Source organism: Hemiscyllium ocellatum, chromosome 20, assembly GCF_020745735.1.
Source record: "Hemiscyllium ocellatum isolate sHemOce1 chromosome 20, sHemOce1.pat.X.cur, whole genome shotgun sequence".
In the NCBI taxonomy this organism is placed as follows: domain Eukaryota; kingdom Metazoa; phylum Chordata; class Chondrichthyes; order Orectolobiformes; family Hemiscylliidae; genus Hemiscyllium; species Hemiscyllium ocellatum.
Genome location: NC_083420.1, coordinates 8,735,122 through 8,879,300, shown reverse-complemented (window position 1 = coordinate 8,879,300; position 144,179 = coordinate 8,735,122). Strand labels below are relative to the sequence as shown.

The following is a 144,179-nucleotide window of genomic DNA, read 5'->3' as shown; positions in this document are numbered from 1 at the left end:
TCCAGGTACTCCAGTTTCCACCCACAGTGTGCAGGTTAGGTGAATTGGCCATGGTGTCCAGGGATATGTTGATTAGGTGGATAAGCCATGGGAAATGCAGGGTAGGGTAAGAGGGTGGGTCTGGGTGGGATGCTCTTTGGATGGCTGGTGTGGACTTGATGGGCTGAATGGCCTGCTTCTACACCATAAGGATTCTATATGAATGATGCAGCCAGACTTGCTGAGTTTCTCCAAAACTATGCTTTTACCAGTTTCTGCAGCAAAATACAGCCACTTTCACGTAACCAATACATAGTTACAGTCACACAGTAAACATCGGATTATTAACTCAACCAGACTCTTCTAGTTAGACCATAAAGGTGGCTATCCTCACTCACACTAGACTGCACCAAGTTTAAAAGAACCCACACACATCATGGTGTCAAAGCTGGGCCTAGCCACAATATGGTGGACAGCAGCGACCACAACTCTGGATGTAGGTTTGCTCGCTGGGCTGGAAGGTTCGTTTTCAAACGTTTCGTCACCACACTAGGTAACAGCATCAGTGAGCCTCCAGATGACACGCTGATGGCACGGCCCGCTCTGTATTTATGTGTTCAGGTTTCCTTGGGTAGGTGATGTCATTTCCTGTGTTGACGCCATTTCCTGTGTTGTCATCACTCCCTGTTCTTTTTCTCAGGGGGTGGTGCTGACCACAATCCATTTCTAAATGGTGCCAATTAAGAGAAATGAGACATCAGGTCTGCACAACAAAAGGGGAAAGTAAACATGCTGGTGACACAGAAAACCTCAAAAGAATCAGATCGTGTCGAACAACCATGAACTGTGCAGAGCTAGTGGCAACACTTGTTACAGAACAATCCTTCAGAGCCAGAAAGTGTTTCAGATCTGACAGCAGACACACAGGAACTGAAGAGATCAGCAGCACCAAGGCTGCACCTGTATTATAGTAAGAGTAGCTTTTATGAGATAAGGAGGCTGAAACTGCACGCCATGCTCCAGGTGTGTACTGAATAAGGTTCTATTACAGATGCAGAGAGACTTGCTAGCTTTTGTACTCAAATAAGGACACTTGTCTTCCTACATACTTGCTTTCAGTGACTATATACATCCATGTCCCTATGTACACCAGCGTTTTCCAGTCAGTTACACCAGAGTGCCAGACTTGGTTAAATTGACCAAAGCATCCCTAGCCTTGGCTTAACGATTTCCCCAGCTCTCCACTCTTGGATTATACAAGTTTCCGCACGTGGTCCTCTTAGTTTCATTTTCCCATCCCTACCTTGCGGTAACTGGCCACTGCATTGACAGTCCCCAGGTGGTTGTTGTAACTGTTGTGTTTTCAGCCTGAAATACTGCGCTGTTGAAAGATGGCCCACTTGGTAATGCAGTGCCTGATGGCTGTTCATGCCAATAGCTAAACCCACAGACCTCTGTCAACCCAGCAAAGATTCACCAAACTGATTCCTGGGTTGGCAGGGTTGTCATAGATTCCCTACAGTGTGGAAACAGGCCCTCCGCCCAACAAGTCCATATGGGGCCTCCAAAGAGTAACCTATCCAGACCCATTCCCCTACCCTATGTTTACCCCTGACTAATGCAGCTGAAAATGTGTTGCTGGTTAAAGCACAGCAGGTTAGGCAGCATCCAAGGAATAGGAAATTCGACGTTTCGGGCATAAGCCCTGATGAAGGGCTTATGCCCGAAACGTCGAATTTCCTATTCCTTGGATGCTGCCTAACCTGCTGTGCTTTAACCAGCAACACATTTTCAGCTGTGATCTCCAGCATCTGCAGACCTCATTTTTTACCCCCTGACTAATGCACTTAACCTACACATCTCTGAACACCATGGGCAATTTAGAATGGCCAACTCACCTAACCTGAACATCTTTGGACTGTGGGAGGAAATCAGGGCACTCGGAGGAAACCCACGCAGACACTGGGAGAATGTGCAAACTCCACACAGACAGTTGCCCAAGGCTGGAATCGAACCCAGGTCCCTGGTGCTGTGAGACCGCAGTGCTGACCACTGAAACTCTCCAGCCCAGGCTCCAGCATCCTGGTAAATCTCCTCCGCACCCTCTCCAGTGCAATCACATCCCTCTAATAATGTGGATCCCAGAACTGTTCACAATCCTCTAGCTGTGGCTTAACCAGCATTTTATACAGTTCCAGCATAACCTTCCTGCTCTTATACTCTGTAATTGGCCTAATGATGGCAAGTATATTAGATGCCTTCTTAATTAGATTATCTGCCTTTCCTGTTACCTTCCAGGACCAGTGGACATATACAGTACACCAAGGTCCCTCTGATCCTCAGTACTTTCCAAGTTCCTACATTTCAACATATATTCCCTTCACTTGCTCGGCCTAATCTTTCAATATATTTAAAAAAGGAATAGGTAGATTTCTAATTAAATGTGTCAAAGGGTATATAGAGAGAGAGCAAGATTGTGGTGTTAAGATAGAGGTCCAGCCATGATTATGTTGAATAGTGGAGTGGGTTCAATGGGCTGAATAGCCTGCTCCTGCTCTTATCTTTTATATCTCGATGTGAAAGATGCACTGCTGCTCGTTTGAAGAAGATTCTGCAGGGCAGTTGGGATGGGCATTGGAGTCTGTCCTAGTCGGCGATACCCACATCACTGGAATAAGTAAATGAGGAATTATTCAGTGTTCTGACTGAAATTTACCCCTCAGTTCATATCAGAATAAAGATAGATTAACTGGTCATTATCACGTTGCTCTTTTAACTGCAGTGACTCCTACATTGTGAACTGGAGGGGAACCTGCAGGGGGCAGTACTCCCATGGGTTCCCCTGTTAGCACTGCCTTTCTTGATGGCAGAGCTTCTGAGTTTGGGAAGTGCTGTCTCAGGAGCCTCGGTGAGTTGCAGCACTCCAGCTTTGTGAGTTTTTCTTTTGCAGCTAAGATGTGGGCGTTATTGGCAAAGCCCGCATTTCTTGCCTGTCCCTAATTGCCCTTGAGAGCTGTTAAAAGTCAGGCATATTGCTGGCATCATATCAGAATTATGACAACTGGTGAAAGTTGTCAGAATTTATTAATTGAAATCTACAATGCCAACAGTTGGTGTGGTTGGATTTGAACCCACACCCTGAGATTTGATCATCTACATTACCAGTGCAGTGATATTATCACTGTGCTACTGCCTATGTTGCTGTGTTTTTGTGGTGCTGCATCCTGTATTGCACCCAGACTTGATATAGAGACCCAAATGGTATCAATAGCGAAAGAACAAAGTGGGTGGTGGAGACCAGTCCTGGGGCAAAGAGAAATCCTGGAGAGAGAAACAGACTTAACATTTTTAAGTCTGACTCTTCTTCAGAAATGGTGTTCCAAAGAGGAGTCATAGAGTCAAACAGACCCTTCCAATCAGTCCATGCCAATCACAATCCTGAACTAAACCAGTCCCATCTGCCTGTGCTTGGCCCATATCCGTCCAAAACTTTCTTATTCATGAACTTATCTAAATGGTCTTTTAAACGTTGTAACTGTACCCGCATCCACCACTTCCTCTGCAGGTTTATTCCACACATGAACCACTCTCTGCATAAAAAAAATTGCCCCTCAGGTCTATTTTAAATCTCTCTCCTCTCACCTTAAAAATATGCCCCCCCTAGTCTTGAATTCCCCCATCCTAGGGAAAAGACATCTGCCAGCTAACTTAACTACACCCCTCCAAAATATTATAAACCTCTATAAGGTCACCCCTCAACCTGTTACGTTCCAGTGAAAAAAGTCCCGGCCTATCTAGCCCCTCCTTATAATTCAATCCTTCCACACGTGGCAACTTCCTGGTAAATCTCTTCCTGAAGGACTCGAAACATAAACTACGTATCTTTCTCCAGAGATGTGGCCAATGCTGTTCTGCTTTTTATTTTGTTCATGCTGTGTTGAAGTGTAGCTTTTTAGTGAAGGGGAGATGAAGATTTAGGCAGATTTCCTGATAGTACACTGCCACACAGTGTGTATGATATCAAACTGCAGCAATCGCTTAGCAACCAGTGTAAACTCTGAGCAGCACAATATGACACTCACAGTCCTTTCATAGCCTGTACTCAACACTGTTGTTTGCAATATTCAAAGAACTCTTGGCTACAAATTAATAACAGGAATCTCAGAGAATTTGATCAGTTTGATTCATTAATCAACAACTTGAATTCATGTTGTGTCTTTAATGCCATCAAACATCCCAAAGCTGTTTCATACAGATGTACGGATGGAATACTCCACATCCTGGGATGGGGTATAGCTCCAATAACACTCATCCAGGACAAAATACCTCTCCATCCACCACCTTCAATATTCCAAAGATGTGCAGGTCGGGTGACTTGGCTGTGCTAAATTGCCCATAGTGTTAGGTACATTAGTCAGGGATAAGTATGGGGAATGGCTCTGGGTGGGTTACTCTTCAGAGGGTTGGTGTGGGCCAAAGGGCCTATTCCCATACTGTAGGGCATCTAATCTAATCATTCACTCCCTCCACCACTGAGGCTTTTAGATTGTACGTATTTATTTGATTTAATTGATCCTCTTATTATTTTTCGACTTTTGATTTTCAGACATTGCTGTTGGTTTACTCTCAGCTGTGTAGTCTCTAGCCCGACCTGACATGGCCCGCTGTCATTTCTTACAATAATGTCATTCTCTCTTGCCTTATATCTACTCTTTGATTTGCCACATTTTCCTACAGTCATCCCTTGTCCCCATGACTTAATTTAAGAGCCTCTCTACTTGCTGTGATGTGCAGTATTCTCGAACACTGATCCCAGCATGGTTCAGAGGTAGACCTCCTCAAACAGCCTAGATCGCAAACTGGAGCCAGAGCCCCACAAACTGGAATCCCTGTCTGCGGTACCAGTCAACTCCCATATCTCTAATCTTATGAGCTCAGTGTCAATTTGCCCCTGGTTCAAATAATAAAGAGATTGTTACTTTCAATATTCGACTTCCAAATTTAGCAGCTAGGTCCTCTTTCCTTGTCCTGATATACTATGTTGTTGGCATCTACATGGACTGGATCCAGTAGAAACCATTTGGCCCAGTGAGTCTGTACTGTCTGTCCTAAGAGCATCTCCCCCCCACCCCCCACCACCAGCCTATGCCTGCAACTCCACATGGCTAATCCACACTATGGGGCAATTTAGCATGGCCAATTCGCTTAACCTTGCACATTTTTGACTGTGGGAGGAAACCAGAGCACCTGGAGGAAACCTACACAGACACTGGAGAATGTGCAAACTCCAGACAGACAATTGCCAAGGCTAGTATTGAACCTGGGTCCCTGTGCTGTCAGGTAGCAGTGATAACCACTGAGCCACCATGCCACCCAGCCTCAATAAGATATCCCAAACCTGGCACCAGTTACACAGGCCTTCTGGCCTGTTGCTCTTTGCTGCAGCGAATAGTGTCAGTCCCCCTCACTTTATATTGTCCCCTATTACCACTATATTCCTTTTCAATCCTCCTCAACCCCATTCCACAATTAAATGGCTTGCTGTACCATAGTGTCAAGGTCAATTAGCTCATTCACCTGGCAGTCCCCACTCTCCTCCAGACAAGCTGAAAGAATCTCAGACTTCTTCGATAATTGCAAAACTTACTGTTCCAGAGCTCCTGACCTTAGAGTCCCCTGACCTGCCTCACTCACAGCCACATCCTTTTGTTCACGAATACTGGCCACATCAATTGGCCAAATCTTAAGAGTGGGATTGTCATCTGGTACAAAATATCCAATTATCTAATTAGCTCTGAATTCCCATACCGTGAATCCTCAATGTAGAATAGGATAGGGTATCCTTTATTGTCACTTGTATGGTTGATAACATAGTTTCTATAACTATAAGCCTTCATCCTCATTGTTCCCTTTTGTTTGGTTAATGCAGAAGCTAAACAATGTCCCAGAAGGATACACCCAGAAAGATTGCGGATGATAATATGATGGCTCAGTGGTTAGCATTGCTGCCTCACAGCACCAGGACCCAGGTACAAGTCCAGCCGCTTGTGTGACAGTGTGGAGTTTGCACATTCTCCCCACGTCTGCATGAGTTTCCTCCAGGTGCTCCAGTTTCCTCCCACAGTCCAAAGATGTGCACATTAGGTGGATTAGCCGTGGGAAATGCAGGGTTACAGGGATAGGGGATAGTGGGGTGGATCTGGGTGAGATGCTCTTCTAAGGGTCAGTGTGGACTTATAGAACCTTACAGCACAGAAACAGACACTTTGGTTCAATCAGTCCATGCCAAATATAATCCCAAACTAAACTAGTTCCACCTGCTCCTGGCCAATATCCTTCCAGACCTTTCCTATTCATGTACTTGCTGAAAATGTGTTGCTGGAAAAGCGCAGCAGGTCAGGCAGCATCCAAGGAACAGGAGAATCGACGTTTCGGGCATAAGCCCTTCCTCATGTACTTATCTAGATGTTTTTTAAATATTGTAACTGTGCCCACATCCACCACTTCTCCAGGAAGTTCATTCCACACACGATCAACCCTCTGTTTAAAAAAAATTGCCTCTCATGTCTTTCTCAAATTTCTCTCGTCTCACCTTAAAAATATGCCTGTTAATCTTGAAATCCTTCATCCTGGGAAAAGACACCTACCATTACTACTCACAATTTTAGAAACCTCTAAGAGGTCACCTCTCAACCTATGGGATTCTATGATCTTGTGAACCTGAAAGTGGAATTCCAGTATTACTGGTGTATTCATTTCCTCGTGTTACTGATTCTTATCATTGAATCCCTACAGTGTAAAAACAGGCCATTTAGCCCAACAAGTCCACACTGACCCTTCAAAGAGTAACCCACCCAGACCCATTCCCCTACCCTATGACTCTACGTTTTCCCCTGACAAATGCACCTAGCCTACACATCCCTGAACACTACAGCTAATTTAGCATGGCTAATCCACCTAACCTGCACATCTTTAGACCAACACGAGGAAACTGGAGCACCCGAAGGAAACCCATACAGACACAAGGAGACTGTGCAAACTCTACACAGACAGGCTGGAATCAAACCCGGGTTTCTGGTGTTGTGAGGTAGCAGTGCTAACCATTGTGCCACCCACTCTCTGGGTGGTGCTGTGGTTGACTTTCCCAGGCTTTCTGTCCAGGTTTCCTTGCTCATTGCTTATCCACTGACCAGTCTCTTGGTGCTCTCTGCAACCTTTCACAGTTTTCCAATTTGAGGAAATATCGGTGTCTTCTTACAATACAAGCATGGGGCCAGTATCCTAGAGAGGCTTAGTTCTACCCCCTTCCCTAACCATATAGTGGTCCCTCACCTCCCTCCAGATTGCCTGTCAGACATCAACTAATGGCTGAGTTCAAATTCTATCCAACAGAACGAAGGGAAAGATTGAAGTCACTGACTTTGCATGCTGTCATGAATCCACTCAATTCTCAATAGTTGTCCCCCATCCAGCTCTTACACACTGTGGAAAATGCTTAAATCAGCATTGAGCTTCAAATCTGACATCTGATTTATCACTGAGGTAAAATAAAGTATTACAGATGCTGGAGATCTGAAACAAAATCAGAAATTGCTGGCATAACTCAGCAGGTCTGGCAGCATCTGCAGAGAGAGAGAGAGAGAGAGAGAGACAGAGTTATCGATTCAGCTCTGGTGACTCTTTGTCAGAACTGATGGAACAGCGATATGATTCTAAGTCAGGTTGATGAGAGGCTTGAAGGGGAACTTGCAGATGGTGTTGTCTGCTGTTCTTCTAGGTGAAAGTGGCCGAGAGTTTGGAAGTTGCTGTCTCAGCAGCCTTAGTGAATTTCTGCAGTGCACCTTGTAGATGAAGTCAAAAATCACATGAAACATGTTATAGTCCAACAGACTTATTTAAAATCACAAGCTCTTGGAGCGCTGCTCCTTCATCAGGTGAAGTGGAAGGAGGCACAGAATATATAAATGGAGATATAATGGTAAGATAATTCCAGGAAATTAAGAGTATCAACAGATAAGTATGAACAGTGTGAGTAAAGTGTCAATAGCTGAATAACAAGTGAAGGGATAACTGATTAATTAAATAGAGAAACAATTATAAATAATCAAAAATAAGATAATGGTAGAAGCAAACCAATTGGTTGGAATAAAATGACAGATATCAGGGTCACATGATGAGGGTCTAACCAAAGTAACAATTGATCAAAAACTTACAATCTAATTCAGCAGACAGATAATCATAAGGAATCAAGGTGATGGTATCAAAACAGAATAATTAGGAAGATTTTACAAACACAAAACAGTATGGTGGGGTTACATGTGCGCAACATGAACCCAAAATCACAGTTGACACTCTACTCACATTATTTAAGCTTATCTATTGACCCTTTTAATTTCCTGGAATTATCTTGCCATTATCTCTCCGCCAAAATATTCTGCACCTGTGTGTCTCCCCCCACTTCACCTGAAGAAGGGACAGCACTCTAAAAGCTTGTGATTTTCAATAAATCTGTTGAACTACAACCTGGTGTCATGGGAAGGGATTTTAAATTTCCAAACATAGACTGGGACTGCCATAATGTTAAGGTTTAGATGGAGAGGAATTTGTTAAGAGTGCACAAAAATATTTTCTGATTCAGTATGTAGATGGACCTACAAAGTAAGATGCAAAACTTGACCTACTCTTGGGAAATAAGGCAAGGCAGGTGACTGAGGTGTCGGTGGGGGAGCACTTTGGGGCCAGCAACCATAATTCTATTCGTTTTAACATAGTGATGGAGAAGGATAGGCCAGATCTAACAGTTGAAGTTCTAAATTGGAGGAAGGCTAAGTTTAACGATACTAGGCAAGAGCTTTCAAAAGCTGATTGGGTGCAGATGTTCACAGGTAAAGGGACGACTGGAAAATGGGAAGCTTTCAGAAGTGAGATAACGAGAGTCCAGAGACGAGTATTCTTTTTAAGGTGAAAGGAAAGGCTGATAGGTGTAGGGAATGCTGGATAACTAGAGAAATTGAGGGTTTGGTTAAGAAAAAGAAGGAAGCATATGTCAGATATAGACAGGAGAGATCGAGTGAATCCTTAGAAACGTATAAAGGCAACAGGAGTATACTTAAGTGAGAAATCAGGAGGGAAAAAGGGGACATGAGATAGCTTTGGCAAATAGGGTTAAGGAGAATCCAAAGAGTTTTTACAAATACATTAAGGACAAAAGGGTAATTAGGGAGCGAATAGAGCCCCTGAAAGATCAACAAGGCGGCACTTGTGTGGAGCCACAGGAGATGGGGGAGATACTAAACGAGTATTTTGCATCAGTATTTATTGTGGAGAAGGACATGGAAGATATAGAATGTAGGGAACTAGATGGTGATATCTTGAAAAATGCCCAGATTACAGAGGAGGAAGTGCTGGATGTCTTGAAATGCATAAAAATTGATAAATCCCCAGAAACTGATCAGGTGTACCCGAGAACTCTGTGGGAAGCTAGAGAAGTGATTGCTGGGCCTCTTGCTGAGATATTTGTATCATCAATGGTCACAGCTGAGGTGCTGGAAGACTAGAGATTGGTAAATGTGGTCCCATTATTTAAGAAAGGTGGTACGAAAAAGCCAGGGAACTATAGACTAGCGACGCTGATGTTGGTGGTGGGCAAGTTGTTGGAGGGAATCCTGAGGGACAGAATTTACATGTATTTGAAAAGGCAAGGACAGATTATGGATAGTCAACATGGCTTTGTGCATGGGAAATCGTATCTCACAAACTTGATTGAGTTTTTTGAAAAAGTAACAAAGAGGATTGATAAGGGCAGAATGGTGGATGTGATCTATATGGACTTTAGAAAGGCATTTGACAAGGTTCCCCATGGGAGACTGATTAGCAAGGTTAGATCTCATGGAATACAGGGAGAACCACCCATTTGGATACAGAACTGGCTCGAAGGTAGAAGACAGAGGGTGGTGGTGGAGGGTTGTTTTTCAGACTGGAGGCCTGTGACCAGTGAAGTGCCACAAGGATCGGTGCTGGGTCCACTGCTTTTCGTCATTTACATAAATGATTTGGATATGAACATAGGAGATGTTGTTTGTAAGTTTGCAGATGACACCAAAATTGGAGGTGTGGTGGACAGTGAAGAAGGTTACCTCAGATTACATCAGGATCTTGATCAGATAGGCCAATAGGCTGAAGTGTGGCAGATGGAGTGTAATTTAGATAAATGTGAGGTGCTGCATTTTGAGAAAGTAAATCTTAGCAGGATGTATACACTTAATGGTAAGGTCCTAGGGAGTGTTCCTGAACAAAGAGACCTTGGAGTGCAGGTTCATTGTGCCTTGAAAGTGAGGTCGCAGGCAGATAGGATAGTGAAGAAGGTGTTTGGTATTTAGATTAGATTACTTACAATGTGGAAATAGGCCCTTCAGCCCAACAAGTCCACACCGACCCTCCGAAGAGGAACACACCCAGACCCTTTCTCCTCCATTTACCCCTTCACCTAACACTGGGCAATTTAGCACGGCCAATTCACCTGACCTACACATTTGTGGACTGTGGGAGGAAACTGGAGCACCCGGAGGAAACCCACGTAGACATGGGGAGAATGTGCAAACTCCACACAGTCAGTTGCCTGAGGTGGGAATTGAACCCGGTCGCTGGCGCTGTGAGACAGCAGTGCTAACCACTGTGCCACCGTGCCGCCCTTTATTGGTCAGGGCATTGAGTACAGGAGTTGGGAGGTCATGTTGCAGCTATCCAGGGCTTTGGTTAGGTCACTTTTGGAATATTGCGTGCAATTCTGGTCTCCTTCCTATCGGAAAGACATTGTTAAACTTGAAAGGTTTCAGAAACGATTTACAAGGATGTTGCCAGGGTTGGAGGATTTGAGCTGTAGGGAGAGGCTGAACAGATTACGGCTGTTTTTTCCTGGAGTGTTGAAGACTGAGGGGTGACCTCATTGAGGTTTATAAAATTATGAGGGGCATAGATAGGATAAACAAAGTTTTTTCCCTGGGGTGGGGGAGTCCAGAACTAGAGGGCATAGGTTTAGTGTGAGAGGGGAAAGATATAAAAGACACCTAAGAAAGCAACTTGTTCACACAGAGGGTGGTGCGTGTATGGAATGAGTTGCCAGAGGAAGTGGTGGAGGCTGGTACAATTGCAACATTTAAAAGGCATCTGGATGGTTTTATGAATAGGAAGGGTTTGGAGGAATATGGGCCAAGTGTTGGCAATGGGACGAGATTAGTGTAGGATATCTGGTTGGCATGGATAAGTTGGACCGAAGGGTCTATTTCTATGCTGTACATCTCTCTGATTCTATGTGACTTTTGACTTTATCGATCCCAGTCCAACAACAGCATCCCCACATGTTGGGGATGGCACACATTGCTGCTACTGTCAATGGTAGAGTGAAGTGAACATTTGTGGATGTGGTCCTAATCAAGTGGGCTGCTCTGTCCTGGAAGATGTCAAGTTTTTTTGTATCTTGTTGGAGCTGCACCCATCAGGCAATTGTGCAATATTCCATCACACTTCTGTCTTCTGCCTTGTAAGTGGTGGACAGGCTCCAGGGAGTCAGGAAATGCATTACTCACTGCAGTGTTCCTGGTCGCTGATTTGCTCTTGTGGCCACAGTATTTACAAGCCTTACCAAACATAAAACATGAACGCCGTTTCTCTCTCCACAGATGCTGCCAGATGTACTGAGATTTCCAACTTCCACAGTATTTTGCTTTCATTAGACACTGCACTTATATGGCTAGTTCAGTTCAATTTCTGGTCGACGATAACAGCCCTCCTCCCCACCTCCCAGAATGTTGATAGTGGGGGTATTCAGTGATGGGAATGTCATTGTATGTCAAGGGGCGATGAACAAAATTCACTTTCTTATTGCAGTCTTTTGATTTTTTTAAAAGCCAGGTTTAGAACTGTTATAATTTGTTCTTCCTTACACAGAAGGGTAGATTTTGACTTCAATGGACATAATAATCAGGACAGATGTAAAACAATCTGGATAGTCACTGTCATCTCTCATGGACCTCACTGACAAAGTAAAAATCTATTCAAACAGTGTTCAATGGACTTTCAGACAATGTACAAAAGCAAAAACTCTGGGATTATCTCAGAAATCAGTGCTGCACTGGAGCTGAAAAGAGTTGAATAGCTTTCATCTTCCAGCCTCTAATCTCAAGACTTCTTTCTTGTGCGTTCTGTACAAATTAAACATATTGGTTTGACATGCATAACTTATTAGACCCAATATTTGGATCACTGTAGATAAATTCAAACTCAAAGATAAAATTCACACTGACACTCTTAATGAGCTTCAGAACACACATAGGCAGAATACAATATCATTCATATGACAGTTAATGGCCCATATCAATATGGTTTTGATTGATCTATGGCAGGTTTTTAAGGAGGAACTTGTTTTCTATAAACCAGGTTCCCTCACACTAATATCGTCCTCCTGTATATTTGATTGCATCTTCATCAATAATCATCAGGATGTCGGTTAACAAGTCCCTAGGAATACGACACTGTGTCTGCCAAGTGTGGCTTAAGTGCACTTTCCAATATTCCCTCTTGCACTCTTGAATAATGTCTTCTTTTTAATTTTGAGGTAACATGTGATATTAATAAATCAACACATGAAGGACAGTCAACTGCATTAGTACATGCATATGCTTCACAATTAATCTGTATATTCATCTAATTTTCTTTCAATTAATTTTTAATGTTTTTTATATTTATTTATTTAAACTATCCATAAAAATGACGAGGTAGCACTGGAGTATTTTAATGTATCCATATACTAGGGAGAAAAGAGAAAAGCTTGCATTTATGTCAAACATTTCATATCCCCTACATTCCAAAATATTTTACAGCCAATGAAGTATTCTGAATTAAAGTCATTACTATAATGTAGGAAATATGGCAACTTTGTTGCACAAAACAACAATGTGATAATCTGATAAAACAATCCATTTTTCTTTAATTTGCCGATTCCTATTTTAAAAAAATGACAAAGTTTCCTAGCTTTATATAAGCAAATGATTAATGGAAGTCATTCGAATGACTAAGTTGCAGGATTGCCTGTATCAAAATGTCCAAACAACTGCTAATCCATATGAGTTGAGAAGGAAGAGATCAGAGTTCATTTTCAGCAAGTTATCTCTGGTGTGGAACATCACCAGCCAGGGCAGAGATCAGTAAACAGCAGAACAATATGCAACAATCTTCCTTTGAACTATCTGATCAAGCTCTGTGACTTTTCTGCAAACTATTCAAGGAGGACTAGCCATGATGTAGTTCACTCAGTCTTTCAGAAAGTTTTGTGAATGATTTGTGATGGAGACAAAAGCTGAGGGAACACAAAGTACCTATGGGTGTGGGGTCATTTGTGACTTGCTTTTGGGGTTGGGGTGGTGTTGTCCATACTCTTTTGTGAGCCACCCCAGGCCCAAGTAACGACTGCAGGCCATGCTCAACAGTGTATTTTTGGAGGAGATACATAAAAAGACTGCAAAAAGGTCTAGATAAAGTGAATAGGCAAACATTTGGCAGATTGACTATAATGTGGGAAAATATGAGCTTGCAAGAATTATAAAGCAAGCAAGTTTTGAGAAAATTTGTAGCTCAGGTTGTGGTTCTGGATGTAGGTTTGCTCGCTGAGTTGAAAGGTTCATTTTCAGATGTTTCGACACCACACTAGGTAACATCTTCAGTGAGCCTCCGGACGAAGCATTGCTGATGATTCCTGCTTTCTATTTATATGTTTGGGTTTCTTTGGATTGGTTATGTCATTTTCTGTGGTGATGTCATTTCCTCTGGTGATGTCATTTCCTGTTCTTTTTCTCAGGTGATAAATCGGGCCCACATCAATATGTTTGCTGATAGAGTTCCGGTTGGAATGCTATGCTTTGAGGAATTCACATGCATTTCTCTGTTTGGCTTGTCCTAGGATGGATGTGTTGTCCCAGTCAAAGTGGTGTCCTTCTTCATCTGTATGCAAGGATATTAGTGAGAGTGGGTCATGTCATTTGGTGGCTAGTTGATGTTCATGTATCCTGGTAGCTAGTTTTCTGCCTGTTTGTCCAATGTAGTGTTTGTTACAGTTCTTGCAAGGCATTTTGTAAATGATATTAGTTTAGCTTCACTATGATCATGGCTGGTCCTCTGTCTCAATGCCATCTTCCTGCTTTCTCTGCATATCTTTCCGTTTATATCAAATATCTAAAAACCTAACTTTCTTGAATAAATGGACTTGGCCTTCATAACCTCATGAATAGAATTCCATACGTTCACTAACCTTTTGAGTGAAGAAACCTTTCCTCATCTCAGTCCTAAATAGTTCACTCTGTATCCCGTGACTGTGTCCTCTGGTTCTAGACTCCCCAGCCAGGGCAAACATCCTCCTGGCATCTAGTCTGTCCAGCCCTATTAGAATTTTATGCGTTTCAATCAGATTTCCCTCTCATCCTTCTAAATTGAAGTGAATACAGGTCCAATTTATGATATATTGAATTCAAATTTGAATTCAAATTCACTGTCGTGGTTGAATCCCCAGACCATGACCCTGGCTCTAGGGGTTACCATCTTCGAAGAGAAAGTGAGGACTGCAGATGCTGGAGATCAGAGCTGAAAATGTGTTGCTGGAAAAGCGCAGCAGGTCAGGCAGCATCCAAGGAACAGGAGATTTGACGTGCCCATTCATGAAGAAGGGCTTATGCCCAAAACGTCGAATCTCCTGTTCCTTGGATGCTGCCTGACCTGCTGCGCTTTTCAAGCAACACATTTTGAGTTCTAGGGGTTACCAGTCTAGTGGCATTTTGACTACACTGCCACCTCCCCTTGACTATGGGGGAGGGAGGTGGGGGAGAGGAGGGCCCAAAACATGGAGCTAAGGTTGCACTCCAACCAACCCTGAACAGTGAAACAGGCTCGAGGGGTTGGATGGCAACAGCTCCATCGCTCGAAATCTTCAAGATCTATCTTCAGATTATTCCTATTCAAAAGTTTTCATATCTCCCAACTCAGAAGACCACGTCTGGTTTAGTGAGCATTACCCATTGAAGTTTTGGCAGACTATGGAGCTTAGCCTGTGTTGCTGATGGAAGCGACCTCCATCTGCTCCTGTTCCTTGTGATTATACAATGTGGGAAGAGCTGGAACCTTGGGACACAGTGACGGCAGAGGTGAATCCTTTTGTGAAGAAGACACGTGTTTCCTTTGACCACCCATGAGAAAGGCTAGAGGAAATGACCTCGGGCATTCTTAATTTGGAACATCTAGATGTTTTCTAAATCAACCTGTTTAGTGATGTTATTACACACTTGTGGAGATTTGAACTGGGCCTCCTGGCTCAGACAATGGTGCACTACAAGAGCCATAGAATCATACAGCATGGAAAAAGACCCTTCAGTCCAACCAGTCCATGCTGAACAAGACCCCATACTAAACCGGTCCCACCTGCCTGCTCCTGGTCCATATCCCCCCCCCCAAACCTTTAGCACTCATGTACTTATCTGAATGTCTTTTAAGCGTTGTAACTGTGCCCACATCCAGACTTCCTCTGGAAGTTCATTTCACACATGAACCACCCTCTGTGTAAAAACAATTGCCCCCATGTCTTTTCGAAATGTCTCTCCTCTCACCTTAAAAATGTGTCCCCTAATCTTAAAATCCCCCATCCTAGGGAAAAGACAACTACTATTAACTCTATTTGTACCCCTCATTATTTTATAAACTATTATTAGGTCACCTCTCGATCGCCTACACTCAAGGGAAAACAGGCCTAGCCTATCCAGTGTTTCTTTATAACTCAGACCTACCATAAATGGTAACATCCTGATAAATCTCTTCTGAACCCTCTCCAGCTTAATAATATCCTTCCTATACCCAAGTTGCTGGGTCACTAGCTTGGGCCTCTGCAATTACTGACCATTACTGGTATCCCCGCTTTTCAAAAGGTCGCTTTACGCCTCTTTGCTTTTATGAAAGACCTACTTTAGTATCTGTTTTGCTAACCAAAAGAAATTCAAAGAGGATTTTCGCTTTTACAAAAGTAACTTTTCCCAGATAAAGCTTCTTCACTTTACGCCATTTCGGCTGACGAAAGATTTCACAGGAACACTCTCCTTTTGGGTAGTGGGGAATACCCGCACCATTCCCATGGTGCCATGCCCCCTCAGGTATTTTCATATTGCTCATTGGAGCTGAAAATGGCGGCTTAGAAACATGTGACTGAGGCAAGACTGTGAGGGTGTGGAAGAATGAGCAGAACACCTGCCCTGTGGCAGATTCCCAGCTTGAAAGAGCGAATGAACATGCTGGGTTTGCCTTTAATTGGTTTCAAATGCAGTCGTCACCAGCCTTTGTGTGGTTTTCACTCGCTCGCTTAGCGAATCCTTTAGGAGCGCGGCAGTGAAACAGAATGAAGACACCGCTCCAAAGACGGAAATAATCAGGGGTGTGATGCGCAGTTTGACCTCAGCTACTGTACAGGCGACAGCAGTGAAGCATAGCAGTGTTCGGATCAGTGCTCGGGATATTTTACCTGGCGACTCGATTGCAGTTTGCAGAGATGGCAGAGGCTTACCAGCTGTGGCAGCCAACTTCTGCAAACACTTATTGCGTAGATCCCGGTGGTGCCAGAGATACACGAACCCTGCAACCAACAACCCCAAGCCAGTGGCAAAGGACAATCCAGGAACAGGTACTGCTCCCAGTGCTCCAGCCAGCGTCGCTGTCATCCAGACTCTTTTCTCTAACATTTTTCTCTTCTGCTCCATAATCTGGGACGTCACATTAGGGAGAGAGAGCAGGAACGCCGCCTTGTTCACGTTTTGCAGGTGGTTTGCGAGAGTCAGCTTCAGCGCAGGGAAATCAAACTTCTCCGTGTGGAAAGCGGAAATCAGAAAGACCTCGGGTGCTGCAGCACCCGCCTCTTCGAAGTTGCTGGCACAGTCCGCCCGGAGCTTTCCTAATTCACCATCAAAAGCCACACTCTCCATTCCCTCTGCATTGCCAGTCAGACTGTCAACTTTTGTGTGAACCAAGTAAAATGGTTTGCCCTCTTGTAGGATTGCTTTAGCCGACTCCCCAGCGCTTCCCTTGAATCGACAGTCTGACACAATGATAAATATGTCATATTGTTCAACGTTTACCATCTTTAAGTAATCATTCAGTTCCAGATTAGAAAGGTCCATTCCTGGAAGTTCCCAGAATTGGACGTTTGGCAGAACAGGGTGCGGGTATCCAATTGGTTCTTTAATGGCTTCAGTGTCAACAACTCTTCCCTCCTCACTCATTTCAAGATCTATCATCGCCGTGATTAAGGTCGATTTCCCTGAGCCTCCTTCACCCATAACTGCAATGTTAAGCTGTGCACTATCCAGGTCATCTAATTTATTCTTTATTTCTGGTATAACTGCTTCTAAACCACCAGCGTTATAACTGGCTTGAAGACGTTCAATTTCTTCCATATTGAAGAATGTGGAAGACGCAGTCATTAGTTCTGTGAGGAAAAAAGGAACACTTACATAATACATCCAGATTTACCATATATCCAATTGACACTTCAATGGAGAGTACTCATTGAAGGTAATCTCAACATAACTAGATTATGAACAATATAACATGCAAGAAATTAACCCCCAGCACAAGTTTATTCACATGGCATCTGCAGAGATGAATAAGCTCCCTGTCTTACTCATCAGCATCACATGCAATACCAAGTCAAATGAAGGGGGCTAGCAAACAAATGGATATCTAACAGGTTAGAGGAGTGAAACAAACACAGCAAATGCTGGAGAAACTCAGCAGGTCTGATAGCAACTTGTAGAGAGAGAAACAGAGTTAAAATTTTGAGTCTGATGTGAGTAGGCACCAAACTTGAAACATTAACTTGCTTTCTCCACAGATGCTGCCAGACCTGCTGAGTTTCTCTGGCGTCCTCTGTGTTTGTTTCAGATTTCCAGCATCTGCAGTATTTCGTTTCTCTTCAAGGGGAGAGGAGTGGTTTGGCATTCCAGGATGCCAAGTCAAAAAACGTGCAACTTGCACAAGAAATGTGCTGAATCAGAAGAATGAGTTGCACACCAATTTATTTCTGGCCTGCCTGCCTTTCATTGAATCATAGAGTCTTTCAGCAGACTAGGAGTTCACTTGGCCTATCACACCTTTGTTGGACCTTGGAAAGAGTTGCCCAATTTAGTTCTGATCGGTTTCTCCCCCATACATCAACAATTTTTTTTTGCAAATATATGTCCAAATGCCTTTCAAACATTCTATGGATCCAAATTCCATCTTTTGGACAGAGTTCTGCAGATCCAAAATTTTTCCTCATTTCATCATCCTTTAGCCAATTATTTTAAATCACTCAGCTATGTGGAAACAATATGTAGATAGTCCAACTAGGAAAGGGGCTGTATTAGACCTTGTATTGGGGAATGAGCCTGGTTAAACGATTGAAGTTTTAGTGAGGAAGCATTTTAGGAACAGTGATCATAATTCTGTATGTTTTAAGCTAGTTATGGAAAAGGACAAGACTTGTCTTTGAGTGAAACTGGAGGAAGACTACTTACAACAGTATTAGACAGGAATTGGAGAAACTAGTTGGCACAGTGACTCAATGGTTAGCACAGCTGCCTTACAATACCAGGGATCCAGATTCAATTCCTGCCTTGTGTAACTGTCTGTGTAGAGTTTGCACATTCTCCTTGTGTCTGTGTGAGTTTCCTCCCATAATCCAAACATGTGTGGATCAGGTGAATTGGCCATGCTAAATTGCCATGTCAAGGGTAAATATAGAATAGGGGAATGGGGCTGGGTGGGTTACTCTTCAGAGGGTTGGTGTGGACTTGTTGGGCCGAAGGGCCTGTTTCCGTACTGTAGGGAATCTAATATAAAATAAAAATTAGTTTGCAAGAGTCTTTTTGACACATCTGACAAGTGGAAGTCTTTCAAAAGCTATTTGATCAGAGCTCGGGACCAACATGTTCCTGAGAGGATGAAAGATAAGGATGGCAAGGTTCAGGAACCTTGGATGATGAGAGATGTTGTACATTTAGTTAAAAAGAGGGAGGAAGGCAACACAAATCAAACAAGGCCTTTCAGGAGTATAAAAGAAGCAGAACAGAATTTTAAAAAGAAATTAGTGTGTTAGAAAAGGCCATGAAATGGTTTTGACAAGGAGAGTTCCAAGGCAATTTACACATTTATTACGAGCACAAGGATAACTTGGGAAAAGGTAGGTCCACTCAAGAACACAGGAAAGCATTTAAAGACACAGATGATGTTAATTTTAGAGTGGGGTTTGTTGATACTCTGGGGCATATTAATATTATGAAGGAGGAGGTCTTAGATGTCTTCAGGTAGATAAGCCCCAAGGCCTGATGGGATCTATCTCAGGATACTGAAGGAGACAGTGGAGGAGATTGCTCAGGCTTTGACAGAAATCTTTGCATCTTCTTTCATCACAGGCAAGGTCCTGGACAACTGGAGAACAGCCAGTGCTGTTCCTTTGTTCAAGAAGGCAACAGGAATAATCCAAGAAATTACAGGCCTCACATCAGTGGTAGGGACATTATCGGATAAGATTCTTAGGGAAAGGATTTCCTTACATTTGGAGAATAACAGACTTAGTAGGGATATTCAGCATGGCCTTTTGCAGGGGAAGTCTTCTCTCACAAACTTAATTGAAGTTTTGAGGAAGTGACGTAGACGGTTGGTTAAGGACAGGCAGTGGATGTTGTCTGTATTGACTGTACTAAAGCATTTGGCAAGGTTTCTCCTGGTAGGATGCACTAGAAGATCTAATAGTATGGAATCCCTGATGAGTTGGTAAGTTGGATATAAAAGTGGCTTAGTCATAGAAGACAGAGGGCATTGTGGAGCAGTGATTTTCACAGACTGGAGGTCTGTGGCCAGTGGTATTCCATATAGATCAGTACTGGGACCTTTGTTGTTTGTAATATATATAAATGAATTGGATGAACATTTGGGTGGTCTGGTTAGTAAGACTTGGAAATTAAAGGAGTTGTGGACAGTGAGGAAGATTGTCAAAGGATGCAGCAGGATTTAGATCAGCTGGAAGGTTGGGCAGAGAAATGGCAGATGGAGTTTAATCCAGACAAGTGTAAAGTGATAGATTTTGGGATGCAAGAGGAAATTAAATGGCATTAGGAGCATTAATGTACAGAGGGATCCAAGTCCATAGCTCCCTGAAAGTGGATAAAGTGGCAAAGAAGGCATATAGTATGCTTGCCTTCATTGGATGGGGTACTCAATAAAGACATTGGTAACTCATGTTGCAGCTGTATAAAACTTTGGTCAGGCCAGATTTGGAGTATTGTGTGCAGTCCTGGTCACAGCACTACAGGCAGGATGTGGCAGCTTGGGAGAGAGTGGAGAAGACTTTCCTAGGAGTTGCCTGGATTGGTGTATATTAGCTATAAGGAGAGGTTGGACAGACTTGGAATGTTTTTGCTCGAGCATCAAAGGTGTTCTGATAGAAGTATATAAACTTATGAGAGGCAATGTTAGCTTGGAGAGTCTGCATCTTTTCCCAGGGTAGAAATCTCAAACATTAGGGGCCATAGGTTTAAGGTGAGAGGCGGAATGTTTAAAGGAGAGGTGTGGAGCAAGTTCTTTACACAGGTGATGGTAGGGTCTGGAACACACTGTCAAGGAGGTGGTAGAAGCAGATACAATAGCAATGTTTAAGAGGTACTTAGACAGACACATGAACAGAAAGGAAGAGAGGAATATGGACCATGTGCAGACAGATAGGATTATTTGAGAAAGGCATCATGATTGGTATAGACATAGTGGGCCAAAGACCTGTTCCTGTGCATCGTGTTCTATATTGACCCATTTGCAAGAGGAAATAGCTCTTTTTTTTTTAACAGCCTTGTAATTTGGAGTACCTAGGTTTCCCTAGAATCTTCTCCAATCTCTTCAAGAATTTAAAGTGATTTGCAAATGTGATGTTAAAAAAATCCTTTTTACACAACAAATGGTTTGGGTCTTAACTCCACTGCATGGACGTGTGGTGAATTCAGAGTCAACTTATGAATTTAGGAGGTTCTTGGTTGATTGTTTGAATAGAAACAATGTATAAGGGTATGGAGATAAAGCAGGAGAATGGCATTGAGTTGTGATACTCCTTGGAGAGCTGCTGCAGATACGATGGGCCAAACGGCCTCCTTCTACATGTAACAATTCAGTGAACTGCAGAGAACCTTATCGCTGACATTGTTCTGGGTAAAGTTTCTCTGCACCCTCCACAATAGACCCTTCATTTCCCGCTGTGTGCTACTAAGAATTGTACACCTATTCTATGCATAGCTGGGATAATATTCAGAGTTCTCAGGCTAATGCTTTAGGTTCAAATCTCATCACAGCAGCTGGAAGAATTTAAATTCAATTCGTGCAATGCAGTCTCCTATTAATGATGACTATGAAACTACCATTGGTTGGAAACCCACTTGCTTTTTTAATATCCGGGTGAGACTTTACATGGTCTGCCCTACATCTGAGCAGAGCAATATGGTTGGCTCTGAACTGGCCCAGCAAGCCACTGGGTTCAAGGGCAATTAGGGATGGACAACAAATGCTGACTCTGCTGGCCATGTCCACCTCCCATTTAGGAATCAACATAAGGCACAACTGAATCCTTTAAATCGACAATCCACAATCGAACAGCAGTTTGGGCTGAAATTTCTTAATATTTCTTGGCCTCTTTATAGTTATCAGCAAACCTGACAATGTACAAGAAATCGGGGTGGCAAGGTGGCCCTATAGTTATCACTACGGCCTCACAGCGCTAGGGACTCAGGTTCAATCCCACTCTTGGGTGACTGTGTGCGTTTCTTCTGGGTGCTCTGGTTTCCTCCCATAGTCCAAAGATGTGCCAGTTGGGTGGGTTGGCCATGCTAAATTGCTCACAGTGTCCAGGAATACGTGGATTAGCCATGGGAAATGCATGAATACAGGGATGGGTTGGGTCTGGGTGGGATGCTCTTCAGATGGTCCATGTGGACTTGATGGGCTGAATGACCTACGTCCACACTGTAGGGATTTTAGAAAAAGGGAGATCTGTGAAGGATTAAGAATATCTGTGACAGGTTCATCTGACACTTGGGAGATACCAGCACATTGGGGAGAGGCTAATGCAGTGCCCATCTTCACAAAGGATGACAAAACAACAGCACACCATCAGGCTTACAGTGATGGGGTTAGAGTAACCATGGAAAACTAATGGGAATCAATTATTCAGAGTAAATCTGAGGGTCATCTGCATAACCTTTTACAATTAGCATTCAGGATTTCCAAATGACTTTCAAAAGGCTGTCCTTTAAGTTTAGCATGTGGGAATGGATAAGGGATTGTGTAAAACAAAGGTCAGAAAAAATGAAGAGTCCTTGGAGAAGTTCACTTTGACGTTGGGAAGAACTGACTAGGGGGTCATCAGGGTTGAAAGTATTCCAACTTCATATGAACGTTGGAACAGAAGGAGACCATTTAGCCCCTTGAGCCTGTTCCCCTGTTCTGTGAGATCATTGACTGATCGGTGGCCTAACTTCACATAGTTGCCTTTGGCTCATATCCTTTCTGGATTCAGCTTTGTAGATGAGGGAATACCTGGAGCAGTATTGTGGTTCAGATGAAACAACTGACTAGAATCCAGTTATTCGATGTTATGGCTGGATTAATGAAAATAGGCTGCTGACCATATTAAGGCAGCAACTCATGCCTCATTAATCCACATCTTGTGTTCCATATATCACTGTTCCTTCATGGTCGCTGGATCAAAATCTCAGAACTATTCCCCTAATGGCATTGGGAGGTCAACCTCCAGCACAAGGACTGCAGTGGTTCAAGAAGGCAGCTCACCACCACCTTCTCAAGGGGCAATTAGGGATGTAGGCAATAAATACTGGCCCAATCAGCATTCCATGCATGAATAGAGAAAGATTTACAGTTTAGATTAGATTACTTACAGTTCGGCCCAACAAGTCCACACCGACCCGCCGAAGCGCAACCCACCCATATCCCTACCCATACCCCTTACCTAACACAATGGGCAATTTAGCATGGCCAATTCACCTGACCCGCACATCTTTGCACTGTGGGAGGAAACCGGAGCACCCGGAGGAAACCCACGCAGACACGGGGAGAACGTGCAAACTCCACACAGTCAGTCGCCTGAGGTGGGAATTGAACCCAGGTCCCTGGCGCTGTGAGGCAGCAGTGCTAACCACTGTGCCACCGTGCCGCCCAATTGGAAAGACATCAGTGGTTGAGGGGGTGATGAACAAGGCTAAAACGATTTGGCACAGACGGATGCCATTCAGCCCATCGGGTCTGTGCCAGCCCATTCTAATCCCACCTTGCAACATCTTGTCCAGAGCTTTGCAGGTTACAGTGCTGCAGGTGCAGGTCCAGATACCTTGCAGCAAGCATGCTCATCTGCACCAGGGCTTTCTGTATGCACTGGGTTCCAAAAATTACTGCACATCCCGATTGCATTTCCCAAAGCGTCCTCAGTATTGTTCCTCTCCCCTTAACACTTTACAGATTCTGCTCTAAAGAGATAACGATTCACCATCTCTCACATTAGTCTCTGCCCTATTCTCCAAGCCGTTAACCCCAGTGTTCAGCTCTTAACTCCAGCCTGTGTCTGCAGTATCAGCGACACTGACACTGAAAAAGCCCCCTTCCCATCCATTCCTGTTTTTAATTCTGCATTTGAGGAGCTTTGGAAATTTCTGGGCTCGCTCGCGGGAACAAGAGAACCACTGCAAAAAAAAACTTACAAAACGCCTCAAAATCAAGCGGCCAGGACCGTCTCAGAGGAATCATATGTGAAATTACCGCAGTGTCGTCCATCGAGCGGTACACACCTTCTGTTCCGATGCTAAACCCTCTCAAGGTGAAAGAGAGAGAGAGGATCCGCACAAGCAAGACTGTTCCAGGACGGGCAAGGTGGAAAGGGAATGGGAAGCCTAGTGAATGCTGTATTTAAATATTGAAAACTGACTGTACCATTTTTTTTCCTCTTGAAGCAGGGGGTCAGTACAGATTAAAGATCTACGTTAAAAGGGTGTCATCTCAATCTCAGTGGAACAGACACTGGCTGACCAACAAGCCATGGGGGTGTGATAGGGTGGGCAACACATTTCGGTGAAATGTTTTCGACTTGAAATCACCAGCGTTCGTTATTGTGGATGCTTATCCTGGTTCCACAGTTCTGATGTGTAGATTTGACACTGAATCCATTTATTCAGATAGATTATTGATCAACAAGAGGATGGAATCAACCCTGATCTTATTAAAGGGACGAATAGCCTAATCCTGCTCCAAGGTTCTGCATCCCTGTTTTCATACTCTCCCATACAGTATGGAAGAGACTCTTCAGCCCAATGCTACTCTAAATCTACACGAATCCCACTTCCCAGCACACGACCCATAGCCTTCAATGTTATGCAAATTTAAGCTCATTGAAGTACTTTTTAAAGGTTCTGAGGTTACCTGTGTCAACTAACCCATCCCATCTCTCCTCACCTCACGCAGTACATTCCAGACTCTCACCGCCCCCCTGGGGAAATTTTAAACCCTTAGCCTTTCACTTTAACATTATGCCTCCTTGCTATTGACCCCTCAACTAAGGGGGTCTGTTGCTTTCTATCCACCTTGTCCATGCCCCTCAAAATCTTATATAGAGTCACAGAGTCATAGAGATGTACAGCATGGAAACAGACCCTTCAGTCCAATCCGTCCATGCTGATCAGATATCCCAACCCAATCTAGTCCCACCTGCCAGCACCCAGCCCATATCCCTCCAAACCCTTCCTATTCATAGACCCATCCAAATGCCTCTTGAATGTTGCAATTGTACCAGCCTCCACCACATCCTCTGGCGATCATTCCATACATGTAACACCCTCTGCATGAAAAAGTTGTCCCTTACATCTCTTTTATACCTTTTCCCTCTCACCCTAAACCTATGCCCTCTAGTTCTGGACTCCCCAACCCCAGGGAAAAGACTTTGCCTATTTATCCTATCCATGCCCCTCATAATTTCGTAAACCTCTATAAGGTCACCCCTCAGCCTCTGACGCTCCAGGGAAAATAGCCCCAGCCTGTTCAGCCTCTCCCTGTAGCTCAGATCCTCCAACCCTGGCAACATCCTTGTAAATCTTTTCTGAATCCTTTCAAGTTTCACAACATCTTTCCGATAGGAAGGAGAGCAGAATTGCATGCAATATTCCAACAGTGGCCTAAACAATGTCCTGTACAGCCGCAACATGACTTCCCAACTCCTGTACACAATACTCTGACCAATAAAGGAAAGCATACCGAACACCTTCTTCACTATCCTATCTACCTGCGACTCCACTTTCAAGGAGCAATGAACCTGCACTCCAAGGTCTCTTTGTTCAGCAACACTGCCTAGGACCTCACTATTAAGTGTATAAGTCCTGCTAAGATTTGCTTTCCCAAAATGCAGCATCTCGCATTTATCTGAATTAAACTCCATCTGCCACTTCTCAGCCCCTTGGCCTATCTGGTCAAGATCCTGTTGTAATCTGAGGTAACCCTCTTCGCTGTCCACTACTCCTCCAATTTTGGTGTCATCTGCAAACTTACTAACTGTACCTCTTATGCTCGCATTCAAATCATTTATGTAAATGATAAAAAGTAGAGGGCCCAGCACCGATCCTTGTTGCACTCCACTGGTCACAGGCCTCCAGTCTGAAAAACAACCCTCTACCACCACCCTCTGTCTTCTACCTTTGAGCCAGTTCTGTATCCAAATGGCTAGTTCTCCCTGTATTCCATGAGATCTAACCTTGCTAATCAGTCTCCCATGGGGAACCTTGTTGAACACCTTACTGAAGTCCATACAGATCACATCTACGGCTCTGCCCTCATCAATCTTCATACTTCAACCAGCTATCCTATCACCCTTCTTTGCTCCAAACATTGTCTTGAGCTTATCCAGCCTTTCTTCAGAGCTAAATTGTTCCATCCCTTGCAACATTCTGGTGAATCTCCTCTGTATTCCCTCCACTACACTACACTGTGGTGACCAAAACTGCACATGGTACTCCAGCTGTGCTCCTGTATGCCTTAACTACCCTGTTAACATGACAAACTCCCGAAGATCCCTCTGTTTATCTGAGCTTCCTAATGTCCTACCATTCATTGAGTAGACCCTTTTTGTATTACTTCTTCCAAAGTGCATCATCTCACACTTATCAGGGTTGAATTCCATCTGCCACTTATTTATCCATCTGACCAACCCATCAATATCCTCCTGTAACTTAACACCTTCCTCACCATCAACCACGCAGCTCATCTTTGTGTTATCCACAAACTAACTTATCATCCCCCGCCATTTTCTTACATGTAATTTATAAATATACGTTAATTTTTGGGGGGCCTTGAGCTATGTCTAAAGTCACCATCTGCTTTAAGGGGAAAAATGTTATTTAAGGTAAATTCTGTTGACATGAGTTGATATGTGTATTTCTGCTTTTCAGTCAAAACGCATTTTTAAAGGTATTACTGACACTTCCAGACAATGTCCTGTGATGGCTGCATGTTAACTAAGAGATGGAGTGGGTAGTGTTAAATTGTAACCTTAAAAACCTTACCTTGCTAGCAAATCTCTCCATGGTTTTGCCCTCCAGATCTGTTACGCCTCCTCTAAAATCACAAACGCTCATAATACATATACTTCTTTGATTCTGGCAAATTGCACGTCTCCTATTTGAATCACTCCAACATTGTGGCCGTGCTTTCAGCTCCTCTGCTCTTTAAACCACTCCTTAACTAGTATGTAGACAGGCCAACAAGGGGCAAGGCCACATTAGATTTGGTACTCGTTAATGAATCCAGCCAGGTGTTACATTTGGTGTCAGGTGTGCACTTTGGTGAGAATGACAATTGGGTTATGTTTACTTTTGTGGTGGAAAGGGATAGGTATATATCACAGGGCAAAAATTATAGCTGGAGAAAAGCCAATTGCAATGCAATTAGGCAAGATGCATGTCCCTTAAGAAAAGATTTGCCTAATATTTATTTTCATTATTTGTTTACATATAGACAAATTTACCTGTTTTTGTTATGCTTTCATTGGCTGTGGGTGTCACTGGCAAGGCTAACATTTGTTACCAATCCCAAATTGTCCTTGAACTGAGAGGCTTGCGAGGTCATTTCTGAGGGAAATTAATAGTCAATCTTATTGCTGATTCCTTATCCCACTCTTTCAGTGGTCACAACAAGATTTCAATTTAAAAATGAAAGTTACATTGCTAATATTATGGCTACATATTAGACTATATAGCTCAGTGTTAGAAAAGTCAGCCAGGTTACTTAAAGTAACAATGAAAAAAATATACATAAACAAAGATGCAAGGATTATCAACATATGCAAAGATATCCAATTCCTTCTTGAAAAAAATACACACAATCATAACCATCTCCAAGCCTGGCGGAGGTGGGGGGGGGGGTGTTAGGTACCTCTGCAGAATGCTGCCTTAGAAGTACTTTGTATCAATACAGTAATGGTTATAGTTGGAACATAAAATTATTCACTGATTATTCCCAGATACTAGTCTGCAGCTGAAGTCACTTTCTGCACAGACAGTAGGCCTTGAGGTTTCCTCTTGGATTAGTTCTGCTAGTTGAATTCTCTCTCTGGAGACAGTGGTATCGATTCAGCCTTCTCCTTTAGGAACCCTCAACTTGTGATGAGGTCTTCCAGTGGGTTTGCAATTCACAAATTTGGAGGAGAAAGAGATAGAAAACAATGGCTGTTCCTCTGAAGGCAAGTTCTCTCTGACCGTCTGTGTACAAATCACAAATTGGGTCACATGACCTCTCTTTGACCTCCTCGGTGGACACAGTGTCTCCAATCCAATAGCTTACATTAAGATACACATATACATCCAAACAATGATATTATAAAGTAACAATTCAGAAAACACATTTTTTATAATACTAGCTTTAAGTTCTAGATGTATTCAACTCATATCTCAGAGCATTAATCTCGGGCTCTATTTCAGTGACATGGAGTTAGGTACGCACTTTGGTGAGAGTGACCACAATTCATTATGTTTATTTTAGCGATGGAAAGGGATTGGTATATATTGCAGGGCAAAAGTTATAGCTGGGGGAAAGGCAAATACGATGCGATTAGGCAAGATGCATGTCCTTTAAGAAAAACTTTACTTTTTTCTCCCATGTCCTACCTCAACTCTGCAGTTGAAGGACGGTACTAAGATATGCTAATGTTGATGAACAACTGTTGTGAACAAATCTTTACATATTGGAAGAGCAATCCAATTATGTTTAACTTATAAATGTGCAGTAGCATGTAAGAAGGTGATTACTTATACACTTACACTTACCTCCTCGGTGGACTAGAATTATGCCCAACAATGAATGAAAAAGTCTGGATTTTTTTATTGCATGACTGAGAGTTCATAACTAAACCTGTGATCTAACATCTAAAGCAAACAGGATTCTGAGGTATATTCACCAGTCAAATCACCATAAAACAAAGTACAGTTTGGTGAAGCCTCAGTTGAAATCCTCTGTCCAATTTTGGTCACGCCATAAGATGGCAGAAGCTCTGAGATGGATTCAAATGAGGGAGACACGATTAAAGACACATTTAAAACATTTTAGTTGCCCACATTGTCTTAAGGAGCTGTAATCTTTTGAGAACCAGAGATTCAGGGCTAATTTAATCAAATTTTGTAAAAGTATGAAGGGAACAAATTGTGTTTATGTGAACTAATAATTTCAAATGAACAGGAGGAAGTGGATCATTCAGAAGATTATGTGGAGGAGCAGGGATCATACTTACAGCTAATGAAAGGCAGAGGTAAGTGAGGTGATAACCACTGCACCTTAATTTGCTGCATTACATCAAATGTCAGCTGATTATTTTCCAATGGTGGGGTGGGGATCAGCTCAAATTGTTATGTCAATCCAGGTCAATCTGATTTCCTGGACTGGTTTCGTTTGCTTAATGGGATCAGAGGTCACAACAGATGTTGTCCCATTCTTCTACCTAATTGGTGAATTTTATCTGGCTTCCCAGATGGAAAATAACAGTAAACTTGCAAATAACACATACTTGTCTGACCCTCATCTTGTATGAAGCTCTAGTCCACTCATTTCCAAATATTATTGATTTCTTTTCTCTCTCTGGGAATTATTGCCTCTACCAGGAAATCACATCTCAGGGTGGGTGCATGGTGGATGTTTATATTGTAGAATTGTACATGCTAGTTAGACCTAGGAGTAATTTCTTGTCAGGTAATTTTGTATGGATGTCAATTCAAGCACTGAAACCACCAGTCAAATTCATTAGTAACCCACCTCTGTAGACAGTAGACAGCTGTCAGTTCAGCAACTTAGAACTCATTTAGAAATGTCCAATATATTCATTGCTATTTTCTAACATATATTTTCATTGGAGAGGTTATCAAGAATAGAAGGAGTCAGGTGATTATAAAGGAACAGGGAAGAATGAGTGCATAAAATGTGCACATGTGCCAGACCTACCATTGCTGAGAAGCAAGGTATTTTATGCAGACTCATTCTACCTTGTTCCTTTATAATCACCTTCTCAGAAATGGTAGGTCCGGCACATGTACGCATCAGTCAAAGTTGAAGCATTTGCTACCATCTTCACCCAGAAATGCTGAATGGGTGATCCCTCTCAGCTTCCACCTAAGGACCTGACAATCAAAGTGCCCATTTGCAGTCAGTTCATTTCTACTGACATCCACAAATCACATTACATTTCAGAAAAACACCAAAACAGGGAAAATTCACAAACCTGAAACATCACCCTTGTTTCTCTCCACAGATGCTGTCTGAACTTCTGACTATTTCCAGCAATTTGTGATGCTATTTCAGATATCCAGCATTCACAGTACTTGCTTTGGGAGCATATTTCTTTGGTTTAGTACTGATAAAACAAATTTAATCAATTCTCAACATCTCTTAACACTTCAAATGGTCTGTATTTTCTTCTATGCAGATGTTGCTTAAATATCAGTTGCTTAAATATCAGATGCTAAGTTTGTTGACAAGTCTTTAACTACCCAGAGGCTGCTCAGAGGCCAGATGTGGCCAGTTTAGTTCAGTTCTGGTTGCATGGTCAAAAACTACAGCACTGTTTGTTTTTAAAATCATTGTCAATTTACATTTAAATTGTTGTTTTAACACAGTAAAATGTCCTAAGATGCTTCACACGATTATTATCAGACAAAATTTGCCCTAACCCTCAGCCTCCGACACTCGAGGGAAAATAACCTCAACCTATTCAGGTTCACCCTAGAGCTCAAACTTTCCAATCTCAGCTACATCCGTAAATCTTTTCTGAACCCTTTCAACGTTAATATCTTTTCTGTAGCAAAAGTTACTGTTCAAATTGGGGGCTGCTGGGTGGGTGACAGTCATAAAGTCATGCAGCATGGCAACAAACCCTTCAGTCCAACCAGCTCATGCAGAACATAACCCAAACTAAACTAGTCCCACCTGCCTGCTCCTGGCCTATAGCCCTTCAAATCTTTCCTATTCATGTATCCATCTAAATGTCTTTTCAACATTGTAATTGTACTCACATCCACAACTTCCTCAGGAAGTTCATTCAGCACTTGAACCCCCTTTTCTGTAAAAAATAAATTGCCTCGTATCTTTTTTAAATCTTCTCCTCTCACCTTAAAAATGTGCCCCCGAATCTTGAAAATTCCCATCTTAGGGAAAAGACAATTACCATCAACTGTATCTATAACTCTCATTATTTTATAAACTTCTTTCAGGTCACCTCTCAACCACCTATGCTCCAATGAAAAGAGTCCCAGACTATCTATCCTTTCATTATAACTCAAACCTTCCATACTCAGCAACATCCTGGTAAGTATCTTCTGAACCCTATCCAGCTTAATAATAGAAAGAAGAAAAAATCTTCCACAGACTGTTGAAAAGATTAAAGATAAGACAGCTGCAAGATCTAAAGAAGTCTAACACACACACTCTCACTTCCCATCACCTTCCCCCCCACCCACACACACATACATACATACAGTCATTATCCACCCCCCCACACACACACACACACACACCCCCAGATACACAGTCTCTCTCCCCATCATGTGGACACACACACGGTCTCCCACACAAGGAATCTCTCTTTCTTCCACCCCAACCCCCCCAAATACACTCTTCCCCCTCTCTCACATGCGCACACACATAAATCTGTATGGTGCATTTGCAGATACATTCTATTTTGCTCACAATTTGTGGACAGTCAGTCAGTCAGTCAGTCAATGTGGCATTGTATAAACTCCTACTTTGGAAATAAAACCAGTCTGACTCCAGATTGAGACACACAAGACTCCAAACAAGACCTCATGCCCAAAACACATTGTCTGACCTGAGGTGTCAGCTCCTTTACATTGAGGGCAGTGACTTGAAAGAAATTCTGAGATTTCCATATTAATCAATTGAAACATGCACCTCCATTCTAACTGATGCAAGACTTAAAGAGTCAGCTTTGGTGCATTTGGTGATGTTTTCCTTATAAATTCTGTATTTAAGGTCTTCCTCTCTCACTAACACCTGATGAAGGGGCAGCATCCCAAAAAGCCAGTGTTTTCAAATAAACCCATTGCACTATAACCTAGTGTGGTGTGATTTTGAACCTTGTACAACACCGACACCTCCATTCAGGAGCTGGTACGGACCATGGAGAGAGTGGGTCAGCTCTGGCAGCCCCCAGTGGGCGGGAAGACACAGTGAACACTCCCAGGCTCTTCAAGGCCCAGCCGTTTCCATCGTTACCCAAACGGGCGGAGCGATTGGTCGCGGCAGGCCCACGTGACCCGTGTTTATATCACATGGGTAAGCCTCCCGCCGCCTGGCATCTCGGGAGTTGTAGTTTGTGCGGGAAACCGGAACTTGGTGGCGGTTTACTCCTTGCGCGCTCTTCTCCGGAGGTAAAGGGCGGACTATCGGCTTGTAGTGAAAGGGGCGGAGGATAAGGCGGAAAACTTATTGATATTTATTTATCCCGTGAACTTCAGCTGCGGGCTTCAGGGCGGAACGTTGGTTGTTGTTGGGGGGAAGGGAGACGGCGGCGGCTTCCGGTCGCTGGCGGCGGGCGGAAGGGAGGCGGCGATGGTTTCCGGTCGCATGGCGGCGGGCGGCAGGTGAGGGCGTCTCTTTTCCAAGCGGAGTTTTGTGTTGCCGGGGGGAAAGTTCTCTCAGACGGAGATGGAGTGTGAGAGAGCCCTCCCCAGGGAAGCCTGGCAGTGATTCCGGTGACCGCTGGGCCCTTTCGGCGGAGATGCTGATACCCGCAGCTGGGGCGGGTTTTATTTTGTCTTGTGTTTGGCGGGCGCTGAGGGAGAGGCTGCGACTTACCCCGGGGCCTACAGCAAACCACCCACTTCACTGAGGCAGAAGGTCACAATCAACACTTCGTAAGGACTTGGGAGTGGGATCTAACTGAAATTTACTGAACGGCCTGGACAGAGTGGACGTTGGGAAGGTGTTTCCATTGGTAGGAGAGATGAGGGCACAGCCTTAGACTAAAGGGAAGACCTTTTAGGACGGAGATCAGGAGAAACTTCTTCAGCCAGAGAGAGGTGAATTTGGAATTCATTGCCACAGAAAACTGTGGAAGACCAGCAGGACTGAAAATGTTTAGATTAGATTAGATTACTTACAGTGTGGAAACAGGCCCTTCAGCCCAACAAGTCCACACCGACCCACCGAAGCGCAACCCACCCATACCCCTACATATACCCCTTACCTAACACTATGGGCAATTTAGCACGGCCAATTCACCTGACCCGCACATCTTTGGACTGTGTTGCTGGTTAAAGTACAGCAGGTCAGGCAGCATCCAAGGAACAGGAAATTCGATGTTTCGGGCCAGAGCCCTTCATCAGGAATCATCCTGTTCCTTGGATGCTGCCTGACCTGCTGCGCTTTAACCAGCAACACATTTTCAGCTCTGATCTCCAGCATCTGCAGACCTCACTTTTTACTCGAAGACCAGCAGGAGGCTGGAAGAACACCAGCAAGGCAGGCAGCATCAGGAGGTGGAGAAGTCAATTTATTGAGCATTTGCAGTTTTCTTTTTTCGAATGGAAGGCCATGTGGTTGAGAGTATTTAAGACTGAAATAGATAGTCTTGATACTCAAGACCTTCAAGGATTATGGGGATAAAGTGGGAGAATGGGGTTGAGAAACTTATCAGGGTAAAAACAATGACTGCAGATGCTGGAAACCAGATTCTGGATTAGTGCTGGAAGAGCACAGCAGTTCAGGCAGTATCCGAGGAGCAGTAAAATCGACGTTTCAGGCAAAAGCCCTTCTTCAGGAATACAGACAGAGTGCCTGAAGGGTGGAGAGATAAGTGAGAGGAGGGTGCGGGTGGGGTGAAAGTAGCATAGGTATGGCAACCAATCCAGAATTGAGAAACTTATCAGCCATGATTGAATGGCAGAGTAGAGCAGATGCAATGGGCTGAATAGCCTAATTTCTGCTCCTATATCTTATGGTATTAACATTTTACCTTCTGCTGTCAATAAGGTTGCAAGAAAACACTTCCAGTTCCAAATAAGAAGTCATTTATTTGGCAGGGAACATTTTAACCAATACCTTGCCTGTAACAAGGAATTGAAGAATTATGTTGTTTGATAACATTTGCCAGTTATACACCCAACATACCTAGCTTTGCAATGGCACTGAAGTTCATATGCCACATTACTCATTTGTGTGATGAACAGTTGTCTTTTGGCTTCATGGTAGCATCTTGTTAGTAGCAAGTACCACTTTTATTGCTGCCACATAACAGTCATGTAAAATGGCAACTCCACCTATTCAAGTTTGCTCAGTGTAATTTTGTCTTCAATAAGTTTATATTTTTCTCATTAAACATGGAATTACAAAGTTAATCTTGACTGTATTTTAGGAATGTAAATGATATCATACAGTATTTTGCTTGAAATATTTGAATTGTATTTCAGAACAAAATGACTTATAAAAATGTTCCAGGTTGTGAACATTATGTCAATTAAACTAATTCCATGTTTTCACAATAGTGAGGCATAAAACTAAAATTAAACTTTTCCAGTATATATTTTGATTAGGATTTTTGTCTTTCTACATTGGTGCCTCACTTGTCATGTGTCTGGTAGTGACCGGTAACTATTTTAAAGGAAAATCAAAGCTTCCACTTAATAGTTGAAAGAATACCTCCACAAGATTTCACATTAAGATTTCTCTGACAAATTGGTGAAATATAATTTGATAACACTTGGTAGTTGGAGACAGAGCATACTTTGAGTTACAGGACTTGGCCCTTTTAATTCCAGTGAATAACTGACTTCATGGAAATGCCTTTACAATGTCCAGTAAGTCGTCAATTGGTTTTGTTTTGACACCATCTGTAGGGAGTCTTGGCTTCTGAAGATTTACTTTCGTTCCTTTTCTTAGTCTGGTAACCTTTATCTCTATGGCTGCCTTTTATGGTGAGGAACCTGGCCTGTGATTTTCAGGATGATTTTTGGTTAGCTATCCTTGACCATCACAGCTCTTTTGTTTTTGAAGTAAATGCGCAGTTTCACACATAACTATACAATTTGACGTTCTCAACACCTTCCTGGCACTTTGGAGACTAACATTCTAACCACTATAAGCGCAGATATTGTGACCATTACCTCCTGAGTTTAAAATTCTAACCTCTTCCCAATAAAATTCCACATTTGTTTGATCTTTAGCATTCCCCCTCACCCAGTCCTGCTGTCAAATAAACTTCAGAACCATCTTGTGGCCTCCTTCATTTTACCGTCAATCGTAGACACCGTGACAAATGACATCAATATTTAAATTCAATGTTGTTTACAACTGAGGGCTAACGTTTTGAATTTGGATATACTGTGGCAGTATTAACTTTTTAAAATTGGAATTAGTATGATTTCTTGATGAAACATTGTCCCAATTCTTATTAATATCCACCACAGTCTGTTGCAGCTCCTTCCTGTTCTGCATTTCAATAGGAAATAAAAGCTTGAGTGGTTGGGAAAATACAAATGTATTTCTCCATCCAACTCACCTTTTTTGTTTACAAAGTCCATGTTTTGTTGTGTGTTGAAGTTTTCATAGAATTTCCACAATTGCTTGATCTCTGATATGACCACAGTCCTGTGGGAGGATGCATGACCTTCAAGTACAAATTCAGTAACTGTGTTACTGTCCATACTTTTATTGCCAATTGAAAAAGGGTTGTTTAATGAAGAATTGGCTGACTTGTAAGTTTTAGAAGCATCAAGGCTGATGAACCTGCCAGCTGGAATTTCATTAATGTTGAAATTTGAATCTGGAAGTTAAGGGGTATCTCCAGCATTTGAAGCTGTTTAATTGGTAGTTGTTTTGGTAAATTGACAAAATAAAAGCCAATGGAGAGGAGGCAGAAAATACTACTACTGACGTACTACTTCAGCCCATCCTCATTCTAGTCAATGTTAATGCTGTAAGGTTGCCTCTTGTCTTATCAAATTAATCAAATCTCTAACTAGAATGTACATCTTCATTCGAATCCATTTGTGGATCTTGTAAAGTAATTCCATGCAAGTTGTCAGAATCTAGCCCATTTTGTAGAAATGGCAGAATACTCTTGGTCTGCTCTTTTGCTTGTTAATCCTCACATAGTACTGTAATGGATAATAAGGGCTGGCTAATAACTGGAAATTAATTCTGTTTAATCTCTATAATTTTATCTTTCTAAATTTTGTTTTTTAAACTCTATTTATACTGGGACAAAGAGGAATAAAGTCAACAAGATATAGCATCAGAAAGAGAAATGCTTTTTGCGTATCATTTGAAGCTTGGTTTGGACTTCATCTCTGAACTTCACTCCGTTAACATATTTGACTGGATTAAAAAATGACATTGCCTACCTTTAAACTGAAAAGAGTATGATTTGACCCAGGATGATGTCAGTTATACCCTTTGCTAGTTGGACATGGCCAAAGAAGTGTATTCTAAGGCTGCAAGTTGAGGATGTTACTGGGGGTGTCTCAAGCTGTATTAGCTTTCTGAGGTAAGTTACTTTACTGAACCATATGTTTTCTTACAGGACAGAGAGACTGTTGAAGCTTACGTCCTTTGCCATAATAACATTTGAACATAAATTTGTTTTCCCCTCTAGATTTAGATTTTGGTGAACAAACAGCAACTCAATAATTTCGCATAATATAAAAATAAAATTTAGGACATAAGAAATTATAATTTCACATCTGTGTTATGCATCCCTATTGCGCAATAACTTTCAGAACATCTTGCATTCCACATTAACTCCTTATTTTTCGATACAGATCCATTCAAAAGTGCTGCGGATATTTTTCTGTATATAGTGCTAATATGTGATGAAGCACACTATGCTGGAAATAACGTACAGAAGGGAGGCCATGTTTTATAATGAGAAGAAAATGAGGACTGCAGATAGTGGAGATCAGAGTCAAGAGTGTCAGGCAGCATCTGAGGAGCAGGAGAATTGATGTTTCGGGCATAAGCAGAGCCTGACATTTATTTAGAGCTGAATCACCTTGGAGTGTAAATTTATACAGTGTCAGCTTTTCTGTATACTGATCTGTGAGCCTCTCAAGGGTGATAGTAAATAGAAGATACAGTTTAAAAATGTGATTAAAGAATACTTAATATTTCACTGAAGATTATGTTAAGTTTTCTAAGATGGCAGAGGAAGTATATTAGATTTTAAATTAGATTAGATTAGATTCCCCACAGTATGGAAACAGGCCCTTCAGCCCACAGACTCCGAAAAGTAACTCACCCAGACCCATTCCCCTATCCTATATTTACCCCTGACTAATGCATCTAACACTATGGGCAATTTAGCATGTCCTACACATCTTTGGATTGTGGGAGGTAACCGGAGGAAACCCACACAGACGTGGGGAGAATGTGCAAATTCCACACAGTCGCCTGAGGCAGGAATCAAACCTGGGTCCGTGGTGCTGTGAGGCAGCAGTGCTAACCAATGAGTCATATAATTGAGCCCTGAGATATTTATCCACCATTCAATGGAAAATTTGCAAGTCTGTGACATGTCTTTAGGTGTTTATATGGTCAAATTCTTTTTATTTCATTCTTCAACATCAATATCCTGAAACTTTAATTGTTTTTCTCCACTGATACTTTCTGACCTGACTTTTGTTTCCAGATATTTTTATTCTGGCTTTGTGTTTCCAGCATCCACAGCATTTTGCTTCATCTTTTGATTTCTGAATTGACTTATTAATTGATTAAGTCCTTAATTTCTTTCCTTTTTTTTAAAAATTTCAGGCTTTTAACAAAATTGATGTGAATCTTGGGTTCTGCCAATGTGAGGAGTTTAATTCAACTTGACCGTGTTTATGGAACAATGATGATTTGCACACTACAACATACTGATGTATGTTATTGTCAGATAAGCTGACTTGTCAATAAGGACCAATTTGTCAACAGTTTGAAACGTGGAACTGTGGTTTTCCTGTCAGATTGGGGATTCTGACGTAATTGAGAACGGCAGCTCCCACTTTGTAACTGGCAACGTTGCCTGAAGTTACTAGTGTTTTCGATGGAGAAGATGGCACGAGTGACCACAGTCCTGAGTGGCTCAACCATCACAGGCCGAACTATGTTCTGCCACCTTGATGCACCGGCCAACGCCATTAGCGTATGTAGGGACGCTGCTCAGGTAGTAGTGGCTGGTCGCAACATCTTTAAAATCTACTCCATAGAAGAGGAACAGTTTGTGGAAAGGGCAAACCTCCGAGTTGGGCGTAAGCTGTCCCTGAATTTCAGCTGTGCTGACGTGGTGTGGCATCAGATGGATGATAATTTACTGGCAACAGCAGCCACAAATGGAGCTGTCGTCACGTGGAACCTGGGCAAACCATCTCGCAACAAACAGGATCAGCTTTTCACCGAGCACAAACGCACTGTCAATAAGGTCTGCTTCCATCCAAACGAGGTTAACATGCTGCTGAGTGGTTCTCAGGATGGCTACATGAAGTGCTTCGATCTTCGGAAGAGGGAATCTGTGAGCACCTTCTCTGGTAAAACATATAATTATGTTCCTGTAAACTCAGTGATCAGCTCGTGTAGGCAACAGATTCCTGTATTAACGATTCATGTAAAAAAAAATTAGTTGCATAATTTTTCATGTATGGTTTCACACATTTTGTAAACCGTACACTACAATGGAAATAAGATTTTTTTATATAATTGTCTTTTAATGAGCTATATAAAAATCAGCAGTGAGGGCTGACAGGTTTAAAACATTGCCCTCGTTTCCTTCCTTGATGGCATGTCCCTCTAAAGCAAAGTAGTTGAAGGAATGCCAAAATGTGTGCCATTCCTTTGTCTGATGAAGGACTAACACTAAAGCCTTGGTTTAAGGCAGCTACCATCCTGTCGGGGTGAGGAAGGGTGCCTTTAATACAATTTATAAGCAGTTATCTCAGATTAGTTTGCTTAAAGCTGTCCCTGCCATTTTTTTGTAATAGACTGTTCTAAGCTGCTTGAAGGAAGCAGTTTGAGAAGGGTTTTCTTTTCCACTGTTTTATCCATAAGTCATTTCATATGTTGAATACTACTTTTTTTGACACAAAGCGCCCCTTGTTGTCTGTTTGTTTTGCCTCTTTATTAGTTTGGATTTGTGTTTTCTTATTAAAAAGTTTAATTTGAAATTTTAACATATTTCAGTTTATTGTCCGGGAAGTTGGAACTTCTGATGTAAAGGTTGTTGGATGTGGGAGGAAGTGGAACCTCAAGCATTGGTTTCTTTTAGATATGGCAAGATTAAATGTTTGTATGCATGCACATGAACACACTGAAATCCCTCCAACAATGAATCTTAACCCACTCTCTAATCACTAAATTAATACTTTCCATATGTCTCACCAGCTATCCTCATGCATCTGACTAGGATTTTCCCTTAACTGTAGGCTGTAACCCTGAGAGCAAAAGAAACCATTCAAATTTATGTAATGTGAGCTAATTAGATCTTCTGTAGGGGAGACAATAATCTCATTGATTTAAGATTGATGTGTTCCAATAAGTCCTGCCAGTATTCACTGCCATAACTATTGAACCTGTTTTGGTAATTTTGCAAGTGGACCTTTATCTTCTGTAGGTCAGTCAGAAAGTGTCCGGGATGTCCAGTTCAGTATAAAAGACTATTTCGCATTTGCTGCTTCATTTGAAAATGGTAATGTTCAGCTCTGGGACATAAGACGGCCAGATAGATATGAGCGCATGTTTACAGCACATAATGGACCTGTCTTCTGCTGTGACTGGCACCCAGATGATAGGTGAGTAAAGTGAGGCTCTTACGACCTTCAGTAATTTCATAGAGTCCTGATAAGACTTTTTTTTTGTTTCCCTTAGCCAAACTGAGGAACGTTTAAGATCTTAAAGTCACCTTCAGTATAACTTGGCTCAATCAACATGGTAACATCAGTCAATGGTTAGTACATACACACCAGAGGGAGCATTGTGCCAAATATTCTGACGAAGGGCTGCAGGACTCTCTATATATGCTGCCAGACTTGCTGAGTTTCTCCAGTACTTCTGTTTTCATGACAAATTATTAGCCTGAAAACATGCTACCCCTTTTGTGAAGCCTTGATGCCATGTTATGCCTTGGGGAAATTTTACCGATATTTTTGCATCAAAAATTACAGCAACATTGTCAAAAATTTGCAAAAACTATTGTTTCAAGCGATGTGTTTTTGAAAATTGCCAGTTCATTGCAGAATTTTGAGCCCTGTTTTAGTGAGCAAGTCTTAGACATCAGTCAGGTTTCCAATAAATGAATAAAACCACAAGCTGGTTTTGTTTTGGGAATGACCTGAATAGCATACATTGTTGGAATTATTTTCTGCTCCAGCAGTGATCTGCCTTGGTTGAGTTGTTGGCCCGGCAACTTACTGAAGCTTTTAACAAGACTGCTGCAGGCACACTGCAGTGTAGCAGATTGTTTCTCACCCTCATGCATGCTTGCTGTCAGTGGAAATGTTGTCCAATCTGTATTCATTACCTGCTTATTACATCACTGCGATTGGGTACTCTCCATTTGAGGAATGACAGGTAACAGCCAGCAAGATAACTGCATAGCCAGCTTTTACTGGCATAGTCTGTTAAACCCTAAATGGAAAGTGGGGAGGAGCTGTGTCCATAGAGAGAGTGGTAGGGGGACTGGACGGGACACTTACACCCAAGCTGTTGCACTGGCTCTTGCAGCAATTTATGGCTAATCACAAACAGGGAAGTTCAGGAAAGCTTGAAGATGGGGTGACAGATGGAGTAACTGAAATGAGGGAGAACTAGCTGAAACACTTGTGACAGTCCCCTACTAGGTGGCAGCATATTGGATCTTCTACAGTGTGTGCCAGCCTATTACACAACACTCCTTTTAAAGATGAGCTTGCAGATTGTAGAGGATCTCTGACTATCAAACTGGTGCCCTCCTGATCGGCTAAATTAGATGCTACCAGAGAATTTATTCCGTACAAGCAGCACCGTTCAAGTTCTATCAAGTATGTTATTTGTAACTAAGGCTTGGGTGACAGAGAAAGCTATTTGGAATGGGCATTTTCTATTGGTTTTGTACCTAATTTAACAATAGATCACAATGCAGTCTTTAACATCCTTGTAAAGTTTAGGTGTGGGTGTTTATGTTGAGCTCTATTTTGAAAACAAAAGATCATTGTCACATTGCCCCTTATCAGATCTGATGTGAAGTACCATTAACAGTCTCGTGTGTGTATCTATAGATAATAGAATAGAAAGATAGAACAGGAGGCCAGTCTGCTCCATATTTCTTGTGCCGAGTCTCTGTTCTTCAACTGTAATTACAATTCTACATCCTATTTCCTTCTCCTTGCTCCATACACATTTTAGAGTTTTGTTTTCTAAAACCTATCCAATTCCATTTTAAAATAATTGTTGCTGCCTTATGGTAAGACATTTCCTGTTGTAACCTACATATGAAAATCTAATCAAACATAACCCAAATTTATATCTCTTGTTCCTGTTTACTTTCAAACAATGGAAATGGATTTTCACCAACTACCTTCTTATGTTTTTGAGTATTCTTGAATCACTTATAAACAAAATGGGGAGCAGAAATTGGTCATTTGGCCCCTAGATTTGAATTTCATGTTTCCATCTGCCTCTGGCAACCTTCTGATTCTCTTGGCTGACAAGACTTTGTCTATATCTGCCTTAACTTGAATGAGTCAAGATTAGAGTGGTGCTGGAAAAGCACAGCAGGTCAGGCAGCATCCGAGGGCCCTGCTTCTGTTGCCTTCTAAGGAAAACCATTCTCGTCCCAATCCTAAAAAGGCAATCCCAAATTTTAAAACTGTCCTCTAGTTTTAGTCCTGCCCACAAGCCCTTCCCCATCCACATTGCTGTGCTGTTTCTCCTGAATGTTCAGAACTGCACGCACTGCTCCAAACGCAACACACTCACCTCCTTATGTATTTAACATTAATTTTTAACAACAGGTATGTGAAAGTGTAAATCCAATGTTAGTTTTTCCCCACTGCACACTCCTGTCTTTGCCTTACCTGGGTTGAGGAACATTCTGTTTACTGTACTTTTTCCTAAAATACTCTGTTTTTACGTGTCAACTGTCTACACTGTTTTGGTTGAACTACTCTGGTCTGAACATTTGGGTTTATTCCATTTTTGTAGAAGAAATGTCTTCACTGGTTGGACAAATAACGTATATATCTTAATGGTACTCAAGGGTAAGCAATAAGTGTTTTTGTTCCTTTGCAGAGGATGGTTAGCAACCGGAGGACGAGATAAAATGGTGAAAGTATGGGACCTGTCAACAACCAGAACCAAAGAGGTCTATTGTGTCCAGACTATTGCCTCAGTAGCACGGGTGAAATGGCGACCAGAAATGAAGTACCATCTAGCAACCTGCTCCATGATGGTAGATCACAACATTTACGTCTGGGATATCCGACGCCCGTATATCCCATTTGGAATGTTTGAGGAGCACAAGGATGTGACCACAGGAATTATATGGCGTCATATTCATGATCCTTATTACCTTCTTTCTGGATCGAAAGACAGTACTCTGTACCAGCACATGTTTAAAGATGCCAGCCGACCTGTTGATCGTGCCAACCCTGAAGGGCTGTGCTATGGGCTGTTTGGAGACTTGGCTTTTGCAGGGAAGGATAGCATGTTTACCAGTGACTCAAATCGGAAAACCTACGGAGGCGAGAGACGCTATCCCATTTTTTTCTTCAAGAAGCCGGATTTATCAGAGCAATTTGCAAATGTGTCCAGTTCTCTGAACGTGTTTGAAATGGAAGGGGGCAGCAACTCCGTGGACTGGTTTGTCAACATGGCACAACAGTATATTCTGACTGGTCGGTCGCTGGCTGAGCTCTGTGATCATAATGCCAAAATCGCGAAAGAATTCTATCGTTATCAGGTACGGAGATTGCTTGGGTCCAGAATGGAAAATGTGTATGTTAAATATAAAAGATATACACACACTCTTCTCCACTCACGGATTAAGAACTTAAAGGAATTACATTTCCAGTTTCCCCTTCTGTTAGAGTCATAGAGATATACAGCAGAGAAACAGACCCTTTGGTCCAACTTGTCCATGCTGACCAGATATCCTAACCTAATCTAATTCCATTTGACAGCACTTGGCCCAAATCTGTCTAAACCTTTCCTATTCATATACCCGTCCAAATGCTGTAATTGTACCAGCCTCCACCACTTCCTCTGGCAGCTCATTCCATACACGTACCATCCTTGGTGTGAAAAATTTGCCCCTTGGGTCTCTTTTATATCTTTTCCTTCTCACCTTAAACCTATGCCCTCTAGTTCTGGACGCCACCAACTCAAGGAAAAGGCTTTGTCTATTTATCCTATCCATGTTCCTCATGATTTTATAAACTCCTATAAGGTCACCCCTCAGCCTCTGATACTCCAGGGAAAACAGTCTATTCAGCCTCTCCCTGTAGCTCAAACCCTTCAACCCTGGCAACATTCTTGTAAATCTTTTCTGAATCTTTTTATGTTTCACGATATCCTTCTGAGAGGAAGGAGACCAGAATTGCACACAGTATTCCAGAAGTGGCCTAACCAATGTCCTGTACAGCTGCAACATGACCTCCCAACTCCTGTACTCAATGCTTTGACCAATGAAGGAAAGCATACCAAACACCACCTTCTCTATCCTATCTACCTGCGACTCCACTTTCATGGAACTATGAACCTCTATGAACTCAAATCGGAGTTTACCACTAATAGCTGGTTCACCATTTGTTATCACTGCAGAATAACCCCGCTGGATCATTTGGCAGGGAGGCATTAGAAGATTTGAAATTGCACCTCAAAAGTAAATAATCATATTTTAAGGACAGAGAGAGGGGTTTTTGTTAATGAGCATAATTAATGCTGCACGTGTCTGACTGCAGTCGTGACTAAGGAATGCCCAACCTATGTGACAGTTAAACGGTAAATATAACTTCTCTTCCCCAGATGGTGCTTTTGCGAACTGATGAATAATAAATACCTGAGTGAATTGCCGTCAGTTCCTAGGTTTATATTAAAGTTCCTTGAGCTATATTCTACTTGTGCTCCAGTTATGATCCTAGTTGACATTAATACTGGACAGATGAGATGCCAGCCTGAAATTTAGGTTGATTGAAGCATTTAGTTTTCGCTATTGAGTATGGGAGTTGGGAAGTCATGTTACAGGACGTGGGCTGAATAGTCTGGGGTATTTTCCCTGGAGCGTCGGAGGTTGAGGGGTGTCCGTAGTGGTTTATAAAGTCATGAGGGATATGGATAGGGGGAATAGTCAAGGTCAATTCCCCAGGGTAGGGAAGCCAAAAACGAGAGGGCATAGGTTTACGGTGCGAGGGGAAAGATTTAAAAGGGAACTAAGGGACAACTTTTTCACGCAGAGGGTGGTGAGTGTATGGAATGAGCTGCAGAGGAAGTGGTGGAGGCTGGTACAATTACAGCATTTGAAAGGCATTTGGATGGGTAGATGAATAGGAAGGGTTTGGAGGGATGTAGGTCAGGTGCTGGCAAACGGGTCTAGATCAGGTGAGGATATCTGGTCAGCATGGATGGGTTGGAGCAACGGCTCCGTTCCCGTGCTGTACAGCTCCATAACTCTGTTTAACAAGGTGGTTTGTCACTGAAGCATGTAATTCTGCAGATATGGTTTGTCTGTTTTATTGATTGTTATGCAAAATAACTGAAACAGAATAAACCAACCTATACACCGAATACAATTTTAAAGGTTTTTGAAGCACCTTGTAAAATTCCATCAATCCCAACAGCATTCCATTACAGTACTCAAACTTTTCGGTTTGTTTCTTTATTTGTATGGTTAGCACGCTTTGACTTGACCATCTGTTTTTAATTCCTGGTCTTGAACATTTTTTTACATCTTCCTTGAGTGTTAATATAACTAAGGCTAGGGCCCTTTTGTGGCCTCACGGTAATGTCCCTATTCCTGGACTAATCGGCCCTGGGTTCAAATCTCACTTGCTCCAGAGATACGTAACGCCTTTTCAAAACAGGTTGATTAGAAAAATAGGTTAATTAAAAAGAAATACAGTGAGCATAGACTTTCTTAGCTTCAAAGAATCCCATCAGAATTCTAACCAAGCAGTTATAGTTTGGAACTCTCAACCTAAACTCCTCACACTGAGGTAACCTATTTCTTAACAGGTCTAAACTATGTCCTTTTTCTTCGGGGAAACTAGTTTGGACATCTGACTTCCTCCAGGACCATGGCAAACTGAAACCCAAAGCTTTTCCAAGCTGTAGGTGCTTCCCCGACAGAGTGCTTCTCACTGAAAGCAAACTAATGCTCTTCAATGTTCACTTTGTTCACTTACAAAACTGTCCAATAGAAACAAATTCCCATTGGCCGTTGAGGAAATCTTTTTTTTAGAAATTACACTGCAGAAATACATACCAAGTAATCATTAGTAAACCCCCCTCTCTGAAAGACCAAAACCCACGTGCCACGAGTTCTGAAACAAAATTCTAAAATGCATTGTTAGTTTACAATAAAAAAAAATTGGATCCCAATATTTAAAATTTGCACTGTAATCATGTGCGTGGTGAATATGGTGCTAATAACATTGTGGCTTTATTCCCCACTTCATGCAGTCTTAATTGCATTTTACAATGACTGTTGTAAACACTGGTTAGAGTAATGTAGTTCGAACATAGAATGTTATAGTGCAGTACTGGCCCTTCGACCCTCGATGTTGCACCGACCTGTGACATTAATCTAGTCTACACTTTCATTATTATCCATATGTATGTGCAATGCCAATTTAAATGCCTTTAACGCTAGCTGCTGATACTGTTGCAGGCAGGCCGTTCCATGCCCCCACTACTGAGTGAAAAAACTACCACTGACATCTGTCCTATATCTATCACCCCTTAATTTAAAGCAATGTCCCCTCGTGTTAGTCTTCACCATTGGAGGAAAAAGGTTCTCACTGTCCACCCAGTCTAACCCTCTGATTATCTTATACGTCTTGATTAAGTCACCTCTCAACCTTCTTCTCTCCAACAAAAACAGTTCCTTCAGCCATTCTTCATAAGACCTTCCTTCCATACCAGGCAACACCCTAGTAAATCTCCTCTGAACCCTTTCCAAAGTTCCCATATTCTTCCTATAATGCGATGACCAAAACTCTACGTAATACATCAGGTGCAGCCTTTACCAGTGTCTTGTACAGCTGAAGCATGACCTTGTGGCTCTGAAACTCAACCCCCTACCAATAAATGCCAACCCACTGTATGCCTTCTTAACGACCCTATCAACCTGGGTGGCAACTTTCTAGGATTTATGCACCTGGACACCAAGATTTCTCTGTTCATCTACACTGTCAAGAATTTTACCATTAGCCCAGTACTCTGCATTCCTGTTGTATCTTCCAAAGTGAACTACCTTTCCCTTTTCTGCATTAAATTCAATTTGCCACTTCTCAGCCCAGCTCTGCATCTTATCCATGTCATTCTGTAACCTGCAACATCCTTCGGCATTATCCACAACTCTGCCTACCTTTGTGTCATCCGCAAATTTACTAACCCAGCCTTCTACGCCCACATCCAGATTATTTATGAAAATGACAAATAATATTGGCCCCATACAGATCCTTGCCGCACGCCACTGGTAACTGAGCTCTAGGATGAACATTTCCCACCAACCATCACCCTCTGTCTTTTAGCTACCAATTTCTGATCCAAACTGCTAAATCACCTTCAATCCCAAAATTCCATACTTTGTGCAATAGCCTACCATGTGGAACCTTATCAAATGCCTTACTGAAGTTCAAATACACCACATCAACCGCTTTACCTTCATCTACCTGTTTTGTCACCTTCTCGCAGATCTCAATAAGGTTAGTGAGGCATGACCTACCCTTCACAAAACCATGTGGACTATCCCTAATCAAATTATTCCTTTCCAGATGATTATAAATCCTATCTTTTCTAACCTTTTCCAACACCTTACCCACAAGCGAAGTAAGGCTCACTGGTCTATAATTACCAGGGTTGTCCCAACTCCCCTTCTTAAAAAAGGGATTTACTATCCTCCAGTGTTCTGGCACTACTCCTGTGGACGATGATGACATAAAGATCAAAGCCAAAGAATTTGCAATCTCCTTTCTGGCTTCCCAGAGAATCCGAGGATAAGTCCCATCCAGCCCAGGGCTCTTATCTACTTTCAGATCTTCCAAAATTGCTAAACCCTCCTCTTTGTCAACCTCAATCCCATCTAATCTTGTAGCCTGTATCTCTGTATTCCCACTAACTATTACCCTTTTCCAATGTGAATGCTGAAGAAAAGTATTCATTAAGCGCTACCCCAAGTCCTCAGATTCCACACACAACTCCCCATGACTATCTTTGATTGGCCCTAGTCTTACTCTAGTCATTCATTGCGTTTGGGTTTTCCTTGATCCTGTCCGCCAACAACCTCTCATGTCTCCTCCTGGTTCTTCTTAGCCCTCTCTTTAGAGCCTTTCTGGCTAACCTATAACTCTCAAGTCCCCGAACAGAGCCTGCACACCTCATCCTCACATAAGCCTCCTTTCTCTTGACAAGAGCTTCAACTTCTTTAGTAAACCATGGCTCCCTCTTTCTACAACTTCCTCCCTGCCTGATGGTTATTTACTCACCAAGGACCCGCAGTAGCTGCTCCTTGAATAAGCTCCACGTTTCAAGTGTGACCATCCTCTGCAGTTTCCTTCCCCATCCTACTTATCCTAAATCTTGCCTAATCACATCATAATTGCTTTTTCCTCAGTTATATCTCATTCCCTGCGGTATATACCTATCCCTGCCTATTGCTGTTGTAAACATAACCAAACTATGGTCACTATCGCTAAAGTGCTCACCTACCTCCAAATCTAACACCTGACTGAGTTCATTTCCCAGTACCAAATCCAATATGGCATCGCCCTTTGTTGGCCTGTCTACATACTGTCAGAAAACCCTCCTGCACACATTGAACAAAAACTGACCCATCTAAACTACTTGAACTATCAATATTGGGAAAATTAAGTCCCCCGTAACAACTATCCTGTTAGTCTCATTCCTATCGAGAATCATCCTTGCTCTCCTTTCCTCTACATCCCTGGAACAATTTGGAGGCCTATAGAAAACTCCCAACAGGATGACCTCTCCTTTCTTGTTTCTAACCTCAGCTTATACTATCTCAGTGGATGAGATCTCAAACATTCTCAGTTGCTATAATACTACCCTTGATTATCTCTCTCTCACACACACACACACACACACACACACACACACACACACACACACACACACACACACACACACACACCCCACCCCCCTCCATCCCAGTCTTTTACCATCATCTCTGTTCTTGTTGAAACATCTAAATCCTGGAATCTGCAACAGCCATTTCTGTCCCTTCTCTAGCCATGTCTTTGAAACAGCCAGAACATTGAAATCCCAAGTACCAACCCATGCTGCAAGTTCACCCACCTTATTCCGGATGCACCTGGAATTGAAGTATACTTTTCAAACCAACATCCTGACTGCTAATGCCCTCTTGTGACCTTGTATACCTATCTCTGAACTTACTACCCTCAACCTCCTTTACACTGGAACTACAATTCAGGTTCCCATCCCCCTGCTGCATTAGTTTAACCCACCACTGGGTGATATCAGTACCTCTCTGGTTCAGGTGAAGACCATCCTGTTTGTACTGTCCCACCTTCCTCACAAAGAGCTCCAATTATCCAAGAATCCAAAATCCTCCCCCCTGCAGCATCACTGCAGCCACATGTTCAGCTCCGCCTTCTCCCTGTTCCTCCCTTTGCTAGCACGTGGCATGGGCAAGGGCAACAAACCAGAGATGATAACTCTGTTCTTGCTCTAAGCTTTCATCCTAGCTCCCTGAATTTCTGCTTTAGATCTCCACCTTTCTTCCTTCCTTCCTATGTCGTTGGTGCCTATGTGGACATTAAGAACCCTGAATTGTGGGTGGATCAAATGTGTACCCTTTAGTTGTATGACATTGACAGCATTCTGATGGATTACAGCAAGGGTATGAATGAGATTTGCTCTTTTGTGTCTAGGTGGCTCAGACGTGGACAATGTTGAGGATCGTCTACTCCAACCCAGGTGCTATCTCATCAGTCAACTTGAATCAAAGTATAGGCAAGAGTGGAGGCTTGCCTCTTATGAACAGGTAAGTAAAGAGGGAATTTAATTTAAAAAATGTCTTTCAGAAGTAGAACATTAGGATAAGACTACATTTATGGCTTCATTGATTATTTTGGTCTTGGCTTTATTCTTTTCATTTTGTGTTCATTTGGCTTGCACCCAAGCTGGGAGCAGATGAATTACGTTGGATTACATACTGTAGGTTTTGGATGTAGGTTTGTTCACTGAGCTTGAAGGTTCATTTTCAGATGTTTAATCACCCCTACTAGTGGGCCTCAGGTGAAGGTATACTGTAGGTATAGTATTTCTTATAGGAATGTTTTCCAGATTCTGTTCAAGGTTCCCTCCTTTTCAAATCCTCCGATTTGGTGAATTTTTGAGCTATTATTTATTTCCATTTAACGTAATTGATTCACGTTTTATTTTCCTTCCCAGTCTTAAGGAGCTATCCGTAGCACTTAACAGTGAGCCGAGGTTGGAGCGAGGGAAGGCAGAAAATTGGCAAGAAATGAATCACATGCATTCCTCAAACCCTTTGATCACTGCAAATGAAGGTATGGTAATACTTGTTGCTGGGATTCCAGCTCAGTAAATAATTCATGTCTATTCAATTAATCTTTTATAAATGACAGTGGATTTCAGTGATTAAAAGTTTTGACACTTATTGGCATGGATTTTATAACGTAAAATTACGCAATGTCCATGATTGTGCTAGATAATCCAGGGATAAACTGCCCTTGGCCACCAACTCCAAACATGACACACACGTTATTCCACCTGAGGTAATTTATCTCCCTTTCTTCACTCACTCATTTTCCCTACCACTAAATCTCTTTCTCTCTGACCACTGAAATAGTGAAGGCTGTTCTGGTAAACTTCTATGAAAGTCTTTCCTGGGAGACATGTGATATTTGCACTGGATGTATTCTAATGCTTACTAACATTTAAATCTTTAGTACTAAAAATTGAAAGCCTTGCTACTTGGTGGTTCTGAAAGAATAGCAACCCAATTATTAACACATCAGGCCACTTGGAGTTCTTCACCCCAGAGTAGGTTTTTAAGTGATATCTATCGAATTAATTATTGTCTGATTTGTTCTCTGCATTCTATTTAAAGCAAATCCTTTCAAAATATGTAAACAGTATACCTGCTGGCACTTAAATTGTCGTGTAAACTTTTAACTGTTTACTGTCTCACTCTTCCACCAATAAGGCTCCTTCAGTAGAGTCAGGGAGAGCAAAGTGAAGGCATTGCCCTTGCTATGTTGCAGTAGTGCAGTTGTGATCTGCCATCAAGGTATAAGTGTTCCTCTTGTGATGTAATTCAGCAGTAATGGTGTCCAGTATGTAAATTGACTAAATTTCCCGCCCAACTCCTTTACTGTCCCCAACTTGAAAATATATTGCCATTCCTTCAGTGTCATTGGGTTAAAACCCTGGAACTAGGCAAAGGTGAGTAGTGCAGATGCTGGAAATCCGAGTCCAGATTAGAATGGTGCTGGAAAAGCACAGCAGGTCAGGCAACATCTGAATTGCATTGTGGGTATAACTGCCCTAAATGGCCTGCAGCAATCCAAGAACTAGCTCACCACCTTCTCAAGGGCATCTACAGCTGGGCAGTAAAGCTGGTTCAGCCAGCAACACCTATATCCCATGACCAAATTAAAAGAGAATGGCCTTTGAGAGCCAAGTTTCCCACCTTCCAGCATCCAAACGAACTTGATATCGATACTTTCCTTTTACCACACCACAGAGAATGAGGAGACAGAAGGTAGTGATGTGCCAGCTGATTACCTGTTTGGGGATGTGGAAGGAGATGAAGATGACCTCTACATGGTGGACCATGAAAATGCGCCTGGTGAGCATTTATTCAGATACTTGAGAAAATCTTGTCAGTTACCAATTGCATAGTGAAAACTAGTGTTAAGTCTCCTAGCCACAAGAGAGCTCCTGTGGTGTAGGTGGAGATCTGTCATTAAGCAGATGTTCTGTACAAACCATGGTTAGGCCCTTCTATGAGGCAAGTGATGTGATTTGACTAAAAAAAAACTAATGGGAACAAGACAGTACACTGACAAGGGTCTCAATTGGTAGTAAATTGTTTATTTAGCTTGAGTCTCATGAGAGATGTCCAGTATTAAAAAAAAACACTTGTGTTTTAAATTTACTAGCTTTATTAAGAGCTCTTCCTTAAGAAGACCTAACCTGTCTGATTACCAGCAGCAGTAACAAGTGCTAAACCAAGTAGTTTCTCTCACTGACTTGGGCTTTTTTCCCTTTTGAAACTGTGTAGAATGTGACATACCCTCAGTATCCATGAGTTATACCCATGAGGCCGTCTTCTGTCTTCCCCCTCCCCCCCCCAGAAGACTTAACCGACCCAATATAGTAACTATTACTAATTAACTGTTCCAATTCAGTAACCTCTCAAACACATCCCTTGACGAAAAGGTAAATTCAAACACCGATCTTCATAGGCAGGAGGAAATAACATCGAAACTGGGGGGTGGGATTTCAGAGAAAGTCAGTCAGGAATTCTTTAGCTTGCAACTCTTCTGATACTCAGTACATCTTGTGACTGCTACAGCAAATAAAAACTTAAAACAAAACCTGAATTGGGAGAACTGACCACTCCCCTTCCATTAGTAAATTGTTACTTCCTAGGCGTTATAACCCATAACTGTTACTCCGTCTGCTTTTATAACATCTCATCAAACAAAAAAGGACAAAATAACCTTTCAAAAGTGACAGGATCATCACTGCAGAGAGAGCTCGAAGGATCATAGGAAGGGGACAAATTGACCATGGTTAACCAAGGTACTTAAGGGTAGTATCAATTCTTTTTCTTTCATTGTGGCAAGGTTTATGGTAACATCAAAAGATAACCCAAGATAGAGGGAGAAAATAAACTTGAGGATACACTGACAGTAACAGGCCAAAGTGAGTCGAGGTAATAATTATGGAGAAGCAGGAAATAGAAGAAGCTGCAAAAAGATTGTGTCAGTTTTCATGGTAATCAACACGAGCATTCCAACATTACTAAGTCAAGGAGCTAAGCGGGAGAGGATATAAATACAGTATCACTGAGGAAAAAATGGGATTTGAGGCCAAAGTCAGCAGAGTGGCTCAGTGGTTAGCACTGCTGCCTCAATGCCAGGGACCTGGGTTTGATTTCACCTATGGGTTACTGTTCAAAAGCCACACAGACCTTCTCCCACGTTAGCATGGGTTTGCTCTGGGTGCTGAGGTTTCCTCCCTTTGTCCCAGGATGTGCAGGTTAGGTGGATTAGCAGGGTGAGAAGGATAGGGAAGGGGAGTGAGTCTGGATGGGATGCTCTTCTAAGGGTCAGTGTGAACTGTATGAACTGAATGGCCTGCTTCCATACCATAAGGATTCTATGATTCCCCATGGATCTAATGGGTTGCATCCTAAAATATTAAAGGAAATGGCTAGATTGAATATATTGGTAGCAATCTTCCAAAACCCTCTTCTGGAAAAGTCCAAGAGGATTGGAAAACTGCCTTATTCAAAAAAAAAAGGAAGTCTACATTAAACAGCCCAGTTAGCTTTGCACATGCAAATATGGAATATGTTTAATTTTGTTTTCTTTTAAAAATGAAATGTCAAAGATTTCTCACCTCTACTGACTTTGTTTGTTAGCAGAGGAACATGAGTACATATTGCCTCAGGAAGCATTTCAACTGCGTCATGAAATTATAGATAATCCTTCTGCTCCAGACCATCTTCAGGACAAAGTGGAATCTCCACATGTCAGTGGGAATGAAGCGGAGACTGTATGTTTGACTCCAATTGAATCCTTCTCCCTCATGTCAATCTCCCAGCCCCTGTATGATGCCTATCTGCCTGCTGACTATTTTAATTCTCTTGTGAAAGACATGCTACATTACTATGCAGAACAGGGAGATGTGCAGATGGCTGTATCGGTTCTCATCGTGCTTGGGGACCGTATACGGAAAGAAATTGATGAACAGACACAGGTAAGAATATGATGGAATGAAAATTATTTTCTGTTCATAGATGTGGCTGTATTTTGACTTAAACATATTTGGAATTTGGAATTAGAGGTCACAAATCCATCAAAGGTAGATGATTTCTATGATGGGTCTACTTTTCTTCAACCACATCTGCCATTTGCACCCTACAATGCTTTCAATTCACAAATTCATTTTGGTTTGCAGAACTCTGCAGCAAAACCCACCTCTAGCCTATAGTCAAAGCAATGCTCCTCTGATCACGTTTTCGTCCCAATTCTGAATCAGGTTGGGGTGACCAAACAGGTGAATGAGATAAAGCGGTTGATATGTATGGATTTCAGTCAGGCGTTTGGTAAGGTTTCACACGGTAGTTCTGGTCACAGCATTTATAGGAAGGATGTGGAAGCTTTAGAAAGGGTTCAGAGGAGATTTACTAGGATGTTGCCAGGTATGGAGGGAATGTCTTATGCGGAAAGGCTGAGGGACTGGAGGCTGTTTTTGTTAGAAGGAGGGTAGGTGGTGACTTAGACATACAAGATGATCAAAGGATTATAATAGGATGGACAGTGATAGCCTTTTTCCTCAGATGGTAATGGCTAGCACGAGGGGACATAGCTTTAAACTGAGGGGTGATATAAAACAGATGTCAGAGGTAGTTTCTTTACTCAGAGTAGCAAGGATGTGGAATGCACTGCCTGCAACAGTAGTACACTCACCAATTTAAGGGCATTTTAAATGATCTTTGGATAAACATGTGGATGAAAATGTGTAGAATAGATGGGTTTCAGATTGGTTTCACAGGTTGGTGTAACATTGAGGGCCGAAGGGCCTGTATTACACAGTAATGTTCCAAATAGTCCATTTGGCACAATGTTCAGGGCAGGACTTATACACTCAATGGTAGGGCTATGGGGAATGTTGCTGAACAAAAGACCCAGGGGTGCTGGTGCATAGTTCTTTTTAAAGTGGAGATACAAAGTGATGAAAGCTTTTGGCATGTTTGCCTTCATCGATCAGTGCAGTGAGTATAGGAGTTGAAATCTCATGTTGCAGCTGTACAGGACATTGAGGCTACTTTCCAAAGAGTATTCAAATCTGGTCTCCCGACTTAAGGAAAGATATATTATTAAACTTAAAAGGGTTCAGAAAAGATTTGCAAGAATAATGCTATACGGAGGGTCTGAATAGGTTGGGGCTTTTTCCCCCTGGAGTGTTGGAGGCGGAAGGGTGACCTAATGTGCGTTTATAAAATCATGAGGGGCGTGGATAGGGTGAGAAGGGAAGATTTAAAAGGGACTTAAGGGGCAACTTCTTCCACTCTGAGGGGTAGGACGTCTGTGGAACAAGCTGTCAGAGGAAGTGATGGTTGTGTACGATCCTGACATTTAAAAGGCATCTGGATTGGTGTACAAATAGGAAGGGTTTAGAGGGATATGGGCTAAATGCTGGCAAACAGTACGAGATCAGTTTAGGAAATCTGGTCGGCGTGGATGAGTTGGACTGGAGGGTCTGTTCCTGTACTGTATGACTGAGACTCTGTCTACACCAGCTCCAAGTGAGCATTGTGACTGAGTGGAAAAATAGGAAGGAGAATGGCACTTTTTAATAGTCATTTAATACCCTGTAAAATACTTAAATTAACCTGCCTCAGCTGTACTTCTGGGTAACAGTCTTTAGCCAGATGGGTAAAAAGTGACGTCTGCAGATGCTGGAGATCAGAGCTGAAAATGTGTTGCTGGTTAAAGCACAGCAGGTCAGGCAGCATCCAAGGAACAGGAAATTCAACGTTTCGGGCAAAATTTCCTGATGAAGGGCTTTTGCCCGAAACGTTGAATTCCCTGTTCCTTGGATGCTGCCTGACCTGCTGTGCTTTAACCAGCAACACTTTCAGCTTTAGCCAGATGGGACTATTCTTTAAAATACTTCACTGAACATTTGTCCCCTATTTTGAAATCTTTTCTGCCATGCTTTTCATTCAATCTCCTGCTAGTGTTCAGGTATTGCTGAGTACTTTAGGATGTTTAGTAAAATGATATTGAATAAATCTTCTGAAATTTTTTGCCCTTTATCCTTTTTTGCCAGGAACACTGGTACACATCATATATTGACTTGTTGCAGCGATTCAAGTTATGGAATGTCTCAAATGAGGTGATCAAATTGAGCACGTGCAGCTCTATCAACTGTTTTAACCAGGCATCAACCAGTCTTCATATCAACTGCAGCAACTGCAAACGACCAATGAGCAGCAAAGGCTGGATCTGTGATAGGTGAGCTACATCTGTCTTCACTAGAAACATGTACCGTATCTGCCAATTATGTCTAGAAGCCTAATTGGGGGGAAAAGGCTGAACACTTGTGGGTTTAGAACATCCATTTTTTGTCACACACATTTGTTACCATAATGAAAGAGCATCTTCTATTCTTCAGCTTCAATATTTTCTGTCCTGTTTTTAGCATTCTAAGGACTGGTCCTTTCCACTACATTGAACCTTTTTAACCAAGCTTTCTCAATGGAAATGTGCAAACTGAGGAACACATTCATATTTGGTTGTTGTAAATAGTACAGTGCTGGCAGTAGTTTGTATATAGTGATTATCCTGTTGTACCAAAAAGCACTTGGATAAAAACTATCGTTTCAGGGAGGATCTGGCTACAGAATAAGGCTCATGGAATGCTCCCTCCTTCCTGCCACTCTGGGCAACTAGGAAAGTTGGAATTCATGGAACTGGTCCAAGTCCATAATTTAGAGTGTAGCAAAGTTGACTCTTGTACCATTTCAGAGGAAATTAATCTTAGTAAGATGCCTATTGTAAACAATGAGTTCACTGCTTGGGGATTAGACCCTCTAACATGGTAGATTTTGTCCAAGTAATCTTACTTGCTGCCATCATGTCCTGAGAGAGTTCTTACCCTATAAGCTGTATGAAGCAGTTATTCATAAATGGAAATTGTATTAGAATTCTGAGCTAGATCGAGACACTAATTAAGCTAAGTATATCCTTGAGCAAGGTTAAGAGCTTTGTAAATAGGAGGCCATATAGGGATATATTTTAAATATTGGTTCCACATTTTAATTTCCTGGCTGTGTATCAACATTTGGAATTAAGTATATTCCATTAAATAGTAAAAGAAATCACATGAAAATCTGGGAATATTACTGTTATTGATCTCAAAATTCAATAAAGTATGCATGTTTCTTTTGGGAAACCTATTGGTTTTGAGAGAGAACAGGACCATATCTGAAATTTCATGCTTGTTCTTTACAGCCGATGGTGGGAAGAGTCATGTATTGTCGTGTGACTTACTGTATTATTTACTCTCTAACCTGCTATTATATATTTTGTATTTTTAGATGCCGCCAGTGTGCTAGCATGTGTGCTGTGTGCCACCAAGTTGTTAAAGGGCTGTTTGTTTGGTGCCAAGGATGTAGTCATGGTGGGCACTTACAACACATCATGAATTGGTTAAGGACTAGTTCACATTGCCCAGCTGGATGTGGCCACCTCTGTGAATATACCTGAAAAAGTGATACTGACGGTGTGATTGGATTTCATTGTTCACTGGATATGGACAATACTACAACTTCAAACAAAATCATTTTAAAAGAATGCTTCAGATACAAAGAAATGGCTTAAATTGGGTACAGTGCAAGTCAACTGATCCACCATTTAAAAAAGTTAGCTGTGAAATCTTTGTTATAGTTTTGTCTCCTTTCACCTGTTCTTTTTGAAGTGGTATCAGCAAGAATGAACTTTAAAAAGGGCCTTTGGAATGTATCTTATTGGATGAAGGCTTGCTTTCCGGTCACTGATAATACTGAAATGTTCCTCAAAGCAACACACTAATGTAGAAAGCTGCTTTGTAAAAGCAACTGGAACAGATCCCATATTGATATGAGTGGGTGTGAAACCATTTTATCGTAAGACAACAGGCAAAGCACTCTGTACTTTACAACTAACCACAGGCCCAGTCATCACGTTTATCTGCATACACACAAATTAACGTAGCTGAAGTTATAGTCAGGCTCAAGAAAAATGTTTACAATCTCAGTAGGTTAATTTGGGTAGTCAATATCACTACCTATAACTACTGAAGTGGGCCATTCAGTGCCTTCTGCATACTGTGTATCTTGTCCATAATACTGCTCTATCAAGTCTGAAACACTTTGTAATTTCATTTAAACATTTTGGGCAAGGGAACCAGAGCAGGTAGAGAACTTTAGAATCCCCTCCAATTCTGTGGGATTGTCAGCATTAGGTCCAATGGATTAGAAGCTTCAGCATTGCCTGGAGTGAAGAATGCCCTGATCTAGAGTTAGTAGACATTATAAAAAAGATTGGTAAAGAATGCATGAAGTTTAGTTATAAAGCACCCATGAGCTGTTTTAAAATTTACAATTCCCCAGTGTAGGAGCCTCAACAGCATTCCAGCTATATTGCCTCAATTAAAGTAATACCCTAGATAGATGAGGTCAATAAGCAATTTCAGTTCAGCCACATTCTACCAATCTTCAATTGAGACATTGCTACATATAAAACGGACTGCCTCATTATTCTGTTTTCCAGGTTATATGCTGCCTCCTCAGCAAATGTCACATTTCAGTTCACCTACAATTGCACTAGAATGCAATGGAATTTTAATATTTCTTGGCTATAATCTCTAGCAAAGAAACAGTCTAGCCTCATTTATGTAGGTACTTCAATGGTTTTCCATTAGGTTTTAATTTTGTTGAGAATACTTAAGAAAACATTGTTATATTCCATACATAAAGAAAATCTCATGATCCATAGCTAGGTGTACAATTTTTGATAAATTATAATCAAGACTTTAACACAAAATGAAAGTTAAATGAACATGTTATTAGAGACTGAAATTGAGAGGACTGAAGGTTGTCAAAATTAATTTAGTCATCTTATCTTATACTTGTATTATAAATATCTTTGTTATATTTCTTAAGATGAGTACTTTTAAAAATATTTATAACGAGTTTATTTTACATTGAATTCTGAATCCTGCTAGAACTATTAGTATACTCCTTCAAAAGTGCTTTGAAATAAACCTTGGTTTCAATAGTTTCTCATTATTTAATTCATCCTCCAGTCCAGCACATTATTTTCCTCATATTATAATGTATTTAATAATGTCATCCTCTCAGGTTGATGTAAATAAAGCTATTCAATATTGGCTGCCTGACATGAATCCACTTCTTAATCATTTCTTTGCAGACACCTCACCTACACAGTGAACAAATCATATCAGCATAGCCTGTTTACCTAAGAACAACATGCTGGACAGTAGCTGCTCTAAAGTTCTGATTGCTTGCCATTATCTCTCCTTTGGCTTGGTATCTATTTTATTTTGTCCAGCTGCACTTGTCAAGCATTTTGCAACATTTTACTATGGTCAATGTGCTTCTAAGACCATCTATTATTCCTGTATAACAGATGGGATTTGTTCACAAGGTAGGTGAGATTAATAGAGATTCTGATCCAGATTCCTGTGCACCAGGACTGAATACCATTTGGTAATGGCAGTGACTTGGTACCAAAGCACAACTGTTCATCACACATAGCTACAGGCATGTGCAGAGGAACAGAAGAGGCAGTTTAGGGATAACTTAAGGATCTTCAGTTGCACAGTAACAGTATACTCATTTATTAGGAAACCATTTAGTTACATTTTGAACTGTTTATTCAGATTTCAAATAAACATGCACTCCTTTTCTAGTAAGATATTTCATATACTAACAACCATTTTAATTAAGAAAACACCATTTCTTCTGACTAAATAATTTCCTGATATGTATGGCTTCTATAAAACAAACAGCATTACAGTTATGTTACTGAGTTGGAAATCCAGAACTCTGGACTACATAAAGCCTAAATTCAAATCTCACCATAGTAAAATACAATTAATTATTCTGTAAGCAAAGAGGGAGGGAATCTGGTTAGGTCACCATACTAATAATCTAGATGCTCAGGCTAATGTTCTGGGACAAAGGTTCCAGTTTCATCACTGAAGGAACTTCAGCTAAATCGAAATATAAAGGTCATTTCAACAGTGACAACAATAGTACTGGCATGTCATTAAAAACAAGATTAATTACTTTAGGAAAGAAATCTGCTACTCCAACTTTTTCTCACTTGTGATGAAAAGTCATCATCTTGGAACATCTCCATGATACAGCCTGATCTGATTATTTTGTGTTTTCTTTCAGATTTCCAGTATCTGCAGTACTTTGCTCTTGTAATCTGTAGTTTCTAACCTGGTCTAGCCTGAGAGATTCCAGATCCATAGCAATGTGGTTGACTCTTTCTTGCTCTCTGAAATTGCCACCATTTTCTGGAGGACAGTAAGGATGGGTGATAAATTCTGGCTTTGCTAGCAATGTTTACATCATGTCAAACTGACAGCATCTACTCCGAGTTGGTTGCATCAGATAGTCTATGTTGCACTTTTCTCCTTCGTCTTGGAGTTTTCTCTACATCCATCACCTTTTGAAAGGATGCTGTGAAATTTGAAAGGGTTCAGAAAAGATTTACAAGGATGTTGCCAAGGTTGGAGGATTTGAGCTACAGGGAGATGCTGAATAGGCTGGGGCTGATCTTAAAGAGGTTTATAAAATCATGAGGGGCATGAGTAGGGTAAATAGACAAAGATTTTTTTTCCCTAGGGTGGTGGGGGGAACTAGAGGGTATAGGTTTTGGGTGAGAGGGGAAAGTTTAACAGGGACCTAAGAGGCAACTTTGTCATGCAGAGGGTGGTGCATGTACAGAATGAGCTGGTGGTGGAGGCTGATACAACGGATATACAAATAAGAAGGGGTTAGAGAGAAAATGAACCAAGGGCTGGTAAATGGGACTAGATTCGGGGTGGCACAGTGGTTAGCACTGCTGTCTCACAGCACCAGAGACCCGGGTTCAATTCCCGACTCAGGCGACTGACTGTGTGGAGTTTGCATGTTCTCCCCGTGTCTGCGTGGGTTTCCTCCGGGTGCTCCGGTTTCCTCCCACTGTCCAAAGATGTGCGGGTCAGGTGAATTGGCCATGCTAAATTGCCCGTAGTGTTAGGTAAGGGGTAAATGTAGGGGTATGGGTGGGTTGCGCTTCGGCGGGTCGGTGTGGACTTGTTGGGCCGAAGGGCCTGTTTCCACACTAAGTCTAATCTAATCTATCCGATTGGCATAGACTAGTTGGACCAAAGGGTCTGTTTCCGTGCTGTACATCTCTATGTCTATAAATGGTAGGCAGCTCTGACCAACTGCAGTCGATCAGCGATCCACCTTCAGTGGCTCAGTACAAGAACGGTTATGCTGCTTAATTAGAACACCTTCCTTCCTCACCTACTACTCTATTTTAGGCAATTGAACAGGAATAAGTACATCTTGACTTGGCTCCAAAATTGACCAAACCTCAAGATCATCTTCAACAGCACTGGTGATTCAGACTGCATTTAACCCATTTAGAAGTCACCACACAAACATACGAGATCTCAAAATGGCAAAAAATAGCTGATACTCTTTTGACACACTGGTCAAGGACACAAAAATGAAGTGAGTTTTACCTGGGTCTGAAGTAGGCGGTTAATAATTTATACATACAAATCGGAGGTCAGCATCCTTTTTCAGGTGCCTGATATGAAAGTAGCTTTCTCTTAGACAGCCATGTGAGCTGCCTCAGAGAAAACTGGAAAGAAATGAAAAATGTCATTCTATTCACCACTGCTCCCAATCCTGGCATCCACAGACTGTGGATCACGCTGTGTCCTCAACTTTTGATTTCAGCCTCCTGACCAGCGATTGTAATCCCTCATCCATCTGTTCCAGCAATTCTCTCACACACGGTCAACCCCACCAATTCAAATGTTTTACAAACCTCCAATTATTACCTCTCCGAAACACAGTCCTTCCCCTTGACACAATCACTTACCTGAGAGCTGCTGCATTGAATTGGTGCATTTCCCAGCATGGCCTCTCACAGCAGTATCACCTTCACTGTAATCAGGCCTGTGGCCAAATTTGAGGGACTCTTCAGACCACACCATTTGTATTAACCTGGATTAAACTGGGAGCCCAGGAGGGATGCTCCTGAATTCAGTCTCTAATATATCTATTTCCCAATTGGAAAAACAGAAGGGACAATATCACTTTAGCTGTATTTAAAATGTGTTTATCAGCAAGAATAAAAAAACAGCTCTACAGGTTAAACAAAGAACCCAACACAGAAGTTTAACAGCTTCTTTGCATATTAAATAACCACAAAAAACTCTTAAAATCATACAGAATAAATAGTCAAAAATAATTTACACATTTGGTACAAAGATTAGGGAAGGGCAGTTTATGAATTGCTTTGTTTAAAAGTTTTCACATCTCAAAAGGGGACGAAAACCTTTACAACTGATATGGCTTTTTTTTTAATTGAAACAATGCTATGAACAATCTTTTTCTGCTTCTGTACAACATTTACATCATAAAAGCCATTCAGAACCTGCTCCAAAGCCAAAGAAAAACCTTCTATTGTAGTGCATCAATCACAACTTCAGAGTTTCCCCACCAGCAGCTTTGTTAAAACCATTACAGAAGTCGAATCAGTGTTTTTGCCGTACTTCTACAGTGGATGCTATTGGCATAGTTTAATCATCTTTAAGTGCAGAGGATTGCTGTAAGTTAGGGTGGATTTAGAGCCCAATAATGCAAGGACAGTGAATAATCATGACTTGAACATGAGAGACTGCTAATATTAATTCAATTATCTCATGTTGCCATAATCGGCAATTCAGTTCCCTCGAATCAGGTCTCAGCACCCAATGCTTAAAAATAAATATCCCAACAAAAATTTACAAATATGCTGAGGAAAAAAAATTACCATTTTTAATTCATCTTTTCTTTTAGAAAAAGCTCTGATGGGGAATTCTCTAAACACATAACACTCACCCAACACTTTCAAACTGATCTGAAACAAAAAACATGTCAAGATTCAAAGCTTCAGTCACAAAGCAGACTCTTTCAGAGGCACAGGTTTCAGATTGGTCAATCATATTGGTCAATCATATTGGTCAGCAGGGTGACAGCTGCACCTAGCATCCAAATGGCCTACGCCTGTCCCTCAGAATACAAAGTGATACTGCAAGGTGTATACTGCAAATAATTCAACTGCAAGTGAGTGCATTTTTGAATTGTTGAGCAACAGCATGGATTATTCACTCAACACAGCCTAGAACAATATGGAAATTTACCAGTATTTTCAGAACAGAAAGGGTGCCACAATATTGTGATCAGTTACCAATGTGATTTTGCTTAAATGCCTAAAATAACATTAGCAACATAGTCAAACATCCAGTTTCACTCAATGTGTCAGTTAAGGGACAATGGAATCATTGGAGGAAGAATTAGAAAAACCGTTCATTTGTTACATCTGTATTAATAATACCAGTTTAAATTATTGTTTGAAAAATATATCTTTCAGTGTAAGTTTAAAAATAGAACTGATGAAAGACAGTTAACAAACTGAAAATGTTGCCTGTGCAAAAAAAAAATTTGCTGTAAGTTAATTCCATTAGAAACATACTTATCAAGATTTCACATGATCGCATCAACATGAATTGATCAAAACGGAAGGAACTAAATCAAAAACACTGACAACTAATTGGCTCAAAAATAAAAATGTTGTCTGGCATTTTGAAGTCCCCAGTCTCAGTGGACAAAAGTTCAACGAAGTTCTAATGCTCTTAACAACCTAATTAGAAATGAGATAACCTCTCAGTGAAGGCTGCTAGTGTGCCCACTACAACATTGTGAGGTGTATTTTGCACAATTACTACAGATGTTAAGTTAAGTTTTATTCATGATAATTGAATTTTGGTCTACATGTCATGTTTGGTTTCAATTTAGAACAACCTTCAAAGAGCAGCCATTTACAGGATTGTGTAAAGGCACCACATGGTTATGCAATACTTGGGTCTAACAGCAACAAAGACATTTCACACTTATTCCAACTGGCCAGGATGATTTGGAAGGAGGCAAGTCAAGATGGAGTCTGTAGTCTACTTCCTATACGGTTAACAACTGACATTCGCAATAAGCACATTACCATAGATGGCTTCCAAAACGTGAAGGTATCAAATTGAACAACTTTCAGGGGACTCCTACCACGCATTGTACAAGAATTCCTCAGAGCACTGATTCAACAGAGGAAACAAAAATTTTTTTCCCCTGCAGCCACCAGCTATTAAAGCACAATTTAAAAACATGTACCTTTCGTTTCTTAATCTTAGACTGGAGCCACAATTTAATCAAAGCAAATTCATGAAAAATGGAGATATAAAATCTGTAGCTCTATGCACAGTAACAGAAAGAATATGCAAGGTTACAGTTGGAAAAATGCTGATGTAGCAATAAATATAAAAACGACACGTACTGAAGCTTTGAATTCTGACTGACATTTCATTTTGCATTCAAACCTCCCTAATGTGAGGTTCAAGCTAGGAGGAACAATTAGAGTCTGAGTTTGGACTTGTTTGTATAATTAATTCAATTTTGTTCTACCCCTAAAACATTTTAAGCAAGTTCTTCATTTTTAACTGATACAGAGAATAGGCTTAAGAATTGTACAAACCAAGGAGACAGTATAACACACCCAAGTTCCCTACTACTGGACTCTGTTCAGGGGACAGAAAACTTTAATCACAGCCACAATCAGCTAGGACATTAATTGAATCAAACACAAATTATAAAAAAGGAGAGATCGAATATTATTAACAAAGGGGGGAAAGAACTTTCACATATTGACTGGTTGTTTGTGAAACTGTTTCTGTAATTATGTCAGAAAGATAAAGAAAAACTGGAGAAAACTATCAAAAGGTCACTTCTTCCCAGAGGAAAGAATGCACCAAGTACATACAATTGTCTTCTTACTCCAGCTGAAGAAAACGGAAAATACAAACGTAGATACCTCATTTATTACTCAACCAATGTACAAATTATAACTTCTCCAATACAGAATGTCATTCTAAAATCAACATCAAAGCAGTGAAAATTTGATAAGACCAAATTGATGGGATAAAACGCTGCAAGATGTCAACATCTTGTTTATTTGCGTATTTATTTTGTTCTGAACTAAATTAGAAAATACAAAACTGCGAATGCAAGATGCAGATTAACTACAGGTTCTCAGAAGAGGTTTTTAAAAGAAAAATTCATGAGCACCACAAATTGTGAGCTGTCAGTAAGCGACAAATGCATCTGCATATTTGGATATATCTTTGCCTAAATTTTTTGAAGTCACTATTTCTGACATGCAGCGCTTTTTGAATAAACCTGCAATGCAATTACTGCACTGTAACACACCCTGGTGGTCCCAATACAATGGTTTCCTGTTGTACCATTCAGTTTTATAAATACTTTGCTTGTTCCTGGGGAGCGTATGGATGCAATAACTTGGTCCTCAGCCAACAAGCAACAATTGGATGTTGTTGGACAGTACAATGTCGCAGGATAATCCTTCAATTTACTCCGGGGCAGTGCTGTATACTGATTGAGTTGTTTAACCATAGTCTGGATTAGGAAACAAAGGGCAAGTCACCTTGTACGACACATAAAAGTAACAATGTGATCATCTAGGCCACAGATTGCTAGGGGTTAGTGGTAGTGCACAATCTGTAGAATTTTAGGTACATTTTTTGAATAAACATAAAATTCTTCTGAAAGCTTCATCTCTGTATTGTGAGGCATGACCAGCAGATCAGAATTACACCACTAATTGCTCACTTGCACTAAGGACACTGACAGCAATTCTGTGTGCATGCTTGGATACACGGCTGCACCTTCTTAAAAGTTTTAATGGAGCCAACAGGAGATTTCATAGTAATATTTAAAAGTAAACAGTGTATCTGCAAAGTGTAACTGTGGCTCAGTGGATCCCAAGGGCACAGCAATCCCAAGCATCAATCTGAAAGGAAAAAATATGCAACTGCTCTTTATGATGAAAAATCTTTAAACTTTACATGTAATTAGAGGTATATACATTATTAGAAAGAGAAAAGTGATGCACGTGGGCTGAGAATTCCCCTTCAATCATAGGAAGGCCCATGGTACAGGCTAGCAACCCTCAGAAGCAGTCAGCAATAGGATTTAGTTACAGGGACAGCTAACGATGATGGTGGGTGAAGCATGAGAAACAACTTAATATTTAAACATTACAGCACAGAAACAAGTTGGGAAGGGGCATGGAGAAACTGGATTTTGGATGGAGAAACCAAATTAAACTGCCTCAGCATCAAACTTCAAATTTTGTTGTTGATAGACAGTTAAGAGAGAGGAACCTAGATAGGTTAAATTATTTGCTTCCCATATTGTAAAATGTAAATTATTTAAGTATTTAGAGAGAATATCAAAAGGGTAGCTGAACTGTAGTAGAGTGCATAATGGATGGCCCATTTGAGGTGACACGGCAGCTCAAATCAAAGAGAAGTGAAGGGGCTTCCAGGTGGGAAAGAGGTGATCCACTAATACCATAACGATAAAACCGTAAAACAGAATAATGAAAAGGGCCAGTGTAAACAAGAAATCTGGTGTGTAAGAACAAAGTTGGGAGTGAAAGGCTCATGCCAGGATAAAAAAAATCCCAATTAACATACAAGCCCATTACATATAAATTAGCACCTACCAAACCACATGTGTGGATTAAGCAAAGGATTTGATTCTTAAAGTGACCATCAGGGACTTGATTGTGACTGTCAAGTTCTCCAGGACATTCTGTACACTTTCTGAACATGCTTACTAATACCACCATGCAGCTCAAATGGAATTCTCAAAAGTACTCCATCTGTACATTAGACAAACAGTTAATGGCATAAATGTAATGAGTACAAGCTGCCCTTATCTTTTTAATGATGTCCCTTTACCAAAACAATCTCATAATGACAGAATAATCATTATAAGCAGGTGAACCATGTATCTTAACATTCATTCAGGTAAAATACAGTCACTTTTCCTTTTTTTTTGACATTCCCCACTGCGATTACTACTGTTTTGCTTTTAATACAAAGCAGAGATGGGTGTGTTATATATAAGCAGAAGGTTTGTATAACTCTCTCAGAACATTCTCAATCAATCCAGGAATAATCTGGTACAAACCATAAGAACATCATCAGATCTACAATGAAATCTTTAGTTCTCAGAAATGGTTATGCTTGCGTGCCTAATCCAAGCACGTGCTCTAACTGCATTTTAGTTTCATACGATGGAAGAGAATTTCACTCTAGTGTTCAGTCCCATTGCAGGATCATTTTGGGCTCTTCTGTTTAATAGCTTCACGCAAAGTCACTGACTGCCAGCTTAATGTCATCATAAACCTAATACTGTTTCACGGGAAGTACTGTCAAACTTATTGCACATTTTTCAAAACTCAGTGTCATTTACAAATGGATCCTCCAGTAGTCAATGCCCATTATGGGCAGCTTAATTGGCAAGGTGCTGAGAAATAGGGGCATGGGGTGGCTTCAAATGCACCCCTTTGTTCGGTTCATGACCTTACTGTGAGAGATCACCAATTGGAGGGCCGCTGTCAAAAAGCATTTCTTTCCTTGAAGTCTCAGCCCCTGAGAGCTCTTGGGCGAGGTCATTAAAGCGGGCAATGTAATCCACGCTGCTTTCATTCATCATACACACCAGCTGAGAGTCGACCTTGATAATAAAAATAAAAGAATGAATGCATGATTCAACTTACATCATAGATGTTCAAAATGAAGTATTTTTCTTTTCTTCTCTTTCTTTTTACCAAATGTTTCTCAGCTAATGCCTGAGATTTGTTTTTATCTTTGAATTATTGCTACAATAGCAAAGAGGAACTCATCCCTTGCTCAGTTTTTAGGTTTATCTCTTCTATTCTTTAATGAAAACACGGGCAAGAGGATTAAGGTGAAGTGAAATAAAAGTGTTTCCCTCAGATGAAAACTGGAGCTGATAAGGCAGCTATGTAGTAAATATACCTGAAGCTGATTTCACAGTTCAGCAAGTCAATAACACAGGTACACTTCCAGAATTTGTTTTGCCAAAGGAACTAAAACAACCTAAACCCTCCTTTGAATTAGTCTTGAATGAAATCTTTATGACATATCTCAACTGTTGCAACACTGCTTCTTTTTGGATATAGCATATAAAATGGACTTGGAAGTTGGAATGAAGTACAATTTCAATACTTGACAACTATACCAAAAGTTGGAGGTGTGACATAGTTAAGCTCAGCAGAAAGAATAGGGAGAGCCAATATAGACTTAAATGGCACAGTTCTACAAGTGTGCAGAGACAGACTGACCTTGGAAATTATGTAGAATCATGGGCTTCATAAGTAGACATATTCAGCACAACAGCTTTATTTTCTTTATTTATCCACAGGATGAGGGCATTGCGAACCTGACAGCATTCATTGCCCTTCCCTAATTGCCCAGCAGACAGTTAAGAGACAACCACATTCTTGTGGGTCTGGAGTCACATGTAGGCCAGACCAGGTAAGGATGACAGTTTCCTTCCCTAAAGGATATTCGTCAACCAGATGGGTTTTTATGACAATTGTTTCATGAGCCACTAGACTCTTTCATTTGAAAAATTCCACTATCTGCCGTGGCAGGGCTTGATCCAGGGTCCCTGGAACATTAGCTGGGTTTCTGGGTTAACAGTCCAGCATTAATATTACGAGACCATGAACCTTATAAAGCTCTAGAGTATTGTGTCCAGTTTTGCTCACCACCAATTAGGAAAGACTGGACTGTTCTTTGAGAGAATGTAGAGGAAATTTACCAGAATGGTTCCAGGAATGAGAGATTTTAGCTACAGAGAATGAGTTAGTGAATTTGGGGAAACAAGGGTTACTCCCCTTGGTATAGAGAAGATTGTACGGAAATTTTATAGAGGTGGTACATGATTACGACAGGTTAAGATAATATAGTTAAAGGTAAGTTGTTTTCATTAGCTCATGGCATGAGTGCAAGGGGACACAGATGTGGTTTTGGGAGAGAAATAATTGTTTTATGCAGCAACTGGCAACAAGCTGGGATCACTGCTGAAGAGAGCAGTGCTTGTGAAATCAATGAATGATTTCTAAAGGAAACTGGATGGACACTCGGGCATTAAACCTGCAAAATTATAGGACTGGAGGCAGTGAATGGGACTGATTAGATTGCAGTATACAACACCAGTAAGGGAACACAGGATTTAAGAACAGGATTAGATCATGTGTTGGCTGTCATACAAAAGATCAGAGGTGTGGTCTCAAACCCACTTACTGTCAGCACCTTCCAAAGCCTTTGACTCCTCTGTCTATCAAAAATCTGACTAGACTTGATGAACTGAATAGTCTTCTTCTGTTGCATCATAACCCCATGACTCAAGGCTAATTTGAAATTAAAACGATATTGTACTCTTGCACCATATTGTCAGAAGTATATTTTTGTCAACAATAAAGTGCCATTGAAGAAAGAATTGGAATGGTAATCTTTCCTTTGCTAGGTAATAGATTGCAACTTTACATTTTAACAACATGTACTGCTGTTCCAACTCAACACAATGGGAGACACCCTTTTGCTGGTTCACCCATCAGGACAATTCCCTAACAGTCAACTGCCTGGTTTAAAATTTAAAGTCTGGCTCTTAACCAATCACGACTAAAAGTAGCACAATCTATTGGAACACCTCTACCAATCAATAGCCCATTTGCCAACCAATCCAGTACATTCCTGTCATGCAGTGCACATATTAATTTTTCCCTTGACTTTGTATTCTTGCAAAAAGTCCTGCTAAGTGGAAGAGGTAAATCTTCAACAAAATCGTTTAGAACTATTATTTCTACCCTCAAAATCAAAAATGTATCGGGGCATTGAACTGCTTCTGCACAAGAACAACATTACTCCTCTCCTGCAGGAGATTCAATATGATTTAAAATCAGCAAAGCTGCACACCACTTGATTATAAGAAATTCTGTTCACTGCTCTATGAAACATAGCAGCCAGGAAAACATTCAATGATCTCTCTACAACTTACAACAAATATCAAAGATCCATATTGATTAGGGACTCAACCACTAAAAAATATATAATTAGTCAAAATTGCCGATCACAAAGCACAATTACCTTCCTGTACAGTGCCGGTATTGAAATTTGAAGTTACTGAAATTATGTTTGAATATTTAGGATCAAATCAATGTCAATGAATTTAATTACTCTGATAGATTTTGCCAAGTGCAGAATCAATAGTAACAGTCTTTACCAATGCTGTCCTGGCAACCAGAATAGTTCAGTGTCCCAAAATCTATGGATAAATCAACATTTTAATCTCCCATTAGTTTTTCAAGATTATTTAATTTGGAAAGCTCTATTAGCCAAAATGTGTAACTTATAAGTTACACGTGTGGCTAAGAAACCCATGGCTTCTTAGAATTGAGCGTTAAAATGTGCATAATTACATACACGATTTGTTTTTAAAAAGTACTTTGCATTTTCATTATTACATATTGCTTGGGTTAATCTTCAAACAGAGTTCATATTCTTACCTCTGAGACATCTACTAGTGAGCGGGACACAAAAGAATCCCTGGAGTTTCCATCCAAGAGGCTTGTTCCAAGCAAAGAGTTGCTATTGCTATTGCAGTTACCTGTTGTTAGCATCTTCCGCCCCTTTTCAGGCGATATCAGACTTGCTGCAAACAACCAAAAACGTTTCAAATCAATCCACTGCATTTCTCATAAAAGGGTATAGAATGTCTAAGCAGTAGCACAGATCCTTTCAAAGATCAAAATTAAACCTCAGCAACTTGTCTCAGCTGGGAACACTGCTTTCTGATTCAGAAGGTTCAAAGTTCCATGTCAACATCAGAGCTGGAGCACTTAAACCATATCAACCTTTGGAGCAGTATTAAAAGGAGTAATGCACTGTAGAGTTTCCACATTTTGGATGGGATGGTGATAAAACAGAAGCATCTTTTTCAAGATCCATTTGGCATGAGCTTTTTTAATTGTGTAACCGTACATATGGGTATAAAATGTGCTCACTCTCAGAAACCACAGCTTAACTTCAAGTGTCACAATCACTCTAACTAGTTTCTTGACCATAGGCTCAAGGGAAAATGATAAGGCACTTAAACATGAAGGTGTAATTTGTTTAGCAGTCATTGAAAATTAATAAATAATTCATTAATGCACAAAACATTCCTCAGCTTAGTTTGTTGGTGTTTATCAGCCCACACTTCCACCGAGTTTCACCTGAAATTCGAGAATTTGTGAAGAGAATTAGATAAGCCAGATAACTTACATAGTTTGTGAAGCAAGTGTTAAAAAGGTCCTCAGTAACTTAGTGTGCATCTTTTTTGGGCAAACTATTATTTTCTAACATACAAGAGAATAAACAAAGCTCAATAGCCATAAAATAAATTGCTGCAGAATTCTTTGTATTAATACTATTTAATAAAACTGTTTAACGCATTCAGGAACAAACAAAATCCACTATCACATTATCTTACTATCTGCTTTAAACAAGGAGAAACCTGTAGAGGTACTCGATACACTTAATAGCTGACTGGATCAGTATGCTCAATCCGGCCACTTTAACTAGCTACTAGGACATCTAAAAAAATTATTCAGGTCACAGGAGGCTAACGCACACCAACAGTAATTACAGTACTGAAGCCAGTAATATCTAAAGGAGGAAGGAATCCAAGAATTCATAAAACAGTGATATTAAATCAAGATCTGCATTTTTGTTCAGATAGGCACGAAACATCTCATAACCCTAGCTGAAGAAAAGGAGCAAGTTTTTTCAGAAACCCTGCCAAAGTTCCAGTCCGAACATCGGAAACACATTATCTGCTTTTGCTTCATAGAATCCCAACAAAATATGGATTCAGTTCAGTACAGTTCTCTGTGGTCTTTGGATTTTTGACTTGAACAAAATGATTACCAAGTTTTAAAAATAGCAACAATGTAATACAACAAATTTGTTGGGTGAAATGCTCCAAGATGCCTTTGATATACACAAAATAAATAAAACCTTTGCCTCTTAAAATCCAATAAACTGGTCTTTATTAATTGTGGTACTTTACTTTCTTTAAATGACTTAAATGGAAGGAATCTTCTTCCTGGCACAGGCCCAGCGATGAGGTGGCATCCAATGGGCCGGCACCTGGTGGCACTATCTCCCAGTGTGGCAATCTTGTCCAGGACAGGGTGATCTCAGCCTGAAGTGGCATTCTTGTCCCGGTGTGGAGGTCTTGTCTTGTCATTTGGGTCCTCTTCAGCAGTTTCTGGATATTCCAGTGCCTATTGTGAAAGTACAGTCCAACTACGGAGGTCTCATTCTTGTTTTGGAAGTGGCTCCCTGGTATTCTGAAGGCCCAGTGTGGAGGTCTAGTCTGGTGAGGAGGTCTTGGCCGGCCCTGCATGGTGATTTTAGCTGAGGTTTTCAGCGTACCCCAAAACCAGGGGTCATTACTTGCACTGTGATGAACTTTTACTTTTCTGTTCTTCGTTCTTATGATTTCTGTCATTAATTGAGGCACTGTCCTATGGCGAACTAAAAAAACGTTTCACTGTGTTTTGTTTGTAAAAATACATGTGACAGCCTGGAGGTGATTCCAGAGTGGTCTCCCGGCCTCAACGGCCTGGAGGTGAAGCCCAGCATGGACTGGAGTCAAGGTCCAGCACAGACAAGGTTACTCACCAGTGTAGACTGGATTGGAAGGACTGTTGTTCCGAACAGCTTTCCTTTCTCTATTTTCTAATTTATTCCTACAGTTTGTCATGCTGGACTTCTTTACTTTTCTTTTCCCCGAGAACTTGTACTGAATTATCTGATACCTAAGATGGCACCATAAGTGGCAGTTTGTAGACTCTACACTGTACTCATTGAGTACATGTGACAATTGAGGTGATTCAATTCAATTCAAATTGCTACTCTATTTTTAGACTGAAGTAATGACGGTAACATACAAGTGTGGCTCACATTCAATCCCAATATTATTAACAAAATAATTTATTAGTGAACAAAGAACGTAATATAACAACTGATCTGGGATAAATTAAACAAAATAGATTAATCCAGGATCCCAAAACTCCTGGGTGGAATTAATTTGCTATATCTCCCCCATTTTCTAAATACATGTTAGTTCAGACACATTTCCCTTTTATTTACGCTCACCATTCTTCAGTTGTTGGTGTGGAATTCGTGCAAGAATGCTGCCCCAGCCACAGAACACTGTTAATGCCATTTATGACCAGCCACTAGTTAGATTATTGCTGCATTTTCCACTTTATTCTTTCACTACATACACACAAGCAAAACCACTAAAGTCATACAGCACAGAAACAACGCTTCGGTCCGACGAGTCCATGCCAAACACAGTCCCAAACTAAAGTAGTCCCACCTGGCCCATATCCCTCAAAACCTTTCCTATTCATGTATCTATCCAAATGACTTTTAAGTGTCATAATTGCACCCACATCCAGCATTTCCTCAGGAAGGTGTGCCACAAGGATCGGTGCTGGGTCCACTGTTTTTCGTCATTTATATAAATGATTTGGATGTGAACATAGAAGGTACAGTTAATAAGTTTTCAGATGACACCAAAATTGGAGATGTAGCAGACAGTGAAGAAGGTTACCTCAGATTACAACAGGATCTTGAATAGATGGACCAATGAGCTGAGGGGTGGCAGATGGAGCTTAATTTAGATAAATGAGAGGTGGAAAAGCAAATCAAAGCAGGACTTATACAATTGATGGTAAGGTCCTGGGGGGTGTTGCTGAACAAACCAACCAAGGTTCGTAGTTCCTTGAAAGTAGAGTCACAGGTAGATAGAATAGTGAAGGCGGCCATTGGTAAACTTTCCTTTGTTGGTCAGAGCATTGAGCATAGGAGTCAGGTGGTCATGTGGAGACTGTACAAGACATCGATTAGGCCACTTTTGGAATACTGCGTGCAGTTCTGGTCTCCTTCCTGTTGGAAGGACGTTGTGAAACTTGAAAGAGCTCAGAAAAGATTTATAAGGATGTTGCCGTGGTTGGTGGGTTTGAGCTACAAGGAGTGGCTGAATAGGCTGAGGCAGTTTTACTTGGAGTGCCGGAGGCTGAGGGGTGACTTTATAGAGGTTTATAAGATCATAAGGACATGGATAAAGACAATGTCTTTTCCCTGGGGTAGGGGAGTCCAGAGCTAGAGGGCATAGGTTTAGGGTAGGGGGGGAATATAAAAGCACCTAAGGGGCAATGTTTTCACGCAGAAAGAGAGTGGTGCACATATGGAATCAGCTGCCAGAGCTGGTACAATTACAGCATTTAAAAGACATCTGGATAGGTATATGAATAGAAAGGGATATGGACCAAGTGCTGGCAAATGGAACTAGATGAGGTGAGGACATCTGGTCTGCATGGATGAGTTGGACCAATGGGTCTGTTTCTGTGCTGTACATCTCTATGACTTTAAGTTAATTCCACTCGTGATTCATCCTGCGTAAACAATTTTTAAAAAATCTTTCTCTTCTCACTTTGAAAATATGCCCCATAGTCCTGAAACCCCCCCATCCCAGGGAAAAGACAACTACCATTGACTTTATTTATATCTGTCATTATTTAACAAACTTCTGTAAGGTCACCTCTCAACCTCCTACGCTCCAGTGAAAAAAAAGCCCCAACCTATCCAGCCTTTCTTTATAATTTAAACTTTCCGTACCTGTCAGAAAGGCTTAAACAACAAACAGCTAGACACAAAGCTTGATCTATCCTGTATTTTTGGAATCCAGAGAAACATCATGTTTAAACAGAGAGAAAAAAAATTACATCAAGATCATTGCAAAATTAGAGAGCTCAAAACAGATGCTAATATACTAAACCCACACAGCATTAGCTACATTGAGTATTTTACTACTTGTATGAATGAGAATTAACTGAAGAGAAACAGAGAAACAAGTCTTTGCCTTTTGATGAATCATGAGATTTGAAATGGGATCAAGATCTTGACAGTTTTTGTGATTGTTTGCGTTTCGAGACTACGTAGTGAAACATGCTTTAGAACACAGAACATTACAGGCAGTATAGGCCCTTCAGCCCTCGATGTTGCACCAACCTGTGGAACCAATCTGAAGCCTATCTATCTATCCTACACTATTCCATTTTCATCCATATGTTTATCCAATGACCATTTAAATGCCCTGAAAATTGGCAAATTTGCTACTGTTGCAGACAGTGCGTTCCACCCCCTCGCTACTTCCTGAATAAAGAAATTACCTCTGACATCTGCCCTATATCTATCACCCCTTAATGTAAAGCTATGTCTGGAGGACAACCAATTAGAAGACACTTACATAATAGACTACCCAATGAAGAGTCACCAGAATCATTTGGAAACCACTGTGGATCGTGCGTAGGTGAGGGAATCCAGTTTCGTTGAGGACTGGCTGAGGGAGAAGGGAGACTCTTTGAGTTGTCACCACCATTCAACTTTGTTGGAGAGAGAGAAGCACCATCACCTTTTTAAACAAAAGACAAGATTTAAATCAGAAATGGATGTAGTAAATGAATTACATTCTATCAACAACAAAATTTCAAAGTAGTTCATTAGCTATATGTTGGGACTCCTTTGGTCACATATACCAGTAAATGCAAGACTTTTCTTTAAGTATAGCTCATACACACAATTTAATTTCCTGTGTAGACCTACAAAATAAGGGCACAAATCAATACTTATGTGGAAGAAAAATGAGTAAAATAACAGCAACAAAGTGCGGTAAGATTAACTCTCCATTTGTTATTCAAATATTAAATTTTGAAGGCATGGCTCACTACAACATAAGCATTCAGTTTCCTAAATTATTGAGTTTCCCACTTTTGGTCTATTGTTATATTCTTACAACAGTACTTCATTACAGATACATTAAAAAGGTCTCATTTTTCAAATTAACCTGTAGCGCAATGTACAACTGATGAAGATACATAACCATCAACAATTATACAGTTTTCTACTTACCACTGACATACTGAGTAGAGTTGATAGCAAGCTCAATTATAGAGTCGCTGATTTGGCTGTGGGGTCCACCCTGGGACAATGTGTCATCAGGAGGTCCTGGTAAAGATATATCCAGGAGTGCAGAGACATTTGGAGGAGAAGTGAACAACGTGTTGGAAGCTTCACTTGGAGATGGCAGTCCATTTTGAAGTGTATGTTTTTCAAGCTCCCTCTGTGCAGAAAAGACGTATTACAGATTAAAGGCATTTAATGTAGTCACGAGGTACAGGATGCATTCTCTCAGGCAAGACAATCGTAAGCATGTTCCAGGCTAAACACCGGAATAAAAGCAGGGTTTAAAAAGCAATACTTTCAAGCAAAATACTGATGGATTTCACAGCTGCCCATGGTAGTTCAAATGCCATTTGAGTTTTGTTCTTTATTTTAGTTTAAACATCTTGCATAGAATAAAAGTTAAAAAAAAAGTGAAACTTTGGGTTCCATCCACTTAATTACACAAGAATATTGAGTTTGCTTCATTTCAGCTTGTGACAGTGAGGGTAGCTTTCACAGTCAGTCAATAAACTTGTATTCGATTGTTCTTTGAGAGCTGACTTCTGTAGATGAACAGCTCATCGGTTGAAGAGACTGATTCATTCAAATAATAAAGCAGCTGGGTGCCGCTCTCATCATTGCTTCTTTAAAGCTGACCCGGTTTCCTTCCTGTGGGCGTCCTACCCCTGCTCAAGAGGAGGTTAACATCTGGAGACTAGTGGGTTGGCAGCAGAAATGGAGGGGGTCAAGGAATATCTCATTTACAACACTGGAAGCGGCAATTCAGCCCATTGTGTCTGTTCCTGGCAGGAGAGATCTGAAGACACTAATCAGATTCTCAGGTATAGGCCTATAGCGCGCCACACCTCATCATTAAAATGAGAAGCTTATAAAATAGAGTACTTCTACAATTTTATAGGATTCTTTTTAGGTCACTTAAAACCTTCAAAATTATGCATTTATCACTGCAAATGGAAGCTATTGTGCACTGCAGACATAAGCTAGTGACTCTCATTTATCAATTATTGTTCTCAATTATAAGAAAGCTTGCTATGAAGGTTCTACCATTTTGATAAAATCTCCAACATCGAAGAACAGAATTAGTCATTTGGGAGCATATGCTGAAAAGCTCCTTCCCTCATGATGCTACTCTGTGGAGTTACTGATTAGATATACAATAGCGTCAGCGTGTTTTGGCTGCTTATATCAGCCATTAGTGAAACAGACATTCAACTCTCACTAGCCCGAACCAATTAGTAAAACTACTCTGAAAAACTATATTCATTACAAGCATGCTGTGGACATAGAACATAGCTCAGAAAAATACCTAAAGCTTGCAATACAATATTCACAATAGCACATAGACACAGCTTACAGAACACTAAATGTTGACAGCCAATGACACTCACTGTTGTCACAGTTGTTTCTGTGTTGCTTCCATTCTCTTGGATTGAGGATAATTCTTGGTCTGAGGTTACTATGGAGATCCCTTCTGTTGACAAAGTAGTCAAATCTTGTGACCTTTCTGAATCAAGTGTCTGGATCGGGCTGCCTGGAATTATGCCGGCTGTTTTAGCTGCCATATCGATTGCACCTGACACAAAAGGAACACAGTTTTGATGAATGCACTCCAATTACATCATATTTGTTTTTGATACATATATAAATAAGCATCTGACACAATTCAGAAATCTACAAGTACACCTCCGTATAATAGTTCAGTAATGTACAGCATGTTCCAAAAACTAAAACTGCATAGATGAAACCTCAGAGAAAGCTTCCAAAAAGTATTGTTAACAGACAATAATGTTGATACGTCATTACAAAGTTATAATTCAATTAAACAGGAGTAGAATGGGCTAGGAAATACAGAATTGGCCAGTAAAGCTATAACAAGGAAAAAGTTTTCACATCGAAGGTGAAATGCATAACCAAAATGGTCTTATAACAAACAAATGAACACATACAGAGCCACAGAATAATGGCTAGTAAACAAAACAAAATTGACCTTTGCTATCACAAAATGTAGAGGGATAATATTAACATTTCTGCAATAAAGAATCTGATAATTATGTTCACTAAATTACAAGGGTAATAACATGCAATTGAGCGTGATGTTTATTGAACTATGACAACCCATAGCATTAATTTTAAAAAATTAGCAGCTAGCCCTTCGATCTTCTTAATTAAAAGATTGACTACGGCTCTTCACAATCTATAAATCAAGAGGACTTACAAGAAAAATAAAAGATTGATAACATATAAAATTCAAAATGCTACATTTGGTTCTTTTGAAAAATAACTTTTGTAACAATTGCAACTTACTAGAGAGCTGGCTAGTAGATGCTGGAATGGCTTTTGGAACAATAGGACGAGCTAGAGATGCTTTGGAAAGTGATGACTGAAGAGGACGGAAAGAACCTGTACCTAAAAAAAACCAAAAGCACACAGGTCTCACCTGAGAGTATAGGATGAGCGGGGATAAAATTTTAAAATTAGAGGCATTGAGTTTGAGAAACCAAATAGTCATAGAGATGTACAGCATGGAAACAGACCCTTTGGTACAACACGTCCATGTCGACACTTAACATTGTAGTTGTGCTGCTGAAAAGTGTGACTTTAAATGAAACAACTTTAAGGCAATTAGGTTTTTCTCCAACCAAGATAAAACCTGTAGAAATGCACCATAGGCGAGTTCCACCCATAGCCCAAACAAGTTCAGGTTAGGTGGATTGGCAATACTGAATTACCCTGCAATATCCAGGAATATGCAGGTTACATGGATTAATCATAGTAAATGTGGGGCTATGGGGATAGTGTGGAATGCTGGGTTTCAGTGGGATGCTCTTTGGAGGGTTGATGCAGACTTGAGCTAAATGGCCTCTTTCTGCACCACAGACATTCTACAATACAGGATGGTGTAGAAAGGCTCGTCTCCTGGTCTGAACAGTAACAAGTGGAATTTAACCCTGTAAAGTGTGAGGCAATGCAGTTTGGGAAGACGAACAAGGCAAGGGTGTACACGTTGAATAGTAAGACTCTAGGAAGTAGAGGATCAGAGGGACTTTGGTGTGTTTGTCCGTGGATCCTTGAAGGCAACAGGACAGATAGATAAAGTAACTAAAGAAGCATGTGGGACACTTGCTTTTATTAATCAAGGTACTGAATACAAGAGCAAGGGGCAGCTTATGATGGAGATGTATATAATGTTAGTTAAGCCACTGTTGCACTGCTGTGTGCAGTTCTGATTGCCACTCTAAAGGAAGGGCATGGCTACACTGGAGAGGGTGCGAATGAGATGTTGTCACCAACATGTTTTCTGAGCTAAAGCAATTCAGCTACAAAGAAAGATTGGATAGACTGGGGTTGTTTTCTTCAGAGCAGAGAATGTTGACTGACGTGTACAAAGTTATGAGGGGTATAGGTAGGGAGAAATCTTTTTCCATTCGAAGAGGGACATATAACCAGAAAGCTGAGCATTTGAAATGCCACAACATACAGGTTACAGGCCAAGTACTGGAAACTTTGATCAGAATAGATTAACATTTGATAACTGGCTGGACTCAATGGGCAGAAAGGTCCTTTCCCATCCCATAAAAACACTATGACTATAATTTCTCTTTTAGATAAATGTCCAGCCTTGAGGTCTGTTTTTTTGTCTGGTGGGGTTTCCATTTCTCTTGTTTATAATATTTACCTTCATGGTTTCTGTTTGAATAGTTTGTTTTTACTTGTCCTAATACCACTGAACTTATCTTGCACTCGCTTGTCATTCAATACCATCTGCCTCCTACCTTTTTCTGGATCTTTCTTTTCATTCTTATTTGTCTTCTCCTCAACCTATCTCTTGCCTGCTTAAGCTTATCATATTTCTGAAGGGCTCATGCCCGAAACGTTGATTCTCCTGTTCCTTGGATGCTGCCTGACCTGCTGCGCTTTTCCAGCAACACATTTTCAGCTCTGATCTCTAGCATCTGCAGTCCTCACTTTCTCCTAAGGTTATCATGTCTCTAATTGCCTCTGATTTTGATGCAAGGCCATTGATCTGAAAACCTGAGCTGGATGCTTCTGCTGTCTTCAGGACTCCAACATCCCAACAAAAGAGGGCACCTGAGCAGGCACTTGCCAGCAGCACAGCGACATCCCGGAGGTACCTCCAAATGGTGCATTAAGGTCAGCAAACAGGCTTCCATTAGAACGATAGGTAAGTGACTTTGAGGATGATTCAAAATGGAGGCACCATTGAAGGCGCCATAAATCTTTTAGAATGGAGAAGCGGAGAGGCCCTCAGATTGAAGGCATAACCATTCCGAATGGCTCATTAGAGTCAAGGAGAATACCCTCGGGGGAATAGAGCTTATACAGTGAAGTCACCTCTCAATGCAAGCCACTGCAGAGTTTGATTCTGGCATGAGGAGTCTCCACTGCTAGCAGAATTGCTTCATTCAGGTGTCCATTATGTAAATTGAGCAATGATCTGTGCAATCAGTTAACCTGCTTGTCAGTCTGTCTGTGGGAATGTGTACTTGGTGGCCAGAATGTGCCAGTATGCCATTTGTATGCTTCCCACTATTTTCCTAGTTGATATCACCACCCTCCAAAGCCTCCAAACCCCTCTCAAAAATACAGCATTCTGGGGCCATGACAGTCTAGCTTATGGACTCTGGTTTTCTCTCTACAGATGCTGCCTGACCTGCCACACATCCCACATTTACTTTTATGTTATTCTGTTGATCTGTGATCTGTTCAAGTGATTACAGATACCTGTGGCAGAATTGGACAAGATGGAAAAGGAACAAACATGTTGAGAGGAATTTCCAGTTGGCCGTGGTAACAGAGTTCGCTGTAAAAAGATTAGAAAAAGAAGAATGCTTTACTCAGCAAGAAATGAACACAAATTTCAATTTGAATAGAATGGTATTTAATATTTATATTAAATCTATATTTTATTCTTTCTTAAAATATGCATAGAACAAAAATATTAAATATTCTCAACTAGATGATAAATGTTAATTAATAAATATTTGGTGTACTAAAATGAATTTTAAACTTCCCCATTTTTTGGGACCTCAGTTCACATTTCTACAGCTCAAAATTGCCCAAGTAAAACATACCAAAATATGGCAGGAATAGAAAAATAAATCCAATAAATGCAATTCTGAGCATGGAACTGAGGAGTAGATCACTCAGCCCTCAAGCCTATTCTGCCATTTCAGATCTGTGCTCAAGTCCACATAACTGCCTCTGGTAAATTTAAAATTCACCACTGATCTAGCATCAACTGCAATTTGTGCAAGACAGTTACAAACATCTACCACCCTGTGTGTGTGTAGGAACGCTTCCTAACATTTCTCACAAATGCTCTGGTCCTAATTATTTTGACAATGCCACCTAATTCTAGTATCTCCAACCCAATCATTTCTTGTTGATACCTTGAAGACTTCGATCCGATTACCCTTCCATCTTCCAAAATTTGCCTCCCATTCACCTGTCCTCATCCAATTGCCCATTATTCTTTAAACCTTACTTGCCTGCCTTGTCCACAGACCCACTGTAACCAAAATGCAGTCAACCTGGTCTTCAATCTCCAGCTCAGAGCAAGTCAAGCTACTGCAAAAATAGGTGAGAGATTCTTCCATTCTGCAATTCCTTGCTGAGACATTGAAAACAACTCAATAGAATAAACAACTCAAACAACTGGATAAATATGTCATTTATTCTCAGTACCCATTGAAGATAGCATATGCATGCAGAGCTGTCTCAGTAAAATAGGAACAGGGGAGATGGTCTTTTTTTCATCTCTACTTCAACCTCAGTAATTTTAATTAAAATTTACATCTAGCATGTCATTTCAAAACATCCTTTTGTACATCTTATAATTAAATTATTTGCCCGTACAAATATTCGATCATAAGACCATAAGACATTAGAAGTAGGCCAGTCTATTGAGTCTGCAGCCATTCAACAAAATCATGGCTGAGCTAATAACCCTTAACCCCATTTCCCTGCCTTATCCATATAACTCTTGATTCTTTTTCTGGTTAAAAATCTTGGTTTCTTAGTCTCAAATATACTTAAATGACCCACCCTCAACAGCCTTCTACAGTAAAGAATTCCACAGAAATATTCTTCATCTGTTTTAAATAGGCAACTCTTACTTTGAGATTGTGCTCTCTGGTCCTAGATTCTCCCACAAGCAGCAGCAACTTCTCCACATCTTTCCTGTCCAGCTCCCTAAGAATCTTGTATGTTTCAATAAGGGCTCCTCTCATTCTTCTAAACTGAGTACAAACCCAAGCTCTGCACTGAGCAAAACTCCCTCTATATCCAGAATCAACCTAGTGAACGTTCGCTGGATCATCTCCAAAACTACTTCCCTTTAGATGAGGAGGCCAAAACTGTTTACATTAATAACTAGTGCCTCGAATAGTTTTACAATACCTTCCTATTTTAATACCACATTCTCTTCGAAATAAAGGTCAACAGTCCATTTGCCTTCCCCAGTTGAACAGTGAGGGTAGTTATCGCAGCAGCTGTTACACAGCACTCATTTTCAATGCAAGGTAATGAAATGAGCCACTAATTTGGTAGAGTTGGTTCCAAGTAGGCCAGCACACTGGTAGACAGCCCTCCTTTTATATCATATTTGACAATTCAACAAACAAACAATCTGACCCTGAAGCAAGCATGCTACTAGCTAAATCAAGATGACAAAACATTTGACATGACACAAGTACAGACTTGTACACTAGGTCCCTATTTATAACAGCTAGAAATACAAATTTGTGGATTTATTGCCATAACATGTAAAATAAAATGGAAGCAATACACATTTGCACAGAATACACAAATCAAGTTGGATAACAACACTGAACAATATTTCAAATTCATCAAACACATTTGTGCTGTAAAGAACACAAGAGTTCAAAAGTTTAGCTCACAAACACATTTAAATAACATTTACCTGAACCACTAGCGGCTTGCGTGGGCGATTATTTCGTAACTTCCTTTGTTTGGGTAAGTAAATGTCTGGTGGCCTCTGAAATAGCAACAGATGTGATCAGAGAGCCAGGTTCATAGACCTACTGATGGGCACCACAATCACTAATAAAGCATCTAGTTAAGGTTTTCTAAATGCATTGAAAACTAGCTCAAGGCAATGTGGGCTATTGTTGGAGCTGGGATTGTGAAAATTTAAACTCATTCGACTCTTAAATCAGTTTTACGGTTAATTCTACAAGCAATAGTTGATACAGGAATGAATTCTGGCCTCTGGTATGTGAGCAACCTTGAGATTTCACATTATGATAGAGAAAATAACATGCAATAATACAGTACTTTCTGTTCAAGGTGCGTTGAAACATTTTATAAGCAATGACCTACAGTGGAAATTTATTCACTGTAATTATGTAGGTTAAGCGTGCCAAATTCCAGTTTGCATAGGAAAGAATACCATTGTGACAGCAACGAGATAAATGACCAGTTCGGTGAAAACATTCACATCCCTAAAGAATTAACTACAGTTTGTTTCTAACTGTAGCTTATCACCCAGCAAAATTAAGATAAATATCCTATGAAGGAGGATTTATTTCTAGCATTGACCTCACCATTCATGCACAAATCGCATCAAGAAATCATACAGACAAATGCAAAACATTTGCAATCCACACATTTACAAAATATATAGTGAAATTATTTCAATTGTCAGAATTGAGGGCAGGTACAATCTATTAGAAGTGGTGTCTAAAGTTTTTGAGAAGGATAATGAATAGCAAATTCTTATCAACTACTCTGGATATTTCTTCACCAGATCCAATCTTGCTTTTTGATGAGGAATTAAAGAGAAGAAACATTTCTCCAAGTCATGGCAAAGTTGGACAAAGAATTTCATATGTCAAACAGCTATCCTTTAGGTTGAAATTACTGTACACTGACTCAAAATGAAAGTAGTTTGGTGTACTGCACTGCCTCGAAAAGAAAATCACAGCCTTGTTACTCTCATTTGATACTTTTTACAATAATGAACGTATGCATACAAACAAGGAGAGAAGCAGGCCACTCATTCAATGAGACTAGGGCAGATATGATTACTCCACACTCCTGTTCACGCCTGATAACCTTTCGCTCCTTTGCTCATTAAGAATCTACCTACCTAGCTCTATGTTACAAACATTCAAAAAACTCCAGTAAGAGTGTTTCATGGACTCCCTTGAGAAATCTTTGAGAAAAAAAAAGACTTGCCCTCATCTGTGTTAAATGACTGACCCCTTGCATTTAAACCACGACCTCTAGTTCAAGATTCTACCACAAAAGAAATATTCATTCCACATAAAGGCCACTTAGGATCTTACATATTTCAATCACGTCACCTTCTGGTCTTCTAAACACCAGCAGATACAAGCCTAACCTATCCAACATTTCCTCTTAAGCTAACCCACCCATTATGGGTATTCTCTGAATTATGTCAATGCATTTACATTCTTCCTTCGATAAGGAAGCCAATATTATACACAGTACTCCAGATATGGCCTGACCAATGTCCTGTATAACTGAAGCATAACATATTCAATTCCCCTTGCAATATGAAGTAACATTCTATTAGCTTTCCTAATTATTTACTACACCTGCTTATTAACCTCTTATCAACATCAAGGTAGTTTTTCATAAATTAGTATTTGGGTTAGTTATAAACAGCTGAAGCTTAAGTTAAGATTTTTCTAACATGAGTTACATTTTGTTTTGCATTTTCTGGAGTCACATGTAGGCCAGACCAGACAAGGACTTCAGTGAATCAGATGAGCTTTACAACTATCAATGACTTGTGTTACATTCCAGATTTAATAATTAAATTTAAATTTAACTGATGTCTTTACAGCATTAACCTAGGTCTCTGGTAATCGCTACTGATTTGAGAGTGCAGTAATCAGCAGAATTGTATGCTTTCATTTTAGCTGTGTTGGCATATGTGAATTGCTTGGAAAGCCAGCATGTTTTGTCAATCCACTACCTGATTGCCCTTGAGAAGTTAGCGGTGAACGACCTACTTGAACCACTACACTCCATGGGTGTAGAAAAAGGAATACAGCTGTTAGGGAGGGAATTCCAAGATTTTGACTCAGTCAAACTGGCAAATTATTACATCCCATCTTTTAATACACAGCGCTATTATCATCAACCACAGTAAAAAGTGCACTTGTTCTCTTCTTCAGTCACATTTACAGAAGAAATTTCAACTCACACTGAAAGAATCCAGTCGCTGCCTGAAGGTCAAGTCAGTCTCTTTGCTGGGTGAATATATTTTGTTATGCCTACTGTTGGGTGGTAAAATTGTAGGAACAGCAAAAACCCCACTATCTGCATCATTGCTTGAACTTCCTGAGCTACCAGATGAACATGGCACCACCAACGTCTTCTGTACATTACGCATTCCTGAAAATAATTAAATGATTAAATATTTAATATGTGCAAACATTTTAGTTCTCATTTGACATCCAAATATACACTTTCCTCTTCAAGGTGTGTGCTTTCAGCATTCGTCATGCAGTTAGCATGTTATAAAGAAAAGATCAAATGCTGGAAACACCCAGCAATTTGGGCAGGATCTGGAGAGAAAAGCAGTTAACATTTCAGATCATGATGATTTTACATCAGAAAAGGTACTTTCAGATTATCTTGATCTGAAATCATGTGATGGGAGATTGATAAAACTTCACAATGCAAGGACTCAGTAATTAGTATCTGCATCAGGGAACAAAACAGAGAACATAGAACATTACAGTGCAGTACAGGCCCTTTGGCTCTCGATGTTGCGCCAACCTGTGAAACCAATCTGAAGCCCATCTCAATGATACTATTGGTCTCACAGGTTGGCACAACACGAGAGACGAAGGGCCTGTACTGCACTGTACAGTTGGCAAGTTTACTACTGTTACAGGCAGAGCGTTCCATGCCTTTACTACTCTGAATAAAGAAACTACCTCTGATATCTGTCCTGTATCTAAGATCCCTCAAATTAAAGCTATGCCCCCTCATGCTAGCCATCACCATCCAAGGAAAAAGGCTGTCACTGTCCATCCTATCCAATCCTCTGATCATCTTATATATCTCAATTAAGTCACCTCTCAACATTCTCTTTAATGAAACAGCCTCAAGTCCCTCAACCTTTCCTCATAAGACCTACCCTCCATACCAGGCAACATCCTCGTACATCTCCTCTGAACCCTTTCTAAAGCTTCCACATCCTTCGTATAATGTGGTGACCAGAACTGTAAGCAATACTCTAAGTGCAGCCGCACCAGAGTTTTGTACAGCTGCAGCATGGCTTCATGGCTCTGAAACTCAATCCCTCTACTAATAAACCTAACACACCGTACACTTTCTTAACAGCCCTATCAACCTGGGTGGCAATTTTCAGGGATCAACGTACACAGACACTGAGATCTCTCTATTCATCTGCACTACCAAGAATCTTACCATTAGCCCAGTACTCTGTATTCCTGTTACTCCTTCCCAAGTGAATCACCTCTCACTTTTCCACATTAAACTCCATTTACCACCACTCAGTCCAGGTCTGCACCTTATCTATGCCCCTCTGTAACCTACATCATCCTTTGGCACTATCCACAAATCCACCGACCTCAGTCACCTGCAAATTTCTTAACCAAACCTTCTATGCCCTCATCCAGATCATTTATAAAAACAACAAACAGCAGTGGCCCGAAACAGATCCTCGAGGTACACCACTAGTAACTGAACTCCAAGGTAAACATTTCCCATCAACTACTACCCTCGGTCTTCTTTCAGCTAGCCAATTTCTGATCCAAACTGCCAAATCACCCTCAATCCCATACCTCCAAATTTTCTGCAATAGTGTACCATGGGGAACCTCATCAAACGCCTTACTGAAATCCATATACAATCAACCGTTTTACCCTCATCCTCCTGTTTGGTCACCTTCTCAAAGAACTCAATAAGGTTTGTGAGGCTTGACCAACCCTTCACAAAGTGTTGACCATCCTTAATCAAATTATTCCTTTCTAGATGATTATAAATCCTATCTCTTATGATCCTTTCCAACACTTTACCCACAACCGAAGTAAGGCTCACTGGTCTATAATTAACAAGGTTGCCTCTACTCCCCTTCTTGAACAAGGGGACAACATTTGCTATCCTCCAGTCATCTGGCACTATTTTTGTAGTCAATGACGACATAAAGATCAAAGCCAAAGGTTCTGAAATCTCCTCCCTGGCTTCCAGAGAATCCTAGGATAAATCCCATCTGGCCCAGGGGATCAGAAGTATAACTGTTGACCTGATTTGGCTCCCAACACCCTCAATTTAAAATTCTGATAACGTAACCACTTCATGGCTTATCTCTATAACCTCCTCCAGCCCCATAACCTCCAGTTTTTCATCCAAACTTTGTGCACCTGATTCTGACATTTACTGTATTTCTTCATTCACAGTACACTGGCAGCCAATTCATGAATCACCTGGACTTCCTTGGTCTGACATTTAAGCACTGCCAGCCCCACCCTCATCTCACGTACTCCCTCTTTCTTTTAAGGCACTGCTTTAACCCAAACTTTTGGACAAAGCCTTTGCTTGGTTCTTCTAATAACTTTCTTTCTGATGATGTCCAATTTCTTTCTTTCTTTCTTTTTTAAATATGCTTCTGTATAAAGGCTCTAAGCCAATAACAATCGCTGTGAAAAGTCAGGAATTGAGCAATGTTCATCGGGTACAAAAAGCCAGAGTCTTTGGACAAGGTTTACATTTTATTACTTTTAAAGAATGCTTATGTCAGTGGCTGCAGTCTGGAGCATTTCTGTTAGGATCAGGAATTGATGGACAAAATAGAGGGTGATGCCCATATCCGCAGAATCGTTTTCTGCGGTTTCAGTTACCCGCGATTTACCACAGCCTGAATATATTACAGGGAACATTCCGAAACCAGGGACCGGGGGCTGCCGGGAAGGTTAATTTTCAATTCAAATGGATGGGTTCGCTCCTCTCTGCGGTTTCAGGCTTCCGTGGTACATATTGGAATGTACATTTCATTTTCACCCAGCGGGTAAGGGAGGAACTACTGTAATTTGATTAATCACGATTTATAGCAATGTCACAACATTCACTAAATTCTGATCAACAATTGTGGCAAAACTACCAACATTATCAGAACAACATAATGCTTAAAATTATACTCTAAATAACAGCTGAGGAATTGAATTTCAGTCTGTTTTCCCTTCCGTGATCCAGAGATGTGGAGGTCAACTGTAACTTACTGCCATTAAACTCAACTATTACACAGATTGGGGAACGAACCTGCAACCTACATGCAAGAGTATTTCTGGAACTTATTGGCTAAAATCAGAGACATCAAAACATGCTTTGTGACAACTTTAATAACTATCAAGTCTGTTAAACAGTAGCCAGATTGCTCTAAAAGATCTTGACAGAAATGCAAAAGAGCAAGGAGTGAACACAAAGCAAGGATCTCCTCAGAAATGAGAGTGTCCCAGCCCTACAAAATATTCAATTTTCAGAAGATAAACTTGCAATGGTGGTGATCAGAAAATTTGGGGATGAACACCATGGAGATTAAAATGTCAATATCATTCTGCATGCAACTTTATTTTTATCAGACATGCATTAAAAATTGCTTCGAGAGGAACAATCAAGCTCACAAATAAGAAAGCTCACTCATTATTGGCAAGGCTAAGATTAGGTGCCTATCCATATATTGCTTTCTTTTGATTTCCTTTGAAAAGGCAGTACTAGTTGGCTGCCTTCTTGATCCAGTGCGGTACAAGACCAAGGTGGTCTGACAATGCTGATGCAAGTCCAAGTCAAAATGCTGTGGGGCTTCAAAAGGAGCTTGGTGCTGATAGCGTTTTCACGTGCCTGCTGCTCTTGTCCTTTTAGATCAAGACTGCATGTTTAGGTTGTGTTGCTAAAGAAACTGTGCTAAGTTGTTCAGCACATTCTACAGATGGGATTAGTTTTGGATGGTATCATGGTCAACATAGATACAGTGAGCTGAAATGCTTGTTCCTGTGCTGTACTGTTCTGTGTTCAAAATATTTTGCCAAATGTGTCCAGCATATTTGTGATAAATGACACTGATGATTTGCCATTACCACTAAATTCAATTATAAAGATGTTGTTTTTGGTTATCTTTGTTTCAATTTAATAGTACATGACTCAAGACAAGATGTAGTAGGTGAAAGCTTTCATGAATTGTTAATAATCTCCATTATCACATCCTTTTTTCCAACATACACTTCACAGGTTTTCAAATCTATATAACTCTGAAAAAAAAATCTTCCACTTGACAGTTTCATCACATCAAAACGTCATGCTGGAAAGTTTGCTTAATGCTGGAAAGACAATGATGTTGTATTTTTAAATAAAGACATTTTCAGTATTTAGAATTTCAGTAATTGTTGTATTTCTGAGCAACTCAGTGGATAGAATTTACTAGTAACAAAGGCACACAAAACTTAGCAATACATCCTCTCAGTCAATTGACACTTATGAGTGGGCTAATTGTGCCAACACCAACACAGTCATCATAACCAGCGTGAGGTCAAGAGGAGATAAAAATTTGTTGTTCAATAAAGTCTATGCAGTTCAAAAGCTACCAAGAATAGCAGAAAGAGTTGGCACCAATAAAGGTAATTATCTTTGATCTCTGCAGGTCTTCGAATGAATAGTTACACATCACAATACGACTATATTTTAGGAAAACAAACCTATGCTGAGCGGAACAGATAATAGCAAAAATTTTACATAGTAGCACATCATTGTATATGCTTAGGGTTCAGATAAATCACCATTCCTTGGACTCATCGGTCAGTCACTAACCTGAAGTAACAGTGGGAGTAACTGTTTTGTTACATCGAACTGCTGCAGCATTACGAACACAGCCAGGGCTACGTGCAAGAGTGATCACCTTTCCTGGTGGAGTGTGCATCTGATCATCTTGGTTTAACTTCATTGGAGATGTCGCCACAGAGCTAGATTCTGGACTCTATACATTATAAAAGAGCTGCATGAGACAGTAGCATCAAAATCTTCTAAGCATTCCCCAGATCTCCAAATCTCTACTTTTTAACAAGGTATCAATGGGGTAGCATGATTGGTCCAATACCATTGGAATGCTTTCACCAAACAATTTTTGCTCCTTGTTCCATATTCTAACATGCTATGAGATTCACACAGGCTTTTATAAACTATCATTGACACATATTTGTTTACAACATTGATTTTCTATAATGTTGTTAGTTATTGCTACAGTAACTAATATCCATTACTTTCAAGTCTAGGGTCTAATGGCTTAAATTTTAGTAAGGGAGAATGTAACAACATATGCTATTCTTTTGAATTCTCATCCATAATTAAAATGCAGTTAACCATAACTGCTTATTATTTTTAAATGACGGTGACTATGTCAGATCCTAACAAATGGCAAGGTTCTTTTCAGAAGAGAACAAAATCAGAGAAAAATGCAAACTTAAACCCCCAAACAAAAAACACACCAATTTCAAAATAATGCTGATATAAAGTGCTTATTTCTTCATTCTAGTGACCTGAAGAATCCTTTATTTACTTCTACGTGCAGGCTAATCCTAATTTTCGAAGGACTGCTGAGACATGAACTTTGCCTGCTGTCTGCATTGAAAATGGTATTTGCATTCTCTCAGACTCCTAGCATCTTGTTGCACAAGGAAGAAACAGACTCACTAGGACGAGCATCAATGTTCCCGACACCCTCACCACAATTAACATTTCTTGCATCAACTTTTGCATTAGATGTCACTCCTTTTGAAAATTGATCTATACCAAATCTGGCACAGAAGCCCCACAATTTCTGCTCTGACTTATCAAGCAGTGACCTGATCATACTAAACTTGGGTTAAGATGTCTTATGAATCAAAAATTAACTGCTGAGAGACTTGAAGAAATTCTACTGAAACACCAATTAGTTTTTGCATATTTCCCTGTACACTTGGGAAATATCTGACTTTATTTACAAAGCTGGAGATAGCCTGGGAAAATATTTTCACAAGAATATAATTAAGTCACTGATATTATTCATTTCAAGAATAAGTTATCTACTGTGGATACAATATTATATTACCATGTGTAGACCCAACAAATTATTTCCTCTGGTTTTATTCTACAGTTCCAAAATGAGTTTTAACCTGAAAAGGACGGGCTTCAAGGAAATGATACAACGTTGACTTGCAAATGACAGCCGGAGTTGCTAAACACATGGGCATAAGTGATCATGAACAGCAGGATGGCAGTAAGAGCTGCCTCCAGTTTAAGCCTTCCCAGTGCTTTGCGTTAGCATGCGCCACCTGGAATGGAGTGACAGCAGATTTCTTGGGTTGTTTGGTAAATGTTAATATTTTAGAAACAAATCTTTAAAGCTTCAGAGTAAATGTAAAATGCAACTTGTCTGTAGATAGGAACTTATCAGTTACCTTTTTACAACTTTCAGTTTTAGGAACTTTTTTACAAATTAAAAATCAAAATAATGTACAGATGTATTAAATGTTGATTTATTCTCGGTCTGCCTTTAAAATAACATTTAATTAGTTTTAACAGAAACCATCTTTGTGATTCCCACTGACTGAATCATTATACTCACAGGTTTAGGATTCACTTCAGTGGAGATAATCTGCAGCAAGCATTTCAGCAACCTCTGACTTGTACCCCTAGTCCTCTCCGTTTCCTCTGAATTATTCCGTGAGGTCTGCACCCAGTCATACTCGAGCTGCAATTTGTTGGGTTTCCCCAGCATGAGGTACAATTCAGCCAATGTCAAATTCTCAGAGGTACTCGGACTCCAGCCATCCTCCTGCACCTGCTGGGCCAAGTGGGTACTATCCTCTTTCAGTGGCTTTGGAACAATGCTGGCACTACTGAGTTGTCCCTGAGAGGGCACAGTAATTATTGAGGCCTGCCTCATCAGGCAGTCGGTCTCAGACACCTCTTGGGTGCATGACACTGGCTGTTCACGAGTGCAATTAGAAGGTATTGTCCTATTATCAGCATCATCTAGTGTAGTCAAACTAGGTGACTTTAAAGTGGTATCATTGGCCAACTGCGACCCTGAAATGGCAAGTTTTTCATTGTTCAGTTCCATCATTTCTACGTTTTCCAAATGCACAGCACTGGGATCACCAGAAAATCCATTTATGTGTGAAGCAGTAACATCCTTTTCAGAGGATTTGACCTTACACGTACACCTCTCTGGAACTACCAAGTTCTGACAAGATTTCATGTAACGAGGAACTGGGTCCAAGAGGGATATTTCATCAGTGCTCATAATCCCCCCACATACACAGAGCTCAGCAGTGGTAGTTACTTCTGAGGACTCCATAACAGTCGCTTCATTACCGTTGCATTCTTCAGTAGAAACCTCTGAATTAGATTTAGGTGAATGAAACAGACTTTCTCCATTTTCTCCCAACTCTTGCTGTCCCACATCAAAATCCTCTGGTTTTGGACTGTCTTGCTGGACAGCTGCCTCTTCAGCAGATATACCTTCTGAAGGTGGCATTTCATCTTCAGTGCTTTGTGTTCCTTCTCCAGTCAACAACCCAGTCATTTTGTTACCATTTCGCCCCTCTATTGTGGCCCGCATTTGCTTAACAGGTCCTTTCATTGTGCCCTGTGCACCTTGGTTGACAGGAACCATCACATCCTTGGTGACAGAGGCTTTAGATAGAGTCTGTGCTGGTGGGTGCAAATGAGTGTCTTTTACAGTTTGTCTGCATCTCCCAGTTTCCTGCCAGTGCACTGTACAACAAGCTTTTGAATGAACCACCTTTGCCACTCCAGGTAATGCAGTCAATGTACAATTCTCTGCAGGATACAGATGGAGTTCTGTCTTTTCATCAAGTCCCACACCCCTCGATTCATTATCTCCAGAGTCCTGCTGGCGTTCTTCTAATGATTTGCGCTAAGATCAAGGTTAAGGTGAAGCAACAAATGAGACATTACCAGAATGCTGTTTAGATTAATTAAAATTGATTTAATTTTTTTTGCCTGGCCAGCTCAGTTTGATTGGTATTGCAATTAGTAGCAAAACAAAAGGGAAAAAAGAAAGAAGTCAATGCATATTTCATTACTTCAGCATGTTGCAGTTAATTACAGCCAACAAACTACTTTTGAAGTGCATTCACTACTGTAATGTAGGAAAACGCACAGCCAATTTTGTACAAATGTTCCTCCCAATAATCATGAGATAAACTGCCAAATAATTTGTTTTGGCAATGGTGGCCGAAGCATAACTTATTGGCCAAAATTCAAGGAAAAGTTCCCTGTTTCTTTTTCATAATAACGTCTTCTGCATCCATCTGAGATTGCAGACAATGACAACAGCTTTTGACACTTCCTCTATTACAACATTTTCTGGTTCTACACTAGAGTGAGTATCAGTCTAGGTTACAGACGCAAACTGGGCCTTGAGCCTCCAACTTTCCATCTTAGATAGCTGTTTTCATTAGAGAGAAGGTTGAGAAGTGACTTAATTGAGACATATAAGATAATCAGAGGGTTAGATAGAGTGGACAGTGAGAGCTTTTTTTCCCCTCAGATGGTGATGCTAACATGAGGCAACATTGCTTTAAATTGAGGGGTGATAGATATAGGACAGATTTTAGAGGTAGTTTCTTTATTCAGAATAGCAGGAGTGTGGAACGCACTGCCTGCAACAACAGTAGACTTGCCATCTTTAAGGCATTTAAGTAGCCATTGGATAGGCACATGGACGAGAATGGAATAGTGTAGGTAGATGGGCTTCAGATTCACAGGTCGGCACAACATCGAAGGCCCTGTACTGCACTGTAATGTTCTATGCCCTAAGAGTAGGACAACTGAGTTACGATCAGTATTTAATACAAAAATCAAGCTACAGCATATAAACACTTTCTGTGTTTAGTCTGGTCAAACCTAGAGAGGTAAAATATGAAATGTTAACAGGTAACTGATGACTAAACATGTTAAAGTCTAGAAATGTAGTCAATACAACCAAAGAAGGGACGAGTTACCAGGCACAAGCATGGGATTTTTCAGGAATAATAATATTTTAAGATATTTACAAGATAAATTTATTTGTATTGAGTCACAGTAATTATTCTATTCAGTTTTTTTAAAAAAGGTATGTTATTGACAAATGGCGTGTCTTTAAAATGTATTACATGCCTCACAGAATCATGCATTAAGACATATTTTGTGACACGGGCAAAGGTCTCCAATTGCCCTCAAAAGGAGAACAGCACAAGTCATGCATGAGTGCAAGATAAAACAGAGACAAACTTGTAAAAAAGGAAAGGGATAAAAGAGGAAAAGTATATTTGTATCATAAATGGGGCTGAGTTTCACCACTCCACTCTGCAGCATAGGAATGGCAATGCTCTGAATATTATAGTGCTGAATTTCTAGAACCCATTCCCGTAGCCAATCCTGCAACAGGTGGATTGCTCGTTAAGTCTTGTAAATCACATCCAATGATGTACTTGAGGCCCAGGCACAGGTTTTACACAAATTAGCAGAGTTGACACCAGATGTAAAGGGGCCTAAACAGTAATTCCTAAAGACTAAAACAGTGATGATAGGATATCTAAAGATGAATGCAAGGGTCTCTTCTATCCACAGAAAAATCTTTCCACCTACTGCTGGCTACTCAAGAAAGTGGAGAGGTGGTGTCCAAGGCCGAGGATGGACATGTCGGAGAGGGAGTGGGAGGTGATCTTGAAATGGGCGGTGACCAGGAGATTTCCTGCTACCTCACCAATTTAAAGGTTAGCTCTACAGAGTTCTCCTTGTGCCAGAATCAGAAAGCTGTTGAAAGCACCCTGGTTCAGCACCTCCAGTTTGGTAACAAGATGCAAAATGAGATCTAACATTTACAACAGCTTACAGAAGAATTAGAAAGGCACTGTGATTGTTTTACTGACTGTCCATCTGGTTGGTATTCACTGATGGATCAGCCTACGTATTTTTCTCATGGAAGGCAATTACTGCAGTCATTGGAGATCAGAAATAAAAACAGAAAGTGCAAGAGAAACTCAGCAGTTTGGCGCCAGTTGTCTCTCTTTCCACAGATGCTGTCAGAAATTTTGAATTCCACAAACATGTTTTATTTTTAATACAGGATTTCTTGCTATTATTTGAAAAAAAGGATACAATTCTGAATTCTTGTAAAGCCCACTTATGTTTCAGGAATTCAATGAGACTAGATACTTTGCGGTGCAGCTCCACCATCATCCTGCAAGGAAGTAAAAACTTTGTCCATCAAACAATGATTTGCTCATAAAAGGTATCACATTACAAATTACACATTGCTGAAATAAAGGACTGAAAACACGACATGCTGTTATTCCACAGCTACCTCCCAGCAGAGAAATCCAGAATCATTTTAGTTCATTGGATATGAAATTACAAACTCCCAACACTGTTTGATAAACTAGATAGATATGAGTTTACAATAAGACTTCAAAATCATGAGGTATAAACAGGTGTAGGACATTTGGCGTTGAGCCTACTCCACCAATCAATAGGATCATGGCTGATCCAACATTCCCCATATCTACTTTCCTGAGTTTTCCCATAACCCTTGATTTCCCCCACTGATTAACAATCTCTCGCTCCCACCCTTAAATATTTACAAGGGCTCTGTCCCCACAGCTCTCTATAATGAGTTCCAAAGATTCTCAGCTCTGAGAATCACCATTAAGTACATTTTGTCTCTTGCAACTTATTGAAAATTGGCATTAAGCAATAGTCAAAAATCAATTGCCAACCAATTGTTACATTTGCTAATGCTATTGTTCTGCTAGAGGTTAATACAAAGCCTTACTCAGAACCAAAATTACTTATAAAAACATTTCAGGATACTTTCCAGTTGTAATATAAAAATGTAACAGCACAACAAATTAAGCTCTCTATCTGATCATTAGCAAAATAATGGAATGAATCTATCACATGTAAACAAATTAGAAACTGAGCATCTACCTTAGTCGAGGATTCTGTGCCAAGCTCTGAACTCTTGCCCAAGTGTAGTTACTGCGTGGCAGAAGTTCAAGTAGCACTTTCAGAGGAAGTCGAACAGGTTTCTGGTCTTCTTCATCGCTAATTCCTAAAAATAATTTTTAAAAAAAGACAGTCAAAAGACAGTTTCGGGAAGATGGGTACAAAAATGAAGAGCTAACAGGGAAGAAACAAAAGGGTGATTTGTTTTCCTGCTATTCACCCAGAAAGAGAGTTGATGGTGGAAGGTGCATTATGGGGGGCAAAAGCAAGTGGAGTGACAAAAAAAACAACCAAAAAGGGAAGATACAAAGGTTAAGCAGGAGGCTTGGTGGGGAAGATGTAAATGTGTTGATGGGAGCCAGGGGTTAATACAGTCAGAGTCATAGAGATGTACAGCACAGAAACAGACTCCTTGGTCCAACTCATCCATGCCGGCCAGATATCCCAAACCAATCTAGTCCCACCTGCCAGCACCTGGCCCATATCCCGCCAAACCCTTCTTGTTCATATATCCATCCAAATGCCTTTTAAATGTTGCAATTGTACTAGCCTCCTCCACTTCCTCTGGCAGCTCATTCCATACACACACCACTCTGAGTGAAAAAGTTGTCACTTAGGTCTCTTTTATATCTTTCCCCTCTCACCCTCTAGTTCTCGATTCACCCACCCCAGGGGAAAATAAAATTGCCTATTTATCCTATCCATGCCCCTCATAATGTTATAAACCACTGTTAAGTACATCCCTCAGTCTCTGATGCTCCAGGGAAAACATCCCTAACCTATTCAATCTCTCCCTATAGCTGAAATCCTCCAACCCTGGCAACATCCTTGTAAATCTTTTCTGAACCCTTTCAAGTTTCACAACATCCTTCCGATAGGAAGGAGACCAGAATTGCACACAATATTCCAACAGTGGCCTAACCAATGTCCTATGCTGTAAGAGCAGTAAATGGATAAAAGGGTTGAGGACTGCACAAATGACTGGGCTACAAAAGGAAAGGGCTTTATTTTACTTGCAACCCCACCTCAAAATTTGACAGCAGTCTTGTTAATTTGATTTGTCCTCAAACTATTCATTACCTACTGTCGAAAGGGAATGTAGTAAAAGAGAGAGAAACAAAGAAGAGATGGGGCAGATGCATAAGTGCGGTGTTACAAAAACGTGACAACAGGTAAAAGGCATCAAAGTTCTATCAGAGCACAGGGCTGTTCTGTCATTAGGAAGGATTGACTGGTCATGGCTTAAACTGAGGGTCACCATGCCTCACACAGCAGGAGAGGTTGAGAAGGAGAGTCCTTCATAGTGACCTCAGCACTATGAAGACCTGAGAACTGAACAACAGGGACGTGGGGGGATGGAGGGGTTTGGCGGCGGCACTGAGTCCCAGCAGCCCTTCATCAGATTTGACCATTTTTTTGTTTCAAAAGTATGCCACTAGATGTAAAGACAAATTTTTCACTTTCCACTTACTATTACTAATACCTTCCTAACATTTGATGAATTTAATTTCATCTGATTTTTAACATCACCTTATAGAACTTACCCTCAGGGTCACAGATTTTCTTCAACGCCCGGCACATTGGAGTCTTTATTCGTAAATTGCGACCTTTGTATCGCACTGTGGTGGCACTGAATCAGAAAAATCATAATGGCTTTAATGCAGAGAAAGACAAGACCAATAACCTCAGCTTTCACTTAAATTATGAAATATCTGTATTTTGGAATTGCTCTAAAGATCTAGCTGCCTACCTGAAATCAATATGGTAGAGAGCCTTCTCCACATGCTCTTATGATTCCAAGTTGGATAAATCATACAATAGAAAGTCTTCAAAACTGCTTGGTCAGTCAGATTACAAAATCTTAGTGAAGACTACAGCACAACATATTGCTACAAAAGACAGGAGAGGCTATCTGTACCTATCACAAGTACAACTGCCAACATATGCACACAAATATCTTGAATGCAGTGAGGGTTTTTTCCTATTTCCCATAAGACTATGTCAGGTATCAGTCATTTTGCACGAAGAGGTGTTTTCTGTTATCAACCCAGACACACTTAATAATCTTTCATTATATCATCTTGTCCTGCAATTATGATTACATTTAGGATGAACGTTTTCCAGTTCACCTCAGATATTTTTCATTTCTATAAAGTTCTTTCTCAGACTCTTGTTTTCAAGGCATTCTTCTGCATCACTTCCTTAGAACTCTGCCCTCAGATACAAGCAATTCAGCTTCTAGCTATAGTCTGCACCAATTCAAAAGATTAAAGAGTTCCTTTTGCCTTGGTGACCAGAAGTGAAGAAACATGCAATTGCACCTGAGTAAAACAATATATAGCTTCAGGACAATGGTCTCAAGAGTCCTCTACATTTACCTAATCTGGCAATACTTCATTGCTATTTAAACTGATGCCCTGAAATCACTAAATAATTAGTAAAAAAAAAATTAAAATACAAATTTAAAATGTTAAAGATAAACAAGTCAGCATCTGTAAGAATTAAAAACCTGTTAAGCTTACCTATCATTCTGTATCTTAGTTCAATGCCATTAATTACACGTGCCAACTTCCTTCCAACCCATTTATCCTTGCACTTAACTATACTGAATCTCACAGGCCACTTATAAATACTGTCAAGGTTTTATTACCTTTTTAGTTGCTTCAATAAGTTTTCCTGTTCCCCAACCAACTCAATAGTTTGATTAATGTATTTTGTGCTTCTGAAGCCAGATTGCTTTGGCAGATGAGAACAACTTCTTACATCGACACCTAGGGCAATCCATCTGTGCAACACAATATCACTTCCATAACCATACCCTATTGCGCACTTTTCTTCACTGAATTCTTCACCTACCTCCAACATTTATCAACAATATTAAACTTACATAATTGTCTTTGATGTGCAATCGTGTCAAGGATGTTTTTGTGAAGTCAAGACGCATCATATTATGGGGCGTCCTGATTAGTTAGACTGGAAAATCAATGACTCCAAAGGAAAATGAACATACAGTGAGCGCACCTAAAGGATTCAATGTTCTTCTAATATATTTTCATGACATTCTTGCATATTGCACTTTTGTTATTAGAGACTGCTACACGCTATCATAATCATAAGCAGCCAAAAAATAAGTATAAAAGACAGATTGTTCTGTTATAAATGCATGTTTCACTGATGCAAATTTGCTGCAATGTAGCTGATGAATTGGGGACTGTTTCTGAAGCACGAACTTTTAAAACGTGTTTTGACTGTAATGCAATTACATTGCCAACATTTTAAGCGCAGTTTCTAAAGCATGATTTTTCTATAATGCGGGTTGCACAAGAATGCAACCATCGTCTTAAGAGGTACCTGTAAGTATCTCTAAATTCAAACCAATTGATAACAAACTTTTATAGTTTGATTAGCAAAAATTAGCATTCTTTTCAAGGCTTAAATTATTATATCAAATTTGCATAAGCCTTGAAAAGAATGCTAATGTTTGGTCAAAGGACATGCTAATGATAGTTATGAGCAATTACATTAAATCATTCTTTGATGGCATTGGGTAACCTTTTATACTAAAATATGTTACTTACCCAGCTTGAATTAATTCATTGAGTTTAGCTGCATTTTTATCATCCATGCCTGAGAAAATAAATGCATTATAACAGAATTAAATTAGTATGCAATCTATAATTTTAGAATACATTAATTGTTTGCTCCAGGCTATACAGTCCTTTTTCAGATGTCCTTTACTGGAACTTTTTTCCTGAATAGGTTCACTGAGCATCAAATAGAACAGAGACACCAAATCAGCTGATGTTTAGTTGCTTAATCAGCTCAGAAAAACAAGCAATTGTTTTTAAACACTGAAAATAGAACAGCTACATGTCTTGCTACACAACAGTACATTTAAGTGAAATAAAATCTTATCCTAATCCAATGCTAATTCATGAAATTTAATAAGAAAGTAAAACTTCTCAAGATCATATATTCTATATTAAGGAAGCGGCTTATGAGAAAAGACATTTTGCTTGCAATACTCCATCCCATCAATATCAATGGGAGAATTATCTTGAACCATGAACTAATAATGTATCATTAAGCCATCTGGTTCAAAGAGGCCCCAAAATTATAACAAGAAAGGGCCATTTAGGATATCAATCTGCATTTACAATTTTTGCTGTGAGCCACCTGTTCGAGAAAAAAAAAGCCACTCTTACACAGACAGTCCCCAGGTTATGAATAGGTTCTATTCCTCAATAGGTTTGAAAGTCGAGTTGTATGCAAGTTGGATCTTAAAATTAATATTTCTATGGGATCTCGCTCCTAACTTATTCATATTCCAAGGGATGTCTCTAAGGGCTTTTCTTATATAAATTCATTCATGGAATGTGGATATTTTTGGTTGGGCCAGCCAGCACTTATTGCCCATCCCTAGCTGCTCTGGAAAGTTGTGGTGAACTGCATTCTTAAACTGCTGCAGTACATTTCTGTAGTACTCTCACTGTTTACTTTTGTAAATAGGATCATATTTTTATGTATGATGTGATGATTAACTAACAAGTGAAAAGATACCATTAACAGTAAATTAGATGCAGAACAAGTTAGTCTGCTTTTGGTGGTGGTGGTGGTACCAAAATGACATGAGGAGAATTCCATATTCTCTAAATAGTTTCTCTGGATCCTTCTCATCCATGCAAGCAGATGGATGAGGCCTCGGTTTAACAGCTCCATAAAACAATGATTGCTGACAATGGTAACCTTCAACAAATCAAGTACTTTTCCAGCATCCGCCATTCAAAGCAATACATGGAATGAACATTACCAACTGATAGCCCATTGAACACAATGAAGTTATTTATAGCGGTAGCTATTTAAAAAAAAATGTACCAGGAAGTGTTAACAAATATTTCAAAGAGTGAATTGACATAATAAATGAGGTATTTACAAGTCATGTAGATTAGAATTCAGAAACTATCCGAACCAAAACATGATTGTTTGTAGAGAGCAAAACAGGGGCATTTGGGTGTGGACTAGTTCTTTTTCACAAGGTGATGGGATTCATAGATGTTAGTGGCAATAACTAATTTTTAAGAAAGAAAATATTTTATATTCTGTATTTCTACATTGCAAAGGGGCTAGATCCAATTACAAGACACTTCCTGTAAGAAGGCCAAAATAAGTAGGAACAGGAGTAGGGTGCTTGATCCCTCGAGCCGCTCCTGCATTTAATAGGAAGATGGCTGTACCTGTTTGCTAACTCTGTGTTCCATGCACAAATACCCCCATGTCCGTTTGTGCTTCAGCTTTCTGTAGTTTTTCTTCATTTAAATAATATTGTTCTTTTTTCTCCCTTCCAAGATTAACAACTTTTCATTTTCCCACATTACACTCCATTTGATAACTTTTTGCCCAGTTGATTAACCTATCAATATCCCTCTGTAAACTTTTTGTATCCCTCTCAATTTGCCTTTCCACGTATTTTTGTGTTGTCTTCAAATTTGGCTATAGTACATTCATTTCCTACCAAGCTATTAATATACATTGTAAACAGTTGTGGACCTCTATTACATCCCTACCACATCCAATAAAAATACTCACACCCGCCGATTTTTTTGCGTAACTCTCCATAACATATTAGCCCATAGAGCTCCTGGGATGATTTCTTCAGTCCTCGTGAGAACACTGCAACAAAAAGTATAATTCAGAATTTTTGTAAGGATTAAGTCGAAATTCAGTCAAATAACTTAGACAAATAACTTGATTCTGGAATGTTGGAAATCCGAAACACAAACAGAAAATGCTGGAAATACTCACCATCCTCATGGAGAGGAAAGCAATTAAAATTTCAGGCCAATAAACGTTTAATCAGAAAATGATGACCTTTTAGAAGAATTAATTGCTTTGAATTAAAAGTCACTATCTGAAACGTTAAAATTGTTTCTCTCCACATATATTGGCAAATCTGAGCAGATCTAGTATTTTATATTTTAGTTGATAGAAATAGCAGGTTGCTGAGCAACATGGACCAAATGATCCTAGACTCCATTCCTGACTCGTACCAAAATTGCTGATCTCCACCAGCTTTTCATTGATTTTCTTTTTTTGAGAACAACAAATAGGATTGCAATTCTTGGTCACAATCCACAGATTTCTACTAGAAGCAATGCCACTGAGAAGAATATAACCCATTACCCCTCCGTCTTAATGTGCAAACCTGGACAGACTACAAAAGAATAACCAATACTGAACACTGCCCTGACATTTTCTAAGGGCAGCCAGAGAAGGCAGACTATAACTAAAAAAAGATGACACACTGATAAAATTACATGTCGACTACTTAAAAATGAACTGTTTCAGCATTTGTTATCACTTAGTTAACTTAAAGTGAGTGAAGATTAAGCAGACTATGCGCAAGGCTTATCAATTTATTTCAAACCTCATCTCATATTTTAACTGTAGTAATTTTGTCAATGCTTGCAAAGTTATCAGCATGATGGCTTGTTACTTTGCTTTCCTAAAACACATCTAAAAACGCCTTTGAACACCGTATAAAGTTCAAGTACTGCAATTCTGTGGTGAAGCAAATGGGTGATAGCAAATCAGGAACTAGTGAGGAAATGAAACGAAATAGGTGTCATTCATAAACATCGTCGCGCTACTGATGGGATATGTGGGTTGACTAGACTGAAGAAAACAAAATCACAGATAACCACAACATGTAATAACTATACAAAAATCCTTATTTCAAGAATGAGCATGATATCCCCCTGTCCATTTTTTCCAGACCGGATTTTATTACATTTCAAGAAGTGTACGACATTGTACTGCCCTTCTCTACAGTAAGAATAAAAATCAACTGCCTTGGAATTAATTGGATCATTCAGGTTATCCAGGAAAATTGAGTTGTGCTCATGATATAGATTATTAGAGAGTCTATTTTTGTTAGTGAACCCTGTCCATATCAAAGAACATACGGATCTCGGCAATTTGGCTTAAGTGAGTATATAAATGAATTCAGCCAGAATAAAAAAAACTTTCCTTAAATTACAATTACATTATTTCTCTTCACTGAACTACACACTTCCAGATAACTCAAGTCTGAAAATCACATCAATTGTAAAAATTAACTCACTCAAACTTCATTCGGGCAATACAGTTTTTTTTTTATAAAATAGAAAGAATGGATTTGGAGTGCCATCAGGAAAGTTTGATGGCTAGTACTTTTATTTTCAAAAAGATGCAAACAAAAATTCAGCACGCAACACGCTGAAAACAAAGGACCCCAAATGCAATCATATCCATTCATTTTCCTTAGGAAAATAGGGAATTTACCACTCTTGGTAACTGAATACCACTATGGTATTCCATGCTAAAAGATAAAATTTTGTGTCACGCATATAGCAAACCAAATTACAGAATAACTGTCCAAATGATGATTTTAAGGTAAATAAACAGTAAGCAGCAAAAATGCAAGAATTCTCCGGGAATTCTGTATTCACCATTATTGAAGTCGATGTATTTGGAGATCTTGTGCCAAGTACGGTAGTAGAAATGCCGAACTTGCTCTTTATTTTTCACCATGCTTGCTGGTTTCCCTTTCTTCTTATACTTTAGAGCTATGTTATTCTGTATTGCTTCAAAATCCTTCCCATGCTAAAAATGAAAAATATATTAATACTACTGTTCATGTAAATGGAACTGTAGGGTGGAAAGGAAATGAGCATGTTAGGATTCAGTGAATAAGCAGCTAGAGAATGATGATTCCTGTGGAACAGAGCTACTATAGGAGATGAATTGGATGATTTATATCTCACCAATGTAAAGTTAAAATTCATTTTTCTTATTTTATTGTGGGATGTGGACATTGCTGATTACACTAGCACGTACTCCTATCACTAATTCTCTGGTAAAGAGCTGCCTTTTTGAACTGCTGCAATCCTTGGGAGTGGAGGGTCATCCGCAGTTAGGAAGACAGCTGCTGAATTTTGATCCAGGGACAATGAAGGAAGAGTGATACAGTTCCACTTTAGGTTGATACATGGCTTGGAGGTGATCTCATGGTCAGTGTTGTTCCCATACATATACTGCCTTGTCCTTCTGGATGGTAAAGATCATTAGGAAAAGTGTTGTCACAGAAACCTTGAAGATCTGCAATGCACCTTGTAGATGGTACACTGAGGTGAAGGGAGTAAATATTAAAAAATTGAAGTTGGAGTGTTAATCAAGCAGAACGCTTTGTCCTGGATGGTAGAGTTTCAACTGTATTTGAAGCTGCAGACATTGAGGAGTCAGGAGGTAAGTTATTTGCTGCAGGATTCTTAGCCTCTGATGTATTGGGGAACAATGAAATTTTCATTTTCCATCAAAATAAACTGTAACTCAAAGTATGTTTAAGTTAAGTCACACAGACAGATGGCTTACAGTCAGTCATTGAACAAGAGGAAATGGCAGAAGCATGTGTTGTCAACATGCTTACAAAAGCCTGCTTCGTACTTGTGAATATGCCCCTGCTTACGATTAAGGAATAGTAATGGCCAAAGTTGAAACCTTGGGGCATGCTGCGACCAACTGCTTAGGGACAGGACAAAAAGGCACACTACTAAACAAAGTAGTGGAAATAGATGCATTAACAAAAATTGAGAGAAATATCAAAGAAAATTGTAACCTCTAAAAATTTTCACGAGTTAATCCGAAATAGATAAACTTGGATGATTCAGACCTACTCTTCAGTGTACTTTTAACTGCCTGTACACACAATTGTTATATTTACAATTAGCTGCGTTTGGGAGGTATTAGGAAATATAAACAAACAGTAGAGTTTAGCAAAAGAGAATTGTGAGATTTTTTGTTTAATAAATTATTATTGTAATATATCTCTTGCATATTTAACCATGTTTAATTAGCTTAAACGCATTACAGAAGAACAACTGAACCCCTTTACTTATAATCACTCAAATTCGCTTGCATCGACAATTAAAATGATCATGAGCTTATAACATTGCATCAATAGTCACCAAATTCCTTTAGGGAAAATTCAACATAAATGTAGTTCCATAGTAAATAAGCTCAATGTGGGACCAGCGTGACTATAAAACTACAATTTGTAACACATGATTCAACGTGCTGGCAGCCAGAACCAGTGGGCTACTGTTCATATATCAGCCTTTGTCTTTTATTTTTGCAGATATGGGGGTGTATCTATAATAGAGGGAGGTGAGGGGATGGGGAAGTATGGCTGTTCTGGGAAGTCACTGAAATTTAAGCATTTATCCCATCAGAATAGCTTCTAACTGAAAATAATAACGTTTAACTTGTAATCAGATCTTAAATCATTTGATTTAGAGAACAATACTATTTCCCTTAGAACTAATATAGCAGACATCAAATTAACAAAGTGCGATTTTAACTCTGGAAACCAAATGTACCTCATACAGCCCTTCAAAAAATGAATTTTTGTCCTCTGCACTCCAGGACTCCCACTGTCTTCGAACTTTCTTCTTGTTCCCTTCTTCCTTTTCTCCCGAAATGGAAGATAAGCTCTTTGCTGTTGTTTTGCTGCTTCCACCAGTGCTGCCAGCAGCAATGCCAGATGCATAACCAGAGGCAGCAGCTCCCCCCTCAGGACCTGCAGAGAGAACAAATAAAGTTTTCAGGCTTCTCAAATGTGTGACATAGGCCATCTAGACAAGGTTTTTCTTTCCAATAAATGGATTTCAAATAAGAACTTGTCCAATGCAACTTTTAAAAATACTTGCATCTTTGTAAAGTAATGTGTCAATTGATAACAATACCAGATAAACAAAAAAAAATAGACGTTTTAACAATTCAATGACTGCCCATGCAGTTAACTATCCCAATCTAATGTTAATCAAATCTGAGCTGAACATAACTGAGCTATGAAGTTGAACAGAACACCAGATGTGACCCCAAGTCGATGGTGTTAGTTGATCTCAGTAAAGGTAGTGTTACAAATAGGTTATGGAACTTGCCCATAGTTAAAGCACAGAAATCCATGTTGTGTACTGTATATACAAGTCAAATTTTTATTTTGTGTATGAAGTTTACATTTCCTTTACAATGCAGAACTGCAAGATAACTTTGTGGGCAAGGGAGCTAAAACATTAAATAAGATAGTAGAAATGAAGCAGCAGCTTAGGGTAAGCAAGAAAGAAATAAAATTACCTTAATGCACATCCCAAAGAACAGCTTTCATTAATATTTCACTGACCCACTGACACGATGTGGTCGTTGGGAAAATAAAACTGCACTTCTCAACTAAAACCAAATCATTTCTACTTGTTTTGCACAATGCAGAAAAACTAAATGCTGAATAAATCTTTTCTTAGTGACTACATACAAAAGTGAAAGACCCACATTAAGCCAGAAAAATTAGCCTTTGTAACAAAATCTAAACAGATAATATACATTGTGCCAACCACAACTGCTTAAAAAATTCTCCCTATATTCCAACACATGCCACATGAGAAAAAAACATTTTAAAGGCAAATTATTTTAATCACTGTAAAGTTTTACTTGAGCGTGAAACAGATAACACACAAGAAACTTAAAAATTCACTCGGAGTGACAGTGTTGCTGATTAGGCAAGTTCATTGCCCATCCCAACTTGCCTAGAATTAAGAGTCAACCAGATTACTGTGGCTCTGCAGTCAGTCCAGGTAAGGAAGCAAATTTCCTTCCCTAAAGGACATTAGAGAGCCCAATAAGTTTTATGACAATGGACAGTGATTACATGGCTAGCTTTTTACTGAATCCAAATTTCACCAGCTGCCATTGTGGGATTCAAATCCATGTCCCCAGACATCACCCTAGGATTTTGGATACTAGTCTAATGACATTCCCACTACACTATCACTCCCCAAATGAAATGCAGTATTTATTCAACTGTCAAGCTCTAAAAATTGTCCAAAACATTTCTCAGTCCACACACAATATCATCATGCCAATGGACTCACATTTTAATTCGAACTGAGAATTGTTTTTTAAACAAATCTACAAGGACCATAGCTACTTTTACCGGTACAGCATTTACAAGTAGTCAAATGAGCATTTTTTTTTGTCCTAGACCTGCATCTGGTCTCAATTTACTCTAAACTTTTAACAAAGAAGGGAATTTTGATCACAGACATTTCTCTAACAAGTTCATCTAAATATATTACCAAAATAAAACTGACCACTAAAAACTGGGGAAACAGAGACAGAGTCAATTTAACATTATTGTCAGCATGATCTGTACAAAATATTTACAGTATAATATTGTCCAGCAGCAAGTACGTACTGCAGGTACATACATCACAAGCTGCATTGCTTGCTGGATCAAATGAGTTAAAATTGTGAATTCCAGTAATAAAGACAATGTCATCCCACAATGAAGATTTGAAACTGCTACAGCGAATACTGAAACTTTTAAATGATCAAATAAGTGATCATCTAGACTCGAAACGTCAGCGTACTTTCTCTCCATGGATGCTGCCTGACCTGCTGTGATCTCCAGCATTGTCTTTATTTTCTGGTTTTTACTTCAGATTTCAAGTTTCTTACATCTGTTAAAGTAATGATGACAGGGAGTGGAGTTTATGAAAGCCAGTTCTCAAAGAGGCTAAAAACAGGGCTCAAACTCTGTAAACACAATGCAGTAAATCTTTGTTGGCCATCCTGCAGCTGTTCTGTCCAGATCACAACAGTCACACTCCAACCAATTCTTTTAAATTCCGAACATTGATATTATTTTTGCTGATTAACCCAAAATGCGCATGAGAAAACAAAATAAAACATAACTGAACTGAGCAAGAGATTAAACCTGCTAGATTTTAAGTCATTAGTAATTGGGAAAAAAATAATTTGCATATTAACGAGATAGATATTTTGTCTCTAAATAACACAGGCAGCTTTAGTAATAAATTAAAACAAAAAGGTTTATCACAAACTATAAGATTTAAAGAGTAATTAAGAACATTTATTTACATACTATCTTTAACATAATCAAACATTCCAAAGAACTTCACAGCAGTATTATGAAATATGACACCGAATCATGCAAGGAGAAATTAAGTCAAATGTTTAGAACCTTGATCAAGGAGGTGGATTTTAAAGGAGTGTCTTATAAAAAGGGCAAAATAGAGTGGCTGAGATGTGTACTGATATATTTACAGCACTTGATGCTAAAGCAGAAGCCAGGGCCACCAATGGTGCTGCAACTAATACTGGGGATGCTCAAGAAGCATTAGTTGAGAATACAGATTTGGAAGAGTAATGGGGCTAGATGATGTAACAAGACAAAAATAGTTGGAGGGATTGGAAAACAAGGATGAGAATACTAAAATCAAGACACTGCTTGACTGGGAAAATTCAGGTTAACAAGCAACTCTAAGTAATCAGGACTGGCTTTGGATTTAGAATGGGCAGCAACATTTTAGATGATCTCAAGTCTATGTGGGAAATGAGCCTGAAGAGCATCATAATTGTTGTGTTGAGAGGTAGCAAAGGCATGAATGAGGGTTCCAACCGCAGATAAGTTTCACCCTGTCTCAATCCGGTCATGTTACAAAGGTGGAGATATACAATCTTAGAGATGACACATATAGGAGGTCGGAAGGTCATCCTACGTTCAAACCAAAGTTGGGTACAGATTGTTTCCGGGGAAGGGATAAAGTGGGCAACTCTGAAACAGATTTGGACCAGAAGTCAAAACTAATGGCATCAGTTGGTGGAAATTTCTGCTTATCCACCGCTAGATGTCAGATACATCCTGATAATTTGACAACAGTTAAAAATCAAAAGAAACAGTGATGATGAGGAAGCTGAACAAGCTCATGTGCAAACTACCACTGTGTTTTTGGATGATGTGGCAGAGGGCAGCAAATAGCCAAGAAATAGTAGTGGACTGTGGATAGGTCCTTGGCAGCAGCAGTGTTAACGGGAGCGAGTGAAAAGAGACTCCATTGCATATGATACTCTGGTTGTGATTATACAGTTAAAAATGGAATAGATGACAGCAGTTGCATGTACTTGGAATGGCACTGGAAGAGTGTAATAAAACGTGCTAAAGACTGCATTCAGGTCAAAAAAGGCAAGAAAAAGGAAATGTGGTCCTTGTCACAGTCACACAAGATTTCAGTTCTGACTTTGATAAGAGCTGTTTTGGTAGAAATCCTATTGGAGGGATTTAAACATGGAACCACAAGAAAAATAGGCACTGACTTTAAAACAACATGTTCGAGTGTTTTGAGAAGGAAACAAAGGTTGAAGATGGGCAGGTACTTTGCAAGGAGGGTGGGGTGAAGATTTTTTGAGAAGGATATGATAGCAAATATAAAAGGAGAGGGGGAGAGTTATCTATATTAGATAACATGGGGCCCAGTTAGAGAAATTGGGTTGTTATCTGTTTAATAGGAACAGGATTGAATGGGTTTCCTGGATAAGATGAGCTCAGCAAAAACTTTAATGGAGATGGGAAGAATCTAGTAATTCAAGGCCAGGAACGCAGGGAACATTTGAGTAAGCATGGGCTAAGTTACACGGCAGAGGGAGGCAATCTGATGGTCTTGACATTAGTAACACAGGAGGTATGCTCCTCCTGTTTGAAGAAAGAATAACTAAGGTAGGGAAGAAAGTTTAAGATTATGTATTAGAAGCCAAGGGACAGATGAGTGTGGGAACCAACAGTGCTTTTTACAATCATCTGTCATAAATGGTTAAACCAGTTGTTGTAATTGATAACACTAATGAAACATCATATATTGAATATATCTTATTGTTTTCCCCACGTTAATAATTTATCTCAGACATTTTCTTCATAGTTTGTATGCATCACTATGAAAAATCAGTATTATCCTCCATAACCGATCTCTTGCACGATTACAAATGTAATGGTTTGATACCACTAGGTAGCTTGCTCCTCCAGCTCAGACAACTGTCAAGAGACAACCATATTGGTTTGGTCTGGAGTCATATAGGCCAGGCGAGTGAAGGATAGCAAATTTCATTCTGAAACAAATAAAAATAGTGGACCACTGTTTGATTAAAGAAAGACCTGGCAATTTCATGGTCACCATTACTGCCACCAGCTTTTTATGACAGACTGCACGTAATGTATAAATTGATCAGAATTGAAATCAAATCTGTGGATCATTACTGCAGACCTCTGGATAAATAAATCAGTATATCATACCTGCATTCAATGCAATTCAAGCTATCTGATAACTCAAAGCATTGCACTGCTGTAATGGCTAATCATCCATTCATCATATGAAAATAAAGAATTTATGTGCTATTATTTTGCACTATTATATTTTCATACACAAACGTGATGTCATATATGGCACTAAAAACACAACTACATCTATAGCAGAAAAATAGCTTTTATCAAAAGTTGCAGGTCACCTTGCGATCATTCAGCAACAACAAAAATATGTAAAATTTGCAACTGTGGAGTGACCTTAAGAGGTTGCATTTTTTGATCTGAAATTCAAAACAGACAATTATGGTAGCCAATAACAACTAGCAGATATATAACACCTGTAATGCAGTAATATCCTAAAGTGTTTCACCACAGAATCATCAAAACAATCCAGCAAAGAAAAACCAAATGAACACTGAAGAAATACAATTCTAGATTGTGTGATGGTGACTCGCACATTCTTCTTTTAGCTTTTGTGCATCGGTTTAAATTTAGGCTTTAGTAAAGATGCAAATGGCTCCTTCAACACTGCTCAGATCCCAAGTGAAACAATGTTTGGTGGTCTCAACCCAGCTCTTAGGAGCACAAGTCTGCAGCACAGAAGTAGATATTAAACTGAGTCTCAGTAAGAGAAGCCATATAAATAGCTAGTGGGAATGTTCATGCTATGGCAGTAGGTTATTGTAGCTAATTAGAAAAGAATCACATTGTTTCAACTTTTGCAACACATTATCCAAGGGTGTTTGATGCAAAAAGCACAAGCATCACTTTAACATACAAATATGTTCAGACCGAAATCAACAGTAATAACATTTCCGCCAGTTTTAAGACTCTGAAGGGTGCGCTCCCTTCAGAGTAAGCACTGCTCATGGACCACTTTCAAAACTAAGATTTTTGGAATTCTCTAAAAGCCAACATTAAAGATTGCATGCAATATACAAAATTGAAACAGTAACGTAGCCTAGAAAGTACAGCATAAAATTGCAAGGGATTAATAAGACTAAATGGGAAAACAGTCATTTTGAAGGGAACGTGCATTTAACTGACACCAGTGGTTACATTCCAATGTGCAATTTCCTGTAAACTACATTAACTTGTATAGATTAGATTACTTACAGTGTGGAAACAGACCCTTCGGCCCAACAAGTCCACACCGACCCGCCGAAGCGCAACCCACCCATACCCCTACATACACCCCTTCCCTAACACTACGGGCAATTTAGCATGGCCAACTCACCTGACCCACACATCTTTGGACTGTGAACATTTAGTGAACATTTGAGTTGCACCCATGTGTTCACGCTTACATGTACAATTTACAGATCATGCATTCCTGCAAAGTGGATCCATCAGAAATTATCTGACAAACTGCACATTAATATGTCAGCAGTGTGAAATAAAAATCAGTTAAATTGAATCGTGATTCTTAAAACAGACTGCATAAAATCAGGGCAGTTTCTATTCTTAATATATTAAAGAGGAAAAGAAGCCCGAATACAAAACTAAAACAAAACTGAACTCTTCGTCCAATATTCCCCATAAATCGTTATTGTGCATGGCTGACTTTTCAAATGTACTGAACTTATGAATTATTTTAACGTGGCTGTCGAACAAGGATGATGTTTTGCCTTTGATGCTCCTGAAAGGCCACATAATCGCCCAATTTATCTGGAAAATTGCCTCACAGTATAAATTGATAAATCCCTTTCAACAGAGAAATGATTGGGAATTTTCAAAATAGCTGAATTAAGGAACTTAAAATAAAGCAGCGTGAATGTAAGAATTATGAAATTTAATTTCCACAACCTTAGTTAACGGTTTCCAAAATTGAAAAAAATATATACATTATTCATTGTGGAAGTCTCCACAAGAACGATAACTTTCAGGACCATGGAGATTCACTTATACAAGATGTCCAAGTTAATGCAAAACAACCTTGGAATGAAGAACAGCCATTACTAATCAAAACAAATAAACTAGTACATTTCACAAGCTTATCTTCACGTGCAATTTGAACAGCTTAATAAAAAAATTACATAAAGATTCTTCAGTTCTAGCTGACCTTTCAAGTTAAATGTCACAATCAAAAGATCCAATAACTTTTAATTCACGAGATGATCCTATAGCTGGAGCATCTTTAATTCTTATTGTCTTCCAAGTACATATTATTTTTTAAACAGTTACTGTCTATTATGATTAGGTTACCTGTATTATAAATTATAATAAATGTTTCAACATGTCTTATGATGGACAGAGACGGAGCTGATTAAACTTTGAGCACAATTAAAGTCAATGTATGCTAAAATGAACAATTGTCAATTTTAGCTTTAAACTGTTGTGCTGTATTGTCAGTCTGTTCAAGAATACATGCTTAACATATTAATATTGGCTTCCTCAGTCAACTGAGAGTTTCTACTATATTAATAAAATCAACACTTCAATGATGAAAGAAGTTGTCAAAAACTGAACACTTCCCAATAGTTTTGGGATATATTCAGGAGATTAAAAGGACTTTCACCGAAACTGACGACTGCTTTATATTCTAGAAGAGTAAAGTTTTGTGCAAATCTGTGGATAACACCTACCCACCAACCCTGTTCCCCCATAACTAACTGCCGTAGTGCTCACAAAACTAACACCTACCACAAATTGCTGATAGTTCTCAGAGGATGAATAATTGACTTCACAGCAGGTTTATTTATATATAAGCCACAAGTTGCTTTTCATTCCTCAGCTTTATGCTACACATTCAATTCAAGGTAAAAATATACAAAAAATATTAACACCACAAGTGCATGAATGTCAAGTCCATCTAATCCCCCAAAAGCCTTGTCAATCACAGAAAAGAATAACAATTTCTGGACGCCCAAATATGACAACTTATTTTGTTGTAAAAACATTTATCATTATGTGCTTTAGAACTGCAATGATACCATGATGTGAATGATAAAATGAATGAAATGAATAAGAGATTACAAGACAATAACTTGTTAACATAACCCAACTTTGTAATGATAATGGAAGATAATTAAAATGATCATTTGTAAAGAATAGGCTATACACATTAGAATACTAAGAGTACGAAATTTAATATTAATCTCAAGCAGGGATTCAGATCCTAAATGGTGAGAGATTGCTGAGCTGAGATACAAAAGGATCTGGCTATCTCAGTGCATGATTAGCAAACAGCTACTATGCAGAGACAGCAAGTAATAAGACGATTTATAGATTTTTTTGTTTATTGCATAGGGAATTGAATACACACATAGGAGGTTATATTTCAGTTATTCACGGCTCTGGTGAGACCACATCAGGAGTACTGTGTATAGAATTGATCCCCCTATTGAAGGAAGCTTGAGAAGGCATTGAAAGCTATTCTTAGGTGGTTTACTGGACTATTACTTGGAATGATGTGCTGTCTAATGAGGAAAGGTTGGACCATCTAGGCTTTTACCTAATTGAATTTAGAAAAATAACAGTAAGAAAACTACAAGATCCTGAAAGGTCTTGATAGGGTGGACACAGAAAGAATGTTTCTTCTTGTAGGACAACCCAGAAATTGGCAATATTTTCTAAAAATAAATAGCGCCCATTTAATACAAACTGAGATTCTTCACCCCTGCCAACACGATCTTGAAACCATGGAAACTTGTGGAAGAAGAAACTTTTAATATTTTTAAAGTACATAGACTGTTGATAAGAAAGAGGGCAAAAAGATCATGGGGATTGGTGCAAATGTGGAGTATTCACATCATCCAAGATCTTATTAAGTAGCAGGGGAAACTTGTCCTGCTGATATTTAGTATTTTTCTATCATTATAAATGTTTCAAGAGGGTTTCCTACTAAAATTCAATACAGTGGATGCGAATCAGGAAACATCCCAAAATGCCCTGAAGAAAATAACATTCAATGAAAAAAAAATGAAACTAAAAATGCACAGGAATATTTCAGTCAGCATCTGATCACCTGAAACCAGCTCATTAGTTAAGACTGCTGTATATTCAATACTCACCTACTCTTCAGTAAAAACTCAAGTATTGCTTTAATTGAGATGACAAACCATTATACTCGATATATTATGCAACTCATTTCAGAGCCCAAAACAAAAGGTTCTTAAATTAAATAGCACTCAGTTAGCAGTGATTTTCTACTAGAATAGATGACAGCACAGCAATTCCTGAAGCTGAAAATAAAGTAAAACAGAAGAAATCAGTTTTAATAAAATGTGTAGACTGGATTGTGTACTCCGGTTCCTAGTTCTTATGTTCTTACATAACTAATCTGATGAAAGATCCTTATAGATAGTTTAAGAGATGATGAGAATGTTGGAAAGTAAATTAAATGCAAATTATTTCACTGATTTAAATAAAAGCTCAAGCTTTATACAGGTCAGTGGAATTGGTGTTCAAGGGGCAGTTGAAATTTAATGCAAAGTAATATCAAGTGATTTATTTCAGCAAGATGGAGGAGGTAATATAAAACACAATTCTAAAGGGGATGCAGGACGAAAGAGACCTGGGAGTAGTTGCACATAAATCACTGAAGTGGCCACAGGTTGGCAGAGCAGTCAATAAAGCACACAGCATCATGGGCTGTATCAACAGGGACAAAGTGCATACTATAGTGCTGCATACAGTTCTGATCACCAAACTTTAGGAAGGATGTAAAGGCATTAGGGAAAGTGCAAAAAACGAAGGAGAGGTGGCCTTCAGTTACGTAGATACATCGACAAAGTTAGACTGGTCTCTTTGGACAGGAGAATGCCCAGAGATACAGTAACATTTAAAAATCACTTAGACCGATAAGATGGAGTCAAACTGTTCTCTTTGGTGGAAGAATCGAGAACCACTGAGCAGAGTTAAAGTAATTGACAAAAGTAGTAATGGCAACGTGAGGAAAAATCATTTCATGCAGCAAATGATTAAAGCAGTTCATTCCAGATTCTAAAGTACAGGAGAGACAGGGTAAACAGGCATTTAAAAAGAAATTAGATCAACACACAAGGAAAAAAATAAGTCACAGGATTATAGGGAACAGGCAGCGAAAGTGGCAATTGGTGTATTGTGCTCTCAGGTCTGTGGAAAAACAATGGGCTGAATGACTTCCTTCTGATTCATAAAATTAATTTTATGGAATGGTTATGATTCACTCAGTCATTGTTACACTACATAATTTTTAAAACCAGTTAAATAGCTATAAAAATGTCAGCACACTACAGCTAATAAAAATTGTGTTGCTTCAACGAAAAATATAGTATTAAAGGAACTAAAAGCAATTTAATACAATGAACAATTGTATTAACAAAATAAGAAAAGTATCCATTAAGTGTCACACCCATTGATTTCACTCACTGAGGCTAACGATATAGTATGCACCTCAAAGCCACATTTGCAAATTGAATCCAGATTTGTGACACTATTCTGAATAAAGCATAATGTGAAAAACTGTGAGCTTGTCCACTGGCATGAAGAATAAAGCAATAGAAAATAATTTTAAATGGTGAGAGATAGTAAAACTCTGCAGTCAAGGAATGGGTGTCCTACTACGTGAATTACAACAAGTTTGCATGAAGTTACAACAAGTGATTAGGTACACGCGAAATGACTGCAAGGGCAGTTTGGTCTCCTTAATTATGGACACAAGATGCAGTTCAGATAAAACCTAATATGATTCCTGGTTGAGGGAAGGTTGGGAGGTGATTTTATTGAAACATCCAAGATCCTGAGGGGACTTTACAGAGTGGATGTTGAAGGATGTTCCCATTGTGGGAGAGACTAAAAATAGTGGTCACAGTTAAGGCAGAGCTGAGTTTTCTTTTCTTCAGGAGGTTGAGAATCTGTGAAATTCTCTTCCCTAGAAAGCAGTGGAAGCAGGGTCATTTTAAAGATAGATTCTTGACTTAACAAAAATGAGGTAAAGGTGTATGCAGGAAAGTGAAGTTAAGACCACAATCTTTGAGCCATGATATTATCAAATCTGGCAGTCTCAAACGGGTGACTCCCACTCGTAATTCGTATGCTTCTGTGTGCGAAGATAATGTGCAAAAATGTACAATCACAGAACAGTGGATGAAATAAAAATGACAGTAATACCAGTGTCTTAGTGATAACTGTTCATAGATCAAACTTCTTGTTCGTGTTCATTTGGTCTGTTGTTCCAATGGAAGAGTAAGAGTTGTGCTGTGATGCCATAATTCAAATTGTTAAAAAAAAAACCATATAGATTATACTGTTTGGAATTAGTATAGATAAATAAGAACATAGCTGTTCTAAAGAAGAGGATTAAAATGTTATTACTTAAGTGGCTTCCAGCACAGGTCGTGCAAGAGCTAAGTAAGGTTATAATAACTGCTGGCAGCATACTTGCACAATATATGAATTATTATATATCGTAAACCTACATTCAATCTTTAAAAAATTCTTTGTAATATTACACAGAAGTAAAGGAATTCTTTGAAACAGTCAGGCACATACCCATTTCACCCACACAAGAGTGTAGTGTGGTTGATGCCATTAAACCTTAACAGCAAGAGCCTTCATTTTACCTTTTCCTTTATTGTTCTGGAAGCCACTGGATCCATTCAAAGCAGATGAATCTTTCCTTAACCTCTTGCTGGGGGGTCTGACACTGGATCTTAAGAAATGATGTTGATCTGGGCTTGTGGCAATTGCTGATGGATCTTCTCTCTTTGTGTTGTGTTGAGAGCTGCTGCCTCCTTCTTCACTCTCCCCATCTCCTTCAGCACTGTCCTCTTCCCCAGACCTTTTACCCAACCTCTTCAGCCCTTCATCGCTGCTCACATCCAGACATTTCGCCGTCATTCTGGGGAACACAAGACAAGGAAAAAATTAGCCAAAAACATCTTTAAAAGCATATTTATTTCAAAATTTCTGAACCCTCTCAACTTGCAGCTGTAAACATTTTTTTCCAACATGGCCGCCGTTGTTTTTCTCCTGATCCCCCGATCGCTGTCCCGCAACCACCCGCTGAAAATACGCTTCTCCTCGGCCAGGTCGGGGGTCCTGAAGCTGGATCCATGGACCAGCCGGGGGATGGAAGGCTTTTTGTCGACTTGCGGGAGCTAGTGGGGTCGAGAGAGCCGGGGTTTGTGGCAGTGTTCATGTCTTCCTCCTTCCCCTTGAGCTTCACTCCTGAGCCGCGACATGTCGGCCGGGAGCTGCTGAAACCTCCCCACTCATCGCCAAGCTTTGAGGGGCGACTTTGCCCTCTTTCTCCTACCCATTCTGGCGGTCCTCGGCAGCCGAGACTGTCTTCTTCTTCCTCACCATGGGCACGGTCTGTTCGTGCAGGTTCTCAGCCGGCAAAGGTTCATATTTCCAGCGCCAGAAAGTGGCTGTAATATTTCTCTCTCTCTCACACACACACACTCACTGCCCTTCTTCTTTCTCCTCAACTCCTTTCGCCGCAAGGAAATCGGCAACGCAAAAAGATATACAGGGGCAACTCCAGATTTCTCAAACACATGCCATCTCCCCCAAGCCCACCAGAAAGACACGCCGCTTCCCTCTCGCCAGCAAGCACCTCGATAGCTTTTAATCCAGAACAGAAATGTCACCAACTCCAGTCTCACTCCTCTCCCTCTCTGAACTTTGCTCGCTACGTCACACAGCTGTTCCCCAAACTTCAGCACAAACTGCCTTGGATGGAAAGACATCATCACCAACATCAGCCTAATACAATATACATTTATCTAAGAAGGTATCTTGACAGAGTTCACAAAAATATATATTGACTTAAAATAGAATCTTATACAACAGAACAAACAAAAAGAACCTCTCAACGTTAACTCTCAATTCCAGACATGAGAACATCTCTCATGGAAATTGCAGTTGGATTAACAATTTTATTATTTCCAGCAATGCCTTGAGAATTATGTAGAAGTCTGTCAATACTTTCTATTATGTATTGGCCATCTTTTTCTTATTTAGAGCATGAAGCAAACATTGTAGTGTATTTGCATGATATTCTATACTGTCACTACCAACCAGTTTCAACGCAAACTTTTTTTGGTACTCAAGATGAAAGTGATAATCCATTAAAGAAATACAAAGTAAAACAAAAACACATGAACACAACAAATGTCAATATAAAACAAAAAAAATACACTTTTATCCTTTTAATTTAAACAGGTGCGCAACTACTATATTTCCCAAACCATTCAAACAGAACAAGCCTGGAAACACACTATGTTTCTAAACAATGTTCTACAGACAAAAAAACTGTTTAGCCAAAAAATTAAACTGCAAAACTCTAACTACACAGAAGATGTTATTGCTTCTAGAAATTATTTGTGTTGTGCAAAATATTTATAATAAGCTTGATTTAATATCAAAGTAGATTATCAAGTAGTACATTTATCTGTGCATATTGTTAGTTCAAAGTATAAACACATTCCCATGTACAAAAATTTACTATAATGACTGCAAATTAATTTAAAGAGTTTATTAGTTTCATTTACGTTTTATAACTCATAATGCATACAATGCACAATCAATATTAACATTTTATCATTGTGATATCTGCATATCTGCAGAATGATGATGTGTTAGAGCATCACCATGTTCGCTTGATTGCATGTGTACTAACAGTTTAATAACGATGTTTGAACAATAGTTTGAAGTAAAAAAAAAGCAAAAGATCCACACCATGAAATGGTCACAAAAAGATCTATTAATCAAGTCATTACTGGTGTGATGGATGTTGCTTTGACAATTTGCTCAGACAACAAAATACTCAAACTGCATAATCGGAGTTATCTCCTAGAAAAAGCCAGTTTGAAAACCCTCTGCATCAAAATGCCTAATATCAAGGTACACAGGCAAGTTGCTTCTCAACTCAGCACAAACATTCAGTTGAATATGTAGACATCCCAAATAACACATCTTCACCAAGTCTGGCTGATATCAGATTATTTAACCAAGTGACACATAGCCACTCCAGCTCTAAAGCATGCTGTCAAGTCGGTTTTGGCCAAATATACTGGAGCTCATTTGATTCTTAGCCACTAATCCAGATCACACTTCTCACATGTAACATGCTCACACCATACATACAACTTAAAAAAAACAGAACTCAACAGAATACTTGAAGAATTAATAATATTCAGCATTCATTACTGTTACAGTATCAGCACTTGATATTTATCTACAGCATAAGGAAGATAGAAGCCAGTCCTCAATTGCACTGATGTCAGTAAACCATAAATCACAATGCTTTAACAACTTCACAGTCACACACATAATCATCTCATACCACCTATACAGTTTACAGAACAGTTCTGTGTGTTGTAATTTAGCAGAAATACAAATCTACGCAGGTTACTATTCTTGAGACTTGCTCAGATTTCTATCATGGTTCTATCTATATTGCATATACAGCTTTTTATTTTTGGGCTCACCAAACAAAGTCTTTTCAAAGTTCAAACTACCTCCATGAAAGATGTCCCTAACCTAGTCAAGTAAATTGATCTAATTACAACTGTTCCCAGGAGAGGCTGTGACCCGTCACTATCTGGAGAAAAACTTTGCAGACAAAACAAACAAATCCACCAAACTGTATAACATCCTAGAGCTTATTGATGCACATATCAAATCAAGGGAAGACACAGAGACATCTTCGGGTGAAGATAAGGTAGAACTCCCCCAACCACGGTGGACACATTATTGTTTCACTTGTTGGTGCTGCATTCCTTCTTCACCTGTGGGAGCTACCCAGAGGGGAGGTGGAAAAGGAAACTGCCTGGACAGTGGGAGGGACAGGAATGGGGATCAACCAGCGAGATGAAGGCGAGCAAGGAGAGACAGATAGGAAAGCGAGGCAGGGGTGAAAATGGGGAAGCAAAGTAGTGGGGGGGATAGAAAGCAAAGTTGAGGGGGTGGTGGTGGGAAAACAAAGGAGGGGTGGGGGTGGGAAAACAAAGGAGGGGTGGGGGTGGGAAAACAAAGGGGGGGTGGGGGTGGGAAAACAAAGGGGGGGGGTGGGGGTGGGAAAACAAAAGGGGGGGTGGGAAAACAAAGGGGGGGTGGGAAAACAAAGGGGGGGTGGGAAAACAAAGGGGGGGTGGGAAAACAAAGGGGGGGTGGGAAAACAAAGGGGGGGTGGGAAAACAAAGGGGGGGTGGGAAAACAAAGGGGGGGGTGGGAAAACAAAGGGGGGGTGGGAAAACAAAGGGGGGGTGGGAAAACAAAGGGGGGGTGGGAAAACAAAGGGGGGGTGGGAAAACAAAGGGGGGGTGGGAAAACAAAGGGGGGGTGGGAAAACAAAGGGGGGGTGGGAAAACAAAGGGGGGGTGGGAAAACAAAGGGGGGGTGGGGGTGGAAAAGCAAAGGGGGGTGGTGGTGGTGGGAAAGCAAAGTGGGGGGAGGGCAACTGGGGCGAAAGAAGGAAGAAGAATGGGAAAGGTGCAGGAGGGTGAAGGACAGCAGATCTCCGAGGCCTAGTCAGCTGGTGGTAGAGCGGCAGGCCTGCCTTTCCTCTCTGTCCGAGCCTCCCCCGACAGGGACCGATCGAAGCTACCCCCTTCTCCGCCGGTTAACGCAACCCAGCTGTCGGTTCCTTACCCTGCCCCTGCCACCTCTCGCTCCCTCTCGGCTCCGCCCTCACATCGCCATCCACACATCCAGCCACCGTCTCCGTCTTCGCCGCCGCCGCATCGCTCAGCACCCAGCGCGCGCCAGGCCGCAGCCGCTCGCCATTGGCCGCGTCGCTGGCGTCACGTGATGTCAACAGCGTCCCGGTAACGGCCGATGGGAGGCGGAGGAGCCAATCAGATACTGGCTGGGGCAGACGGACCCGCCCGGATCCCCTAAAGTTTCCGGGTGAAGGGGTCACGGACATTGATGGACAGGGGCGACGGCCAGTCATAGGTGCCCGTTGGCCCCTGACAGGAAGACGAGCGAGAGAAAGTTCTAGTGACATGCGCCGGCGATGGTCGGATAGTCCACTATTATAAAGTTTTTAAAGAATAGGAAAATCGTCTTCAGCCAATCGAGCACCTATCCATTCTAATGAAGTTTTCCAACAGTTGTCCCCTGACCCTGTATGTTCAAAGCCTTTTTAACGCTTATTTAAATGTTTGTTAGATGTCCGGAGGGTGCCTGCTTCTACCATGTTTACCCGGTTGGGTTCAGTTCTGTGTCAGGGTCACTGGAGTTAACTGTAATCCCTTTCAAAAGATGAGCGAGTTTCTCCAGCACTTTATACTTTTGTTTCGGATTTCCAGCGCCCGCAGTTCTTTGTTTTTGTTCATTCCCGGTGAATGTATTGTGAAGTAAAAAAATGAGGTCTGCAGATGCTGGAGATCACAGCTGAAAATGTGTTGCTGGTTAAAGCACAGCAGGTTAGGCAGCATCTCAGGAATAGAGAATTCGACGTTTCGAGCATAAGCCCTTCATCAGGAATGTATTGTGAATCCTGTCTTGGTGCAGTCACATCCTTCTCATTGTGCGCAGTTCTGGTCGTCACACTATGCTCCATTTGTGGTTTAGCAAACGTTGTATGTGCAGCTCCATCATTTTCTCTTTCTCCTATTCAATGCCTTGACTAGGAAGGGAAGTATCCCATATTCCTTCTGAACCACTTCATCTACCTGTATTGCTGCTTTCAAGAATATCTGGACGTGCTTACCCATTCCCGATAATGCGCACTTCCTTTGGTCCTGTTATTCAACCTGCATTGTTTTGCCTTGTTAGTCTTCCTAAAAGGCCAAAAATCACAAGACACTGGATTGCGGTTTCAAATAAACCTGTTGCACTATAACCTAGTGTCGTGCGAGTTTTGACTTTGTCCTCCCCAGTCCCACACCAGCACCTCCACATCATTCTTAGATGCATCACTTCATACTTTTCAGAATTAAATTCCACTTACCATTTTTCATTTCCCCTCGCAGTCTGTCTGTGTAGTCCTGTAGCCTAAGGCTTTCTTCCTCATTATTTACCGCACTATCAATTTCATGCCATCTGCAAGATTAATTATCGTACTTAATTATCCAGTTCTGAGGAAAGGTATTCGGACCTGAAGAGTTAACTCTGATTTCTCTTCTCAGCTGCTGCCAGACCTGATGAGCTTTTCCGGCAATCTCTATTTTGTTGTTAATTGTCATACAGTTGGTTGTGTCTGGCTTTACCCCCAGCTTCCCACTTTGGTTGAAGATTTATGTGATTTTAAAAAAAAATTGTTTTACATATTAGTTTACAGATTCCACAATGGAATTTTTGGATGAAACTATCTTCTCACAAAACACCCTCTCACCCACAAACAGATCACCAAACCGTTTCTACTGACCTTCCCCATTGCATTTTATCTCGTATCCATTCATTTCTTTCTAACCAACAGTGAGGCAATGGCAAAGACTCCTAAGATTCTGAAATAAACATAGAACAGGCAATGTCTGCAGAAACAGGATCAGAACCAATGAGTGAATTTTCAATGGCACCTGGAGTTGAGCAACTTCCCTTGAGTTCAAGTTTCCACTATAGACCACTGTGTGGTCTGCTGCTCAACTTCTGTCCTAACATAATTTACTTTTGAGGATAGATGAATTGAATTGAATTTATTGTCACATGTACCGAGGTACAGTGAAAAGCTTTGTCTTGCAAGCGATCCAAACAGATCGCAGAGTTAAGTAGCTCAGATAAGTAAATAATAGGTAAACAGCAGCATGAACAAAAACACAGATACAGGTGAATATCAAGAGTTTGTGAGTCCATTCAATTTTCTAACAACAGTAGGGTAGAAACTGTTACAAAACCGGCTGGTGCGTGTGTTCAAGCTTCTGTACCTTCTCCCTGATGATAGATGTTGTAGAAAAATATTGCCAAGGTGGGATGGATCTTTGAGAATGCTGGCAGCCTTTCCTTGACAACAGGCCTGGTAGATGAATTCTGTAGATGGGAGGTTGGCCTTTGTGATTGTCCAGGCTGAGTTCACCACTCTCTGTAACCGTCTCCGATCTTGAATGGTACGGTTGCCACACCAGGTAGTGATACATCCACATAGAATGCTCTCAATGGTGCACCTAGAAAAGTTGGCAAAGATAATCGCCATCATGTCAAATTTCGTCAGCTGCTTGAGGAAGAAGAGACACTGTTGGGCCTTTGTAACCAGTGCGTCCACATGAAGAGATTGTTGTGGATGATCACTCCCAGGAGCTTGACACTCTCCAACCGTTCCACCTCTGCACTGTTAATGTGTAGGGGGGCATGAGTAACATTCTGCCGAAAGTCAGTAATGAGTTCCTTGATTTTGCCAGCATTGAGAGCTAATTTGTTCTCAGTGCACCATTTTTCCAGGTCTTCCACCTCCCGTCTTTAGTCTATTTTGTCGGCATCTGAGATTCGACCGACTGGTGGTGTCATCAGTGAACTTGTAAATGGCATTAGTCTGGTATTTCGCAACGCAGTCATGGGTATACAGTGAGTGCAGAAGAGGGCTGAGTGCAGACTCTTGAGGGGCTCCAGTGTTGAGTGTTAGTGAGGATGAAATAATCTTCACTGATTGTGGCCTGTAGGTCAGGAAACTGAGGACCCAGTTGTAGAGAGTGGGGCTTAGTCTGAGATCACTAAGTTTAGTAATCAGTCTCGTGGGGATAATAGTGTTGAAGACTGAACTGTAGTCAATGAGTAGTGTCAAGATGTTCTAGGGAGGAGTGAAGGGCAAATGACATGGCATCTGACATGGATCTGTTTGTCCGATAGGCAAACTGGAGTAAGTCGAGACTAGTGGGGAGGCTGGAGTTGAGTAATGCCATGACCAGCCTTTCAAAGCACTTCATGACCACCAAAGTTAGGGCCACTGGGTGGTAGTCATTGAGACATACTGCATGAGCCTTCTTAGGCACAAGGATGATGTTGGCCCTCTTGAAACAGGCAGAGACAGTGGCCTGCTGTAAGAAGAGGTTTAAGATATCCGAGAAGACCTCTGCCAGTTGATCTGCGTGTGCTCTGAGTGCACGGCCTGGTACTCCGTTTGGTCCCATCACTTTCCTTGGATTAACATGAAGGAAAACTGATCGGACCTCTGATGCAGGGACTGTTGGGATATGTTCGTCAGGACTTGTGGGAATAGGTGGTACCTCTCTGCCGAAATTCTGCTCAAAGCAAGCATAGAAGGCGTTAAGACGATCTGGGAGGGATGTGACATCATCAGCTATCATGCACTGTCTCTTTTTACAACCTGTGATGTCATTCAGCCTTGCCATAGTTGCCAGGTGTCGCCTCGTCTTTAGTTTGGATCAGTATTGGTCCTTGGCTGTCTTAATGTCTCTGCGAAGGTCATACTTGGATGGGACATGAAGGTTATGGCTACTCAATCATCAGTGATGGGTCATCAGTCCAATGAAATTGTACACTAAGAGCACTTGCCATCAATGAACATGCTGCATCTTAAATTAGTCAGAATTGTCAACGTAGCCACTTGATTAGCTATCTCCTCGAAAGTCACATTCCGGTCCTGATATTGGCAATGTGGGTTCCAAATCCCCATTTCCTCCCAACAATAGAATTGGGACATGAAAACAAAAATCCAGTCCATGCCGTCATATCAATGATCTTTCGTCCGAATTGGAAAGAGTTAGAGATGTGACTGGTTTTAAGCAAGTACAGAGATGGGAAAATAAAAATAAAATACCGAGCAATGCTGGAAATCTGATATAATAACAGAAAGTGATAGAGAAACAGAAACAGAGTTAGCATTCAGTCCAATGATTTTTTTCAGGAATAAAAGCAAATTGTTGGAGAATTGCAACAGATCTGGCAGCATCTGTAGAGAGGAAACAGTTAATATTTCAAGTTCAGTGACCTTCGTCAGAACTGAAGATAGCTGGGGAAGGGTGGAATGTATGCTGATGACGAAATGGAGTTGGAGGTGGAGACAAAAGAATAGAGTACATGGAGTAGAACTACTCTATTACTATACATTGTTGGCTATCACTCACAGGTAAGAATTATTGCCTTTCACAATCCAAACTTGGTTGGTGGGACAGCTTCTACCTTTCTAGACTCTGTGGGATGTATTATATTTGTTGCCTGTGGGATATCAGTTCATGTGTTATCAGTTTGAATCATGGTTTATTCTTTTCTCGGACTCCTGTCTTCCTCCTAAATTTATCACTGTTAGATCTCCAAATACTGGGATAGTTCCACAGACACTGCATTCATCTGTTTTAGTCGAAGGTGGTGGTCTCCCAGGAGTTGAGGTCAATGTTACCTTTCTTCGTGCTGATTTTTAGCACAATCCTGATCTGTCCTGTGATGCCTTTATCTTGACTGAGCTGGGGAAATACCTGCCTTGGCAGCCTTTTGCCTAACATCAAAACTACATGACTTATGCGGTGTAAAATGTGTGATTTATATATACTTTCATGTAATTTCGTTTTGCATTTTGAACCAGTGGTATATGGCTTTTCAGTATGTCTGATGGCATTTAATAATGAACTTGTAAATACTTACGTAGCCATAGTGATTTATTTTAAAACATAATATTAGAGAGAGACTTCCTGGGGAGTAGTGGAAATTCGTTTACTTTGGGAAAATTTACAAATGAACAAAGTAAACAGTGTATTGCATCAGGCTTCCAGATAGAGGATTTCTCAACTTTTTTTCTGGGACCACAGGGATGACTGTTAAGAAGGAGATTTAAAGTCATTGAGGTTGATGGGTCTTCCTACGCTTATAAATCTGGCTCTGAGATGTCAACCAGGTGAAGCCACAAAACAGGACTACATTCAATCCAAACAACATAAATACCAAGTGGTAAACAGAGCAAAGTGATTCCATTACCAACAAATCAGATTGAAGCTCTTCAATTGTGCCACATCCTGTTGGTATTAATGGAGAACAATTAAACAACTCAGTAAAGGAGGAGGCTCCACGACTATCTCATCCTGAATAGTTGGGATGCTCAGCATATCAGTGCAAAAGAAAAGGGTGAAGCATTTACAACAATATTCTGCCAAAAATGTGCCAAGTGGATGATCCATCTCAGCTTCCTCCAGAGGACAGCAGCATCACTGAGGTCACTGTCCAACCAATTCACTCCACGTGATATCAAGAAACAGTTGGAGGCACTGGATACTGCAAACACGATAAGCCCTGATAACACGCCTGCAGTAATACTGTGGATAGGTGATCCAGACCTTACTGCACCCCTATCCAAATTGTTCCACTGGTATGTACTCAACAATGTGAAAAGTTGCTCAGATATGTCCTGTACACAAAAAGCAGGTAAAATCCATTCCACCAGTTACCACCCATCAGGCTACTCTCAATCATCATTAAAGTGATGGAAGGGGTCTGTAAAAGTGCTATCAAACAACACTTACTTAGCAATAACCTGCTAACTGACACTCAACTTGGGTTCCGCTCTGACCTGACCTCATGACAGCATTGGTTCAAATATGAATGAAGGAGCTGAACTCCAGAGATGAGGTGAGAGTGCCTTTGGCATCAAGACCACATTTCAGTGAATGCGGCATCAAACAGCGCATGCAAAACCGAAGATGATGGGAATCAGAGGGAAAACTCTCCACTGGTTTGAATCGCACTTGGCACATTGGAAGATTATTGTGGTTGTTGGAGGTCAGTTATCTCAGTTCCAGGACATTTCTGCAGACGTTCCTTGGGGTAGTGGTCCTTGGCTCAAACATCTTCAGTTGCTTCATCAGTGACCCTCCTTTCATCATAAGGTTCAAAGTGAGGATTTTCAATGATGATTGCACAATGTTTAGCACTATTTGCAAATCCTCAAATATTGAAGTAGTTAAAATTTAGAAAGATGTAGACAATATAACAGACTTGGGTTGACAAGTGGCATATAAATGTCAAACAATGACCATCTCTGCTAAGAGATAATTCAACTATTGACATTCAATGGCATCATCATCATCACTGACTCCCCCGCTTACAATGTCCAAGGTGTTACCGCTGACCAGAAACTGAACTGGAGTAATTAGATAAATACAATGGCTACGAGAGTGAGTCAGAGGCTAAGAAGCTAAGAACCCTGCAGAAACTTAGCAAGGCTCTTTAGACACCTCTTTCCAAACCCATGATCACTACCATCTTGAAGAACAAGAGGAGAAGTGACATGAGAACATGTTCCCCTCCAAACCACTGACTATTCTGACTTGGAATTATATCGCTGTTCCTTCAGTGTCACTAGGTCAAATCCTTGGAGATCTTTTCCTAGTGACACTGAGGGTCTACATCCAACAAATTGACTGGAGCAATTCAAGAAGGCAGCTCATTACCATCTTCATAAGGACAACGAAGGATGGGCAACAAATCCCAGCCCAGACAGTGATATCCATGTACCATGAATGAATATTCAATAACTCAGCTAGTATGCGTTTTGACTACTTAATATTAAAATGCAGGGTAACCCATCTGTTTGTGGAACATTTAGCAATCACACCCACATTACGTTCAATAGGAAACCAAATCAGCTGTGTACATTCCTTATTGTAAGAATAAATAAGTTCTCAATGAAATAATTGATCATCTTTGAGTAAAACCAAAAAAGGTGGAAGCCATTATCTCTACTATTATTACTCTCTCTTTCACACTTTTCATATTATACTTTTTATTAATATCTGATATCTGTTACCCAGTTCCTCTCAGTATCTTTTGTAATTTGCTGATTAAAATTTATTGTTCTCAATACGTAAAGTTACTGTATTCTCTGTCTTCACTTGCAAAACTATGCATTAGTTTGTCTTTAATAATATGAACAGCTTATTATAGCTGCATAATTTAATGCTGTGTAAAAGACAACTACATAACTTTTTTATTTTGTATTACTTTGTCATGGTTTAGGAACAGTAAAGGTTAAGATGAAACAAATCAAGATTCAGAGTCATATAACATGGAAGCAGATCCTTCCATCCACCAGTCCATGCTGACCATAATCCCAAACTAAGCTAGTTCACCTGCCTGTACCTTGGTCCAGATCCCTCCAAATATTTCTTATTCATAGACTTATCTAAATATCTTTTAAATATTGTAATTGTAACTGCATCTATCAATTCCTCTAGAAGTTCATTCCACATACAAACCATACTCTATGTAAAAAAGGTTGCCTCTCATGTCCTTTTTAAATCTTTCTGTTACTTTAAAAATATGTTCCCTAGACTTGAAAACCCCCAACATAGGGAAAGGAAACCTACCATTTACCTTATATATGCACCTCATGACTTTACAAACCTCTAAAAAGCCATCCTTCAACATCCTACGTTCCAGTGAAAAAAGCTTCAGATTATCCAGTCTCCCCTGCCAAACTTAGGTTTTGTAAAATGAGCGAGCGTAGGAAGTGGAATAGACTAAATTTTCCTGTTCCTCGGATGCTGCCTGACCTGCTGTGTTTTCCATCACCACTCTAATCTAAACTCTGATTTCCAGCATCTGCAGTCCTCATTTTTGCCCAAAGAGCATTTTAGTAGTGAGTTGTGGGAAGGGATGAGTAAGAATTAGAAGAAGTACCAATTTGATTTTAACACAGTGTGGATTGGAAGGGGGATTTCTGAAGGGCGCAGAATGGCATATTTTCAGCTTAGGAGCAATAATAGAGTAAAACCCCTTAAAGAGCTTGACAGTTATAGTATCAAAAGATTGGTATGATCCTCATGGAGACCAATAACCCCACAGAGCTGAAGTTACTAAATGATCCCAATGGGGCAACCTCAAAAATAAAATGTCAATTTTTATAACTCTTACTTTAGAATTTTGATTAAAATCAACATAAATCAACATAATGAAGGAAAAATGTGGTAAATTTAAACTATAAATGTCATATTAAATAGTAGAACAAAGATAGACCTCGCAGGTTTACTAAGCAATCCCGTTAGCATGTATGCCTCCTATTTTAGGTAAAAACAATAACTGCAGATGCTGGAAACCAGATTCTGAATTAGTGGTGCTGGAAAAGCACAGCAGTTCAGGCAGCATCCGAGGAGCAGTAAAATTGACATTTCGGGCAAAAGCCCTTCATCAAGAATATAGGCAGAGTGCCTGAAGGGTGGAGAGATAAATGCCCATTTATCTCTCCACCCTTCAGGCACTCTGCCTGTATTCCTGATGAAGGGCTTTGCCCCGAAACGTCAATTTTACTGCTCCTCGGATGCTGCCTGAACTGCCGTGCTTTTCCAGCACCACTAATCCACGCCTCCTGTTATAGCCTCAGTCATTCAAAGGTCTGAACTTCCTCAAGTAGTACTCCAAATATTTATCTTTGAGGATTTAGAAAACAATTTTGTTTCAAATACAGCTCACAATCAAGCCAAGTTCCATGGGCCTGGTCTTCACCAAAATGGTGTACACCTACAGAAGCCATTCAGCTCTGCTTACAATCGTCTTGATAGCATGGATTCACTCAAAATACCTTTATCTGTAAGTTTAGTAGCGACACAATGCACCTTATGGTAAATGTTGATCAATCAGTTCCTTAAAATATTAATGCAGTGACTGTAACCATTTTTCCCCATATATTCCCCCATTCCTTGATCCAGTCTGCACTTTCTTTCTGCGTGCACTGTGTGCACTGCCAAGTTTGAATTCAAATGGCCCTGACATTTACCTAGTTTCAAGCATTGATAGTTTCCCCAGAAGTTCCCTTGAAGTTGCCATTTCAGTTTTAGTTTTAAATTCAACTTACATTTTGATTAAGGTCTGTCTCAAAAAATATAGAGTTTGAAACAGCAGCCTCCTTTGTAATATGGACGGACAAGAAAAAGTTGTGAAAAAGGCAAGATGGGAGCAAATGCTGAAATAGTTTGTTGACCAGACAAGTTTGACCCTGTTCAAAACTGCGAGGAGGACAATAGAAGGCAATCCCAAGATGTGCCAGCAGTATTCAAGACTTGGTGCAGCCATAATTTTGGTCAGTGTTAAAAGAAAGAAACTAAGATTTTAGAGGCAATTTACCGTATGAAGTAAGTATTCTACGTTAGATTGGAAGAGATAAAATATTGAAGATGAAAGAATAAAAGTGTGAACCATCAAGATCAAAAGAAAATCACTGCTAATTACACTGAAGAAAACTTGGAAAAATGAAAATGAACAAGGTTTTCTAGCTGCACTGAAAGAAATGGAGACAAACAAGGGTTTAAAATTCCTGCAACATTAGGACTGCTTCTGGCAGAGGTGGACCTGCACAAAACTGACAGGTTACCCACTTCAATAAGGGCTGGGTGAATATCATTGCAAGAGAGTTTGCTCGAACTATTGTGGAAAGGTTTACGCTATCTTGCCGGGGGTACAATAATTTGAAAGTAGATTCAGCAAGGAGACAACTAAAAGTTAAAAAATGTAAGGCTGAAAGCTAATAGGCATGTTTGGAAGGAAGGGAAAACAAAGGCCTGAAAATATATAGCTAGCAGGGTTGGGCAGTGGTAGCTACTTCAAAACAAGAAGTCTAGGAAATAAGCTGAGAGGATAGATTGACGCGTGATGAGACATGACTGAGAAAGGGACAAGAATGGCAGCTCAACAATCACAATTGCAGGACTTTCAAAGGATATTGAGAGGTGAATGAAAATGAGGCGGGTCTCAATGTTAATTGAAGAAATAATAGTAATAGCTGAGTGGAGGTATTTGTAAGAAGATCATCAAAGGAGCTACATTGGTCGAAATGAAGACGAAAGAAAATCACACACTGGGAGTGCACTGTAGAATCACCCCTCCCATATAGCCTGAGGGAGGTAGAAGGAGAAATACATAAGTAAGCCCATGGAACTTGGCTTGATTGTGAGCTGCATTTAGAAAATTGTTTCCGAAAACCTCAAAGAAAAAGAGTTCTACTTGAGGAGGTTCGGTTCTTTGAATGACTGTGGCTAAAATAGGAGGCATATATGCTAATGGATTGCTTAGTAAACCTGTGAGGTCTATCTTTGTTCTACTATTTAACATTCCACTTATTGTAAATCTCTGAAAAGTGCAAAGAAGTAGAAATTATGAGGGGTTCTGTTATTAACTAAGATAGAATTTGTAAAAGATCAAACAGAGAACATTTCTCAATTTTTCTTTTAGATAGTGCATAGTAAGCCAAACAGAAGAGAGGGCAGTCTTATATTTAACTTCAGGGAATAAAGCTGGGCAAGAGAAAAGCATCCCAAAAGGGGAGCACTATAGTTGAAGTGATCTTAATTCAAATAGACTTACAGTAGTCATGAAAAGGGCAAGGAATAAAAGTTCTGAATTGAGTCAAAGTTAATTTTACAAGCTGAGAACATATTTAGCTAAACTAGATTTGGAAACAGCTACCTGAAGGCAAATCAGTGCAGATTATTGATAGATATTCAAGGAAGACATAACCAGTATTCAGGGTAAGTATCTTCCCTACAAGAAGAAAAGCGTGACACACAAATCCAAAACCCTTTGAATGTCAAAAGATTTAAGTAGGAGAATAGGAAAATATATGTAATTTACATAAATGATTTGGATGCGAGCGCAAGAGGTACAGTTAGTAAGTTTGCAGATGACACCAAAGTTGGAGGTGTAGTGTATAATGAAGAGGGTTACTTCAGATTACAACAGGATCGTGACCAGATGGGCCAAGGGGCTGAGAGTGGCAGATGGAGTTTAATTCAGATAAATGTGAGGTGCTGCATTTTGGGAAAGCAAATCTTATCAGGACTTATACACTTAATGGAAAGGTCCTAGGGAGTGTTGCTGAACAAAGTGACCTTGGAGTGCAGATACATAGCTCTTTGAAAGTAGAGTCGCAGATGGATAGGATAGTGAAGAAGGCGTTTGGTATGCTTTTCTTTATTGGAGTATTGAATACAGGAGTTAGGAGGTCATGTTGCGGCTGTACAGGACATTGGTTCGGCCACTGTTGGAATATTGCGTGCAATTCTGGCCTTCCTATCAGAAAGATGTTGTGAAACTTGAAAGGGTTCAGAAAATATTTACAAGGATGTTTCCAGGGTTGGAGGATTTAAGCTATAGGGAGAGGCGGAACAGGCTGGGGCTGTTTTCCCTGGAGTGTCGGAGGCTGAGGGGTGACCTTATCGAGGTTTACAAAATTATGAGGGGCATGGATAGGATAAATAGGCAAAGTCTTTTCCCTGGGGGCGGGGAGTCCAGAAGTAGAGGGCATAAGTTTAGGGTGAGAGGGTAAAGATATAAAAGAGACCTAAGGGGCAACTTTTTCACACGTGTATGGAATGAGCTGCCAGAGGATGTGGTGGAGGCTGGTACAATTGCAACATTTAAAAGGCATCTGGGTGGGTATATGAATAGGAAGGGTTTGGAGGGATATAGGCCAGGTGCTGGCAGGTGGAACTAGATTGGGTTGGGATATCTGGTCAGCATGGACGGGTTGGACCAAAGTGTCTGTTTCCATGACTATGACTCTATAATGAAGACTGAAGTTGCAGAACACCTAAAGGAGTATAAGAAATATAGGAGAGAAATTAATTAAGGAACTTAAAAAGAGCTGCCATGACAAGCAAGTAAAAGCAAGGTTTTGTATAAATAGGTAAGAGTATAATTGGCAAGAGTCAGGATTATTAGGAATGAGAAGGTTAGCTGTGGAGTCAATGGGCACAGATACAGTTCTTTGTGGATACTTTGTCAATTATCATAAAAGATAGGAATGATGCAAACAGTACAATCAAGTGGAAAGGTTAAGAAATAATAGATGAAATTAACATAACGAGAAAGGAAATATTAAGGAATTTAACATCTTTGAAAGTGGATAAGATGAAACATGTTGTCGGCGATAAAGAAACCAAAATAAGAAATAGTGGAGGCTCTGGCCATCATTTTAATCCTTTCTGGCTCCTGGTATGGACTGAAAGATAGCTAATGTAGTAACTCTTACAAATGGAGTAGTTATCCATGCTCAAAGTACACAGGGCAGTGGGTAAATTTATCCCAAAGATCTCCAATTCACCTAATTTCTTAGTTCACACACTGCAATAAGGAACAAATAGTCATGCCACATTGTTTAGCAACAGAGAAAGTGGTGGTCTGAATAATTACAGGTCAGACAGCTTGACCTCAGGATAGGAGAAATCTTCATTTAGAAAGACACAAAGTAATCCAAACCAGCCAACATGGATTTGTTAGGAAAGTTCAAGACTGATCAACATAACTTACTTTGAAGGGAGGGTCAATGACATAATGCATTTGTTATTATCTACATGGATTTTAACTCAGCTTTTAGACCATAATATCGTAAGACATAGGAGCAGAATTAGGCTATTCGGTCTATCGAGTCTGCTACACCATTCAATCATGGCTGATATGTTCCTCAACTCCATTCTCCAACCTTCTCCCTCTGTCTTAAATACCAATGGGTTCATTCAGTTAGTCAGACTGCCCTCAGACACCAAATACCTCACACTGGAGACATGCCTTTCACCTGCTCCATGTGTGAGAACGAGTTTACTCAATCACCCTTGATTTCTGCCCAGAGTGGTAGCTTCCTTCCTTAAATAATGTGCCCAGACCTGAACACAACACTCTAAATGTGGTCCAATCATAGCTACAGAAACACTGCAAGTTATTTATTAAACTCTTTAGGCACCAGAAAAACCCACATGTCACTAATTCAAAATTCAAAAATCCAAATTAAAATAAATGATATTAAATAAATGATAAAAATCACACAGTCTCCATCAACACAACTATTTCTTCTAACTTGTTTCTTACAATGAGGAGAATGATGCAGGGTGGTTAGATGCTGTAAGTAAAGCTGTAGAAGTAATAAAACGATATGATTAAAGTTTTCAGGAAATCACTAAATGTCTCTCCAATTTGCCTATGTGGGTACAGTGCGCCACCTGATGGCGGTACTCACCACAGATCCAGCCTTAATGTTAAATATGATCTTTGATCTGAAAAGTGTATGCATACTTTAACGTCTTCCTTTCTTTACCAGTTATATTCAGTTTTTCTCTGTTCTAGGGAAATGTTGTGAATAATCTCAATCCTCATTTTACACCTTAGCTTCAAATCTGTCCAAAACTGTCCACAAACAGCCCTCAAAACATATTCAGCATGGCTGCTAGGTATAAATATTTCTCACCACCATCCCAGGTACACTTTTATATGCAACTGCAGGCCCATCCACTAAACTATCCAGGCAAAGTTTTATTTAATCTATCCAATACTTAAGGAGTAATCATAGAATCCCTACACTCAACCCATCAAATCCACACTTATCCTTCAAAGAGCATCCCACTCAGACATATCCACCCACGCCCTTCACCTCCTCCAAGACTTCCGTTTCCCGGCTCCCAACGCCTCATCTTCACCATGGATATCCAATCCCTCTACACCTCCAAAGGGCCTCCAAGCCCTCCGTTTTTTCCTCTCCAGACGTCCCCAACAGTACCCCTGCACCGACACTCTCATTCGTTTGGCCGAACTGGTCCTCACCCTTAACAATTTCTCCTTTGAATCCTCCCACTTCCTCCAGACCAAAGGGGTAGCCATGGGCACACGTATGGGCCCCAGCTATGGCTGTCTCTTTGTTGGCTACGTAGAACAGTTGATCTTCCGTAATTACACCGGCACCACTCCCCACCTCTTCCTCTGCTACATTGATGACTGCATTGGCGCCACCTCGTGCTCCCGCGAGGAGGTTGAGCAATTCATCAACTTCACCAACACATTCCACCCTGACCTTAAATTTACCTGGACCATCTCTGACACCTCCCTCCCCTTCCTGGACCTCTCCATCTCCATTAATGACGACTGACTTGACACTGACATTTTTTACAAACCCACCGACTTCCACAGCTACCTGGATTACACCTCTTCCCACCCTATCTCTTGGAAAAATGCCATCCGTATTCCCAATTCCTCCACCTCCGCCGTATCTGCTCCCAGGAGGACCAGTTCCACCATAGAACACACCAGATGGCCTCCTTCTTTAGAGACCGCAATTTCCCTTCCCACATGGTTAAAGATGCCCTCCAACGCATCTCGTCCACATCCCGCACCTCCGCCCTCAGACCCCACCCCTCCAACCGTAACAAGGACAGAATGCCCCTGGTGCTCACCTTCCACCCTACAAACCTTTGCATAAACCAAATCATCCGCCGACATTTCTGCCACCTCCAAAAAGACCCAACCACCAGGGATATATTTCCCTCCCCACCCCTTTCCGCCTTCCGCAAAGACCGTTCCCTCCGTGACTACCTGGTCAGGTCCACGCCCCCCTACGACCCACCCTCCCATCTTGGACTTTCCCCTGCCACCGCAGGAACTGTAAAACCTGTGCCCACACCTCCTCCCTCACCTCTATCCAAGGCCCTAAAGGAGCCTTCCACATCCATCAAAGTTTTACCTGCAGATCCACTAATATCATTTATTGTATCTGTTGCTCCCGATGCGGTTTCATCTACATTGGGGAGACTGGGCGCCTCCTAGCAGAGCGCTTTAGGGAACATCTCCGAGACACCCGCACCAATCAACCACACCGCCCCGTGGCTCAACATTTCAACTCCGCCTCCCACTCTGCCGAGGACATGGAGGTCCTGGGCCTCCTTCACCGCCGCTCCCTCACCACCAGACGCCTGGAGGAAGAACGCCTCATCTTCTGCCTCGGAACACTTCAACCCCAGGGCATCAATGTGGACTTAACAGCTTCCTCATTTCCCCCTAATCACTTGAGCCACTGTACCAACCTGTATCCTAGCTAAAAATAATCTTTTAAGCATTTCTGATAGTATCTAGATGGGATGTTGTCTGGCTGGGAAGTTTTAAGTAATAAAGGGAGATTGAATAATCTGGAGTTTTGTTTAGGAATGGAGGAAGTTGCAAGGAAACCTTATTGTATTGTATAAAAAATTTGTAGGTACTATTCAAAGTTTGGGAGAAGATTTGTAGCTCGGGTGCTCGTTGTTGTGTTTCTGTTCACCGAGTTGGGAGTTTTTGTTGCAAACGTTTCGTCCCCTTTCTAGGTGACATCCTCAGTGCTTGGGAGCCTCCTGTGAAGCGCTTCTGTGATGTTTCCTCCGGCATTTATAGTGGCTTGTCTCTGCCGCTTCCGGTTGTCGGTTGCTGTCCGCTGCAGTGGCCGGTATATTGGATCCAGGTCGATGTGTTTGTTGATAGAATCTGTGGATGAGTGCCATGCCTCTAGGAATTCTCTGGCTGTTCTCTGTTTGGCTTGCCCTATAATAGTAGTGTTGTCCCAGTCGAATAGGGCAAGCCAAACAGAGAACAGCCAGGGAATTCCTAGAGGCATGGCACTCATCCACAGATTCTATCAACAAACACATCGACCTGGACCCAACATACCGGCCACTGCAGCGGACAGCAACCGACAACCGGAAGCGGCAGAGACAAACCACTATAAATGCCGGAGGAAACATCACAGAAGCGCTTCACAGGAGGCTCCCAAGCATTGTAGGTACTATACAGAGTGAATAGGAAGTCCATAATCACTTTAGTTGAGAGGTCCGTAACCAGGAGAATGATTTAGGGTAAGATGTCTCAGGTTGAGAGGGGATTCCTTTTCACATTAAGAATGATGGGAATCTGGAACGCATGACCTGAAAGGGTTGTAGAGACAGAAAATCTCATAGCACTTGAAGTTCCATGACTATTGAGGCTGCAGCCAAGAGCAGGAAAGTAGGAGTATAATGGATAGGCTTCTTTTAAACTGATATGAACAAATGACCTAATTCTTTGCTGTACATATTTATGATGCAATGATTTCTTAGACTATGATTTTGTGGGTTGTTTAGAGGCACTTGAAATAAGATACCATCACGAGCATTAGCAAAGTCCAGTAAAACTGCAGCCAATGATTCACAAAAGTGGTCAAGACTACTGTTAATAGAATTATACAATTATAGAATTCAACTAGGAGAAAGTGAGGACTGCAGATGCTGGATGTCAGAGTTGAGAGTATGGTGCATGAAAATCACAGCAGGTCAGGCAGCATCCAATAAGCAGGAGAATCAACATTTTGGACATAAGCCCTTTATCAGTGTGGGTTGGTTATCTCTGATAGTTAGAGCATGGTGCTAATAATGCCAAGGTTGTGGGTTCAGTCCCCATACTGACCAGCTGCAGCATTTCCAAGTGGCTTCTCACTTGCAGGGTCTGTGTTTGTCATTTATAGAATTCAGACAGATAACCAAATTATCATTGGCAGATCCATGACAAAAACCTGATTAGCAACCATGACCAGACTATTGTTTCCAAAGGGATGAATAATATGAAAACTGACATAGATTTTATAACTATGGAAAGAGCCAATGTAAAGATAACACAGACAATTCAAAGAGATTGTCAATCTGAGGAATTGATACTCATAAGCAAATATTCAAGGAGAAGGAATAAAAAAAATTGTATTCTTTAATGTCTTTCCTTTTGTCAACAAAAATATGATTGAGGTGCTCTGTAATATTATACAGCTGTGATCAGTGTACACAGAAAAATCCCAAAAACAGCAATGAGACGAATGGCCAGCAAATCTGTTTAAGTGATATTGTTCCAGATATAATTATCACACTTCACATTCATGAAACTCTGGGTGGCCACACAAGCAGTCTTTGCATTAATTTAACATCTCGCTTGCAGGACTATAGTCACGATCAGCAGCAGAATATTTAGTCAGTGTTGTCCGAGATTATGCACCGAGGTCATCGAGCAGGGTTTAAACTCATAAATTTCTGAATTGGTGATCAATGTACTACTATCAAACAACATAGGTACTGCAATTTCAGGGAACATATAATGGAAGGGATATCATCAGGATAGAGGTTAATGGAGTCTATCATAGTCCAAGCAGACCATTAGGCCACTGTCTCATTGGAGAGAGACAACTGAAAGAGTTTAACCTGAGGTTCACTACGATCAGGCGAGAAGCAAGGTTGAGAAAGCAGGACCTTCATGGTGATCTCAGCTGATGTGAGAATTGATCCCATACTGATGGTATCACTCTGTACCACAAACCAGTCATCCAGCCAACTGATCTAACTGACTCTCAACTAGCTGAGTCCAGAAAATTGATACTCCAACATTTTTATTGGGAACACAATTTACCCATCAAAATGATCATATGGAATATCACACTGGAAGGAAATATGAATGTTAGAATTGTTAAAAAAAATGCATTTAGTAGGTTAGCTTTACTATTAGGAAAAGAATATTTAAAAAATGAAATGGAGGATTCCCAGAATTTAGCTATGGCATTCATTGGAAAGTTGCTGAGCAGGCAGGAAGTTTTTTTGTTAATAGTTGCTGCTGGCTTACATAACATTAGCTAGGTTATTTTGGAGTTGAGCATTTTTTTTTGCCAGAATCTGCAAAATCTGCACGGCTAAGTTAAAGTACAGAAGAGAAAGAATAAACCTTTTCTTAACAGAGAGAAAGCTCAGAAAAAGAAATAATTGTAGTTGGTCCAGGAAGAGCATTAAAGAAGAATATGATTGTTGATGAGTATACTGTAAGATGCAAATATAACACCAAACACTGCAGTAAATAAACAAGTAGAATGTAAGACCTGGAAATGATGTGGTGAAAACGCTAAGAGAATGAGTAAAATCGTTGGAAGAGGATGAGGATGAAATGGCAGCACCAAGACTGAAAGGGATGCCATGCAGAGCTATGTTGCAGAGCTGTGGAATACAGTCAGAGGAAGTTGTGGACATTACAGTGACAAGATATGAGTTCTTCTGATTGTATTCACCTTGATGCTTATGACAAGAAGAAGAATCAAGGATAATTAATCACTTATACAGCAGGAAAGGGGACAGGTAGAACTCTAAAATATATAATTCTTCACCCCAATCTGCAACTCATTTTCCTTCAACTTCACCAGCTATCCCCTTAAAGCTTCCCTCCGATGTTTTCAAGGTGCTACAGCATGAGTTGGTTAAGATCAAAGCATTAATTCAAAGAGAGCAACATAAACTCAGAGCAAGTCTAGAGACAAACTTCGCTAACCTCAGCACACAATTCAGTATTACGCACCTCAGTACAGAGGGAGTGCTGCATTGTCAGAGAGTCAGTACTGAAGGAGTGCTGCACTGTCAGAGAGTCAGTACTGCAGGAATACTGCAGTGTCGGAGAGTCCGTACAAAGGGAGTGCTGCACTGTCAAGAGAGTCTGTACTGAGGGAGTGCTGCACTCTAAGAGAGTCAGTACTGAGGGAGTGTTGCACTGTAGGAAGTGCCATGTTTTAGAACAGTTTAAACCAAGGCCTGTTCGGAATTCTGGGGAATTTGAAAGTGAACAGGGATGTTTGCTATCCTGCCAATGAACAAAAGGTATCTCTTGGACAAGACTACATTTACATATAATTGAGCTACCGGGAGGGTCTGATAACTGAATGGACTGCCATTTAACCTTGGGTGTTTATCCTACAGCTGAAAGCACGAAGGTGGTTATTTATCTCATTACTGTCTGTTGTACCTTGTGCAAGAATATTTGTAGGTGTACTTTCCTTCATTATAATGGTGACTACACTTTAAAATGTATTTAGTTGAGCGTGTAATGTTTCAGAATCTCCTGAAATTATGAAACCCCTCATAAATAGAAGTTTAGTTTTATTTTTTCTTTGAATGCCCAGATGGTGCCTTGCAGTATGAACCAGTTATCCTTTGTATCTTTCCTTTTTATAATTAGTGTTTTGTCCGTGCAGTCACAATATTAAACATTTTAAGAAAACAATTTTAAAAATTACATTTTTTGAGAATCGCTTGACCTTCTCCTGAAGATTTCTACTGGAGCCAGACAAAGAGAAGATGTTCTCAGACATGTATATATATTTAAAAATCGAGCAATTAAAAACCATTGATTCGATGGTTTTCCTTCAAGCACAAAAACCTTGACAGATAAGGACTTTGATGTATGAAACGTCTGGGCTTCCTTGAACACTGACAAATGGGATTCTTTGGAACATGAATCATTAGTTTGTCAAGATCTCGAGACACCATGGCTATCTTGGCTTACTTGCCAAGCAAAGGTAGGACAAGCTGCCAGAAGAGGAGAGAAACATCTTTAAACACCTTCAGAGGGACTGATTGCATTAATGAGAGAGACAATTCCAATAATACCAGGTATTGGACACCTTTAATCAGCCAGGCTATGAAAGGGCCTGATGAAGGGTTATGCCTGAAACATTGATTCTCCTACTCCTGGGATGCTGCCTGACCTGCTGTGCTTTTCCAGCACCTCACTCTCGACTCTGATCTCCAGCATCTGAGGTCCTCACTTTCTCCTATAAAAGGGCCACGCCCACAGACTTGTGAAAGAGAAACAAGGGATTACTTCTTTCTCTTCTTCTGTCTCCAACCTACCTTCAATGCAATCTAAGGCAGAGCAACTGCGAAAGCCATCATGGCTGCTGAGATATTTATGTAATTCCAAGCCTTCACTTCAGATAATGCAACGTAGAGTCACACAGCATGGAAACAGAGTCTTTGGTCCAACTTATCTGCACCAACCAGACATCCCAATCTGACCTACCCCCATTTGCCGGCATTTGGCCCATATCCCTTCCTATATACTGTATATACTCGTCTAGATAACGGTGGCACAGTGGTTAGCACTGCTGTCTCACAGCGCCTGAGACCCGGGTTCAATTCCCGACTCAGGCGACTGACTGTGTGGAGTTTGCACATTCTCCCCGTGTCTGCGTGGGTTTCCTCCGGGTGCTCCGGTTTCCTCCCACAGTCCAAAGATGTGCGGTTCAGGTGAATTGGCCATGCTAAATTGCCCGTAGTGTTAGGTAAGGGGTAAATGTAGGGGTATGGGTGGGTTACGCTTCGGCGGGTCGGTGTGGACTCGTTGGGCCGAAGGGCCTGTTTCCACACTGTAAGTAATCTAATCTAGATGCCTTTTAAATGTTGTAATTTTTCCAGGCTCCACCACTTCCTCTGGCAGTTCACTCCATACACGCACTATCCTCTGTGTAAAGAAGTTACCCCCTCAGATCCTTTCTAAATATTTCCCCTCTCACCTGAAACCTATGCCCTCTAGTCTTGGACTCCCCCACCCCTAGGGAAAAGACTTTGGCTATTCTTTCTATGCATGTTCCTCATGATTTTATAAATCTCTAATGTCACCCCTCAGCCTCCAACACACTAGGGAAGAACATCTTGACTTCAAAATATCAGACCTGCATCAAACAATAGAAACTGAACTTGACACATTTTTTCAAAAGTAATGTTTTACCTTCAGCTTGTAATTAAGCTGTGTGTGTGTGAGTGTGTTTTTGTGTGTATGTGTAATTCATGTGTTTATGTCTTATTTTCTTTTGTTGGCTTTAGAGCGAGCATGTGGAAATAAACCAGCTTTCCCTTTTTACGTATAAAGGATTTTGCTGCTACGCCATTTAAAATCGACTTTCTCTCAGAAAGGATACGACATATTCACACCACTGCAGAAAAATGCATTGATTGTGGGCACCATCTTAAAACTGGCCATTCTCCAAATCTATTTATGAATCCATGAAGAATAGAAGTGTACCCTGACTATGAGCGAAAATAAATTGTTTTAATGATTTATTTGCAAATCCTGTGCAGAAAGACTGATGAAATGCTGGAAATACAGGGAGAAGAGAGCAGTTTGGTGCTTACTGTCAAAGTGAGAGACAATATTTCAGCCATGTCATTAGAGTCAGTGGTAAAAGAAATAGTTATTGGAGGGGAAAATTGTCAGTAAGCATGTGAGAAGGAAGCAGAGGTGAAAACAAATGATTGATAGAATGGACTGGTGTTATTGAAATGCATGGGTACTAGGGGGCATATTTGTAAGGTGAGAGGAGAAAGATTTTAAAAATCCTTTGTACAAAAAAGGGAAAGCTAGTTTATTTCCACATGCTGGCTCTAAAGCCAATGAAAGAAATTAAGGCATAAGCACATGCATTACACACTTATGTACACATTCCTGATGAAGGGCCGATGCCTTAAATGTCAACTCTCCTGCCCCTCGGATGCTGCATGACCTACTGTGCTTTTCCAGTACCACACTTTTTGATTCTGACTCTACAGCTCCTGCAGTCCTCACTTTTTCCTGGATACTGTTGACCTGTGTGGAAAATCTGAGGGCAGCCCAGGTCAGAGGTGGAGATGATAAAATGGTAACACGTACAAACAAGGAAGGAAGTGTACAGGTTAGAATAGAAGACTATGGTGATTCCACTTTGACTTTATTGTATTAGGAACTACTGAGCATATTGGAAGTCAGAAAACTAGTAACTGGGGTTCAGATTTGAGTAAACAAGTTGGGAATTCATGTTGAGGTTGGAGAAGACATTGGTTAGGTCTCTTCTGGAATAATGTGTCCAATTTTGGTCACTCAGTCATAGGAAGAACATTATTAAACTGGAGAGGGTTCAGAAGAGATTTACCAGGATTCTGCAAGGTATGAAACATTTGAATTTTAAAGAAAGGCCGGATAGGCTGGCACTTGTCTCACTGGAATGTAGGAGATTGAGAGGTTACCTTGTAGAAATACATAAAATAATGAGAGGTATAGATAAAGTTAATGGTAGTTGTCTTTTCCCCAGGATGGGGCATTTCAAGACTAGGAGGAGCATTTTCAAGGTGAGAAGAGAAAGATATTAAAAAGACATGAGGGGAAAATATTTTACATAGAGGGTGGTTCACATGTGGAATGAACTTCCTGAGGAAGTGGTGGTTGAGGGCACAATAATAATGTTTAAAAGACACTTAGATGAAAAGGAAAGGTTTGAAGGGATAGGGACCAAGAGCAGGCAGGTGGGACTAGTTAGTTTGGGATTATATTTAGCATGGATTGGTTGGACTGAAGGATCTGTTTCCATTCTGTATGACTGTGGACTAAAGTCAGCCACAGTTTTAGCACTGCGGCTGCAGTTATAATAATCTCCAGCAAAGGGAGCTACTTCATTTAGCAAACAGAAGTTTCAATCTGCATTTTACGGGAAATTACTTCACAAGGTTTTATCAGATTATTCTTTCTACAAATCAGATCTTTATTACAAACCATTACGTTAGCATATCCACCCAATAAATATTTGGTCATATTCAAAACCGGTTGCTATCATCACACATACTTTGTATATTATTGTCTTGCAGATTAATGTAGGCATGGGAACAGAAATTCTTACCAGTAGTGTTTAGGTTACACTGGGAAAGGCAGGACAGGGATTATGAGGAAGCATGGTTTCATATGATCAACCTCAAAAAATAGGTGGTGGAGAAAGAGGTTGTTGGTGGTCAAATTGAAAGCTGCAACAAGTTTAAGACAAGGAGGTCACTGTCACAGAGAATACCACCATCCACCTTAGCAGGATTCAAACCCAGGTTCCCAGGACATTATCTAGGTCCCTGCTTTAAGAAGACAGGCAGTCAGCAGCTGAAATTTGATTGTCAACGGAGAGAGGGAGACTACAGCAGTTATGGGAACAGAAATAGGGCAAGTTCAGCATTCCAGTGACATATATTAGCCAAGAAGCTGATAACAGGCACAGGGAAAAAGAGTGCTGACCAGCAAAGAACAACAAAAAACTATTTTTAGAAGGCATCAGTGACCTCAATGAAGATACAGGAAATCTAGGCACCATCTTCGTAAAGCCATCAGGAATCCCAAGAGACAGTTCCGGACTAAATGAGAGTCCTAGACTAACCACACGGACACACATCGATTGTAGCAAGGCTTATATGATATAACAGGCTGTAAAGCAAAGTCAAATCGCTGGCAACAATATATCCTTCCCTGATGAGCACAATGTATTCTGTGCTTGTTTTGAACAGAAGGTCAGTGAAAGTATCTCACCTGCCTTGGGGTCACCTGTGGTCACCACCACAGATGTCAGATCGGCCTTCTTGAGGGTAAACCCACAGAATGCGATTGGCCTTGATGGACTCTCTGAATGGGCACTCAGATCCTGCAGGACACATTTTTAACCTTACCACGATGTGAGGTTTCCACTGCTTCCACTATCATCCCGATGCCTGTTATTCCTTTGGCAATGTGTCTTAATGATTACCACCCAGTGGCTCTGACATCCATCATTATGAAGTGCTTCAAGAGGTCAGTAATGGCACGTGGTAACTCCAAACTCCCAGAATGCCTTGATCCGCTACAATTTGCCAACTGTCGCAACAGGTCCATGGAAAATGCCTTCTCCCTGGCCCTACACTCATCCCTGGAACCTCTGGATAACAAGGACATCAAAGTCAGACTCCTTTTTATTGACTTTAGCTTCACCTTCAACACCATAATTTCAACAAAACCCATCTCCAAACTCAATCTACCAGGACTCTGCTCTCTATTGAAAATAGATCCTTGACTTCCTGCATTGGTTACTGATTATGTAACGAGTAGTCGATGTGATTTCAATTTGTTTCTAAGGATAAAAATCTTAAATGTGAAATCTTACTGCATGACCCTTTGGGGAATATTTTTTTTCTTTTGAAAAGTGATCGATTTCTATTATAATTGTAACTTATGCTTCGCACAGAAGAAAGGCAAGAGAGACTGGGCATAGAGCACTATTGGAGAGAACATAATGGGGCATGAGTAAGCTTTTTATGGCTTAAGATGAATAACTACACCCACCCTTTAGCTGCTTGTTATTGTGTTGAGTTTATAGACAGTGGCTTACATCAATATAATGTGTTTATTTTTATGTCATCTTTATGCCTTCAACCATCTGCACAATTGATTGGCCATCATTTATTGACACACCAGGGCTGACTGTGTGTAATTAAATCCATAAGTTAAATCTTCAAACCTTCAGACATTATTGCAGATTAATGTGCTACAAATTTCATTGCTGTTCCTCCTCTTTTCAGACTTTTACCATTTTATGTTCATTTAGGAAGAAAGTAATCAGACACAGTAGACTTCTGTGTAGTGATCAATGGCTCTGTATTCAGATAATTCCTCTATCTGATTTGACATCAGGCCATCATTAGATGGCGTTCTTCAGTGACACTGGCACATACAATAGCTTTATATTTATTAAATTATTTTTTAAGAGCTAGAAAATGGTATCAATAGGTTCCAGTTCAAGTTAATTATATCCAGCTATTATGTGTGAGCACTGGAATATATGTCCCATGAATCACCCTTGTAGCTGTATTGTGATATTCATTCTGAGTGTGAAGGAGTATTAAAATTCAAACTATCTATCAAAGCATAATTC

At 40.3% G+C, this 144,179-nt stretch overlaps 3 protein-coding genes across 6 annotated transcripts; 1 reads left to right on the top strand and 2 right to left on the bottom strand.

Moving 5' to 3' along the window:
- Positions 1 to 16,313: 16,313 nt before the first annotated feature.
- LOC132825565 (interferon-gamma-inducible GTPase 10-like) lies at positions 16,314 to 17,483 on the bottom strand. Its single transcript, XM_060840944.1, has one exon. The coding sequence runs from the start codon at positions 17,481 to 17,483 to the stop codon at positions 16,314 to 16,316; it is 1,170 nt and encodes a 389-aa protein (XP_060696927.1).
- A 14,685-nt stretch (positions 17,484 to 32,168) lies between these two features.
- Positions 32,169 to 57,940, top strand: wdr24 (WD repeat domain 24). 3 transcript variants are annotated; one of them, XM_060840481.1, is made up of 11 exons: positions 32,184 to 32,213; positions 35,838 to 36,115; positions 37,378 to 38,132; positions 39,212 to 39,389; positions 41,866 to 42,535; positions 48,708 to 48,820; positions 49,231 to 49,349; positions 50,549 to 50,653; positions 52,460 to 52,794; positions 54,874 to 55,058; positions 56,144 to 57,940. In XM_060840481.1, the coding sequence occupies exons 3-11, from the start codon at positions 37,652 to 37,654 to the stop codon at positions 56,310 to 56,312; spliced, it is 2,355 nt and encodes a 784-aa protein (XP_060696464.1). In that variant the 5' UTR covers positions 32,184 to 32,213; positions 35,838 to 36,115; positions 37,378 to 37,651; the 3' UTR covers positions 56,313 to 57,940. The 3 variants fall into 3 exon arrangements, with proteins under 3 accessions (XP_060696463.1, XP_060696464.1, XP_060696462.1); XM_060840479.1 differs by having other exon boundaries at positions 52,457 to 52,794; positions 56,144 to 57,939; XM_060840480.1 differs by lacking the exon at positions 35,838 to 36,115 and having other exon boundaries at positions 32,169 to 32,213; positions 52,457 to 52,794; positions 56,144 to 57,939.
- A 5,972-nt stretch (positions 57,941 to 63,912) lies between these two features.
- Positions 63,913 to 119,775, bottom strand: cramp1 (cramped chromatin regulator homolog 1). Of its 2 annotated transcripts, none has more exons than XM_060840477.1 (20): positions 119,642 to 119,775; positions 115,606 to 115,883; positions 104,289 to 104,488; positions 102,363 to 102,516; positions 100,462 to 100,545; positions 98,454 to 98,502; positions 96,420 to 96,505; positions 94,858 to 94,981; positions 94,030 to 94,111; positions 90,485 to 91,801; positions 88,693 to 88,858; positions 84,065 to 84,255; positions 81,791 to 81,865; positions 79,591 to 79,669; positions 77,152 to 77,253; positions 76,236 to 76,420; positions 74,794 to 75,004; positions 74,132 to 74,296; positions 69,333 to 69,478; positions 63,913 to 66,472 (listed from the first exon to the last, which is right to left on the bottom strand). In XM_060840477.1, exons 1-20 carry the CDS (start codon positions 119,698 to 119,700, stop codon positions 66,320 to 66,322), a joined length of 3,906 nt encoding a protein of 1,301 aa, XP_060696460.1. In that variant the 5' UTR covers positions 119,701 to 119,775; the 3' UTR covers positions 63,913 to 66,319. The 2 variants fall into 2 exon arrangements, with proteins under 2 accessions (XP_060696460.1, XP_060696461.1); XM_060840478.1 differs by lacking the exon at positions 119,642 to 119,775 and adding an exon at positions 116,301 to 116,574.
- Between the last annotated feature and the right edge of the window lie 24,404 nt (positions 119,776 to 144,179).

Excerpts from the sequence above, each read along its gene's own strand:
- LOC132825565 (XM_060840944.1), bottom strand. The coding sequence starts at position 17,483 with ATGACTGCGTCTTCCACATTCTTCAATATGGAAGAAATTGAACGTCTT.
- wdr24 (XM_060840480.1), top strand. The coding sequence starts at position 37,652 with ATGGAGAAGATGGCACGAGTGACCACAGTCCTGAGTGGCTCAACCATC. Across the intron at positions 42,536-48,707 it reads AAGAATTCTATCGTTATCAG|GTGGCTCAGACGTGGACAAT; the intron begins GTACGGAGATTG and ends TTTTGTGTCTAG. Across the intron at positions 55,059-56,143 it reads AAAGGCTGGATCTGTGATAG|ATGCCGCCAGTGTGCTAGCA; the intron begins GTGAGCTACATC and ends TTGTATTTTTAG.
- cramp1 (XM_060840477.1), bottom strand. The coding sequence starts at position 119,700 with ATGTGTGGATGGCGATGTGAGGGCGGAGCCGAGAGGGAGCGAGAGGTG. Across the intron at positions 96,506-98,453 it reads AATGAATTAATTCAAGCTGG|TGCCACCACAGTGCGATACA; the intron begins GTAAGTAACATA and ends TTTCTGATTCAG. Across the intron at positions 94,112-94,857 it reads GCACAGAATCCTCGACTAAG|GATGATGGTGGAGCTGCACC; the intron begins GTAGATGCTCAG and ends ACTTCCTTGCAG.